Source organism: Cavia porcellus, unplaced genomic scaffold, assembly GCF_034190915.1.
Source record: "Cavia porcellus strain 051 isolate PalLab524CR breed Dunkin Hartley unplaced genomic scaffold, mCavPor4.1 scaffold_8, whole genome shotgun sequence".
Lineage (NCBI taxonomy): Eukaryota > Metazoa > Chordata > Mammalia > Rodentia > Caviidae > Cavia > Cavia porcellus.
The window spans coordinates 90,110,747-90,224,356 of record NW_026947491.1 but is presented as its reverse complement, the minus strand read 5'-3'; the positions used below and the strand labels follow the sequence as shown (position 1 = coordinate 90,224,356).

Here is a 113,610-nt window from a genome sequence, read left to right as displayed (position 1 = left end):
ATGGCTACTGAGGTAAAATACGATTTAATGCTTGTGGTGTTTAGTGTTTCACTGACTCTGCAGGCCTAAAGCCGGTAGACTGATCATCCATTCAGAGGATGGCGATCTGCAGTGTGGCATCTACGGGGATCTCCTGCTGAGGGTGGTGGCTGTTGGAGGGCACTGAAGCTGAACACATGTGCAGGGCTGTGGCATGGCCTGGGCATGGCTGAACTGAGAACCAGGAGACACTGCAGAGGGCAGAATAGGCCACAGCTGAGGCCACCTGGACACTTTGTTGGTAGTTTTCCTTAATTAGCATCGTCTGAATTAGCTCTGAGGGTTGATCCCCCTTGATCCCTCCCAAGATCCTGCTCAGGTTTCCTCCCTTGTCCACTCAACTCCTTGCCTGTTCTGATTAAATACGGGCTGCCCAGCGTCAGTCGGCCGGCTGTGGCTAGCAGAGCTACGAGCTCTGCCGAGGATTTCCCTCTTCCTGCAGCCCTAAAGACCATGCCACATGTCCATTCCTTTGAGCCTTCACTGTGCATCTATTTGGGGGCTTAGGGGTCTAGGCACTTGTAGCCATTGTTAATTCCCTACTATCTTTTTTCCAAGTCCTGCATCATTTTCATTGTTTTGTTGGGTTTTTTTCTGTTTCGTCTTGTTTGATTTTATTATATCTGATGGCATGGGCAGCTATTTCAAAGACAAGATGTATTGGCCATTTTGGATTTCCTATTATCTTGTTTTGAAGTCCTGTATTGCATTCATTGTTTTTAATGGTTCTATTCTGTTTTATTTTGATTTCTGCTGTCTGATGGCATGGGCAGCTATTCTGAAGACAACAAGAGGCATCAATCATGGTGACCCTTGTTGATTTCCTATTATCTTGTTTCAAAGTCCTGCATCACTTACACTGTTTTGTTTTGATTGGCTTTATTCTCTTTAAAATAAAAATCACACACACAAAAATAATAGCTTGGGCTTGGAGTTTTCTATATGGGCATTGAGGAGGAGTGTTTTAGACCTGGAGAGCCGAGAGCCAGGGAAAGGGCCCAGCAGCTGAGGGTCACACTGAGGAAAGCAGACCACAGCGGCCAGGCAGAGGAGCAGCTCAGCACTCGGGCTGGAGGGCTCTCCCTGCCACCCGGCTAAACAGTCACGAGTTCCTGTGCTTTTTACAGGAAGGAGGTCATAGGACCCTGCGGGAGACTCTGTCCCAAAATAAGGAGCAAACAAAAACACAGGAGAGTAGAAGGGAGGCGAGACCAGCCAGGGAAGGGGAGGAAGGCTCAGCCCTTGGGGAGTCACAGTGGTCGCTTCTGGTGGATGGATCACTGTCTTCCGCAGCAGTCTCTCTCTGTTAGAAAAAAAAAGTTCTTCACATTGGATGAAATGCAATTAGGAAATAGAATCTCAGTGGATATCACACGGGCCGGAATCATCGCGCTGAGTCGTACAGTCGCCTCCCCTCACACACTGTGTGTGGCCCTCCAGGGGCGGCTGGGGTGCCAGAATTCGCTGTGACAGGGAAGGGCTGTCACCGTCCTGTGACCTTGGCTGGTTGTGCCCCAGAGTTTACATCTGTAGACAGGAGATGGACCTCGGTAGCCTCTGTGGAGATGGGATGTGGGAGCAGGGATGGGAGGACGGCAGGGGAGAGGAGGTAAAGGAAATCCCAATGTAGCGTGTGCGGGTTCCTCGAGATAAATACACTTGTTAAGTATGACAATACATACTAATAAAAACCCCAAAAGAGCTGGGCATGGTGGCGCACCTGTCATCCCAGCACTTGTGAGCTGAGGCGGGAGGATCGTTGTGAGTTTGAGACCAGTCTGGGCTGCAAAGTGAGCTCAAGGCCACCCTGAGCTGCATAGTGAGTCCTTGTCTCAAAATGACAAAAAAATACCCAACCAAAAAATATGTATGTTAGCATTCAAAATCAAAAACAATGCCCGTGAGCCAGGAGGAGAAACAAATGCACCCTCCTGTCTGCCAGTGGTGACTGTGGGCAGGAGGAGAAACAGGAAGTGCCTTCCAGTGAGCCAGTGAGCAGGGGCAGGGGGACCACAACAGCCCAGCATCGCTGTCCCCTGTCCCCCTCAGCAACTGGCTGACTCAGAGGAACACAGACTGGGATGACAGTGACAGAGGTACAACACAACTGAATTCTCGACCTGTTTGACTGACTTTGCAGGCCTGGGGCCATGGTCTGAGCCTCTATTTAGAGGATAACTCTGCAATGTAGCAACTAGGGGGGATTTTCTTGTCTTGTTTTTGAAATCCAGTATTGTTCTCACAGTTTCATTTTGCTCCATTTTGTTGTTTTGTTTATTCAGTGTTTTGTTTTGGTTGGTTGTATCCTGTTCTGCTTTGTTTGGCTTTACCGTGTCTGATGGTGCGGGCAGCAGTACTGAAAGTGACCAGAGGCGGTGTGGTAGCAATGGTTGCTTTCCTAGTATCCTGTCTTGAGGTTCTGTATCACATTTGCTCTTTTTGTTTTGATTGCTTTATCCTGTTTTATGTGTTTGGTTTTGTACTCTTAAAAAATTAAGACAATAGGCACTGTGATTTGACTGCTCTAGGTGAGCAGAACTGGAAAATGACCCAAGCATTGCAAAGGATGTGGGAAGATGGTTTCTTTCCAGCCTCGTGGCCAGGGCTGGACGACAGCTTCTGAACTCACTCACAGGGCCACTGCCCGGGCTTAGGTTCTTCCCATCATGGTCCTGAGAGACCCACACTTCCTACAAGAGGCAGGAAGGAGAGGAGGCCAACAGGGCCACACCCAGAGCTCACACGGCTGCTACACTGTCACATGCTGTGGGCCAAAGATGTCACAGGGCCCAGCCACGTTCAAGAGGTTGAGATGGTAATTTCTGAACCTCAAGTGAAAAAGGGTATTTTCCATCTTTTGTTCCCCTTTTTCTGTGTAAATACATTGAGAGCGTCTCGGGCAGGTTCTCCAGGGAGAGAGAGCCAATAGGATGGATGGGGGGATGGAGAGATGGATGCATGAATGGATGGATGGATGGGTGGGTAGATGGATAGGTGGATGGATGGATGGGTGGGTAGATGGATGGATGGGTGGATGGATGGATGGATGGATGCATGGATGGATGGATGGGTGGGCAGATGGATGGATGGATGGGTGGGTGGATGGATAGGTGGATGGAGGATGGGTGGGTGGATGGATGGATGGATGGGTGGGTGAATGGGTGGATGGGGATGGGTGGGTGGGTGGATGGATGGGTGGACGGGTGGATGCATGGGTGGGTGGATGGGTGGATGGATGGATGGGTGGGTCAATGGATGGATGGATGGGTGGATGCATGGGTGGATGCATGGATGGATGGATGGGTGGGTGGATGGATGGGTGGATGGGGGGATGGATGGATGGATGGATGGATGGATGAGTGGATGGAGGATGGATGGATGAGTGGATGGAGGATGGGTGGGTGAATGGGTGGATGGATGGGGGGATGGATGGATGGATGGATGGGTGGATGGATGGATGGATGGATGAGTGGATGGAGGATGGGTGGGTGGATGGATGGATGGATGGGTGGGTGAATGGGTGGATGGGGATGGGTGGGTGGGTGGATGGATGGGTGGATGGGTGGGTGAATAGGTGGATGGGGATGGGTGGGTGGGTGGATGGATGGGTGGACGGGTGGATGCATGGGTGGACGGATGGATGGATGGATGGGTGGATGGATGGGTGGGTGAGTGGATGGATGGGTGGGTCAATGGATGGATGGATGGATGGATGGATGGATGGGTGGGTGGACGGGTGGATGGATGGGTGGGTGAGTGGGCTAATGGAGGGAGGGAGGGAGTCAGATTGGTAGACAGACAAACCAACAGACAGATGAGAAAAGATGCATCAGAGAACTGGACCACATGACTCTGGAAGCTAAGAAATCTTCTCATAGACCATTTGCAAGCTGAAGCACCAGGAATTCTGGGAGTGTGGTTCATTGCAAGATCAAGAGGCCCCTTCTGATGGCTGCCTTAGCACTGGGTCATAACAGGGCGGAAGGGCAAGGAGGCAGGAGACAGAGAAAGGGTGGGGGCTGCTGTGGTTTCAATCTAGATGTCCCCAAAGCCTCCTATGATCCTAGCTGGGGCTTTGAGGAGGTGATGGGGCACAGGGTGCTTTAGCCCCTGGAGGAGTTTATAGTTAAATATGACGCAGAAGGTGAAGCCTGGTCATGGAGGTGGGGTGGCCTGGAAGGGCCTCTCTCCCTCCTCAGCTCCTCCCTTCCCCCCGGGCTTCCTGCATGGGATGAGGTGAGCCCAGGTCCTTCCACCAGGCCGCCCACAGTGCAAGGGCTGAAACTTCTAAACCATGAGCCAGAATAAGCCTGTCCTCCTTGAATTGGCAGGTGTTGTGGGGTATTTCATCTCAGCAAAGAGGACAGTGACTAGGAGAGGGGCCAAACCTCTTATTACTCTTAATCTAAGACAGGGGCAGTTGAGTTTGGGGATATCCAAGCCTTGGCCTTTGGTACTTGCTTCGATGGGTTTATCTGGAATGTCAGTTCAGGATCATGTCATGTCTCAGCTAGCTCTTGATGTGTAACAGATCACCCCTAAAACTCACAGCCTAAACAACAGAGGCTGGCAAACTCCAGCCTAGTGGTAGAAGGTGCCTGTTTTTGTGAATGCGGTTATACCTGGACACTGCCATGACCACTGCTTTACACATTATCTATGACTGCTTTTAGCACCACAGCAGCAAAGCTGCTTGGAAACTTCTACCATTTATTATCAATCGCTTTATTTTTTAAAGTTTATCTATTTATTTTTGAGACAAGGTCTCACCATGCAGTCCAGGCTGGCTTTGAATTCACAGCAGTCCTCCTGCCTCAGCCTCCCGAGGGCTGGAACAGCTTTAAAAAGAAGCTTGCTAAATTCTGTGTGAGACAACCAGCATATGTTATCACCCATGAGCCTAAGGGATGTATTTTTAAATTTTTATTTGCCCATGTTTGTAGTAATGAGGTTTACAGTCTACATAGGGAGTATTTACATGGACATGACACATCTTAATTTTTTTGTCTTTTTGAGACAGGGTCTCACTATGCAGTTCAGGCTGGCCTTGAACTCACTCTGCAGCCCAGTCTGGCCTCGAACTTGAAGCAATCCTCCTGCCTCAGCCTCCTGGTGCTGGGATGGCAGGCATGTGCCATGCACCTGGCTTCTGTGTGTCTGATTTGTCTCACCTAACATTATGGTCTCCAGGTGCATCCACTGTCCTGCAGGTGACTCAGGTTTACCCTTCTTTCCCACAGACTGGTCTCACCATGGACTTCTGCTGTGGGCCGGGGTGCACAGATGTGGTGGTTGGCTCCTTGTCAACCGGTCCAAAATGGCTTTAATGGGAGTGATAAATTCTTCTGGAGGTGACTTTTTATCCTTTACCTGGCTGGCCTCATTCTATGGTCTGAATGTGTCCGTACCCTGCCCCGGGTCATGTCGAAACTCAGTTATGATTGTGATGGTATTAATCAGGGAGACCCAGCACCATGGTAAGTCACAAGTGTGAGCACCTTATGAGTACAACTGATGACCTAGAAGAGCATCTGCTCTTCTGTCCCTTCCTCCCTGGGGGGACAGAGCATTCCAGAGGAAGCAGTGTTGAAGACATTGGAAAGATAGAGCCAACCTCACACCCTGGACCTCCCCACCTCCATGACCAGGGACGTACATTTCCAGTTTCCAAACAATACCCACCCTCGGGCAACTTGTTGCAGCAGCAGAAATGGACTTAGGTGTGGGTTCACTCACACAGCACTAGCACATTTCCAGCAGAGCTCACCAAGTCTCTGGAGGCCCGGCTCTGAATGATATCATCACAATATCCACCACCACTTCCGTGGGCCAGAGCAAAGCACGGGTCCAGCCCAGACCTTCAGTGGAAGCAGTCTGCCTCATGGGGAGGGAGGTCAGCCCAGACCTGCTGCAGACTCGCTCTGGGCCTCAGGTCCTGGGCCACGGGCTCCTCACACCAAATCCCATATTAATAGTAAAAAGCCCACGCTGTGTCCCTTTTTGCATCCAGCAAAGGTTTATCTTCTCGAAATATTTCTAACAAGACTTGAAGATACTCTTACTTTCCAAAGTGGCTTTCCCATGAGACCCACCTAACGGGAAACATCTGCTTTGATTTCATCCCCTTGACAGGATTCTGCACATTTGTCATTTAGGTGAAAAACGAAATTACCACCGCCACCCTCCACTGGCCCTCTGTGATGTGAGGAGAGAGGAAGGCTTTGCAGATGAGGATGGCACCACCTTCACAGGCAGTGGCTGAAGACCACGCTTACTGGAGCAGCTTGCGGGATCACAGGGCCTCACTGCCCAGAAGTCCTGGACAGAGGCCACAGAGCGGACTCGGTGAGGACCCCTCCGGAGCGCAGTCTGGGACAGGGTGCCCCGATGCCCGGGCTGTCCCTGGGCTTGCCCAGCCTCTCCCGAGCACTGTGATGCCAGCCTCGGCAATGGCCAGCAGTGGCTGACCAGTCACCTGTTGCGCTGTCCCGCAGCGTCCGCCTGGAGCGAAGCCAAGCGCCAAACCGAGCCCGTTCGGCTGGGCCTCTCAGATCCGGCTTGGTCCTCTGCATGCAGGCTGGGGCAGCTGCGGTCATTCCACCCAGATCCCCACCACTGCGGACTGGTCCTCCCTTGGCCGCGCTTCCTGTCCCTCTTGTTAGTGTTTTACTGTCCTCTTCTTTCTCCTCCTCCTCTTCCTAGTCAGATCCTAAGGTCAGGTGAAATCCTGCCTTTCCTCAAAGCCTCCCCCGCCAGTTCCTGTCTGTGACCTCAGGCAGGCAAGGCCACCCCACAGAACGGAGTCTGTGCCCAGCACGCTCGGTTCCAGATCTAAGCTCACCTCTCCTCCCCTGCCATAGCCTGCACGCACACACACGCGCACACACACACACATGCACAAGCACGCAGAGCACACAGGCACGTGCACACATGCAACAGTCACTACTATAATGGACATACCAGAATTTTGAAATGTAAAAATCAGAAAAAATATTAACTTTAGCATAAGTAACTTTTATGACATTTCAAGAAATCTTATGGGGCCGAGGATGTAGCTCAGTGGTACAGCGCCTGCCTGGCAAGCACAAGGTCCTGAGTTTGAGTCCCGGTACCAAAAAGTTTTAAAAAAGGAAAGAAAACAGAGCTAATGTAGCAGCGTGGGGGTGCACTCAGGTAATCCTAGGTCTCAAGAAGCTGAGGAGGATCAGCACAAGTGTAAGGCCGGTCTAGGCTGTGTGGTGAATTCAAGCTCAGCCTGGAATATATACAAAGACCTTGCCTCAAAAAGCAAAACCAGAAAGTAGCACGAGGTCGTGAGTTCAATATACCATTTTATATATATATACATATATATGATATCACGAGAGAGAGAGAGAGAGAGAGAGAGAGAGAGAGAGAGAGAGAGAGAAACTAACATTCTGCATTCCATGGGGGAGGGGCCTGAACTTACTGACGCTAGGCTATGCTGATTATTGCCCGTCTCCATTACTCCCTCACTGCTGGGACGCCACATCCGACTCCCACAGCTCAGAGGAGGCGAGGTTGATCTAACTCACAGTTTCCCGGCTCCAGGCCACCTCCGCACAGGGAACTCGCAGAAGAGAGCCGCTCCGGGCATGGCGGACAGGAAGCAGAGTCAGGGGAGGAGCCAGAGAGGGAGATAAACCCTTCCAGGCCACGCCCACAGGGGAGTCCCTCTTCCAATAGGCTCTGCCCCTTGCAATAGGCCACACCTCTTCCAGTAGGCCACACCTCTTCGGGAGGCCCCGCCTCCTAGAGAGAGTCAGCGCCCAGCTCCTGTAACCCATCACCTTCCGAAGCCCTGCCGTGGGCGCGTGAGCCCTTGGGGACACAGAGACAGAGGTCAGCCGCGGCACTGCCTGCACCATGCGAGGAAAAGGTCCCCCCAACAGAATTTCCAGCCTCAGAGCCCACGTGGGTGCCGGGGGTGGTGGGCGCAGAAGAGGAAGTAGGCGCGGGTGCTCAGCGGCCCTGGCACCATGGGCCGGGCTCGGTTTCCACAAAGCGGGCCTCACCTGTGTCCCTGCTGAGCTGCGGACCAGCCGGGAGGAGCAGTCAGACGCCACCTGCCGCTGGAGCTGGGACCCAGCCCAAGGAATCCAGAATGTGCTAGAATAGTCTTGTTCTCCACTCTGGAATGCTCTCCTCCCACACAGCACAGCCCCTCCTGCCCCCTTGCCACGCGCTGGCACCCCACCCCCGCGGGACAGTCCGCGAGTGGTTTTGTCCCTTGTGTCGCTTGGGGAGCACTGACAGCTCGCCCTCTGACTGGCTTCCCGCGAACCCTCGCCTGCACTCACCTAGGTGGCTCCTTGTGCTGCTTGCACACACTTTCAGGGGTTCATGATGCTATTTCTGTTTTCCTGGTCCCCTCAAAATACTAACTTTTCAAAGCATATTTAAAACAAAAAACAAAAACAATTTTTGTTGTTGTTTAAATAAATAAGATCCCTTCCAGTTCCACAGTTCCAGCCGTTTCACCGGAAAGTCTCCATTACCACGCAAAGACTCTGAAGCCTCTGGGCTGTGTGCGGGCGTGTGCGTGGCTGTTTTCTCTTTCAGAATCCTGTCCCTGCTAACCGCTAATTTGGGACTGTTTAGGGGCCGATACCGGATCAATAATCAGTCACTTTGGTCCTGGAAGCCCAGCGTTGGCTACTGAGGACCAGCGGGATCTTTCGCGTGCCCTGGTTTATGGTGTCTGAGTCCTGGCGCCCGTGCTAGCGCCCCCAGGGACCATTCCCCAGTTAGGATCCAGCCCGAGTGTATGCCGGCGCACTGGCAGCCACCGTGGGGTATGTGTCTCGGTTCCAGCCAGGCCTCGGGTTGTCCCCTAACTCCAGGGACTTCTGCTGGACACCACGCAGGGAGGGAAAGAGCCGGATGGAAACCGCGGTACCCGCGGGTGTGCTGCAGGGGTGTGCCGTGCACGCGCGTGACCGTGACGGAGTGTAAGAAAACTAGAGGGGAGAGGGAGGAGGTCTCAGGCGGAAGGGAAGGTGCAAGGGACGCAGGGAGGGAAGAAAAGCGGGGTTTAGGGCTGGGGATTTAGCTCAGCAGTATAAGCGCCTGCCTGGCAAGTGTGAGCTCATGAGTTTGATCCCTAGTACCAAAGGGGAAAAAAAACCCAAAACAGTGACGTTTAAAGTCCTTTAAATTTTATATAAAGTTTCCTTTAGTCGTTTTCTTTCTTACTAATTTAAGAAGGCCTTATGCTGACTGTGTAACTCAGGTTGGCCTCGGACTCCCAGCGATCTCCTGCCTCAGCCTCCCCAGTGCCGGGTTACGGGTGTGCACCACCACGCCTGCTGGGTTTCTTCCTTCAAACCGGAGACCTGATGAGGAATCTCCTTCCTGCCCCCAAGCTCAGGAAGAGCAGCCCGCGAGCACAGGCCCTTGGCGCACAGAGGAAACCAGCCTCTCTGTGGCCTTCCGTCCCTCCTGGCATCTGGTTCCGTCCGGTTTTTGTCTCAGGGGAGAGAGAAACCCAGAACCAAAGGCCTCGGTGCCACCAGCTCTCCATGGGCTGTGGGCCGGGTCTCCCCTTCTGCGGTCCCCCAGCGCCCCCTACCGTCCACCCCTGCAAACTGCTGGGCTTGGAATCCTGAACCCCTGTAGACCCCAAAAAGTCTCCCCTCCCTGGTGCCCTGGTCCGCTTCCCTTTGGCAAAAGACCCCTCTCTGCTCCTCTTAGCTGTCTTTTATTTTGCGGTGGAATTTGTTTGTATTTGGGGTTTCTCATGTGACAGAGACCATTTGAGGTTGAAGCCAATTCGTCTGATTTATTTCACTTAACATTTTCAGGGGGATGATTTGATAATAAAGTCACGGTATTAATTCAGCTAAAAAATTGTTGCAATGTATGAAGCAAAGCCCATGCGCTGATGCACACCTGTCATCCCAGAACCCTGGGAGGCTGAGGCAGGAGGATTGCACATTGAAGCCCAGCCAGGTAATTTAGTGACTTAATGAGACCCCGTCTCAAAAAAAAATTTTTTTTTTTAAATTTTAAAAGGCTAGGGTCATAGCTCAGTATTAAGGCCCTTGTTCAGTCTCTGGTACAGGACAGGAAAAAAAGATGAAGTGAATTGCAGACGTTGGAGGTCACCCCCTCCTGGGACCCCTGGGTCCTGGAGCCATGTATTACAGTCAGAAATCGCATGGGGTGGCTCTCCTATGCGGGGTGGGGTGGTGACAGCATGGCGGGCTCTGGCTTTTGTCCCCTACTCCTGCCCTCTGCTCTCCACATCCCTGCTGTGACTGTGCCAGACTGGCCTTGAACTCATGGCGATCCTCCTGCCTCAGCCTCCTGCATGCTGGCTGGGATTGTAGATGTGCACCACCACGCGTGAGTCTGTGCTAGCAAATCCTAACTCAGGGATAATTTTTGGTCTGTGCAGGTAGCTGCTACAGGACCCTGCTGAGCCAGCATCGGGCACACCATGTAAATACGTCTCTGCCACACAGCAGCCAGACAAGTGGAGGGTTTTCCCCGGCCGCTTTACTGTCCTGACCTCAGGGATTTTTTTTTCAGATTCTACTTTTTGCATCTGTGGTCACTAAACATGAACCAAAGCTTCTGCCCGGCCTGAGCTGCCTGCCGGGTTTCACTCCAGCATCTGATGTAACATAATGAGCCTGTTCCTCAGAGAAACAAAAATATAAAATAATGCACTGGGAGGCTGAGGCAGGAGGATTGTGGCAAGTTCAAGACCAGCCTGGGCTACAAAGTGAGCTGTAGGCCAGCCTGAACTGCATAGCGAGACCTTTTCTCAAAAAAGACAAAAAAATTTTAAAAATAAAATATAAAATACTGTTCTGATTTTTCAGTAAGCAGCCCTCTTACCCTCGTAGAGAAACGGTACTCGAGTGTGCACGCACACAGGTGCGGGTGGGAAGACACTGGGGAAAGAGCAGAGAAAGGAAAAGGCTGGAGGGGCTGGGGACAAAGGCCCACCAGCTCCGGGGAGGTCCGGGTGGCAATTCCTCGGGAAGCAACCCTGGGAATTCCATCCCCAGCCGTTCCTCTCCTCCGAAGAGTTAAGGTCACTACATCCTGTGATGGGGTCATTCCCGTGTTTAGAGCAGCACAACTCATAAAACCCAAAGCTTGAGCTGGGGATCTAGCTCAGTAGCGTAAGTGCCTGCCTAGCAAGTGCAAGGTTGTGAGTTTGATCCCCGGTACCACACACACACAAAAAGAAAAGAAAGAAAAGCCAAATCTTGCTGGGTATGGCAGGATAAACCTGTCATCCCAGCATTTGGAGGCTGAGGCAGGAAGATCACCATGAGTTCAAGGCCCGCCTGTACTATGTAATGATTCCCTGTCTCAAACAAACAAGCAAGAAAAAAAAATCCCTAAACCAAGAATGACACAGGATCTGTATGCTCAGCTACTAGGGAGGCTGAGGCAGGAAGATCGCTTGAGCCCGGGAGTTTGAGGCCAAATGAGGCAATAGAGAGACCCTGTCTCAAAACAAAAATAAATCCACAAGTGAGAAAAAAAAGAGTCCCCAAGGACAACAGTTCCCGTTTTCCCCAGCCTGCAAGTCGGGACACCTTCTCCCTCAAATCTGGGCCGTTAGGCATGGCTGCCCCGGGCCCCCTGGGAAAGTCAGGTGAATGACTCGGGACAGTGTCCTGCAGGGACAATTCGTCCAGGACACACTGCCAAGTCCAAAAGTGAAGGCCGGAAAGCGTCTGCACAATCCGCTCCGCTAGGGGCCAAAATTCAAAGGAAAACACTGGGAAACGGGCCGTCTTCCCCTTGCCAACCCGAGTCCTGGTGGTACCAGGAAGCACAGCCCTTTACAGGGCTGGTCCTTTTTATGTTCTTTGGTTTGATTTTTTATTCTGGGGTCTCCCTGTGTAGCCCAGGCTGGCCCTGAACTCCAGGGATCCTCCTCCTCAGCCTCCTGCATGCTAGGGATGACAGAAGAGCAGTGCTCAGCCCGGCTCCACCCTGAGTCTCAGGGACGCTGAGCTTCCGAGGCAGGAAAGCTGGGAGAGGACCCACCCCAGAGATCCTTCAGAGCTCGCCCACCCAGACTGGCCTCCGGTATGACAGAGACACAGAGGACTCCAGAGACAGCAGAATTCTGCTTCATCTTATCCCTCAGCCTCGGGCCCAAGGCAGGCAAGGTCACAGAAGCTGAAAACCCGAGTGACGGGGCTCACCCTGCCCCGCTCTGTGGGCTGCGTGCGGCGGCCGAGCTCTCATACACGGGGAGGACTGGCCACGTGCAGGCAGGGGGATGTGAGTCCCAGAGCCGCTCACAGTGACCCAGCAAAGAGCACCGTCTACCCCGATGCTCAACCCGACCGCATGAACCCAGCACTCGGCATTTCGGGTCGCCTGGGTGGCGCAGGCCTGTCATCCCAGCACTGGGAAGACTGAGGCAGTCTGAGGCCAGCCTGGGCGACATGGCACTCAGAGTCGATGTGCACAGTGAGGGACCTGAGACTTGGCCGTACAAACAGTGCAATTAAAAATCAGTGTCTTAGTGTTCATTTATTAATTAATAAATCATTAGGATTTGGGTCTATGATCATCATAAACTAAATTTTATAAATGCTCATGTGATTTTTAAAAAATTACACAGCTGGGTGTGGAGTGCACCCTGTTACACCGCACTCAGGAGGCTGAGGCAGGAGGATCACCGTGGGTTAGAGGCCAGCCTGGGCCACACAGTGAGTTCAAGGCCAGCCTTGAAGACAGCCTACCTTAAAAAACAAGATTACACAGTTCCTCCTCTGGAAATGAAATTACACAACGTCTCTCCCTGATTTTACTTTGTAAAAAGTGTGCTGAATGACAGCACTCATTCAGAGCCCTTCCTTGGATCATTCACAGACAGAAAACAGCAATTCAGGCTCCGCACAAAAATAGAACCTGGGGCCGGATTTAGCTCAGCAGCATAAGCGCCTGCCTTGCGAGCGCGAAGTCCTGAGTTCGATCCCCGGTACAAAAAAACAAAACTAGAACCTGCCCGTCTCTGTGACACCCGTCTCTGCCCGGGAACGTTAGCACGAAGGGTCTGCTTAGGGAAGTGTGAAATATAACCATGTTGCCAAGAACAGTCTACGTTCTCTGGGAAACTGAACCCGTGTAAAAACTATGAAAAATTCTTAATGAGACTCAGTCAGAGCCGTGACACAGAAGCCACTCTGGGCGACAGACACCGGGACGCCGTCTCTCCAGGCTGCGTGGAGCCTCCCTCAGAGGTCGCCGTTGATCTCTGTGGATATCCTCAGCGTCACGTTCTAGGAGTGGAAGGGTTCACGGTTAGCGAGGCATGTCACACACAGGGAACTCCACAAAACACATCAGTGCGAGGCACTGCAAATGCACACTCGTAAGACAATCATCGTGCGGTGCAGGTGAGGTGGCACACGCCCAAAACCCTAGCACTCGAGGCTGAGGCAGGAGGATCTCAGCAAGACTGAAGACAGCCTGAGCAACACAGGGCATTAAGAGCCTTGGGAACATTTTTAATTTCCTATTTCCCTTTTTTTAAAAAAACAGGCTCTCACCCTGCAGCTCAGGCTGGCCTTGAGCTCACTTTGTAGCCCAGGCTGGTCTCAAACTCACAGTGATCCTCCTGCCTCAGCCTCCCGAGTGCTGGGATGACAGATGTGAGCCACCACGCCTGGCTCATTTCTCAACATGTAGCTTTCAGCATCAAAGCGGGAGACCACAGGAAACCCATCCACTGGGGCGTGAAAGACAAAGCCACTGAGCCACACAGTACCGACGCATTTCCAAAGACGCCCCAAGCCAGTGTCCCAGGTCTCCCTGGCCCCGGCACCGGGCGCCCACCTGGAAATCCTGGATGAAGGTCAGGAAGTAGAAGATGAAGCCGAAGGCCACGGTCCACTCACACACGGCGCTCACCACGTGGTACACGTAGTCCTGGTGGCAGCAGAGACAAGGACTCAGCCCACAGAGAGCAGTGACACCAGCGACCCGGGGAAAAGTCGCCAGGCGCAGAGACCCTGGAAACCCCAGGAAGCCGAGGCTGTGAACATACAGGGCCCGGGCTGGGGTGCAGGGGAGCTGAGCCCGGAGCGGCCTGCAGCCCTCACCCCGGCTCTGGGGCTGCACCTGGTGACTTCCAAAGGCAGCACGAGGACCCCAGGCAGGTCGGGCTGGGAGCTCAGAGACAAGGCTTTCCCGGCCGGATGTGGTGGTACACCCCTGTACCCCGGCCTGGGGAGGCTGAGGCAGGAGGGTCCCAGCCAGTGCGAGGCCAGCTGGGCTAACAGTGAGCCCCTGTCCTGGAGTGAGGGAAGGAAGCGGGGGGGGGGGGGGACCCCGTGCCACGGGCAGGACTCGGGTCGTACACGGGGAGGAGGCAGCCCCGCCACGGCCACCACGACTGCGACTGCGGGTGTCGAAAGCTTTCACTTCTCAGCTTCTCACGCCTCAGCGGGGAGTTCCCGGGTGTGGTCCCCCACTTCCCAGGGCGCAGTGCTGCCCCAAGGCTCTGCCCAATTTGTGGGATGAGGGCGCCCAGCAGCTGAGGCAGGAAGGACTCTGGGCTTTGGGGGAGCAGGAGGAAACTTGCCCTTGGGAGAGGAGCGTCTGTCCCACAGCCTTGCAGTGACCCTCCTGCCTCAGCCTCTGAGTGGTGGGATGACAGGCGGGCACCTACCCTGTGTCTGGCTTCAAAGTGCTGCCTTTGGCAGGGACAGCTGGCTGTGGGCCCCACCAACACCCAGACTTGCCCGAGGTCCCCACCGCCTTCTCCCCAGCACCCCTGAAGCCTTCTGGTGGTGAGGACATTGTCGTGAAGGCACCAGGCTGCTCCACTTCACCTTTCTGTGGCCTGGGGTGGGGACACAGCTCCCTGGGGGACTTCCTGCTGCGGTGTCCCCCTCTGTTCCCTCCTAGGGGTCACCCACCCTTCGCTGCCACCTAGGCATCCATCTGGGAAACCCTCGGTTCCTGTCAAGCTTCCGGTCTGCTGTCCTGGGAGGAAATTCCCTGGTTTATCTGAGATAAAGACTCAGAGTTCCTGGGCATGACCATGGGTGCCTGGCATCGCAGCACTCTGGGAGGCTGAGGCAGGAGAGTCTCCGGTTCCCACCCAGCTGGGGCAACCTAGTGACTTCAGAAGAGCCTGCTCCGAGCACAGAGGTCCCAGGTTCAAACTCTTACTGAGCAAGGAAGGGACTCAGACTTTGGAAATCTGCCCGGGATACAGTGGCACCCAGGCTACTGCTAACTGGGGACAGCCAGGGCACCCAGGAGGAGTCGCCCGCACTGATGCCACATCTTTGTCACCCTGCATGTACCAGAGGAGGCCAAGCCCTGCGGCCCAGGCCTCCTGAAAATGGACACCTGGTCTAGCTGCTTTAGCCCTGCCAAAGAAAACCCCCAAGAGCACTAGTCCCCCCATTCCCCTCAGCGCTGGCCAATTCCATGCCATGTCCACCCTGTCCCCAGCGGTGACGGACCCCTCCTCCCAGGACTCGCCCAGCCCCGGCTCAGCGGTGACGCTGGGACAGTGCCAGTGTCACCTTCTCTTTGGGGTTCCATTCCAGCTTGGTTATAGAGATCAGGGAAGCACAGGCGATCACTGGGGAAACCGTCAAGGAAACCAGCAGAAACCGGCCTCTGAAGTCGGCGCTGAGATGCTTGGTTTGGTTTTTCTGTTTGAGGCAGGATCTCTAGCGGAGGGAGCCCGGGCTGGTCTGGAATTTGAGATCCTCCTGCCTCAGCCTCCCAAATTCTAGGATTAAGGGAGAGGCACCCCATCGCTGGCTGCAGTGTTAATAATGATAATAACGATGTTTCTGTCATCAAAGCAGCCACAGTCCCTTCTGCTAACCGCACCTGCCACAGGGTGGACTGCACCAGAAATGGCCGCTTCCATCCAGTCTGCCTGGCCACACACGGGTAACCTGTCCCTCGGGCCTCATTCTGCCTGGCCTGAGTGTTTCCGGGGTCCTCACTTGAGCCGGCTGTGCTGGAGGAAGTGGTACCCAGGATGCATCCTGAACAACTGAGTAAAAAGCACCCTCCCCTCAGTGCTGTGCTGGGATCCAGGCCACACCACGGCCCAATCTGAAGGAGGAGGGGTATGTGGAGCTCCCAACCCAGGGAGCTCAGGTCACAGGGACCGGGCCGGCCCCAGGTCTGGGGAGAACCCGATCCATGTACCAGGCCACCCGACCCTGCAGGGGCTGAGGTCACCCGGGCACTGCCATCTGCATGTTGGTGGTGAAGGAGAGAAATCTGGGGAGAAGCTGGAGGCTCTCAGATCTACAAACAATTAGGAATTCAAGGCCAGTAATGATGGTGCACACCTAGATTCCCAGCATTTGGGAGGCTGAGGCAGGAGGATCTCGGCGAGTTTGAGGCCAGCCTGGGCTACACAATGAGACCTTGCAGGAAACAGAGAGACAGAGAGAGACACAGAGACAGAGACTCACAGTGCTGAGCCAATGGAAGCCCGTCTCTGAATCCCTGCTCTGCGCGGCTGAAGTCTTCAGCATCTCAACGCAAAAGAAGAAAACTCAGAAGGCCCAGCGACATCTCACTACATGCTCAGGGCACCGTGTGCAGTGACCCACACCTGTAATTCTAGCCACACAGGAGGCTGAGGCAGGGGGTCTCCAAGGTCAAGGCCAGTCTCACATCCTCTTAAGGTCTTATTTTGAAATAGAAAAATAAAAAGGGCAGGGAGTGTAGCCCAGCAGTGTCTGGGATCCATCACTGTGATTTTTAAAGTAAATGAATAGGGGCTGGGGATTTAGCTCGGCAGTATAAGCACCTGCCTCGAAAGTGCACGGTCTGAGTTCGATCCCTGGTACCAATAAAAAAAAATAAAGTAAATAAATAAGAACCACACGTGGTGGTGCATGCCTGTAATCCCAGCACTCGGGAGGCTGAGGCAGGGAACTGCTGTGAGTTTGAGGTGAGCCCAGGCTACACAGTGAGCTGTGAGTTCAAGGCCAGCCTGAACTGCAGAGAGAAACCCTGCACCCCACACAATAAAAAGCCCATTTCTGTGAAATGTCACCAGCGACCCCCAAGGGTGTCTGAAAGATGCTTTTAGTCCTTAGCAGGGAGACTCGGGGCCAGGCTGCAGCTCGGGGCTGAGACTTTGCTGCGGAGGAGGCCACTCAAGTTACTCCACACAGTGCGTCTGAGAACTATTTACTAGGATGGGCAACTGGGGGCCTGCAATGCTCACTGCACTGTCACTGCCTGGCTTTAACCCTGAGGGCTCTGTGCCTAAGGGCTGCGCGCGAGCAGAGACAGAGACCTGTTTTCACTGCCACGAACACCTGCTGCACGCCGCAAACTAACACACATGTACGTCCACAGACACAGACACACTCACACACACACACACACACACACACACACACACACACACACACACACAGTGCTCCCGAGGGTCTCTGTACTACCCTCAGCCCTGGTCCTTTTCATTTTGAGATAGGATTTCACTAAATTGCCAGGTGGGACTCAAACTTGTGATCCTCCCGCCTCAGCCTTCAAAGTCACTGAGAAGAAAGTCTGTTTTCGGCCCATACACAGGGCGAGGAAAGGGAGAAGGGACGGGCTTAGGAACAGGGCGGGTACTCTGTGGTAAGTTTCGGGTACTTTCTTAGTTTCTCAATGCTTAGGGAATTTGTAATCAACACTTTCCTTCCCTGAGACTGAAAATCGCATTTCCCCTGTGCAATTAGTAAAGCCGGGCCTGGTGGCTGACACCTTAATCCCTCCTGGAGGCTGAGGCAGGCGAGTCTCGAGTTCGAGCCCAGTGTGAGCAACTTAGTGACTCAGTGAGCCCCTGTCTCCTAGAAACTCTAGAAGAGCTGGGGGAGGCTGAGGCAGGAGGATCACCGTGAGTTCACTCTCTGTGCTGGGCCTCCGCCCAGGCTCCCCCACATGGAGCAGGTTCCCCTGGAAAGGCAAAGCCCTGGGAGCCCAGCCCCGAACACAGCCAGGGCTTTAGGACACTTTCCTGGGGACCAGTGGGCCACATGGCCCATGGCCCCACCAGAGCAGAGAGGACTCGGGGCATCCTGGCCGCAGCCCTGAGTGCAGTATCAATATTTGGCATCTTCAGTCAAGCACTTCACGGAAAAATAAATATTGTCACAGTGCAGTGGCCACGGGGCGGAAGTCAGCAGAGCTCAAGGGTGCTACACCCCGTCCCTCTGGGTCCCTCTGGGCTGAGTCCCTTCTCCCTGACCTTCCACCCATCCCAGCATGGGGACTGACTCTTATCCACCCAGCATGGTGGTGCACACCAGTCATCCCAGCCCCTCAGGAGGCTGAGGCAGGAGGATCAGCTCTGTCTCAAAGTTGAAAGGGCCCAGGGGTGTGGCTCAGTGGTATAGATGTAGCCTCTGGGTTTGATCCCCAGCACCAGGAGACAAGGAGAAAAGGAAGGAGGAGGAAGAGGAAAATCCGAGCCAGCCTGGACCACACAGAGAGCCCTGCTGGAGCCTCTTTCCGCACCCGATCAGCTCCTGCTCACCACGTCCCCATGACACCTCCAGCCCGCCCCGCCCGGCCCCACAGGACTCTCTGCGCCCTGTCCCTGCCACTCCATGGGGACAAATCCTTCACCACCCTGAGCACAGTGACCAACAACAAAGGATACTGGGCACGACGGCTGCGCAGGACACGGCAGAGATGGCCATGCGCGTGTGGCAGGTGGACAGGCTGTTCCAGCGGGGATGGGACTTGTAGGAGATGACCGACTGCAGGAGCGTGTAGACCACGCCGCACACGAAGGCCAGCAGTGCGCCCCCGTCATGGACCACCGGCACGGCCAGCTCCTGGGGACAGAAGTGCAGGCGTGTCACCGCCCACCACGGCCACCACAGGCCCCTCCGGGGACGCAACCCTTGCTGCAAAACTTGGGAGGCTGAGGCAGGAGGACCGCGTGAGTCAGAGGCCAGCCCGGGCCACAAAGTGGTTTGGAGTCAGCCTGAATGACATAGAGAGAGCTTGTCTCAAAAAAAAAAAAAAAAAAAAAAAAAAAAAAAAAAAAAACCGAAAAACTTTCTTGATAATTTACTTTTCTCTGATTTGTTTAGTTTTCAAGGCAAGATTTCACTGTGCAATTCCAGCTGGCCTCGGATGGCGATCCTCCTGCCTCAGCCTCCTGAATGCTGAAATTACAAGCTTGTACCACCAGCTTTCCTGTTGACTTAAGACAGTGCAACACAAAGCACACTAGACTACTGCGAGGTTAAATCTAGAAAGGCTTTTTCATAAAAGATATATCTGTCTTTTTTAAATTCTATGTTTCATTAGCAAATATATGCATATGGGATTATATACGTGCATGGGATTTTGTCTGCATTTGACGTATGTCTCCCTAGTGAGAGATTTGCTCAAATGAGTTAAACTCCGAACCTCACCTGTTTACCCTCTTTTTTCTCTGTTTAGAAATTGTTTTCTTTTTTGAGACAGGCCTCACTTTGTAGCCCAGGCTGGCCTTGAAGTCACGGAAATCCTCCCGTCTCAGCCTCCTCAGCCTGCCCTGTTTTAGTAACTCCAACCTCTGCAGCGTATTAGCACAGCCACAGATCTCCAGGACTCACTGCCCGTCTGAAAGGCCACCCTCCTGGCCCGGCGCCCAGCCTGGGTAGCCACTGGCCACTGCTGCTCTGACCTCTCCAGCCTCGAGTCCCTGCTGTCTGGGCTGCTTGCCTTCCTGTGACTGATTTATTTTCTTTAACATAAAGTCCTGTCTTGTCTCAAGGGACAGAATTTCAAAAGAGGGTAATTCTGTTTCTCTGCAGCAGATGGCACACATGCATTCTACTTACTTTTGTTACAAATAACACATTTTAAGAGCTTATTGTAATTAACTTGAGTAGATTTTTATTTCAAACATAAACTCAACTGTTAAAGTTATACATAAGGAACCCAATTTTAATGACAAAGATCTTTTCAAAAAAATAGTTCACGCTATACTAGATGAATGAGGAAAGAAAACTCAAGCTCTTTTCCACGTTATACTGAAGGCCAGGTGAGGTGACGCACGCCTGTATCCCAGCACTGGGAGGCTGAGGCAGGACAGCCTCATTCTGGGTCAGCCTCGGACACACAGTGACTTCAAGGTCAGCCTGGACTACAGTGTGAGACCCTGTCTCAGAAACAAACAACCCAGAAACATAAGGTAGAGGCACAAACTTCCTCTAATGCATGTGATCATTTTTTTTTTTTTGATACCTGGCATCAAACTCACGACCTTGCACTTGCCAGGCAGGCGCTGTGCCACTGAGCTAAATTCCAGGCATGAATGTGACCATTAGATAAAATGTACCAATAAAAATAATTTTTAAAAAACCCAAACAAATAACTACATTCAGAACATCAGAAACCAGGCGTGGTGCTGTGTGCCTGAGATCCAAACACTCAGGAGGCTGAGGCATGAGCTCAGGTCTGTCTGAACTACATAATGAAACCTGGTCTCAAACAAAAGAAAAAAGACGGGGCTTGAGAGCGAGCCTGGACTGCTGAAACTCTGCATTATTGGCATGGAAATTAGGGGGTTAAAGAAATGAAAAGAAACAGACTGCAAGTATGTCAGTCCAACCTGACCTGAACGTGGGCTCTGCACCGAGCCGGGTCCCCAGTTCTTTTTTACTCTGAAACAGTCTTGCTAGATCACTAAGCTGCCCAGGCTGGGCTTGAACTTGCGATCCTCCTGCCTCAGCCTCCCGGAGAGCTGGGATTCCAGGCTTTTTGCCTTCACTCGGCTCCCCAGGGTGGAGCTGCGAGCCCCTGGGCCCACACCAGAGCTGCACCCCGCAGAGCTCAAGGACCACTTTATCTGACGCAGGAAACCCAGGGGGGCAAGAGCGGCTCCAGCCTCAGCCCTGGGTCACCGCACACAGCCCTGTGGGTCGCTTTGAAGACACCCGTTACAATGCCGCGGGAAACGGCCGGGATATTTTCATGAATTTGCAGGCCTGTCACTCGGGAGGCTGAGGCAGGAGCATCGCTGTGAGTTCGAGACCAGCCTGGGCTACATAGTGGGCTCAAGGGCAGCCTGCACTGCACAGAGAGACCCTGTCTAAAAAAAGAAAAAACCAAACAAACAAAAGTAAGTCGTGAAGAGCAGTCCGCCCGGCCCCCTCACCCCACACCCTTGCCCGGCCGCGCCCACCTGGAAGTTGGCCACGATGCCCATCCCGACGCAGCCCGCCAGGCCGAGGCCCAGAGACACGGCGTTGAGCAGCTGCGTCCCGCGCGGGCCGAGCTGGCTCTGCTTCTGCACGATCTTGTAGCGCGTGTACATCGTGGCAGCGCCTGTGGGAGCACAAGCAAGTGGGGGCTCCGCCCCTCACCGAGAAGGAAGGCGGGGGCGGGGTGCTCGCCCGTGACCCCAGGCGGGGAGGCTGAGGCGCGATGATCCCAGCGTCAAACCCAGCCTGGGCACGTTAGCAACTTAGTGAGACCCTGGCTCAAAATAAAAAGAATAAGAAAAGCTGTGGTTATAGCTCAGTGCAAAGGCCCTGGGCTCAAACCCTAATATGGGAGGGGTGTAAACCGGGCCTGGTGGTGTACACCTGTAATCCCAGCATTTGGGAGGCTGAGGCAGGAGGATCATGGTGAGTTTGAGGTCAGCCTGAAATACAGACCAGACCTGTCTTTAAAAAAAAGACTAAAATCCTCTTGAAAGGTTTAGGGTTTAGAAAGCCCTTCGTCCTTTCCTTCCTTGAGTGTGTCCTGTGTCTCCAGGTCTAATAAACCTTCTTGTGTCTTTTTAAAAAATAAAAACACCTCTACCAGACCCGGGGTCCGACAGCCAGATGAAGTGGAGACTCGGTGAACACACACACTGGAGAACCAAGCCACACACGGTTCTGGAGGCCCAAAGACTCCAGATTTCCAAGACTGGCAAATTTCTAGTGGTGAACGTTGTATTAAAACAAACAAACAAAAAAAAAAAAATGAAAAAACAACAGAAAAACCAACCAGGCCTGGCGGCCCGTAACCTCAGCTACTCAGGAGGCCTAGGCAGGAGGGTTGCAAGTTCAAGGTCAGTCCGGGCAACTGAAAGGAACCTTGTCTCAAATAAAAACCAAAACGGTCGATCAGGAGCTCGGTGCCCACCCTGGGCCTGTGAGGACAGACAGCAACAGCAAATACCGTCCTTCAGTCACCGGAGCGCTGAGATTTTGCACACAGTGATACCTACCGAGAAACGCAGAGAAGTTTATCATGAGACCAAAAATACCGCTTTCTGGAGGGGTCGTTCCTGTATCACTGAGAGAGAGAAGAAAAGTTGTAATTATTATCAAAGAATTGAGGGCGAGTGTGGAGCGCAGGTCTGTAACCCCAGCACTCACTTGGGAGGCTGAGGCAGGAAGATCATTGCAAGTTTGAGACCAGCCTGGGCTACAGACTGAGCTCAAGGCCAGCCTGAACTGCATAGAGAGACCCTGCCTCAAACAGACAGGAAAAAACAAAACAAAACTTCAGAAAGCTTGGTGCCCAACCAAGCTGTGATAATGTTTCCAACACACTGCAAGTGATCACCTTCTGTTTACCAAGCAATTTTTGCGGCGCAGTGACTCAAATCACAATAAAACAAAAAGGTCTCAACATTTGGGAGGCTGAGGCGGGAGTATCTCAAGTTGAAGCCCACCCTGGGCAACTGAGCAAGACCCTGTCTCAAAATAAAAAATAAATCGCTGGGAGGTAGCTCTCCGGGTTCAATTCTCAGCACCGCAAAAAGTAAAAATAAGAAAAGAAAGCAGACTCGAGCAGCTCTTCAGCACTCCGCTTCTGCTAGGAACACACCGGGAAGGGCTCGGCAGGTCCTAAGGAAAGCACTGAGCATGCGGCCTAGAGACGCAGGACACCGTGAGGAGTACCTCGCCCTGGTCCCAAAGACATGGAGGCCACAGCAGCCGTGACACCCACAATTCCCCCTGTAGCCCAGGCTGGCCTCACACTCACGGAGATCCTCCTGCCTCAGCCTGCCGGGTGCTGGACTGTGACAGACACCGACAGAAACCTTTTTAACCACAGGTTTTAAAATCAACTCCTCCCCATCCCCACACGCCCATCCTGTGACACCACGGCTCAGAGACACCCTGCAGCCACACTGCCGCGGCCCAGCGTCACCTGGCGTCCCAGCAGTCCTGACTCCCTGGTGCCTGAGGCACCTCCCTCCCCGAAACCGGGGCCTCCGTCCTCACAGTCACAAAGGCGGCGTCCAGGCCCAGGCCCACTGCCCGGAAGACTGTCCCTTTCAGTTTTGCTTTCTCTGAAGTGGAAGGAAATCTCAAAGCCACTTTGAAAACAAGTCCAGGGCAGAATCCTTCTATTTTTAAAACCAGTCTGCCTAAGTCTGTTTCTACTGTTCCTGTTTTGGTTTGTGACCCAGGGTTTCCCTGTGTAGCCCAGGCTGGCCTTGAACTCTTCTTCAGGGCTCCTCCTGTCTCAGCCTCCAGGGTGCTGAGCCTACAAATCGAGCACCACCATGCCCAGCAGTTTTCTTAAATCTTTACGGCTGTCAGATCCCCTAGTAACCACAAGTGGTTTCTTTTGACTCTTTCTCAAATAGTCAGCTGGGCTGTTTTAGAAATTACAATTCTCTCTGCTTGGATGGATCATCAGCTGACTGTTAAATCGCACAATCACAATAAAAATGGCAATATAATAGTAGCCCTGTGGTGGCACATGCCTGTCATCCCAGCACTCAGGAGGCTGAGGCAGGAGGAGCCCCACAAGTTCAGGGCCAGCCTGGGCTACATAGCCCTGTCTCAAAAAAACAAGGAAGATGGGAAAAAACTAACAAGAGCCCGGGAGCAGGGAGCACACATAATCTCAGCCCTCTAGGAGGCTGAGGCAGGAGGATGCAAGCTTGAGTCCAGCTTGGGGAATTCAGCAGTTTAGGGACCCCTGTCTCAAAATTAAGAAAATAAATAAAAACAAAGGAAATAATACAAATAAAAAACGCTGGGGATGTAGCCCAGTGCGAAGGTCCTGAATTCAATCCCCAGCACCACCACCTCAAAAGAAAAATACAACTTCCAAGTCGTTTCATGTTCATGTCTTAGCACACACTTGTGAGTATAAATTACATTTTGTGACTGTGAAGTAAATGGAAATTAAAGTATTAATCTCCCTGATTTTCAGTTTCACTTCTGAAATGAAAGACCTGATCCAACCTTCTGTGTCTCAGCCACCACGCGGTGAGAAGCCGCAGAACCGAGCGGATGCAAACCACAGCAGTGTGGAGATTCTGCGCAGCAGCGCTAAGACCCCCTGCCCGCTGCTCCCCGGGAATCTGCCTGCAGGGGGAGGACCTGGAGTCACAGCGGTGCCCGCACAGCACAGGGCACGGCTGACGGTGGCTGAGTCCCGGGGGGCCCGTGTGCCCCCCGCCGAGGGACGGTAAAGAAGGCGCGGTGGTCATGCACCGTGGAGTACTACTGTGCCATGAAGGAGGACAAACGGAAGCCATCAGCAGGGCAAGGTGCGCCTTAAGGCGGCGGTGCTCAGCAAATCAGAGAGGACAGTGCTCCAGGGTCACCTGTTTCCCTCACACAGAGACCGAGTTACAAACAGCGCAGTAAAAGGCAGATGGGGGGGGACAAAGGCAGGCTCCCCAGGGGGAGGAGCGAGGAGCAGGACCCCCACTAATGTCCCGGGCTGGGCAATGGGGCTGTGGGCGTGGCTGGGGAAATGACGCGTGTGGGCGTGGCCAGGGAATGCTGTGATGTGGGCGTGGCCTGGGCCTTTGCTCCGCCCCCGGCCTTGACAGCTGCGCTTCGGCTTCCCTAACGCGGCTGCCTCGCTGTCCCGGACCAGTTTGCTGGCCTTGCACGGAGTTCGAATCTCCTGTTTTACATTTTTTGATAGAAAATTCACACAAGCAGCTAAAATAAATGAATACAGACAAAGCCAGGTGTGGGGATCCCAGCACTCTGGGAGGCTGAGGCAGGAGGATCACAAGTTCCGGCCCGGCCTGGGCAAGTGAGTTCTTAGCGAGCTGCTGCTCAAAACCAACACGGCAGAGGCCGAGGCGGGCGGCAGGGTGCAGTCCTCCGTGCGCCGAAAGCAAAAGCAAAATCAAATCAACACCAACTCTGGGCTGGGGTGCGGTGTGGCAGCAGAACTCCCCAGCATGCCCAGGGCCCGAGTTCCACCCCAGCTCCCCGAAAAATCAGCATAAGCAGCGCTGTAAGCGACCAAGCCCCTGGCTCGGTCTTCCCGGGGCACCAGAACCACCGAGGTAATTTCTAAGAGTGGCTGTAGCCCCGGGGGCTGACGGGTCAGGGTGTGTGTGTGTGTGTGTGTGTGTGTGTGTGTGTGTGTGTGAGACTTTCATACTCCTGCCTTTCACCAAATCCCAGTGCAGAGATAAAACCAATTTACACACCAGGAGCATCGGCACACTTCTGTCATCCCTGACACTCAAGAGGCTGAGGTGGGGGGTCACAACTTCACAGGCAGTCTGGGCAACTCGGCAAGAAGACTTCTGCTCACAGCGGGGCTCTGCGGGTACAGCTCAGGGGTAGAGCTCTTGCCTCACGTGACTCCCCAGGTTCCCCAGCACCCCAAAAATTTAAATTAAAAAAAGAAACCAAATGAAAAGAAAAAAACTCTCCACATTTCTATTCCTACCCTGAGGAGACTAAACCCCTAGGTCTCTCTCTGCACGAGATTAAACCTCCAGGGTCTCTGCCAACTCCACAGACACAGGCGCCAGCACACTTCAGGCTGCTTTGTTTTGTTTTTTGGGGACAGGATCTTGCTAGGGAGCCCAGGCCGGCCTCCCAGGCATGCCTAGCACATCTGGCTGTCCCTCCGGCTCCGGACCCTCACGAGTCCATGCTACACTAGACAATAAAGCACCATGACCCCAACCATCCCTGTCCCCCGTCACGAGATGCCACTCAGCTCCCAAGTCTGCCGGAGACCCAGGATGAGCCACGTGGCCTCGGCATCCCAGCTCCCCCTGCTGTCACCTGTCCGAGGCTCCTTGCCAGCCAAGGGACAGTGGCCCTGTCTTCCTTCCACGCCCCTCTTCTGCGCTGGGCCAGGGCAGCAGCCACCCTGACACGAGGGAGCCACTGGGCCTCAGCTAAGGGCTGCGACCCTGCATGGCCTGGGCTGGGAGCTGCCAAGGCCTTCGCCTGTCCTGATGGAGCTGGTGGCCCTTCCTTCCCTGTGCCTCCCCTCCACTCAGTGAGGGTCTGCAGACACAAAGCAGAGCACGCACCTGTGAATCCAGCACCTGGGAGGCTGAGGCAGGAGGATCTCAAGTTTGAGCCCAGCCTGGGCAACTTTGCAACCCAACAAGACCCTGACTCCAAGTAAAAGATGACCAAAGGACTGAAGGTGTCGGCCCTGGCTCCATTTCGGTGCCACAGTGGGGAAAAATGACGACGAGGAGGAGGCGGCACCAGGTCCAACAGCGCCCTGCAGCACTGCTAGGGTGGCCGCGGGGTTCTGGCCCTGTCGGCGCAGCGGGGATTGGTTTCCCCTGGCAAACCCCAGGCCTCTCGCTCAGTGCTGAGACAGGGCAGATGTCTCCCTGGGACCCCTACTGCAGCAGAACAGCTGGGAGAGGGCAACACACCTGAAATACCAGGACTGGGGAGGCTGAGGCGGGAGGATCTCCGTGGGCTCCAGGCCAGCCTGGTCTACAAAGTGAGACCCTGTCTCACAAAACAAAACAAACCCCGCCGAACAGCTGCATCTTTCCTGGAGCTGGAGGTCGGGCCCAAGGGCGCAGATGCGGCAGACCAGACCTGGCTGCTGGAGGACGGGTGAGCAGAAGCCCGGAGCGGAGGGGCAGCGCCTGGGACCCAGCTTCTGGGCCCCAGCTCTGGGGTGCGCACTGCCTGGGGTGACTGGGGCACCGCCAGGACGGAAGGCACCGCCTGCAAGAGGCGGTGAGAGGCTGAGGCAGGAGGGTCCACGGCCTGAGCCCCGCCTGAGCAGCTCGGGGAGGCGCCGGGGCGCAGTGCCAAGGGCCCGGCTTCCTACCCGGCGGAGCAGAGGTAAAGTGGGGCTGCCCGCTCGCCCGGCCCGGCCCCGACGCCCCGCGCGCACCTGATGTAGGGCAGGAAGGGGTCCACGTGCCCGGCCAGCACGGCCACCACGTAGGAGATGAGGAAGGCGGCGGAGGACCAGGTGGCCAGCAGGAAGGGCACGAAGCCCAGGCCGCGCGGGGCGCAGCGCATGGCGGCGGCGAGCCGGAGGGAGGCGGCGGCCGTGAGGTCACAGAGCGCGGCGGGCGGCGGGGCCCCAGCCCCGGCCCCAACCCCGGCCCGGCCCGGCCCGGCCCCGCCCGGCCTTGCGCAACTCCCCGCCCGCCCGCCCGCCGGCCCTGGCGCCGATCGCGCCGGTCGCCCAAAGTCTGGCTAAGTCCCGCGGCTGCCAGGCCACGCTGGACCTCGCCACCCTCCTGCCTCGGCCTCCCACGGGCGCCCGCATCCCGGGATCAGACCTCCCTTCACGGGCTCCGCCCCCAACCCGCCCCCCTCTGCGGCGTCCAGGGCGCCGGTGCCCTCTGCGCCCTCCCCGGGGCGGGAGTCCAGAGGAGGAATCCGGAGGCGGAGAGTTCCTGAGGCTGGCGGGGTGGGCTTGGGGATGAGGGTGGGCTTGGGGATGAGGGTGGGCGTGGGGTGGGGGTGGAACTCAGTGCGTCCCTGCCTTTTTAAAACTTTCTTTATTGAACCGCGCGTGGTGGTCACCCCTGTAATCCCATCACTCTCGAAGCCAGGGGGAAGCAGGAGGACCTCGGAGAGTTCAAATCCTGCAAACTGTCTGGAGACCCCCATCTCAAAAACAACAGGTGGGGCGTGGTGGCTCACGCCTGTAAGCGCAGCTCGTCTGAGGCTGAGGCAGGGGGCTCCTTGCAAATTCAAGACCAGCCTGGGCTATAAAGTAAGCTCAAGCCTGCACTGCCCAGTGTGACCGTGACCAGAAAAAGGGCTGGTGACTTAGCTGGGTAGTGTAAGCACCTGCCTGGAAAGTGTGAGGTCCTGAGTTCAATCCCCAGTACCAAGAATCAGAAGGGGTACAGGGAGGGAAGGAGAAGAAAAAATTCAGAGAGATGGGGTCTAACATGCTCAGGTTAGTCTACAATTTGAGACCCTCCTGCCTCTTCCTCCCAGAGTGCTGAGATTTCAGGCCTGCAGCACTGCACCCCAAGCTTAGGGATTGTGGAGCCCCGAGTCTATCTTTGACTCCGGGCACATTTCAGCTACACCAAACACTTACTTCCAGGCAGCCAAGATTAAGTAGCAGCATCCAAGGCTGGTTGGCTATACTCCCAGCACTCAGGAGGCTGAGGCAGGAAGATCACAGGTTCGAAGCCAGCCTGGGCAATTTAATGAGGTCCTGGGTGACAATAAAGGCCCTGTGGCTGCCTGGATCTTCCAGTGCTGACAATCAAGATCTATTTTCCAGCAGGGGTGCAGGGGCCCTCAGGCTCCCAAGCCCCTCAAACAGCCCCGCAGGGCTCCTCCCTGTGTAATCCAGGCGGACACCAGCCCAGCTGCGTGTGAACCACTTCTCATCCTGCGGGCCCGCGGGAGGGGCCTAACTGTGTGTGTGTGGGGGGGTCAGGGCAGGGTGGGCTTCTGCCAGTCCTCTCCAGCGCCCAGCAGCACCAGGACAAGGTCCCTGCAGGCCCAGGCAGCCCCGCCTCCCCCGCCCCACCCCCAGCCCTGCAGCGGGGACCCTGCAGCCCCCACCGGCTGTGAGCGGAAGTTCTGCTGTGTGCACAGGGTTAGGAAATTCCCGGCCCGGCCCACACGCCTCTGCTGAGACGGAGATGACAGCCAGCTCGGCTTCTCTGGCTTAAGCCAGGCTTGCTGGCTTTCTGTCGTTCACCCCTAAAGACTCGGGCTGGGTGGCTTTGCTTTTTATTTTTAGTCTCTTGAGATGGGGTCTCACTGTGGAGCCCAGCCTGGCCTCGGGCTCCTGGTGACCCTCCTGCCTCAGCCTCCTGTCTCTCAGCCTCCCTCCCCCCCCCCCGGGTGTTCACACCCACAGTGCTCCCTTCCACCAGGCCCAGGAAGCCCTGGAAATCTGAGTCCCCAGGGCAGAGCCCCGGGTCTTCCGTGGAGCCTGCTTCCGCCCCGAAGGCTGCAGAGGGGCTGACCCCGCTCCTGGCCCGGCAGAATCCTTTCTGCCTGATGTTTTTATGGTGGCAGAGACAGGGAAAAGCAAACAGAGAGCTTTTGAGAAATCTGGGAATTTCCAGTGTGACTCACGTGGGAGGTTTCCTGTAAGTCTTCAGTGAGGTCCGGGTTTTCCCTGCCGGCCCTCCACGGTTCCTCAATGAGCTCGCAAGTGTAGGAGCTCGGGTCACCGGGTTTTCCCGGTGGGGCTGACTTGGAATCCTCTTTAGTGCATTGTCTTCTTTATATTTTTTTTCATGTATTTTTCTGCACGACTGGTGATTGAACCTGAGGCCTCACCTTGAGCGATATTCCCAAGCCTTTTTATTTCCTGTTTGGAGACAGGGGTCTTGCTGAGTGGCTAAACTGCCCAGCTCACTTTCCGACTTGCCATCGTCCTGCCTCAGGCTCCCCAGTGCTGGGGTTACCAGGCCTGACCAGTTTCCAGCGTGGTGATGGAGACCAGCACGGAGCGGCTCTGAGCAGGACTGAGTCCTAGCCGGCTGGCGTGGTATGTGTGCTTGGGAGTCTGTTCCCTGGCTCCCACCCAGCTAATTGAATAAAAACCGGGCTGCTGGGGATCACTCCTCTCCTCCTAAATGAACATCTGCTACTTGGAAAAGTCCTCGAACCCCTCCCAAGGTCCTGCTCTGTTTCCTTGTTTGAAAAGCGAATAAATGTTGGCCACCTGAGAAGGTCCTTGTCTCGGTCCCCAGGGAGTCTGGGACTCTGCTAGAGGGTTTGGACCCTCCTGGAGCCCTAAAATCACACCACATCTTTGGGAGGTTGCCGCCCTGATCAGTCTGAGGTACTTGGGAGCCTGAGGCAGGAGGATCTCCAGGATTCAAGGCCAGTCTGGGCTACACAGTGAGACACTCTCTCAACCAAACTCCAAACAAACAAACTCTACCCCAAGCCCCCACCCCTGCAGGATTCTGTCCTGTGGTAGTCTCAGGAGAAGATGTGGCCAAGTTAGCACAGCCAGAGGGCGGCTCCTGGGGCTGTGGACAGAGGGAGGGGTCAGTCTCACGCAGCAGGGAACCATCTGGGTGGTGGAAAGGACCCTAACCGGGTATCAGTTAAAATTCACTGCATTTTAAAAGGGTGGACTTTACTGCATGTGAGTGACACCTACATAAAGCTAGCTTAAAACAGAACCTGTCTACAAAGAGATAAAGAAATGTTTTACACACCGTGGAGTACTAGTGGGTCATCAAGAAGGATAATGGAGTCACCTGTAGGAACATGGATGCGTTTGAGACCGTGCCGTTAAGTGAGGCACACAGGTTTAAATACCTCATGGTTTCCCTCATGAGAAGCCTACGGTTTCATTTTGTTTTTTTGAGACAGGGTTTCACAATGTAGTTCAGGCTGCCTTGAGCTCACGGTGATCCTCCTGCCTCAGCTTCCCGAGTGCTGGGATGACAGGCTTGGGTCACAATTCAGTTCATAGTCCTCGGAGTATCCTGTCTCACGCCAGCTCCCTCCGCTGCCACAGTGGACGTTCCCTTGTCATTTCCTATGGGATTCTGCACCCTCAGGGAAAAAGCGGTTTTTTCTGTCTTGTTCATTCACTGTCCTTTGGTTTAGCACAGTGTTAGTACATAATAGGTACTTAATGACTTTTTAATTAAGTGAATAAGAATCATTTTTTGCAGTTTTAAAAGTGTTGTGTTAGGTACAAGAAGCTTGGTGTGCCTCTCTTCTGTTGGGTGGTGTGGACTGGTGTGCGGTGTGTCGGAGGGCATCTAGCAAAGGCCCGAATTAAAATGAGGTGAACACACACACCAGCTACTGGGGAGGCTGAGGCAGGAGGATCACTGTGAGTTGAAGACCAGCCTGAGCTACAAAGTGAGCTCAAGGTCAGCCTGAACTGCATGGTGAGACCCTGTCTCAAAAAGATGAGACAAAAAAAAAAAAAAATAGGGGCTCGCTGTCCGCCCCCTGGGGTCCCCGCCTCTCTCTCAGGGGCCACCTGTCCTTCAATAAAATTGACTGCTCCTCATCTCAATTGTTCCTTAAAACTCATTCTTCAGTTTCAGAAAACAAACTCGGGGCATCTGACACCTAACAGGAAGGTTTCCTTCCCCATGCAGTCTAAGGGTCCTGCTTCACGGGGTGTCGCTGTGTAAGTCCCTCAATTCTGGGTATAAAAGTTCCCCGTGTCAGCACGCACATGTAACACCTGGGACGGAGGACAGAGACCCCCAGCTCTGCAAAGGCAGCGGGGTCTGGAATGCGTTTAATTACTTATTCACTTGGTAGCGGTAATGGAACTCAGGACCCTGTGCCTGCCAGGCAGGCTCTGTGCCGCTGAGCTACATCCCCAGCCCCGTGGGGACAGGAAGATCCCGGTAAGCGTCCGTGGTCCAGGCTCTCTGGCGGCTTTGAAACCCCACGGGCAGAGTCCTCCACACGTCCAGGGCAAGTTCTCAGGTGCCCCCGATGTCCCCCGATGTCCTGGAGTCTGCACCATCCCCTGTCCTGTCTCCTCTCCTGTGCCTGCCGAGGACACCTCGGTCCCAAGCTGAGGTCCCTGCGTCTGCTGGTCAGCGGGCCGGGGGTGGGAAGCCAGGTCCGGCTGGGCCTCGAATATGCAGGCGTGTGCGACCTGTTCTTTGGTTTTTATTTGGAGGCAGAGTCTGGCTAAGTGGCCCAAACTGTGCTGGAACTTGTGTCCTTCTGCCTCAGCCTCCAGGTGCAGGATGACAAGTGTGTGCCACTGCACCCAGCTTATTGTAGTTTTCTTTTTTTCAATGCTTAAACGTTATTTCAAAAAACTAAATCCGCAGAACATAATTGTCCGCAAAAGAGAAGGGGAACAGAGAGGGCAGCGGGAGAGGTCACCTCCGGTCAACAAGGGAGGCCCTGGAGAAGCAGGCGCGGGGCAGGAGGCCCGCAGCTTCCTATTCTTGGCACGTCTGTGGCTTTCATTTTCCAGGAGCACAAAGTGTTGGGGGGGGCAATACAATTGTAGTACCATTTTAATTTGCAAAAAAAAAAAGGTGAAACATTTACAGAAGGCAAAAACCAGAGAAGTTTAGATCTTTTTAACCTCTTTTATACTAAGACTATAACTTTCATAATGAGGAAACAACTATTTTAAAAACAAAAAGGATACAAAACATAAGCGAAAGCAAACATCTGGTATTAGTTTTTTGGATTTTGGTCTTATCTTTCGGTATTGGGTTCAAACTCATGACCTCACCCCTGCCAGGCAGGCATGTGTGCCACTGGATTCTTTTCTCATTTATTTTTCCCTGCTGTTTTTGTTTTTTCTTTTAAGACAAGGTCTCGCTCTGTGTCCAGGCTGGCCTGGGACTCACTCTGTAGTCCAGGCTGCCTGTCATTGACCCTCCTGCCTCAGCCTCCTGAGTGCCAAGATCACAGGCCCGCGCCATGCCCGGCCTTGACTCCTAGCCCTTTCCCTTGGCACTGGTCCCGAGTGGGCCTGTCCTGAGCAGCCAGTTCCCGTCCCTGGCCAGTCACAGTGGTCACTCCAGGCCACGCAGGGTTAGGGTTAGGGTTAGGGTTGGGTGCTGGGCCTGCGGTGGATGCTGCCACCTAGTGGTGAGACGCGTGGAGTACACGTCGCTGCGCTCTGTGACCCGCAGGAGGGACCTGCGCAGGGCCCTGGCTCACAGCGCAGACGCCAGGAGCCTGGCATAGAAGCACCCAAGGAGCAGGACGCCCGGGCCTGTCCGGAGAAAGCTGGGTTGCAGACACACGTGGGCATTTCGCATCTCATTCATTGTTAGTTCTTTTGTTTGCTTCATGAGACAGGGTCTCACTGTGTAGTGCAGGCTAGCCTTGAACTCACTGCAATCCTCCTGCCTCAGCCTCCTGAGTACTGAGATGACAGGTGTGCCTCAGCACGCCTACCCCAGTTTTATTTCTGCTACTCCACTTTTTAAAAGGATCAAAGAACTGAACAGAGTTTTCACCAAATACATATAAATGGCAACAGTGTCATTGGCAGATGCAGATGGAAGCCTCACTGGGTCACCGAAATTGTTAAGCTACAGCGAGCAAAATTAAATGCTGGGCAAAGCCAAGCATCGGCCAGGATAAGAAAGGGACCCTTCCTGCATTGCCTGCTTAGAAAAATGGCGATTTTTAAAAAGTTAATGTAAAGCCAGGCATGGTGGAACAAATCTGGAATCCTGGCACTTTGAGGGCTGAGACAAGAGGATTGTTGTGAGTTCAAGACCAGCCTGGGCTACAAAGTGAGCTCAAGGCCAGCCTGAACTGCATAGTGAGACCCTGCTTCAAAAAGACAAAAACAAAACAAAAAAAAAAGTAAAAAATCTAAAGGCTGGGTTGTAGCCCAGTGCGAAGCTCTGGGCTCAAGCCCCAGTATTACAAACCAAACCAGACCAAACCAGACCACACTGAAAGTTAGCAAGGATTTACCACATGAGGTAGCAATTCCTGGCTGAATCACCAAGAGAATCCTAAATATGGATCTGCAAAACGACTCCTGGGATTGTTATAGCAGTGTCTTGGTTACTTTTCTCTTGTTGCTGGAGTGAAATACCAGGCACCCAAAATGAAGGGAAGGTTTGTTTAGCACACAGTTTGTGGAGGTTTCAGTCCATACTCAGCTGGCTCCAGGGCAGGGTGGCATGGCACAGGGGCAGCACTTCAAGGCAGTAGCCAGCAAAGGCAGCCACAGCAAAAGTGGGGAGAACAAGCCTCTTCTCCTGCCTTAGGTTGTAAGCAGGCCACCATCCCCACCCCACAAACTCAGGGCGGGTGCAGCACTCACACCACCTCTGTGGGCTCCTCTTGCACAGGATGAGATGTTTACACAGTGAGGACCCTGGCTCCCTGCTGAGTCTCTTAGTTAAACCTCCTCAGGTTGACACAGTGTATCAACCATGATAAAGTGTAGGGGTGCTGTGAAATACTACTCCACAGTGAAAAGAAACAGGCCGTAGGTAACAGGCTGCATGCAGGACCTTGGAAACAACCTATTGCACAAAAGCAGCCAGACACAAAGGCCAGCTTTCGTTCGGGGTGGACACATGGGATATGACCCGGTGAAAAGACCAAAGGTATGATATTCAGCACCACAAAAGAAAAATAAAATAAAACCACAATTGAAATAAAGCAGAATTAGTACTAAGGTTTATATCGCACCTCGTGTATTTGGGTTAAGTAGGTCAAACCATGCTTCCTCGGATTATCTCCACTTCAGAAAGTATGGATTCCTGGCTAGCTAATTGTGAGAATTCTCTGGAAACATGCTTCTATACATTAAAAAAAAAAATCAAATGAAACCAAAAATCATGGATCAAAACCTCACTGTTGGGCTGGGCTCAGTGGCACAAGCACCTGCTTGGCAAGCACAAGGTCCTGAGTTCAATTCCTGTTACACAAAAATGTCAAGCATTATGCCAAGCATGATGGTGTATGCCTAGAATCTCATACTCAGGAGGCTGAGGCAGGAGGATCACTGTGAGTTTGAGGATAGCCTGGGCTACGTAGCGAGACCCTGTCCACCCCCAAATAAGGAAAGCAAAAGATCTTACTGTCTCTTGAGCAATCGAGGATAATGTTTCTATTTCAGTCTCATCAATTATTATCTTTTTAATTTCTCGTATTGGGAATCAAAGCCAGGGTGTCAAGGATGCCAGGCAAGTTCTCTTCTGCTCAGCTATCTCTTCAGCCCCTTTAAAATAATTTTTTTTTAATGTGAAGGCAGGATTTCCACACTACCCAGAGGAGCCTTATCAAAGTCATGACCTTCCTCCCTCAGCCTCTGGAGTAGCTGGGATCACAGGCATCGATCGCCATGTCCAGTTTAAATTTTTAGTTTTCAGACAGGATCTCACCAAGTCACCAAGTTGCCCTGGTCTGGGTTCCAACTGGCGACTGTCCTGCCTCGGCTTTGGGCAGCAGACTGCCAGTGCCTCTTCCCAAGGCTGATGGACTTTCTCAGTGGCGGCTGGGCACCTGGTCCAAGCCCAGGGGACAGAGAAGCGTGGTGGGTGGCCTCGAGCTGCATCCCAGCGGGTGCTGGTGGTTCTAAGTGTGAATCTGTTTCTGGTATTTCATGACATCTTACGCTCACAGAGACACAGTTTACCTGATCTTTGATCTCACTGGGGCTCTGCCTGGGCTCCCTGCACCTCCTCTGGGCTCTGGGGAAGTTCTCCGCACCACAGATCCCATGGTCTCACAGCTCATACGTGATGAGGGCACTGCTTGGGACCACTGTGGGCCCTCATCACCTCATACGTGATGAGGGCTCTTCTTAGGGACCTGCATGATTGTAGATGAAATCCTTTATGTATTTATTTATTTTTAACTCACCAGGGCCTTCACGCTGAGCCCACACCAGCCCTTTTCATCAGGAGACAGGGTCTCTCTGTCACTAGGTTGCCCAGACTGGGCTTGAACTTGGATCCTCCTGCCTCAGCCTCCCAGGGTACTGGGGTCACAGATGTTCCTCTGCACGGCTGCCTGAAATCCACTCCTCCTTCTCCTTCTCCTCCTCTTGTTCTTTTTGTTTTTTGAGACAGAGTCTGGACACCTAGCCCAGCCTTGCCCGTAAGTCGTGGTGATCCTCCTGCCTCAGCTTCCGGAGTGCTGGCATTGCAGGCGTACGTCTCCACCCTCGGCTTCCTGACCTCGTGGCACCTGCTGCCCCTCGAGCTGCCCAGATGGGGTCCTGCCGCACCCCTGTTGCCGGAGCCCAGCCTGGCCCGTGTCCCGTGTCCCTCGGCTTCTGGTCGCAGTCACAGAGCCTCATTGGGGCTCAGAGCCTTGGAGCTCAGCTCCTCATCCCAGAAGAAGCTGGAGGCTGAGGCAGAGTCCCAGGGTCCCCTGTCCCTGGGGCCACCGTTGCCATGGTGATTGGCTTGGCTTCTGGAGGCGCGGCTCACCCGGGGCGTGGCCAAGCCCTTCTCTAGTGGACGTTAGGGCTTCACCGCCTTGTGATGAAACGCAGTGGCGACGACTCGTCCTCAGTCCTCACTGCCATCCGCTGGGTGCGGTGAAGGGGGTCGCCTGCCCTTCCTGGGTCACCCCGGTCCCTCCCCGCTTACTGCTCACCAAGGGGAGTTGGGATGAGTGTAATAAACGCATGTTTAGCCTGCAGCGACGTTTGCCTGTAATCTAAGCACTGGGGAGGCTGGGGCAGGAGGATCGCAGGGAGCTCGAGGCCAACTGGGGCACCACAGCGAGACTCGATCTCAAAACAGACAAACAAACCCAAAAGCAAAACAAAGTAAGTAAATAACAAAACCAGAACAAAAGTACATACTGCACGAATAAATAAAACCCGTTTTGGGCATGTGGCCCAACTGCACCGAGGACTGGGAGGAAGGAGCCCCACACCGCTTCTCCTCTTCGAAAAATCTCTGAAAAACTGCTTTGCGATTGGCTGCAGAAAAGGGTTTTTTTTGTTGTTGTAAAGGGGCTTTTCTTGGTCTGTTTTTTACTATTTTCTTTTTGGCACCGGGAACCGAACTCAGGCCCTTGCGTCTGCCAGGCAGGCGCTGCGCCGCTGAGCTACATCCCCGGCCCGGAGGCAGCTCCCGCACGGCCCCTCTCCTAGGCTGCGGCTCCCACCGCCACGCAACCGCTCCAACACCGGGCGCAGATGCAGACCGCGCAGAGCCCACCGCGCACGCGCAGACGGGAGAGCTCGTCCCCGCCCTCACTCGCCGCCCTCCAGGGGGCGCCGTGCAGCCGCCGGCGCCGCTGCGCACGCGCAGACGAGAGGCCTCGTCCTGCCCTCACTTCTTCGTCCTCCAGGAGGCGCTGCGCCGCCGTCACCGCCGCCGCGCACGCGCAGACGGAGGAACGCGCCGGGCTCGCGCCTGCGCCCTCCGGGGGGCGCTGCGCCCCGCCGCCGCCGCTGCCGCTCCCCGCTGCGGACCGGGTGGCGCTGCCGCCGGGCGAGGGCGTGCGCTCGGCTCCCGGAAGCAGCGGCGGCGGCGGGGCGATGCTGCTGAAGCTGCTGCAGCGGCAGACCTACACCTGCCTGTCGCACAGGTACGGGCTGTACGTGTGCTTCGTGGGCGTCGTGGTCACCCTCGTCTCCGCCTTCCAGTTCGGAGAGGTGAGTCGCGCAGTGCCCGCGCCGGGCAACCGCGCGGGCCGCCCGGGGGACCATGCGCACCTCGCAGGCCCGGCCCGATTCGGCCCGCGCCCCGGTTCCGGGCCCTGTCCCCGCGGCCCCGGTGCTGCCGCCTCCGCCCGCCTGATTTGGGGGAGCGCGGAGCCCTGCGGGTCGGGGACAGAACGGGAGCGGACCCGCCAAGCTGGGCCGGCTGCCCCAGGGTGGCAGGTGGCTGTCTCGGACGCCGGGGCGCGGGTGTGCTGAGTATTCACCGCGCAAGCGGCCGCCACCTCCTTTTAATTGGTAATTATTTGGTTTTGTGTGTTTGCGTATGTAAATACGTCCCACTGTGCGGTGCAGGCGAGCCTTGAACTTGGCGATCCTCCTGCCTCAGCCTTCCAAGTGCTGGCATTACAGGCGTGCGCCAGAGGGTGTGTTTTAAGTCTTTTGAGGTGGGAGTGACTTCAGGGGCATCGTTATTTCAGTGAGTCTTTTATATGCAAGTCCTGGGACCAGGTCACCCCCTCATTAAGAGACCCCGGACTCTTCACACCAGTAGGATGCAGACCCTGAGACTGGCCCTGGCTGTGACTCAGCTTTGTCACCAGGAGTTCGGCTCGGGGGAGGACAGCTGTTCTGATCAGGAGGGGACTTCCTTGGGGTGGGGGAGGACACTTTGGGTCTCCGAACCGTGGTGAGGAGAGGCGCGCGGGTCACTGGTGCACACGCGTGTGTAAACTGGATCATCTCCCTGTGCGGACAGAATCCAGAACCATGGCCCCAAATTGATGTTGATGGGAAGTCAGCTGGGTCCCCAGAGGGCTCCTTCCCGGGTGGTGCCTCCTCCAATGCCCTTACCACATAACCCTTTCCTGTCTTATTGTTTTGTTTTTTGGGGGGCAGAGAAATGAGTCGGGGTTTCTCCATGCAGCCCAGGCTGGCCTCGAACTCACTAAGAGGCCCAAACTTGACTTTTCGGGATCGTCCTGCCTCAGCCTCCTGCCGAGCCCCTGTCCTGTGGTCTGAGGTCTCCTGTGGGTGAGGGCAGAGTTCAGGAAACAGAGGCAGCTGCAGTTAGCTTGGGAACAGGTTTTGGAGCTCAGGCGGAGGTGTTTGTGTTAGATCAGTTCCTCATCCTTATCTGGAGCCTGTTCCTGCCAAAGGCTACAGCCGGGCCGAGACCCACGGTCCCGGGAGCAGCCAGTCCTTGGCGGTTCCGCCCAGTTCCTCCCCTGCCCTGCTGCTGGGGCTGGGGCTGCCCCTCTGCTCTGCTTTGTGATTTCTTTTTGGTGGAAAAGGATGTTTCTTTGTTAAACAAATAATGTTTTAAAACTACTAAAAAACCAGAATCTGGTCTGGTGCCACACCTGTCATCCCCGCATGCTGGAGGCTGAGGCAGGAGGATCACTGTAAGTTCAAGGCCAGCCTGCACTGCAGAGCGAGACCCTTCTCAAGCCCTCCTCCCCCGGTGAATAAGACAGACAGCTCTTTTTACCCCAGCACCCATGGGTGCTCAGTGACTGTTTGTTGAATGAATACCCACTGCCCCTAACATTACTTGTGTACCTGCACTGCAGGAAGCCCAGTGAGGAGGGGACTGAACGAGGCACCTGGTGTGCCAGGCACCAGTGCTGGGCACAGTGTGTCCTGGCTGTGTGCATGGAGGCCGAAGCAGGAGGGCCTCTGGCAGCCATCTCCGAGCTTTACCGCGGGCCCCAGGACTGCAGTGGGGGAGGGTGTCCGTTCCCTCTGTGCCGCGCGCCGTCTGAGACCCGAGGTGTCATCCGCAGTGTCTCCCGGTGACAGGGTCTAAGGCCACGCGTCTCTTCCTGTCAGTCAGGCGGAAGCAGCTGTCCCATCCCATGACCCCAGGGCCGAGTCCTTGGGGTGACCAGTCAGTCGGGTGTGATTCACACAGCCAGGGACAGGCAGGAACAAGTGACCCTGCCAGGCCAGGCCCCACCTGTGCCACGGCGACCCGTCCCACACTTGGACTGACGCCGAGTGGCCCGATTTATTTTTCTTTACTTACTTTGGCTTTTTTGAGATGGAGTCTTGCTGCCTGGTTCAGGCTGGTCTTGGGATCCCTGTGATCTTCCTGCCTCAGCCTCCAGAGTGCGGGGACAGGTGTGCGCTTCACAGCTGGCTGAATCCTTCATGCTTTGGGGTGCAGAGGGCACAGGCCGAGTGGGGGTCTTGCCCTGCTGGGTTGTGCTGGGAGGGCCCTGGCTGTCCTGGTGCCCAGCCTGGCTGCCGGACACTCAGAAGGTCAGCTGCAGGGGTCACAGGCCTCCCAGAGAGAGCCCAGCCCAGCCTCCTGAGTGCAGGTAAGCGCGCCTGCATACTGCATCCCCGACCATACTGCAGAGAACTGTGAGGACCCTCATTCGGAGGGGCAGGAAAGCTCAGCCAGGTGGAAATGAACAAGTACACTCAATCCTGGGGTGCAGCCTGTGGTCACGGCACTCTGGAGGCTGAGGCAGGAGGACCTCAAGCCGAGTTCAAGGCCAGCCTGAAATGTACTCAGTCATGCAGTAGTCTGGAAAACACGTTGACGGAGGTCCCTGGTCCGGAGGTTTCCAGATCTGGAAGGCAGCCGAGGCCACTGTGCTGGCCATAGCCCTGATCCACCCCTGCCCCTAACACACACGTTGGGTGTCAGTCTGAGTGCATTCACGTGGCAGCCGCTGGACCCGTGCTCTGCAGGACGCCTGGGCTGCGGCTGCTGCACCTCCTGGAGAGGCTTGGCACTGGGCTCCCCTGCCCAGGGCTCCTGAGATAAAGTAGGAGGCCGGGTGCTGTGCACTGCCCCACTGCCTGCTTGGTGTGAGTCACCCTCACAAGGTGACCCAGCCTTGGGAGCTGCCGGTGTCCCCACTGTCCGCAGAAGCGGAAGCTGACATGAGCTGAGAGCTTAGCTGCCCGCTCTGGCTGCTAAGAGCCCTGGCCTGGGGGGTCTGCGTGCCCTCCTCCTCCACATCTCCTCCTGCCCCTCTCGGGAGGCCTCGCGGCAGGAACACAGGACCGGGCCTCCCTCCCTCCCCACTGCCCACCTGCGTCTGACCCTGCAGGGCACAGGACATCTTAACGGCAGGCCTCTGGGGCCCGCTGGGTGGCCCCGAGGTCACTGCCTGGCTGGTCAGGTCAGCACCTGCAGGGTAGAGCAAACAGGCAGGGAACCAGCCGAGAAGGGGGCTCGCCTCAGAGGGCCGGCACCCAGGAGAGGTCGCCTGGGCACTGTGGGAGGCTGAGCAGGAAGATCACGGGGAGTTAGAGGCTGGCCTGGGTCACCTGGTGACACCCTGTCCCAGAAAAGCAGTAAATGCATGAATGGCGTTGGACTGGGCTGAAGGTGCAGGAGGAGGAGAGGAGCGGGAAGGGGACGGACGGCTGGGGTGGGGAGGTGTGGAGGGAAGGTTTACTCCTGCCCGTGGCAGTGCACGAGTCCCGTCGGGATCCGTGGATAGAGATGGGAGCCCGAGACAAGGGGGCTCGGAGATCTGGGGTGCCTGGGATCAGGCCCTCCTGTGAGGGCACGGGACGGGCCTCTCCCCTCCCCGGGACCTTGCGCCACTGCACAGCTCCAGGCCCCTGTGCCATGCCCTCGGTGGCGGCTGGGTCACAGCTTCAGCCAGCCCCGCTGTGTCTCTGAGGTGCCATCTCCCTGTATGGTCTAGTCTGGCCTTAAACCCAACTAAGTTGCCCAGGCTGACCTTGAAGTTCCAGAGATCCTCCTGCCTCAGCTGCCTGGTGCTGGGATGACAGGCTGCGTCACCACGCCGGGCTCCTTTTTCTTGTTTTTTTTTTTTTTTTTTTTTTTTTTGTCTTTTTCGTTTTTATCGGTACCAGGGATCGAACTCACGACTGACTGCTTGCAAGACAGGCGCTTATGCCGCTGAGCTAAATCCCCAGCCCCTCTCCTTTTTCCATTAAGTTACCGTGAAAGTCACACTCTCAGATGCAGACACCGCGTCCTCTCCGTCCCCCCCCCAGGTGGTGCTGGAGTGGAGCCGGGACCAGTACCACGTGCTGTTTGACTCCTACAGGGACAATGTCGCCGGGAAGTCCTTCCAGAGCCGGTGAGGTCCACACGGGGTGCCCACATTAATCCACTGCAGTGTGGGATGGGGTGGGCCAGAGCCCCGGGACCCCCGCCCTTCCATCCTGACGGAGCCCTGCTTTGGAGGCTTCAAAGGTTCGGGGCCTGTGCCCTGGTGCCCAGCAGTGCAGCCCAGAGCTGCATCCCCCCACTGCAGGTCAGCACTGACCACTGCTCACTGGTCACCAGCTCTCTGAGCCCCACCTCTGATGGCCTGGGTCTCCCTGGGCAGCCCTGGGGGCAGCTGCCGGGTCGCAGCTCGCAGTCCCTGTCCCATCCTGTCCCCGTCCCCTTCTCAGGGTTTTCCTCCCGCAAAGCCAGGACTGGAGCCAAGCCTGTCCCCCCATTGCCTCCCACCCCTTTGCCCTCTGGGATCAGCAGAGCGAACTTAATGTCTTCTGTGATTTTGGAGAAGGTGGCCTGGTCCATGTGTGCGGGGAAGAGGCCCACAGTCCTGTGCGTCACCCAGTGCAGTTTGAGAACCAAAGCAGAATTTTGCCCAAGGCTTCTGTGTGACCCAGAGCGCTGGTAAACAGGAGCGCCAGGGACCGCTGTGCGTGCCTGTGGGCGACCAGTCCCGTGCAGAAATGCAAACCCGAGCTGCCTCCTGCGGGCAGCCCACCTGCCGCCCTTCCTCCCAGCCTGCTGCTGGGGCTCGGCCCGGCCCCTTTTGATGACTTGTGCATCTCTATTCAGCTTTTTCTGACAAGGTCTCTCTCTATAGGCCAGGCTGGCCTTGAACCCACAGGGATCCTGCCTCAGCCTCCTGAGCGCTCAGAGCATCCCCCCCTTCTGTATTTTGAAACAGTGTTGCTACAGTGTTGCTAGATTACTCAGCTGGGCCGACCTTGTCAATCCTCCTGCCTCAGCCTCCCCAGGGCTGGGATGACAGTGCAGGCACTGTGCCGACCACCAGGCCTCCTAGGAGCTGCTCTTGGTGAATTTTTGTTTCAGATTCTTCTTTGTTATTCAAATTGCAAAAAACAAACCACACCCCCTTCTTTATTTAGTCCCTGATGCGGAGGCTCCCACAGCCTCCAGCTGGGCAGTGGTGCAGGGGGTAAAGGTCAGGCAGTGACCAGACCCCCCGTGGGGCTCAAGAGGCCTTGGTCCAAAGGTCCAAACTCGAGCTGCAGGAATCGGATTCTGACAGGCGCCAGCCCATGTGTTGCCCCTGCCGAAGTGCATCCCTTCCTGACCCGCCCTGAGCTCGGTCCCCCCAGAAGCGCTCTGAAGGCTGAGGGAAGCTGAGGCTTGGGTGCCCCGTCAGTGGTGGTGCCCACGTGCCTCGGTGGCTGCGTATGTCCTCAGGGCTCTAAGAGGCTCACCGTCCCCGTCTCCGTCCCCACCCTAGGCTCTGCCTGCCGGTGCCCATCGACGTGGTCTACACCTGGGTCAACGGCACGGACCTCGAGCTGCTCAGGGAGCTCCGGCAGGTCCGGGCGCAGATGGAGGAGGAGCAGAAGGCCATGCGGTACAGTGCATTTCAGTCGCTTGTGTTCTTTGAGACAGAGCCTCACTGTGTAGCCCAAGCTGTCCACCTGGGGCGATCCTCCTGCCTCAGCCTTCTGAGTGCTGGGGTTACGGGCCTGTGCCAGCACGCCCGCAGTGTCCATTTCTTAAAATGATGATTTTCCTTGGCACGGTCCATCCTGTTTTCTGCTGTCCTCCGACTCCCCGGGAGCAGTGGCAGGGAGCTCCCGCCCCTTTGGTGTCAGCACCAGTGGGCACCCCAGTCTGAGGGTGCTGTGCTGGGACCAGGGTAGCCTGTGTCTCGAGCCCCTTGTTCACACCCAGGTGGGCACCGGGCCCAAGGGTATAACGAGCTCTGCTTGCTTTTCCTTAGGGAAATCCTGGGGAAGAACACGACAGAACCCACGAAGAGGAGGTAAGGGTTCATCTCTCTCAGCACAGGAGCCCAGGGCCGCGGCGCTTCCAGCGTGGCTGTGCTCGGGTCTTCAGGACTCTGGGGCTGCCATGTCCAGCCCTCTCCACTGGTTTCCAGCTCACCGTATAGCCTGGGCCAACCTGGACTTGTGTGGATCCTCCTGCCTCAGCCTCCTGAGTGCAGGGATTACAGATGTACATCGCCTCAGCTGGCTCCTAAATCTGTACATATTTGAGCTAGAATTTCTGTGCATTAAAGTATCGTGACTTGAAAGACAGCTCCAGAAAAACACGGTCCGGGTCAGGGTGTGTGGCAAGGCTCGGAGGTGGCTTGCGGTGCCATGTGACACGCCGTGTCCCCGCAGCGAGCAGACTCTGGAGTGCCTGCTGACCCACTGCATCAAGGTGCCCATGCTGGTCCTGGACCCCGCGCTGCCCGCCAACAGCTCCCTGAAGGACCTGCCGGGCCTGCACCCCGCCTTCCGCACGGCCAGCGACCTCTTCCACGTGGCCAAGCCCAAGAACCCATCCACTAACGTCTCTGTGGTCGTCTTTGACAACACCAGGGATGGTGAGCACATTATGTGAAGCTTGGTTTTATTTATTTATTGATTGTCTTTTTGAGGCAGGGTCTTGCTATGCAGTTCAGGCCGGCCTTGAGCTCACTTGGTAGCCCAGGCTGGTCTCGAACTCGAAATGATCCACCTGCCTCAGCCTCCTGAGTGTTGGGATGGCAGCTGTGTGCCATCACGCCTGGCTTCTGTGGAGGTTTAAACCATAATTCCTAGAGATGAAATGTTAAAGAAATACCTGATAGGCTGGAGATTTAGCTCAGCGGCATAAGCATTTGCCTTGCAAGCACGGAGTCCTAAGTTCAATCCCCGGTACTGATTTAAAAAAAAAAAGGATCTCATAACTAAAGAAATATCTGATAAACTGGAAGCCCCTGGGTGGGAAGCCCAAGGGCTGTCACTGTGCTGCCTGCCTGTGCGTCCCTGGCTCAGAGAGGGACCGTGTGGCCTCTCTGCACACATGTGCCCCTCCTACACCAGAGCGACCTGCCGGTGGCCATCACACTCCAGTGTCCTGGGGGCTGTTTCCCGCCCTTGGGCCCATAGCAGGACTGTTCCAAGCCTTGCGCAGGGCATAGCCAGGGAGGCCAGACTTGGCATCCAGGTGCCGGGACCAAGGTGAGGAGCAGCTGCGGGCTGGGGCGGTCTGGACCTCAGCCTCTAGAACTGTGGTCAGCTACTAGGTCAGCTGTTCCTGGGCTGGGCACAGGGCTGGGTAACCGAGCACTTGGGGCACGCACAGAGCCTTGGTTTGGGCCTCAGCACTGCAGTGGCCACCGGAAGTGGACCTGGTTCCCTGGGCTTGCTCATCCAGGAAAACTGTTCCGTGCATGTACGGTGCTGTCTGCAGTGCAGAGGATACTGCCGGTTCCACAGGGCTAACCAGCGCCCTAATGTGTGTGTGTGTGTGTGTGTGTGTGTGTGTGTTATAGAACATGAAACCTGAGCGGGGGAGTGACAGGTGGCGGTGGCCCCCAGGAGGAGGGGCTTGGTGAGACAGGTGAGGGTGGTGCAAAGGCCCTGGGGCGGGAAGAGCAGTGCAGCAGGCCGGGGCTGGGCCTGCAGCTGTGACTCAGGGCCCAGGGCCTCACGTTCAAGTGTGGGACGTCTGGTTAGGTTCCGGGAGGGTCAGGGTGACAGCCACGGGGAGCCAATGGAGAGGCCATGCTCCCGTGTATGGGGAGGCATGTGTGGGCCATGGACATTTGGAGGCCATGTACAGGTTTCCTGTCGTGCCAGGTCAGGGATGGCACTGTCCTTGGTCTCAGCAGAAAAGTTCGATGGGAATTCAGCTGTGGATGAGGGCGTGCTGTCACCTGCAGCCCCTGAGTCTGGCGTCCTTGGCCCCCCTCCAGGCTTCAGTGCCCTGCGGCGCCTCCTTGCCTGTGAGTCTCGGTTTTATTCTGATGACTCGGACGCATTGCTGTCCGTGGTCAGGAACCTGAGAACCTTCCACCATTTCTGGCCAGCGGAGCCTGAAGCAGACCTGAGGTCATGGCTCTGTGAGCCGTAGCCTGGGGCAGGGCCGCAGGTCAGAGCCACAGCACACCCAGGCACGCGTCCAGCCATCGCCTGGGGCCACGTGATGCCGTTAGGACTGCGCTGAGCCTCGAGGCCCTCAGAGCTGTCTGCATCGCGCAGAGCCTAAGGTGTCCATGGAGGGCAGCGGGGGTCTCATGCATTTTGGGGCGACCTCACACTCCTGGCGCCTGGTGCGTCTTTTAGGACAGTGTTCCAGAATTTCCTCTCTGGTGTGTGTGTTCCTGCCTAGTGTGTGTGCGAGTGTGTGATCCCTGGCAAGGACTCGAGCTCAGGACCTTGCACACTCTTGGCGAGCACTGTGGGCCCAGGACTGGCTTCCTGTTGGCCCTCTGCGGCTGAGACGCAGCCACGTGGCCCTTCCTGCCCAGCCCCTCACGGTGCCTCTGCCCTCCTCCCCCGGCTGGGCCTTACCCAGGAGGAGTCTGCCTGGTCTCGGTTTCCTCTTTCCAAAGTTCCCCTTTTCCCCTGCGGTGTCTGTCTCTGTGCTTTCCTCCTCCTCCTGTGGGTGTCCTCCTCTTCGGGGATCCAGCCTGAGCTCGGTTATGCTCGCGAACTGCTCCGTGTTCATGCCCGAGTGGATGTCGTGGGTGGTACCCAGTATGGGGAGCCTGTGTGCACCATGTCCCAAGGTGTCTGGGATGCAGGACGTGTGTTCACCACCCTGGCTCCCTCTGTGCGCCTGGGCCGAGCGGCTGCCTTAGTCTCCACTGACCACCTCTCCCGAGGCCACTGCCCAGATGGTGCGATGCTCTCCGGACAGGTAGGCGCGGTAGCACCTGCCCTGGCTCAGGAGTGTCCTTCCTGTCTTGCAGTGGAAGATGCCCACGCCAGCCTGCTGAAGGGGAGCGGCAAACAGACGGTTTGGAGGGGCTACCTGGTACGCGGCGGGTACTGTACTATGGGGTGTGAGAGAAAAACCTGGGAGCGTGCAGCGTTGTCGGAGGCGGGTTAGCGTTAGTGTGGAGGGCGGCCACTGTGAATCTGCAGCAGCTCCCTGCGGCCAGCGCGGGTGCCCCTGTGGGCGCCGCCTCCGCAGCAGCACCAGAGTCCTCCGGGAGGCCTTTCATTGCCTTGATGCCCCCCAGATGGCTCCTTTTCATGGTCATTTTAACCTGAGGCCCTCAGCAGTCACGCTGTCCCTGACCTGGAGGGTCCGGCGGAGGACACACACGGCCGGGCAGAGACTGCCGTGACGCCCCGCGTGGGGACGGGGTGCCGAGGCAGCCGTGGGGAGCAGAGTCCAGTCTGTGGTGCCCTGGACACGTGGGCCCTCAGCTGACATGGAGGCGCAGCGCCCCCTCCCGTGCCCAGCCCCGGCTTCCCTGGCATCGGCCTCCTCGGGAGCGGAGGGTGAGGCGGGGTCTCCTCCCTCCGCAGACCACAGACAGAGAAGTCCCCGGGCTGGTGCTCATGCAGGACCTGGCTTTCCTGAGCGGCTTCCCGCCCACCTTCAAGGAGACCAGTCAGCTGCGGACCAAGCTGCCTGAGGGCCTGGCTGCCAAAATCCGCCTGGTGAGAGCAGGGGCGCCTGTCTGGCTCCCCTAAACCTCCCACGCTGCCCCTCCCCTCCCGCGACGGCCCCCTTCCTTGGCCCCTTTCACCTGCAGTTGGGCCGGGGGACTGCGTTCTACACGAGTATAGAGATTTTCTTTTCTTCCCTCACCCGTGCTTTGTTTTGTTTGGTTTGCTGCACTGGGGATGAGCCAGGGTCTTGCTCAGTTGCTCAGCCTGAGTTTAGAGATCTTCCTGTCTCAGCCTCCTGATTAGCTAGGACCAGAAACAAGCACCTCCACTGTGGCCACTCCTTGCTCATGGGCGAAATGTCCAGACTCTTGGTTCTCTGGTTGCCTGGTGGGAGGCACGTCACGGGTTTAGTGCACCAGCCTCTAGGGCACATCGGTGAGGCTGCCTCCTAAGACCTGTGCCAGGCAGCACCTGCGGAGGGGGCGTGGAGGCCTGGGAGGAGCAGGCCAAGCTTCCAGGGTGCAGCACAGGGAGTGTGCTCGGCCTCTGCGAAAGCTTCTGCTGAGGAAAAGATGATGCTTCAGATAGGAGATCTCACGTCCATTCATTGTTGATGCCCACAGTCCCAGCACTCAGGAGGCTGAGGCAGGAGGATCACTGTGAGTCTGAGGCCAGCCTGAAAACTATCCCTGCCCCTGCCATTGTGCTCCTTGAGAGTTGGCCACAGTGTTCTGTGCCCCCCCAGCTGACCTGGTGCCTGCCCTCCCCCACCTTCCTCAGGAAGTCTGGGGGTGGAACCTAAGGTGGGGTGGGCTGGGGCCTTCACAAGGTCTCCAGTGACCCCACACCTTGGTTCCTTCCCACCTGTTTGTTGTTTGAAGCTGGTTGTCTTAACCAGGCGTGGTGGAGATGGAGACGGGAAGTGCTGACGCCCTGCCTACTGGGTGTCACGTGCCCCAGGGTTCCCAGAGTGGAAGGGCGAATTCTTTGGAACAGCAGTGTGGTGCAGAGCAGCAGGACTTTTTGAGAGACAGAAGGGGCTGACGGGCTGGCGGGGGGGGGGGGCGCGGTACACAGCATGTCCTGCAGAGCAGATGGCGAAGTGGATGTGCAGAGGGACAGAACTGTGGTCACCCTGCAGATCACCAGCATAGCTGCCTGGGAAGTGCGGCCCAGTGGGAAGCAGGTCTCGGGAGCAAGAAGCTTTCTAGGAAAGGGATGGAGCAGGAGGCCGTGGTCACCGCCTGGGTGACTGGTGTCTCCCTAGATTTTAATGAAATGGGAGCGAAACTCCCTAGCCCACTAGATGTCCGTAGGAGTTTGTGTTCACTGAAATCAGTGACTTTTAAGAACAATGGAGATTAAGAGCAGAATATGTTTATTGAGAGAAAGAAAGCTTCTGTCTGAGAGAGACAGAAGGAGGTCTTAGTGGGTTGGCAGGGACTCTGTCTTTTCTAGGGAGTTTAAAGAGCAAAACCACGAGGTGAGGTGGGTCTAAGGTGGGGAAAACAGGAACTCGCAAGGTGGGCAGGAGGTGGGACAGAGCTGTGGTCAGCCAGTGAGATGAATTGCTCAGAGTGAAATTGATTAAATCAGGAGTGAGTGAGAGTGGAGTCCTGGAGCAAGCGGGATAAACACAGAACAGGGCTGGGTCCTGGCTCCTTCTGATCCCTACTTAGGATACCCATCCATCCCTGAGGTCTAGCTCTCGGGCGGGAGCCTTCGTTTTATCTTTTGTTTTGAGATCTGGCCCATAGCCGGAGGGGTCTGTCTCCTCCTAGGCTGCAAGGTGTCTGGGCCTCTGCACTGGTTCCTTGGAAGGAGCCCTTGGAAGGCCCTGCCCTGGCTGCCTGCCCGTAATACTCCGGTCTAACTCAGCTGTCTGTAACAATACCAGTTTTAGTACAGCCCCAGGTTCCTGTGGTCTCCCAGGGAGGCAGGCGTGTAGGCCGGTCTGCCAGTCTCATCCAGGCCTGGCCTCCAGCGGAGTCGTGGTGTGGTGCACTGGCTCCCAGGGGCCCAGCACTGCCTGCCTGAACGATTCCTCTGCACCTAGCGTCTGCGATAGCGGCCCTGTAGTCCCAGGGTTAGGGAGGCCAAGGGGAAGTTGGAGGCCAGCCTGGGCTACGTAAGGAGACCCTGTCTCACAACACAGAACAAGAACAAAAGATGCACTGTGTCCTTTGCCACTGGGCTCCAGGACTGTCGGCTCTGAGTGTCTGGAGCTCGGGTGGCAGTGGCCGGGGTTCAGCCACCTCCAACAGGTGAGCGCCCGTGTCCGTTTCCAGCAGGAGGGCGGGTTGGGCCTGAGTGCCACTGGAGAGTGACAGGGACAGAGAGCAGGAAGGGGGTGCCTGTGAGCCCCTCTCCCCTCCCCCCCCAGCTCCACCCCGGGGAAGCTTGTGTCCTGGTCCAGCTGCCTCAGAGGGCATAAAGCACTCTGGGTGTGGTCTCTCTAGTAAGATTGTGTATTTTAGGCAGGGCCTGGCAGTGTAGCCCAGGTTGGCCTTGAGCTCACTGCAGGCCTCCAGCCTCACCTGGGAGGCGCTGGGATGCCAGCTTTTGCTGCCAGGCCCAGCTAAGGTTTTTTAAACAAAGTGCCCTGAGGGTGCTTAGGCCACCTGGAGCCAGATGGATGCAGCCAATTTCCCAAGCAGGAGGTGAGGGGACAAGGGAGGGGGAGGGGCTCAGGCAGAGGTCACGGCCCTCAAGTGCATGGTTTTCAGGAAACTGTGGCAGCAGCTCTTAGGGACCAGGACTCGTGCTGGGCTCCGTGGGAGGCCAGCTGGGAAAGGTTCCTGGGGCAGTGTGGACAGACAGTGGACTCCTCTGTTCTGGGGACCTGGGTGGGCAAGGGCCCAAGGGAAAGGCTGGCCTGCGGAACCGGTTGGGCCAGGGCTGCTGCAGCGCAGCCCGCATGTCTGGTCAGGTGTGTGTGGGGGTGTCGGCCACTGAGGCTGCTCTGTGCTGTCCCCTCCCACTGTGCCCCAGATGGTGGCAGCAGGACACGCATCCCACTGCTGGATGCGGTGTCTCTCGTCAGGCTGGGGCTCTGGAGCCTTTGAGGGGCTTTAGGTGGGAAGCACCTAGGTCAGGGTCACTGACCGAAGGACATTGTCCAGGGAGCAGCTCCCCGCTGCCCTCTTAGCGGCTCTGGCTGGTAGGTGGTTTCGGGGAAGCCCTCAGGCAGCCCTGCTCAGCTCCCCTCCATCCAGGTGGCCCCAATCTCCAAGTGCAGGTGCCAGCGGGGTCCAGTGCAGGCTTTGTAAGCAGACCGGTCAGGTCCTAGAGCAGCAGTCAGCCGCTGTCCGCCAGCACGTGTTCTGCAGGGCCTGGCTTGGTGTGATGCTGCATGCCTCTCAGCTCAGCACTCTTGGAGGCTGAGGCAGGAGGGTTACACCTTGGAGCCCGGCTGGGGAAATGTAACTTAGTAAGACCCTGTCTCAGAGTGAACAGTGGACTGGGAATGAAGTGTACTGCAAAGGCCATCGGTTCATGCCCAGTACTACAGAAAAACGCCAAAAAAATCCAAAACAAAACAAAAAAACACAGCCAAATCATTGAAAGTTGGGGTGACTTTGCACAGGAGTGGGGAGACCTGGCCTCACTTAGGGCCACTGGTGGGAGGCCACAGTTTCAGAGTGCGCTGAGCTGTCCCAGCCACTGCTGCGCCGTGCCTTGCCCTTCCTGTGTGTGATGCCCCGGAGCTGGCCATGCTCTGTGGGCTATTTCCGGGATGCTATGTTGGTTTCTGGGGCGCAGCGTGAATTTCCAGTCTGGGGGAACGCTGAGCCCCCCAGCACTGTCCCCTGCCTTGACAGCTGCAGCTGTACTCCGAGGCCAGCGTGGCGCTCCTGCACCTGCACAACCCCAGGGACTTCCAGGAGCTGAACAAGCAGACGAAGAAGAACATGACCATCCAGGGCAAGGAGCTGACGCTCAGCCCCGCCTACCTGCTGTGGGACCTGGGCGCCATCAGCCAGGTGTGTGCTCTGTGGGGCACAGACGGGGGGCCGGGAGGGGAGATAGTCCTCCTGCCTCAGCCTCCTGATTGGCACTCCACACCCTGGGGCGGCGGGCAGGGGGTGCGGCCTGAGGCCCCCATGTCATTCAGTCTAAGCAGGACGAGGATGTCTCCGCCAGCCGCTTCGAGGACAACGAGGAGCTGAGGTATTCGCTGCGCTCCGTGGAGAGGCATGCGCCCTGGGTGCGCAACATCTTCATCGTCACTAACGGCCAGATCCCGTCCTGGCTCAACCTGGACAACCCACGGGTGAAGGTGGTCACTCACCAGGTGCGCCCACCCCTGCTTCCAGGGTGCACCTCCACGGTGGTCTAGGTCTCAGGGTTCCGCTCCCCCGGGCCTGCTCTACACGCTGGGGAGCTCTTCCTCCTCCAGGGCCCCTCCCCTGCCTGGTGCACACTGGCGGGAAGTCTTCCCCTTGCACACTCACAGGGAGTCCTCCCTCCCCTGCTCACACCTACAGGAAGTCCTCCCTCTCCCGCACATGCTCACAGGAAGTCCCCTTTCCACCTACAGGAAGTCTTCCGGAACCTGAGCCACCTGCCCACCTTCAGCTCCCCGGCCATCGAGAGCCACATCCATCGCATCGAGGGGCTGTCGCAGAAGTTCATCTACCTGAATGATGACGTCATGTTTGGCAAGGATGTGTGGCCGGACGACTTCTACAGCCACTCCAAGGGGCAGAAGGTGAGTGGCGTCCAGGGCCCGGTTCAGGTGTGGACAGGAAGTGCACAGGGCTGGAAGCCGGAGTCCTGGAAGTGTGGGTGCAGAGCGGGCGCGGTGGCACAGCCTGGGACCCCAGCACTCGGGAGGCTGAGGGGGAGGATTGCCCCGTGTTGCAGGCTAGTGTGGGCCACACGGTGAGTTCAAGGCCGGCCTGGACTGAGAGTGAGGCCGAACCAAAAAATTAAGGCATTAAACACGAATGCAGGCAGGTAATTTGCTTCATTGTCAGATACCCAAACTCCTCGCCCAGCCCTTCAATTTTCTACAGCAAAGTCACTATGAAAGTCAGCACTTAAAAGATACAGAGCTCTCATCTTGATTTCTTTATACGTTCTGATAGTCCTCTGTCTGAGGAGCAGCTGGCCAAACCTTTCCCCGTTCTGTGGTTTGTGTCTTCACTCTTGGTTTCCTTAGCTGTACAGAACTGTTTTATTTTGATGGAAGCTTAAATGTCTCGTGGCTTCCCTAGGTGAGAAACCCAGAGTGGAAACAGAGACCAGAGTGAGAGACAAGTGACAGGAAGTAGGGGTCAGATCTTTCTCACAGGAGCGGACGCAGAGTTGGGGACGGGGGCAGGACTGCGGTGTGTCCCACGTGTCCCGTGACCCGCGGGTGGAGCAGCAAACAATCAGAACCACGAGGGTGGTCAGGTGGCTGAGGCCGAGCTCACTGTGGGGTGCCCCGAGAGGGCTGAGCCTGGGTCATTGTGCTCCCAGGCCTCGGCTTCGTGCTCCACCTGCGGGTGGCACAGGGACCCCGGAGCGCTGGTGGGAGGGTTTGGTGACCAGGGAGAGAGACTCGGCACCACGAGCTAAAGCTCCCAAACCCGGCGACTCTGTGTGCTCAGAGCCACACCACCCAGCCTATGCCCTGTGATCCCTGCTCTGGGCCCCCTGGGGAGCCCCGGGCCCCGGAGCGGAGCTGGTGGTGCAGCAGGAGAAGCGGGGTCTCCAAGGGGAGGGCATTTGTGAGCTGTGACCCCGAGTGGCAGGCTGGCCGGCAGTCCCAGGGACACGGGGAGGCCGCCATCAGCCCAGGGCCTCTCGAGCCTCTCCAGGGCCGCCCTCCCTTGCCTGCTCCTCCACCTCCTCCTCCTCCTCTGTTCTCCTTCCCCCTTTCTTCGCCCTCTTTCCTCCTCCTCCTCTCCTTGTTATGTTTTTGGTTTGGTTGGAGACGGGGTCTCATTGTGTGGCCCAGGCTTCGATCTTCCTGTCTCCTCGGTGCTGGAATTACAGGTGTTCACCCCCACGCCCGGCTGACTTTCCTTTTGAAGGTATTTTAGCACAAGAGCAAAAAGCACCGAAGTCAGCCTGTTTCTCCTCTGGTGTCGCAGGTTTACTTGACATGGCCCGTGCCGAACTGCGCCGAGGGCTGCCCCGGCTCCTGGATCAAGGACGGCTACTGTGACAAGGCCTGTAACAACTCGGCCTGTGACTGGGACGGCGGCGACTGCGCTGGTACGGCTGTGCGGAGACGGGGTCACTGCAGTTCCCCCATCCGAAGGGGTGGTCGTGGTTCCCGGTGACCACTGTGTTAGTGTTTCTTGGTGTTGAGAGCCTGGTCTCATGCAGAAGACATTGCTGCTCACCACTTGCCTCGAAAATCCAGCCGGTGTGAGGGCAGGCCGGAAATCCCAGTGCTCGGGAGACTGAGGCAGGAGGATGCAAAGTTAGGCCCAGTGACCACTTAGAAGCTTAGTAAAGGCTGGGGATGTAACTGTGTGTGAAGGCCGGGTCCATGCACGCACACACAGGTGCTCGCACACACACGTGTTCAGTCCATCATTGTTTGTGTTTCAGCCTCAGCCCCTGGGCTGGGTCCCCACTCAGGGCACCTCTGTGACCATCATACTTGTGCTCCCGCCGCAGGCCGAGTCCTGCAGCCCCACAGTGATTGTTATGATCCATGCATGCACGCCGGGAGCCGAAGGGGACTGTCTGTGCCCCGCCCGACACCCAGGCAGCCTGTGTCCCACAGGGAGCAGCGGAGGCAGCCGCTACGTGGGCGGCGGAGGAGGCGCGGGCAGCGTGGCCGGTGGTCAGCCCTGGCAGTTCAGTGGTGGACTCAGCAGTGTCTCCTACTGCAGCCAGGGCTGTGCCAATTCCTGGCTGGCTGACAAGTTCTGCGACCAGGCCTGCAACGTCCTGGCTTGCGGGTTCGACGCCGGCGACTGTGGCCAAGGTACTTGGACGGCTGGGAGCCGCCCAGGCTGACCAGGGCTCGTGGGTGGTCGTTGTTGTCCAGCGCAGTGGGCCCTGTCCTGTGTCCGGCCCTGTGAGGAGTTGAGCCAAAGAGACGAGATGCACTGCATTCTCCAGTGTGCCCGGGCCACCACCACTGCTGTGGGGGGCATCTGACGGGCAAGGGGAGGGGTCCATAGGGAAGTGGTGAGGCTGGGACGTCCCTGGAGTGGCATGAAGGCGGGGGCAGGGGGTGCATTCCTGCAGGGATTCAGAGCCTGGCCTGGACCACATGATGTCAGTGACAGGCGGGGCACAACTATGCTCTGCTCCCCAATGCAGGCTCCCACGGCAAGGCCAGCACTGCGCCCTTCAGACTGTGTCTGGTTGCTGCTGGCCCTGGGGTGGTTCTTGGGGTGGCTCCCCCAAACGGTGAAAGGAAGGGGGGGAAAGCACTGGCTTCCGTGTGCGTTTCCCGCAGATCACTTCCACGAGCTGTACAAGGTGGTCCTCCGCCCCAACCAGACGCGCTACGTGCTCCCGAGGGGCGAGCGGCAGCCTTACTTCAGCTTCGCTGAGATCGCCAAGCGGGGTGTGGAGGGCTCCTACAGTGACAGCCCCGTGATCCGGCACGCGTCGGTCGCCAACAAGTGGAAGACGGTGCACCTGCTGCTGCATGGCGGCATGAACGCCACCACGCTGCAGCTGAACCTCACGCTGCAGGACGCCGCCGAGCGCGAGTTCCGGCTGCAGCTGGCGATTGAGGTGGACACACGGGAGGGTCCCAGGCCCAACGCCAGCACCCCGCAGCCCCGTGCGCCCCCAGGCAGCCCCTCCACGCCGCCCCCCGAGGCCGAGGTGCTTTTCGAGGATGTCCCTGAGGAGAAGCGCTTCCCCAGGGTCCGGAGGCTCGGGACGCCGCATGAGCCACTGCCGATGCCCCAGGTGAACGTTTCCCTGCTGCCCAGAGAGGCCCAGGCCAGGCTCAGGGTCCTGGACTTGCAGCTGGCTCAGGGTGACATCACGGTGAAAGGCTACAACCTGTCCAAGTCAGCCCTGCTGCAGGCCTTTCTCACCAGCGTCCCGGTCACTGCCATCAGCCCAGCTACTGTCACGGAAGGAAGACGGGGTCACCGGAGCCTGGACAGCAGCAGAGGCTTACAGCAGCCCCTGTGGCCAGCTCTGCCGGCAGGGATAGCGGAAGGGCACCGTCTCCACCGTCTCCTAGGTGCCAGTCCATCCCCAGTCCCGGAGGCCAGGGCAGCCGCAAGCCCAGCCCCAGGTCTCAGCAGCAGCAGCAGCAGCAGCAGCGCGCTCAGAAGGAAGCACCCGCCTCCGGCCCAGGGAGAGAGAAACGTGGCCGTGGAGAAGGAGCCCCAGGTGGAGGCGGGTGCTGCCGACCCCCGAGACCCCGCCGCCCCGCTGCCCGGGAGGAGGCTGCAGCAGGAGCTCTCCGGGAGTTACCTGGGCTTCCTGCCCTGGGAGAAGACCAAGTACTTCCAGGACCTGCTGGAGGTCAGTGAGTGTCCACTGTCTGCCTCAACTTGGAGCCGGTGCCCTTGGGAGCAACAGCTTGGCCGCTTTCGCAGGACGAGGGCCATAAGTCGCCACCCGAGGGTACTCTGCTGGCCCGCAGTGGGGCAGTGACCTCCGGTGCTGTGTGGTTAGGAGGCTGTGGGAAGCTTTACCACCGTGTGGGTGTGTCGTGGTTTTGGTCCTGTGCAGGGATGACAGGCGTGCACCCCGCCTGAGCCCTAAGAGAGCCGCGCCCTTGCAGGAGGAGGCGGCGCTGAAGACCCAGCTGGCCTACCTCACGGACAGCAGCCACGCCGGCCGGCGGCTCCAGGACACCTTCGCGGACTCGCTGCGTTACGTCAACAAAATCCTCAACAGCAAGTTCGGCTTCGCGTCTCGGAAGGTCCCGGCGCACATGCCGCACATGATCGACCGCGTGGTCATGCAGGAGCTGCAGGACATGTGAGCCCGCCGCCTGCCGGGTGGCCCCTGTGTGCGGCCTGGCCCCGGCTCACCGCCCTGTGCCCGTCCCTGCAGGTTCCCCGAGGAGTTCGACAGGACGTCCCTGCACAAGGTGCGGCACTCTGAGGACATGCAGTTTGCCTTCTCCTACTTCTACTACCTCATGAGCGCGCTGCAGCCGCTCAACGTGGCCCAGGTCTTCGACGAGGTGGACACGGACCACTCGGGTGTCCTGTCGGACCGCGAGATCCGGACGCTGGCCACCCGCGTGCACGAGCTGCCGCTGAGCCTGCAGGTAACGGGGCGATGTTTCCTGTAAGTGCCCCTCTTCCGGATGGCTCTCAGTGTGACACTGATCGCAGGCATGTTGCACGCTTATGGGTGTGTCACACGAGCCTGTTCTTACACTAAAGTTAGAACCAAACCTGAAGTTGGTGTTTTGTGAGATGCTTGTCTGGCTTTTGAGATGTGGACTCGCTGTGTAGCCCAGGCTGGGCTCGAACTTGCAGCAGTCCTCCTGCCTCAGCATCCCGCATGCTGGGATGACAGGTGTGCACCACCACGCCCAGTGAGGTTACTCTCTAGGGATTGAGCACATATTTCCTGGGGAGGAGGTGGGCACGGGCACCTCCACGTGAGGCTTGTATGTGGGGTCTGGGCTGGTGCACCTGTGGCCATCAGCCCTGCCTCTGTCAGCTTCCCCTGCTGGAAGCCTTTGGATGCCCTGGGCACCCGTGGGGAATGGGGTCCCACGGGCCAGGCCCTGCCTCTTCACAATGGGGATGAGGCATGTTTGCATTGTCTCCTGCTCTCATTGGAGACCTTTATGTTTAAGAACCATGTCAGAAGCCAACGTGTGCTAGGCATCTGTAATCTCACTACTCTGGAGGCTGAGGCAGGAGGATCACACTGCATTTGAAGCCAGCCTTGACCATATAGTGGGTTTCAGGCGTTTTGGACTATTCATTGAGACCCTGTGTGGAAAAGCCACATGCAAAAGAAGTCAGGCAGAGCACGTCTGAGGGTAGTATTTAAGCCGTTCGTGGAAGGTTTTATGTAATTTATGTTTAAAAAACCGTGATCATTGGTTATAATGCACGCAACAGGTTTACCTTGTATTTTGCTGCGTTAGGATCTGACGGGTCTGGAACACATGTTAATAAACTGCTCAAAAATGCTTCCCGCTAACGTCACTCAGCTGCACGCTGTGCCGCCCACCCAGGAGGCCTACTACGACCCCAACCTGGTGAGTGCCGGGGTCCCAGTGGGTGACCTGCGGGCGGTGTGCAGTGCATGCTGGGGTTCCGGCAGCAGGCGACCGTGCCGGGTCTTCCAGGGGACGGCAGCCCCAGAGAAGTGGTTGGTGGGGGCGGTGCTGTGCCTCGAAGCCCCGGGCTCCCCGGGCGGGGTCACTGGGAGCCCTGTGACATCCAGCTTGTGATAGAGCAGAGGCGCTCCCTGCCTGGAGTGAGCCGGGGAGTGGGTGGCACCGTGCGGACAGTGGGCGTGAGCTCCTGATCCCGCCCCGGGCACACGTGTGAGTGTGTAACGCAGCCCGACAGTGGAGTGGTATCTCAGCTGTGCTTTTCAGTGACCTCCTCTTGGGAGTTTTCCTAGCTTTGACTCTCAGGGTTACTTATTTAGCAAGACCATGTCTCAAGATAAAAACAAGGTTTGGGGATGTAGCTCAGGTTAAAGGCCCTGAGTTCAATCCCCAGTACCAAAAAAATGGAACAGGAACGCTGGAGTCACAGTGCGCACCACCAGCCCGTCAGGGCTGTTTTGACGTAGTGTAGTGTAACTTGCAATTAAAATAAGACTTTACACACAAGCTGCCGTCCCGGGCTGCAGCGTGCCAGGACCACATTAGAACGGATGCGTTATCCCCCATCCTGGCGTTTGCTGCCCACTTGCTCTGCCCCTGGCCCGAGGGCCCCTTGTCATGTCGCCCTTGTCCCCGTCCTGTCTGAATCCCCTCCCTGCGCTTTCTCGCAGCCACCGGTGACCAAGAGTCTGGTGACCAACTGTAAGCCCGTGACCGACAAAATCCACAAGGCTTACAAGGACAGGAACAAGTACAGGCAAGTGACCCCACCGCTGCGCTCAGGGCTGGAGACCAGGCCGGCGGCTTCTCCGTGCCACAGTGCCTCGTTTAGTTTTGATGTGTTTGAAGAAGGAAAGCTTTACCGTGGTTCGCAGTTTGTGCAGGTTTCTGACCCAGGGCAGCAGGAGAGGTGCTGTGGGGGGAGGAGGACACGGACCCGCAGCCACGTCCCCAGTGATCCGTGTCCTCCGCCAGTGCGTGTCCTGCTCCCGTGACCAGGCCCCTCCCGGAAGCCCCATTAGGAGCCCACAAGGCTTTGGGGAACAGCCCGATACCCACCGGGGCTTCTGCCTCCAGCCTGTCAAGCACTCATGCACATTTTTTGTGCAAAATGCACTTAGTCCACCTCTGAGAGTCGGCACAGTGTTTCCTCTGTGAAGCTTTCTTTGTAAAAGTCACGGTGAGCTGGGCGAGGTGGCCCACACCTGTCATCCCAGCCCTCGGGAGGCTGAGGCAGGAGGATCACCATGAGTGCAGGACCGGCCTGGGCTGCGTAAGGAGACAACAGACGACCCCCCTTGTGAGGCGGTTGCCTCAGCAGTGCTGAGCCAGTCGTTCTGTGGATGTGGGGCACACGAAGTGGTCACAGTGCTCTTTCTGCTGACCCTGTTTGGTATCCCTGCGAATCAAATGTGTCACCTCTTTCTTTGTGTTTGGACGACTAGGTTTGAGATCATGGGGGAGGAGGAAATCGCGTTTAAGATGATCCGAACCAACGTTTCTCACGTGGTGGGCCAGTTGGACGACATAAGGAAAAACCCCAGGTACGGACTCGCGTGGGCTTGCCGCTGTCCTGGGTGGTCTGTGGCCACCTCAGTTAGCACGCGAATGTGAATAATTGGCCCCGCTCAAGTGCCCTGACGTCCTCCCAGGCAGCCCACACTGCCAGGCTCTTATTTGCTGGTGAAAGGTAGGAGGAGGTCAGATGTGTGTGCTTCCAGAGGTACAATGAGGTTTCTTAGTCTCTCCTATCGCCACTCAGAGCAGATGGGCACAAGAAGGTCCCCAGAAGTCGCAGACCGGGGAAACACATGGGGAAAGCATTTTAAGAAAAAGCCACGGTCAGGTGTGGTGGGGCATAGCTGTAATTGCAGCACTTGGGAGGCTGAGGCAGGAGGATCGCTGTGAGTTTGAGAGCAGCCTGGGCTCCAGAGTGAGCTCAAGGCCAGCGGACTCCAGCATGCAGGAAGCCCACTGAGTATTTGCAGCGTGGCTCTTGCCTCTGCCCGGGTACCTTGATAAAAACAAGTTAAAATCTACTTTTTGAAGGGTTTCTGTTGAGACTGTTTTTTTTTTTGTTTGTTTGTTTGTTTGTTTTCTACTGGTACCAGGGATCGAACTCACGACCATGTGCTTGCAAGGCAGGCACTTATGCCATTGAGCTAAATCCCCAGCCTCTGTTGTGACTGTTTTTACGCATTTGTTTTGTTTTGTTGAGTCAGGGTCTTGCTGACCTTGGCTTCCTGACACTTCTCCTGCCTCAGCCTCCTAAGTGCAGGGGCTTGATAGCATGCCTGGCTTTGTTGTTTTGAACTTTAGGAAGGAGCTGTTTCAACATTTTCACAGACAAACACACAAAGATCTTGGTATATAAAATGAACACTTTGTATTTCGAGTTTTTTACATGCTGTTGGAAGTTTCTGGTTTTGCCTCATTTGAATGGAACTTTTATTCGTAAGTGATGAAAGTTGTAAAAATTTTAGATACAGTATTTTTAAGATCATGATTTTTTTCCTTACAAATCAGAAAAATATCTTTAGTGCTTGTTTAGTTTCTTTAGGGAGCCAGGGAAAAACCCCAGATTTCCTAAAAATAAGTCTCTCCCAGCCATGCAGGCAGCCGCTGTCTGCACCTACTGTGTCTTGGGTCTGGCTTGTGAGAAAACTTCCCTGAGGTTTTGGGGCCCAGTTTGGGCGGCTTGGGGCCTTTGCACCAGTGCTCTGGGTCTCCCGTGGTCTGCAGCAACTTGTGGGCTTTCACCCCCGTTTACTTTGTTGGACTCAGACCACAGAGTTGTTCTCCTTCCCAGAGCCGCGGATGGCACCCAGGGGTGCCTTACCTCCAAGCTGCAGTCCCGGCCCTTTTTTATTTTTCCAGACAGTTGCATCAAGTTGTCCAGGCTGCCCTCCAGCCTGTGGCCTTCCTTCCTCAGCCTCCCAAGTAGCTGGGACACTGCCAGGCACGACTGGATGTCAGGACTTTTTTTTTTTGGTCTTTTTGAGACAGGCTCTCGCTGTGCAGTTCAGGCTGGCCTTAGACTCCCGTTGTAGCCCAGGCTCCTGCCTTGGCCTCCCGAGTTCACAGGTGTGCGCCACCACACCCAGCTTTTCAGGACACATTGATCCCTTTTGCAAAGTGCCTGGGACAGGCGCAGTCTGGGTCAGCTTCCTCTGCCCCGCCGGCCTCCTGCTGTTGCAGCTTCCCCGAGGCCACAGGGCCTCGCGTCCCAGAGCTTGGGCACCGCCTCCCTGTGCCGCCGCTGTGCCCTAGCGCCTGTGTCCCCTCGCTTCACTCGTTCCTTCCTGGTGCAGGGTGCCACTGGGGCTCAGGGTCTGAGTGGTAGCACAGCGGGCTTCCACACGCACATCACTGTCTCCGCGGCGTCCATCTGTGTCTGATCCTGTTTGTGGTGTTGGCTTTTTTATGGTACCGAGGATCGGACTCACAATTTCACATTTGCCAGGCAGGCGCTTAGGCCGCAGAGCTAAATCGCCAGCGGTGTTGGCTTTTGGAAGACAGGGCCTTGCCATGTCATCCTGGCCGGCCTTGAACTCACTCTGTCGCTCAGGCTGGCTCTGAACCGCTGCGATCCTCCTGCCTCAGCCTCCTAGGTGCTGGAGTTCCAGGTGCGCACTGCTGTGCCGTCTTCTTTCATCCGAATGCACCCGCCCCTTCGTCACTGCTTACCAAGCAACTTCAAGTCAGCCTCATTTCATCCGTGTATTTTTAGTGTGAATCTCTTTGCTGTAAGGACCCTTAACACAGCACGTGGTCACCCTGAAAGTCAGTAACAGTCTCTCCCTTCCTGGCCCGTCCGGACAGTGAGCGCCTTCCCCCTGGCCTTTTATCAGTCCTGGGCGTAGCTGTGCTGTCAGATAAATGCGGTGCGGCTGACTCCGCGGGCTTCTCTTCTGTCCTGTGCCCGATGAGCTCTGCACTGATCTTGGCCCTCTGTCCCCGCTGTAGCCCTGGGCTTCCCGGGGTTTAACTCTGGAGTCCACCCAGGAGCCCGTCCATCCCGGCCACAGTTATCCGGCCCTCAGGGGGTGACTTTTGCCTTGAAGCTCTCAGGGAGTCGGCACTGTCACTGCCTCTGCCAGCTCTGGCCCTGGCAGCTCAGCGGAGGACGCTGTCACTGCAGCCACAGCAGCGGGAGCCGTAGCTCTCTGTCATCTGCGGCTGCCGTCACTTCAGAGGGTTTGACTCGGTCCTTACAGACGCGTTCCTAGCACCAACCCCGTGTTCCCTGACTGACAGCATTGTTGGCTGCCAAGTTCAGGTTGCATGAAGTAGATGTCATTCCTGAACCTGCCACCCCGCGCCGCCCCAGGCGGTGCACCCTGGCTCTCTGGCTGCGCAGTGAGGAATTTCTGAAGCAGCGGGTGACGGAGCAGGGCTCCCGGGAGCCCCCGTCAGCCAGTGTACAGACACGGCATGGATGTCCTTCAGAAATACTCTTGGAAAGCAGGCACGAAGGCACCCACCTCCATCCCAGCACTTGGGAGGCTGAGGCAGGAGGATCCCAGCCTGCGCTACAGAATGACTGCAGGGCCAGCCAGACTGCATAAGGAGACCTTGTCTCAAAAAACCGAAAGCAATCAGCAACAAACACGTGGGGTGCCTATCGCCCACTCTTCCGTTAGATTGAGGCCCTGCCGGTGAGGCCTGGTAACCCCCGCTCTGTCGATGCAGGAAGTTCGTCTGCCTGAACGACAACATTGACCACAACCACAAGGACGCGCAGACCGTGAAGGCCGTGCTGCGGGACTTCTACGAGTCCATGTTCCCCCTGCCGTCGCAGTTCGAGCTGCCCCGGGAGTACCGCAACCGCTTCCTGCACGTGCGCGAGCTGCGCGAGTGGTGAGCCCTGGCCTGCCCGCAGCCGCCCAGCGGCCCTGACCTCCTTCCCTTCCTGTTACTCACCCTGTGACTTCTTTCTGGAAACACAGTAGAACGTGCACTGTGCTTTGTTAGTTTGGTTTGGGTTTTTGGAGACAAGGTCTTGATCTGTAGCCCAGGCTGGCCTTGAATTTGTGTCCTCCTGCCTCAGCCTCCCAGGTGTTAGGGTTGTAGGTATGTACCCCACACCTGGCTTTTACTGCTTCTGATATTGGAAAGACATTTTCTGGCATCTTAGGGACCTGAAAAAAATCGCATGCCTGGGGTTTTGGTTTAGCTGGGATTCCTCACGGTATCGGACTGCTTGTAGTCAGCACAGAAGGGAAGGGCTGGCTAGCCAGGTGGTCATGAGGGTGCCAGCCTGGCTCAGGCGAGGGTTCGGGAGCCCTGCTGGAGCTGTTAGGGGAGCCGTAGGACCACGCACGTCGGTGTCCTGGACAGGTGACCCGAAGGACAGACAGGTGTGGAGAGCAATGGCTTCTGCAGTCCTGTCTAGGTGGCACCACCCAGGCCGACCAGTGCCCTGCCTGGGCAGTGTCCTGGTCCTGCGGGCTCAGCCTGCACCCCGCTTTTCCCCACAGGAGAGCTTACCGAGACAAACTAAAGTTCTGGACCCACTGCGTCCTGGCCACGCTGATCATCTTCACCGTCTTCTCGTTTTTTGCCGAGCAGGTGAGTGACAGGGGTGTCACCAGCATCTCTCAGTGTGTCTACCCCACTGTGTGTGCCCCGTCCAGGCAGCCTGACCTGGTGGCCGCTGTCCCGTCACCTCTGGCCTCTGATGGAGCCAGCAGGTGAGCTCAAGGCCTCCCTACCTGGCCCCAGCCCACCTCGGAGCCCCCGGGCTTCCAGGCTCCATGCTCACCCAGTCTCTTTGAACTCCTTTGAGTGGCACTGGTGTCCCCAGGCTGAGTGTCACCGAAATGCTGGCAGTCAGTGTCCAGTTGCGTTTCCTGTGCCCTGGCTGGGTTCTCCCCTGTGCCCCTCTTCTGGTTCCTCTACCTGCTCCCGCATCCCCCTCTGTCCACCTGCATCCCCCTCTGCCCTGTCCAACCTCTCCAGCCCAGCCCTGGGTCCCCGGCTCACCTCCCCTGGAGATGAAGGAGGCAGAGGCGGGCTGAGGAGGATGCGTTAGGCTGCAGGGCGAGGCTCTTGGGGAAGTGTTCATACCGGCTCTGGGCTCCAAGCAGCTGCACAGGCTGATGATTCTCAGAGCTGTAGGCTCGGCCTTCTGGGCAGCGCTGCTGAAGGGAGCTTGGAGATGGCGAGTGGGCAGGAAGTGGCTTGGCCCTGGCCACCAAGGACGGAGGCGTCAGCCCCTGGCAACCTGGGGCGGGAATCAGAGGTGGCAGCTGGGAGGAGCTGCTGGGGCACAGAAGAAAACAGGGTCTTCTTTCTCTCATTGCTAAGACAAAGTGCCCGACACCCCGGTTAACGGGGCAGGGTTATTCGGCCATAGTTGGCCGGCAGAGGGCATGGCAGAGCACAGCTCATGGCGCCTGCTGAGTAGCAGAGGTAGCGGGGGTGGGGAGACAAGCCGCTTCCTATCCCTCAGGTCATATGCCGGCCGCCGCCTAGGGCCGGTGCGCGCTGACACCCTTCATCCCAGCCTGGCCGAATGGACCCAATTGGTGGCCAGTTAGGGACCCGTCACCCCTTGATCCAGCATCGAAGTCGCTCCAGCTCTGAGAAACCTCACAAATGTGGTCATTTTAGCCCAGAGGCAGCATCTTCATAATTAAACCGAGCCAGGTCCTCCGAAGGAAGCCTGGACACGTGGTGTCTGGGTTATGGATGCCATGGTGGAGGCTGTCAGTTGTGGGTGACAGCATCAGCACTGGGTCGCCTGGGCTGGAACCCGAGGGGCCGACCCAGGGCTCAGCCACGGGGCCGGGCGTGGCGTTTCTAGGGAGGGTCGAGCTGTGGTGGAACCGCCTGCTGCCCTGTCCCATCTGGGAGACCACGGCTGTGATTGATGGAGAGAAGGGAGCCGCGTTTATGCCTTCCAGCGGGGAAGTAACGTGTTCTCTGCCTTTCTCCTTTAGTTAATTGCCCTTAAGCGGAAGGTATTTCCCAGGAGGCGGACACACAAGGAAGCCAGCCCCGATCGCATCAAGGTCTAGCAGATCTTGGTTTGGAAGCTCCAAAGCCACCTACCTCAGCGTCACCGAGAGGGAGGACCGAGTGCTGGGCTGCTGCCTGGGACCCCTGCACACTCCGCGCCACCATGACGGTGGCTCCGAGCCCGCCTCGCTGAAAAGCATCCGCTCGTGGCCCACCCGGCCTTTTTATAAAGCTGCTGCCGATTTCCCTGGGTGACCGTGGCAAACTGAGAACAGAGGCCTGGCTGGGGGTCTCGAAGCCTGAAGCCTGGTCCCTGCCTCTGCGGGGTTGACTCCCCACGTCCGTGCGTCTGTCCGTTGTCACGAGTCACCGTCGCTGTCACGTTCCTGCTTCTGAGAGTAGCAAATCTGATTACTGAAATGACAGGGTACTGTCGCCTTTGACTGACAAGACAGAAGTCCCCAGATGAGTGAGGAAGACCCCAGTCCACTTCTGCCTGCTGACCAGCCCATGGCCAGCTGGGAACCTCGTCGCCGTTCTTCAGTCCCCAGAGGACGCACTGCGCTTTCCCACAGGCCTGATGACCAAGGGCTGCCGTGTTAGCGCTGCCTCTTAGAGATGTCGTTATGTTTTGGAAACGCACATAGACAAAAGTGTCTCCTTCCAGACGGGCAGTGCTGACCAAGGGCTGGCGCCCGGGGTCAGGTTTACCACCACCACCACCCCCCACCCATATTCCAGCCACAGCTGCTTTTGTGTACAGCATGAGTCAGTCAACAAACCTGTTCTGTAAAAGGCCAGCTGGCACGTAATCACAGGACACCTGTGTCCGTCACACATTCTAGGTGTTTGCAGTCTGCCTTCTGAGCTGTTCTTTAATACTTCAAGGCCCGTGCACAGCTGGACCTGACCCGCAGGCCCTGTCCGGGTAAACCCTGAGGCACAGTGATGTCTCCTAATATCATCTATGGTGGATTTGTGGCCACCCAATTCTACAAACCCTTTCTGAATTGAGACAGGTATTTTAAATCATGGTCTTAACAGTATTCTTCCATAGTGGCGCACATATTTGTAAAAAGAACTTGAAATGTAAATACTGTTTGTGCCGTTTTCCAAAATGGAAGTCTCGTAAACAGTTGTACGACTCTTTGACCGTAAATCTTGAGGCCTCCCTGTGCGCTAGCCCAGGACTCACTGGCCCGGCCATGTGGTGACTTGGGTGTTGCCTAAGCACTATGGAGGTTAAACAGAGATTGGTGTCAGGCTGTACCGGAGCGTCCTGCCCAGGTGAAATGGGTTCTGGATAAAATTCATCATGCGGGAAAATTCAGGGAGTTATCAGGATATCACTGTAATAGCAAAGAATTTATTCTAGAAAGGTTATACAGAAATAAAGATTTCTGCGTCACAGAGATTTCTCTAGTGACATAAACCCAGTCCACACCCCACGAAGAACTGGGAAATGGGTGGGATCATAGAGTCATAGGATATCCATGGGATCGTGCATCTTGTCATTCGGGAGGGTCATTGGGACGGGTACCCTGGAAGTTGATGAGTCGGTGGCCTTATGAATTTTGTTGTTTGTTGAGATAGGCTCTTACTATGCAGTTCAGGCTGTCCTCCAGCTCGCAGGAATCCTCCTGCCTCAGCCTCCCAAGTGCTGGGATGACGGGCGTGTTCAGCCTCATCTCCAGGCCTTGGGAAGTTGTGAAGCTGGAGACCATTCATGCAGACGTAGCCCTGGGGAGTCCAGTGTGTACCTAAGTCCATTTGGCTCCTGTGACAGACACGGGGGACTGAGTGATTTGTGAAGAACAGAAATTTATGCCCACACAGTCCTGAAGGCTGACAAGTCCAAGGTCAGAGCACCGCCAGGCTCCGCTGTCTGGTGGTGGATGACGCTCTGCTTGCAGGGTGGCACCTGGAACCCTGCCTCCCACTGGGGTGCCATCCTGTCCTCACAGGGCTCAGGGGCCAGGCACCCCGGGTCAAGCCCTTTATAAGGGCCCCATCCCACTGGGGCTCTGTCCTGTGAGCCGTCACAGGTGCCCCGTCTCAGCACCTTTCCGCCACTGCTGAGGTCTGGGCAGGAATTTTGAAGAGAATGAGACAAAACGCAGCACTGCACGATTCAAAAGAAGGGAAACTTCTCAGACAGCTGGACCTGAAGCGCGGAGCCCCAGGCCCGGCAGACGGGTTTTGAGGATGTGCACTTGTACCAATCCATGCTTTTCGTTGTTTTTTGTTTTTTTAGGTAAGATTTCTGTGTATCCCGGGCTGACCTTGACTTCACGGTGCTCCTCCTGCCTCAGCCTCCCCAGTGCTAGGATTACAGGCCTGTACGCCACCATGCCGGCTCAAAGCTGGGAGGTGTGGGGGAGGGAATGCCACACCCCGACTTGCTGTGGGTCTCACAGCCGTAAGGGTTGGAGGGGGCCTGGAACCCAGATCCTCTCCTGTCCCCCTGGCTCGTGTGGTCCCCACATGGCAGTGGCACCCACGCCTGTCACTCCACGTGTGCTTGGATGCCTGCCCAAGGCCTTCTGAAACAGAGGCCTACTCCGAAACCACCCACGGAGTCTTCAGTGTACCCTCACCCCTAGCCAGCCGCCCTGCCCCCTGCTGCAGGCTGGCCTTGGGCCACACTTGGAGAAGCTGGTATTTGAAGCCATGTGTATAAGTGAGAAGGTTTCACAAGGAAAGAAAACTAACTTGAGAAAGGAGAAAAACCAAGTTCTAGGAACCACAGAGATGTAAGTCTCCTGTTTTGTTTGAAGCTGAGGCAGGAGAATCACTGCAGGTTCCGGGGCAGCCTGGGTTACATAGGGTGGTATCTTGTCTCAAATAAATAAACAAATGCCCACCTCAAGAAAGGGGAAAGGTGGGAAAGAAAGAATCTAGTGGTCCAAAATTAAAGGTAGAAAAATAATAAAAGGAGTCTTAAGGACCAAAGGTAGAATAGAGCAAAAATAAAAGCAGTAAAGGTCAGAAAGTTTATTAGGTAATGCAGACAGGACTCCTGGGCGGGCACCCAGCATCATCACTACACACAGCCAGTCACAAAAGCGCCTTATTTTGGGGAGGCACCAGAGATTGAACCCACAACCTTGTGCTTGCCAGGCAGGTGCTTGTGTCCTTGAGCTAAATCTCTGACCCCAAAAGTGCTATTTTTGGCCAGAAGGAAACTTGGTCTCTCAGGTCTTCACTTGAATCTGGTGCTGTTTGCAGGACCAATCAGAAGATGTTCTTTTTGACCCTTCATTTGCATATGGGCACAGTGAATCAAGATATTCTGTTTCTGATCCTTCAGTAACATGAACAAATCTAAAGAGGTCTTTTGATTGGGCAGTTTATACATGGCATGACACCGGGTCAGTGTCTGATAGGGTGCTGCTCCAGTGCCTTACTTGCATGAGAGGGAGATACTTCCGTAACTGTGGCTACTACAGAAGGCCCCTTCCTCCTATCCTCTGGCCTCTGCGTCTGTTCACTGGAAGTTCTCGTTCTGCTGTTTTTCTGTTGTTGGTAAATGTACACCATTTAGACATGTTGTGGCACACGAAACACTCGGGAGGCTGAGGCAGGAGGATCACCATGAGTTCAAACCCAACCTGGGCTATATAGAGAGTTCTAGGCCAGCCTGGACTACATTGCGAGAATCTTCCTAAAAAAAACCAAATCTTGAGGAGAGTCTCCACCAAGAACCAGGAGATGAGACCAGACATTAGACTCCACCCTTCCTGGTTCTAGCTGGGAAAGGTTGGCAGGCAGGATCTGGAGAGAAAGAGCAGTGTCCCTTGGAGAAACGAGAAGGAAGGGGCCGTGGAGGTGAACGCCTGCGATCCCTGTACTTTGGAGGCAGAGGCAGGAGGGCAGCCGCCAGTTAAAGGCCAGGCTGGGCTACAGAGGGAGGCGGGGCCTGCAGAACAAACAGCTGAAGTGAGCAAATTGATAAGCAAGTGAAAGGACACACCTCCCTCCGCCCACTCAGTGCACACATGCACAGGCACGGGTAAAACACCACTAATAATAAGGAAATTTTAATAAAGGAGATTACTGCATTACTTAGTTGATTTTTGACACAAATTTCCAAAACTAAATGAAATCGAACATTTCTTTAAAAAAGTTGCTGATACTGTAACTGACCCACATAAAGGCAAAAAGTCTAAAATGACCAACTTCTACAGAAGAAACCAAGGAAACCTCCAGCTGCTCTCCAGGCTGTGTGATGTCCGCAGGCCATCTTTTTTTATTTTTCTGTTTCTTCTCAGCAGTTGAGATCTCAGCTCTATCTTTATAGTCCACAGCTTTCTGCCCAAACTCACATTTTAAATCACACTGTTAGGTTCTTTGGTCTTTATTTGCAACATGAATCTGTCTAAAAGCCCCAACTATAGCCATGCCACTGCCTCAACATTCGACTACCTTGAAATTTCTTTTGCCAGATTAATCAATCGCCCTTAACCTTAGTCTCAGGCAAAGTCTCTGGACAGAAGCAAAATGCCAAGCCGTGATATACATCAACTGGAGTCCAACAACCAATGCAGTCCTTCCCCCTGGCAGAAACCTCTCGAGCCTGGTCTTTACTGGTCTTCTGGTTCTGACCAGAATCTCCCATACAGAACAGCCTAAGTAGAGTGTTCCAGGGCTGCTCTTTCAGGGGACACCTCCAAACCTTTCCAAACTCTTCCCCCAAGTCAGTCCCAAAGGCTCTTGAACCACATGGTCAGGTACAGTCACAGCAATGCTCCCACTCCTGGTACCAAATTCTGTATTGATTGCTCTTCTCTTTGCTGAGATAAAATACCTAATGCCCAAAATTAGGGAAGTAAAGGTTTATTTAGCTTATAGTTCTTGGGGGTTTCAGTCCATACACAGCTGGCCACATGGCTGGGTGGGGTAGCTAAAGGGCAATCATTCATGGTAGCCACAAAGCTCCGCCTCTGGGCGGGGCCAGCACTCACCACCAATCCCAGGACTAGACAATGGCCAATCACAAACGCTAGACTGCCTGAGGCTTTGGGGGGACTGTCTCAGTATCAATTTCCATAATCTCTCAATGTCTCTCAGGGTTGCCTCCCATCTCTGTCACAGGAAACACACACAGGGCCAGGTCTGGAGCAAGGGGGCTGGACGCTGGATGCCTGAGGAGACATGGGGGACGCTGGTGAGACCTGGTCCCAATCAGCTGTGTTCACGGGCACACAGGTAGCAGGACCCTGTCAGAGCTGGCCTGGCACCACGCCTCGCGCCTGCGCAGCCCCCGCTGCCCATAACCCCGGAATGACCCTGGGACCTTCCCAAGGGGGCGGAGCCTTCCCACCCCACCCTCAGGGTCCAGCCAATCAGCACGCAGCACCCAGCCAATCAGCGCCACTCCTGCCTGAGGCGCGCGGGCTCTTTTCCCGCGCTGACAGCGAGTCTTCTCAGAGGCCTCGACGGCAGCCGGGGTGCGGGTGAGGCGGGCGGGAGCCGGCTCAGTCGTCAGTCGGTCAGCGTGTCGTCAGCGTCTCAGCGTCGCCTCTGGGGGCTCGGGGTTCGGCCGCGGGGACGTCGGGGCGGAGGGGAGGGGTCTGTGCGGAGCGGCCCGGGTGGTGCGGGACGCGCGGCCCGAGGCGGCCGGGGAAGAGGGTTATCTGAGGCGCTGGGCGCGACCCCAGGCCTCCCCACCGAGCCGCCTCCGCGCTGCGCAGTCCGGGCTGCGTCTGGAGACGTCCCGCCTCGGCCTCGGGCGTGGGCTGCGGGTCCCGGCCCCGGCCCCTCACCGCGCGCTGCCCGCCAGGTGCGGAGCGGAGCGGAGCGGAGCGATGGTGCCCAGCGGGAAGAAGCAGCCCGGCCGGGCGGGCAAGGCGGCCAAGGCGGCCGAGGAGCAGCCCGCCAGCGCCTACGCCGCCGAGAAGGACGAGCGCGAGCTGAGCGGCTCCGAGGACGAGGACGACGACGAGGACCGGGCGGCGCCCGCAGGTGCGCGGAGGCCGAGGCAGGAGGGCGCCGGTTCCCGGGCGGCAGGCGGCCGGCCCTGCGCAGCAGCCCGACGCGCTCGCCACGGCGCCCTCCTGCCTCCCTGTCCCTGCAGGAAAGGTCCCGGCCATGGACAAGCGCGGGAAGAAGCGGTCCTCGGCGGAGCTCCTGGAGGACATGGGGTAGGCGCCTCGCGGGCCGCGGGAGCTCGGCTGCTTCTGTTGGGCTTCGGCCGCGCTGGGGTGAAGCGGGCCGTGGGCATGCCAGGGGCTCCCCGCCAGGCCTCACGGCTTTTACATGCCATTTATCCGCAGCGGTGAAGTGCAGAATATGCTGGAAAAATTCGGAGGTACGTGTTCGGAGACGCTCCAGCCCTAACCCTAACCCTAACCCTGTGTGTTCGTTCACTCACTGATTTTTGGTACCTGGAACGGAACTGACAATCGAGCTTGCCAGGCAGGCGCTTGTGCTGCTGAGCTGCATCCCCAGCCCGATTCTCCTATTTAAATAAAGTTACTTTAAACTTCTGTGATTTGTATAGTAGGAACTGTTAATCAGACTGTATTATTCAGTGCTTTGCTTTATACATTTGCGATTTGGCTTCATAGGTTTCCTTATTTACTCTTTCACTGATATGAATGGGAATGGCTTGCAGACGCGTGACTTTAATGGAATTTTAGAAGAAAAATAGATGTATAAAGTATTTATGTAGTTGTACAGCTCCATTATCCTTACTGAAAGGTAACTGTGAATCCATAATAAAGGTATATGGTTAGCAAAGTATGAAAATTTTATAAAATGCAGTACTTAATCATAAAAATACGCCATGAAATTTCCACAAAAGTATTTAAAAGTGCTCTCAAATGTTTGCTATCTTTGGTCTGTGTTTCTCTTAGTAAAATATACACTTAAAAGCATCTTTTTTTTTTTTTTTTTACAAATAGTTGTTTGTGTGTTTGATATAATTATTCTTTCATGGGTTTTATGTTATGAATTCTAAGGATAATTGAGCCAGGTGTGTTCTTTCAGTTGAAGAATGTTTTATAAATTTAGAAAAACAAAGCCTTTATTGAAATTTTCTCATGAGAAAATTGAAGTCTATCTTTGATGTTTTATTTATTGCTCTTAAAAATCATTCATAAGTTTAAAAATTATCTTCAGTTAGGAAAATCAAAATTAGGATAAGGTTGGATATTTCTCACTCAAAATCTCTGGGACAAAAATGTTTCAGGTTTTAGAGTTTATTTTGGTTTCAGAATATTTGAAGACTTTACTAGTTGTGCGTCCCTAGTCTGAAAGTCCAAAATCCTAAGTGCTTCTAAATATGAAATGTTTTGAGCATGATATTGGCACTATATTAAAAACATATATATATTTTTTCAGTACCGGGAATCAAATTCAGGATCTCGTGCCTACTATTTTATGTCTTCATGTTATCATTGAAGGAACTTTTGCCATATTTATGTTTGCTTGAATATATGGGAACAAAGTAATTTTCAGGATTAAATTTCAATAAATAATTATTTTCAACATAGCTGACATTAACAAGGCTCTCCTTGCCAAGAGAAAAAGACTAGAAATGTATACCAAGGCTTCCTTCAAATCCAGTAGCCAGAAAATTGAACATGTTTGGAAAACTCAACAAGAACAAAGGTAAGGTGGCTGGTTTTGTTATAGTTACATTTGTATCATTTCTTAGTATATACAGGTACACTTGGGAAAGTGACTACCTTCTGTTTATTGGAGTCTCTAGTGACAATATATTTGGCTTGATGGGGCATGAGGTGCATGCTTGTTATTCCAGCATTTAAGAGGCTGAAGCAGGAGGATCTTGAGTTGTTGAGGGTTTTTTTGTTTGTTTGTTTGTTTGTTTGGGTTTTTTTGGCTCTTGTGTTTGAAGCCAGCTTGGGGTACCTAGACCTATCTAAAAAGGAAAAAAAGGCGTCCATCTGTGTCTGATCCTGTTTGTGGTGTTGGCTTTTTTATGGTACCGAGGATCGGACTCACAATTTCACATTTGCCAGGCAGGCGCTTAGGCCGCAGAGCTAAATCGCCAGCGGTGTTGGCTTTTGGAAGACAGGGCCTTGCCATGTCATCCTGGCCGGCCTTGAACTCACTCTGTCGCTCAGGCTGGCTCTGAACCGCTGCGATCCTCCTGCCTCAGCCTCCTAGGTGCTGGAGTTCCAGGTGCGCACTGCTGTGCCGTCTTCTTTCATCCGAATGCACCCGCCCCTTCGTCACTGCTTACCAAGCAACTTCAAGTCAGCCTCATTTCATCCGTGTATTTTTAGTGTGAATCTCTTTGCTGTAAGGACCCTTAACACAGCACGTGGTCACCCTGAAAGTCAGTAACAGTCTCTCCCTTCCTGGCCCGTCCGGACAGTGAGCGCCTTCCCCCTGGCCTTTTATCAGTCCTGGGCGTAGCTGTGCTGTCAGATAAATGCGGTGCGGCTGACTCCGCGGGCTTCTCTTCTGTCCTGTGCCCGATGAGCTCTGCACTGATCTTGGCCCTCTGTCCCCGCTGTAGCCCTGGGCTTCCCGGGGTTTAACTCTGGAGTCCACCCAGGAGCCCGTCCATCCCGGCCACAGTTATCCGGCCCTCAGGGGGTGACTTTTGCCTTGAAGCTCTCAGGGAGTCGGCACTGTCACTGCCTCTGCCAGCTCTGGCCCTGGCAGCTCAGCGGAGGACGCTGTCACTGCAGCCACAGCAGCGGGAGCCGTAGCTCTCTGTCATCTGCGGCTGCCGTCACTTCAGAGGGTTTGACTCGGTCCTTACAGACGCGTTCCTAGCACCAACCCCGTGTTCCCTGACTGACAGCATTGTTGGCTGCCAAGTTCAGGTTGCATGAAGTAGATGTCATTCCTGAACCTGCCACCCCGCGCCGCCCCAGGCGGTGCACCCTGGCTCTCTGGCTGCGCAGTGAGGAATTTCTGAAGCAGCGGGTGACGGAGCAGGGCTCCCGGGAGCCCCCGTCAGCCAGTGTACAGACACGGCATGGATGTCCTTCAGAAATACTCTTGGAAAGCAGGCACGAAGGCACCCACCTCCATCCCAGCACTTGGGAGGCTGAGGCAGGAGGATCCCAGCCTGCGCTACAGAATGACTGCAGGGCCAGCCAGACTGCATAAGGAGACCTTGTCTCAAAAAACCGAAAGCAATCAGCAACAAACACGTGGGGTGCCTATCGCCCACTCTTCCGTTAGATTGAGGCCCTGCCGGTGAGGCCTGGTAACCCCCGCTCTGTCGATGCAGGAAGTTCGTCTGCCTGAACGACAACATTGACCACAACCACAAGGACGCGCAGACCGTGAAGGCCGTGCTGCGGGACTTCTACGAGTCCATGTTCCCCCTGCCGTCGCAGTTCGAGCTGCCCCGGGAGTACCGCAACCGCTTCCTGCACGTGCGCGAGCTGCGCGAGTGGTGAGCCCTGGCCTGCCCGCAGCCGCCCAGCGGCCCTGACCTCCTTCCCTTCCTGTTACTCACCCTGTGACTTCTTTCTGGAAACACAGTAGAACGTGCACTGTGCTTTGTTAGTTTGGTTTGGGTTTTTGGAGACAAGGTCTTGATCTGTAGCCCAGGCTGGCCTTGAATTTGTGTCCTCCTGCCTCAGCCTCCCAGGTGTTAGGGTTGTAGGTATGTACCCCACACCTGGCTTTTACTGCTTCTGATATTGGAAAGACATTTTCTGGCATCTTAGGGACCTGAAAAAAATCGCATGCCTGGGGTTTTGGTTTAGCTGGGATTCCTCACGGTATCGGACTGCTTGTAGTCAGCACAGAAGGGAAGGGCTGGCTAGCCAGGTGGTCATGAGGGTGCCAGCCTGGCTCAGGCGAGGGTTCGGGAGCCCTGCTGGAGCTGTTAGGGGAGCCGTAGGACCACGCACGTCGGTGTCCTGGACAGGTGACCCGAAGGACAGACAGGTGTGGAGAGCAATGGCTTCTGCAGTCCTGTCTAGGTGGCACCACCCAGGCCGACCAGTGCCCTGCCTGGGCAGTGTCCTGGTCCTGCGGGCTCAGCCTGCACCCCGCTTTTCCCCACAGGAGAGCTTACCGAGACAAACTAAAGTTCTGGACCCACTGCGTCCTGGCCACGCTGATCATCTTCACCGTCTTCTCGTTTTTTGCCGAGCAGGTGAGTGACAGGGGTGTCACCAGCATCTCTCAGTGTGTCTACCCCACTGTGTGTGCCCCGTCCAGGCAGCCTGACCTGGTGGCCGCTGTCCCGTCACCTCTGGCCTCTGATGGAGCCAGCAGGTGAGCTCAAGGCCTCCCTACCTGGCCCCAGCCCACCTCGGAGCCCCCGGGCTTCCAGGCTCCATGCTCACCCAGTCTCTTTGAACTCCTTTGAGTGGCACTGGTGTCCCCAGGCTGAGTGTCACCGAAATGCTGGCAGTCAGTGTCCAGTTGCGTTTCCTGTGCCCTGGCTGGGTTCTCCCCTGTGCCCCTCTTCTGGTTCCTCTACCTGCTCCCGCATCCCCCTCTGTCCACCTGCATCCCCCTCTGCCCTGTCCAACCTCTCCAGCCCAGCCCTGGGTCCCCGGCTCACCTCCCCTGGAGATGAAGGAGGCAGAGGCGGGCTGAGGAGGATGCGTTAGGCTGCAGGGCGAGGCTCTTGGGGAAGTGTTCATACCGGCTCTGGGCTCCAAGCAGCTGCACAGGCTGATGATTCTCAGAGCTGTAGGCTCGGCCTTCTGGGCAGCGCTGCTGAAGGGAGCTTGGAGATGGCGAGTGGGCAGGAAGTGGCTTGGCCCTGGCCACCAAGGACGGAGGCGTCAGCCCCTGGCAACCTGGGGCGGGAATCAGAGGTGGCAGCTGGGAGGAGCTGCTGGGGCACAGAAGAAAACAGGGTCTTCTTTCTCTCATTGCTAAGACAAAGTGCCCGACACCCCGGTTAACGGGGCAGGGTTATTCGGCCATAGTTGGCCGGCAGAGGGCATGGCAGAGCACAGCTCATGGCGCCTGCTGAGTAGCAGAGGTAGCGGGGGTGGGGAGACAAGCCGCTTCCTATCCCTCAGGTCATATGCCGGCCGCCGCCTAGGGCCGGTGCGCGCTGACACCCTTCATCCCAGCCTGGCCGAATGGACCCAATTGGTGGCCAGTTAGGGACCCGTCACCCCTTGATCCAGCATCGAAGTCGCTCCAGCTCTGAGAAACCTCACAAATGTGGTCATTTTAGCCCAGAGGCAGCATCTTCATAATTAAACCGAGCCAGGTCCTCCGAAGGAAGCCTGGACACGTGGTGTCTGGGTTATGGATGCCATGGTGGAGGCTGTCAGTTGTGGGTGACAGCATCAGCACTGGGTCGCCTGGGCTGGAACCCGAGGGGCCGACCCAGGGCTCAGCCACGGGGCCGGGCGTGGCGTTTCTAGGGAGGGTCGAGCTGTGGTGGAACCGCCTGCTGCCCTGTCCCATCTGGGAGACCACGGCTGTGATTGATGGAGAGAAGGGAGCCGCGTTTATGCCTTCCAGCGGGGAAGTAACGTGTTCTCTGCCTTTCTCCTTTAGTTAATTGCCCTTAAGCGGAAGGTATTTCCCAGGAGGCGGACACACAAGGAAGCCAGCCCCGATCGCATCAAGGTCTAGCAGATCTTGGTTTGGAAGCTCCAAAGCCACCTACCTCAGCGTCACCGAGAGGGAGGACCGAGTGCTGGGCTGCTGCCTGGGACCCCTGCACACTCCGCGCCACCATGACGGTGGCTCCGAGCCCGCCTCGCTGAAAAGCATCCGCTCGTGGCCCACCCGGCCTTTTTATAAAGCTGCTGCCGATTTCCCTGGGTGACCGTGGCAAACTGAGAACAGAGGCCTGGCTGGGGGTCTCGAAGCCTGAAGCCTGGTCCCTGCCTCTGCGGGGTTGACTCCCCACGTCCGTGCGTCTGTCCGTTGTCACGAGTCACCGTCGCTGTCACGTTCCTGCTTCTGAGAGTAGCAAATCTGATTACTGAAATGACAGGGTACTGTCGCCTTTGACTGACAAGACAGAAGTCCCCAGATGAGTGAGGAAGACCCCAGTCCACTTCTGCCTGCTGACCAGCCCATGGCCAGCTGGGAACCTCGTCGCCGTTCTTCAGTCCCCAGAGGACGCACTGCGCTTTCCCACAGGCCTGATGACCAAGGGCTGCCGTGTTAGCGCTGCCTCTTAGAGATGTCGTTATGTTTTGGAAACGCACATAGACAAAAGTGTCTCCTTCCAGACGGGCAGTGCTGACCAAGGGCTGGCGCCCGGGGTCAGGTTTACCACCACCACCACCCCCCACCCATATTCCAGCCACAGCTGCTTTTGTGTACAGCATGAGTCAGTCAACAAACCTGTTCTGTAAAAGGCCAGCTGGCACGTAATCACAGGACACCTGTGTCCGTCACACATTCTAGGTGTTTGCAGTCTGCCTTCTGAGCTGTTCTTTAATACTTCAAGGCCCGTGCACAGCTGGACCTGACCCGCAGGCCCTGTCCGGGTAAACCCTGAGGCACAGTGATGTCTCCTAATATCATCTATGGTGGATTTGTGGCCACCCAATTCTACAAACCCTTTCTGAATTGAGACAGGTATTTTAAATCATGGTCTTAACAGTATTCTTCCATAGTGGCGCACATATTTGTAAAAAGAACTTGAAATGTAAATACTGTTTGTGCCGTTTTCCAAAATGGAAGTCTCGTAAACAGTTGTACGACTCTTTGACCGTAAATCTTGAGGCCTCCCTGTGCGCTAGCCCAGGACTCACTGGCCCGGCCATGTGGTGACTTGGGTGTTGCCTAAGCACTATGGAGGTTAAACAGAGATTGGTGTCAGGCTGTACCGGAGCGTCCTGCCCAGGTGAAATGGGTTCTGGATAAAATTCATCATGCGGGAAAATTCAGGGAGTTATCAGGATATCACTGTAATAGCAAAGAATTTATTCTAGAAAGGTTATACAGAAATAAAGATTTCTGCGTCACAGAGATTTCTCTAGTGACATAAACCCAGTCCACACCCCACGAAGAACTGGGAAATGGGTGGGATCATAGAGTCATAGGATATCCATGGGATCGTGCATCTTGTCATTCGGGAGGGTCATTGGGACGGGTACCCTGGAAGTTGATGAGTCGGTGGCCTTATGAATTTTGTTGTTTGTTGAGATAGGCTCTTACTATGCAGTTCAGGCTGTCTTCCAGCTCGCAGGAATCCTCCTGCCTCAGCCTCCCAAGTGCTGGGATGACGGGCGTGTTCAGCCTCATCTCCAGGCCTTGGGAAGTTGTGAAGCTGGAGACCATTCATGCAGACGTAGCCCTGGGGAGTCCAGTGTGTACCTAAGTCCATTTGGCTCCTGTGACAGACACGGGGGACTGAGTGATTTGTGAAGAACAGAAATTTATGCCCACACAGTCCTGAAGGCTGACAAGTCCAAGGTCAGAGCACCGCCAGGCTCCGCTGTCTGGTGGTGGATGACGCTCTGCTTGCAGGGTGGCACCTGGAACCCTGCCTCCCACTGGGGTGCCATCCTGTCCTCACAGGGCTCAGGGGCCAGGCACCCCGGGTCAAGCCCTTTATAAGGGCCCCATCCCACTGGGGCTCTGTCCTGTGAGCCGTCACAGGTGCCCCGTCTCAGCACCTTTCCGCCACTGCTGAGGTCTGGGCAGGAATTTTGAAGAGAATGAGACAAAACGCAGCACTGCACGATTCAAAAGAAGGGAAACTTCTCAGACAGCTGGACCTGAAGCGCGGAGCCCCAGGCCCGGCAGACGGGTTTTGAGGATGTGCACTTGTACCAATCCATGCTTTTCGTTGTTTTTTGTTTTTTTAGGTAAGATTTCTGTGTATCCCGGGCTGACCTTGACTTCACGGTGCTCCTCCTGCCTCAGCCTCCCCAGTGCTAGGATTACAGGCCTGTACGCCACCATGCCGGCTCAAAGCTGGGAGGTGTGGGGGAGGGAATGCCACACCCCGACTTGCTGTGGGTCTCACAGCCGTAAGGGTTGGAGGGGGCCTGGAACCCAGATCCTCTCCTGTCCCCCTGGCTCGTGTGGTCCCCACATGGCAGTGGCACCCACGCCTGTCACTCCACGTGTGCTTGGATGCCTGCCCAAGGCCTTCTGAAACAGAGGCCTACTCCGAAACCACCCACGGAGTCTTCAGTGTACCCTCACCCCTAGCCAGCCGCCCTGCCCCCTGCTGCAGGCTGGCCTTGGGCCACACTTGGAGAAGCTGGTATTTGAAGCCATGTGTATAAGTGAGAAGGTTTCACAAGGAAAGAAAACTAACTTGAGAAAGGAGAAAAACCAAGTTCTAGGAACCACAGAGATGTAAGTCTCCTGTTTTGTTTGAAGCTGAGGCAGGAGAATCACTGCAGGTTCCGGGGCAGCCTGGGTTACATAGGGTGGTATCTTGTCTCAAATAAATAAACAAATGCCCACCTCAAGAAAGGGGAAAGGTGGGAAAGAAAGAATCTAGTGGTCCAAAATTAAAGGTAGAAAAATAATAAAAGGAGTCTTAAGGACCAAAGGTAGAATAGAGCAAAAATAAAAGCAGTAAAGGTCAGAAAGTTTATTAGGTAATGCAGACAGGACTCCTGGGCGGGCACCCAGCATCATCACTACACACAGCCAGTCACAAAAGCGCCTTATTTTGGGGAGGCACCAGAGATTGAACCCACAACCTTGTGCTTGCCAGGCAGGTGCTTGTGTCCTTGAGCTAAATCTCTGACCCCAAAAGTGCTATTTTTGGCCAGAAGGAAACTTGGTCTCTCAGGTCTTCACTTGAATCTGGTGCTGTTTGCAGGACCAATCAGAAGATGTTCTTTTTGACCCTTCATTTGCATATGGGCACAGTGAATCAAGATATTCTGTTTCTGATCCTTCAGTAACATGAACAAATCTAAAGAGGTCTTTTGATTGGGCAGTTTATACATGGCATGACACCGGGTCAGTGTCTGATAGGGTGCTGCTCCAGTGCCTTACTTGCATGAGAGGGAGATACTTCCGTAACTGTGGCTACTACAGAAGGCCCCTTCCTCCTATCCTCTGGCCTCTGCGTCTGTTCACTGGAAGTTCTCGTTCTGCTGTTTTTCTGTTGTTGGTAAATGTACACCATTTAGACATGTTGTGGCACACGAAACACTCGGGAGGCTGAGGCAGGAGGATCACCATGAGTTCAAACCCAACCTGGGCTATATAGAGAGTTCTAGGCCAGCCTGGACTACATTGCGAGAATCTTCCTAAAAAAAACCAAATCTTGAGGAGAGTCTCCACCAAGAACCAGGAGATGAGACCAGACATTAGACTCCACCCTTCCTGGTTCTAGCTGGGAAAGGTTGGCAGGCAGGATCTGGAGAGAAAGAGCAGTGTCCCTTGGAGAAACGAGAAGGAAGGGGCCGTGGAGGTGAACGCCTGCGATCCCTGTACTTTGGAGGCAGAGGCAGGAGGGCAGCCGCCAGTTAAAGGCCAGGCTGGGCTACAGAGGGAGGCGGGGCCTGCAGAACAAACAGCTGAAGTGAGCAAATTGATAAGCAAGTGAAAGGACACACCTCCCTCCGCCCACTCAGTGCACACATGCACAGGCACGGGTAAAACACCACTAATAATAAGGAAATTTTAATAAAGGAGATTACTGCATTACTTAGTTGATTTTTGACACAAATTTCCAAAACTAAATGAAATCGAACATTTCTTTAAAAAAGTTGCTGATACTGTAACTGACCCACATAAAGGCAAAAAGTCTAAAATGACCAACTTCTACAGAAGAAACCAAGGAAACCTCCAGCTGCTCTCCAGGCTGTGTGATGTCCGCAGGCCATCTTTTTTTATTTTTCTGTTTCTTCTCAGCAGTTGAGATCTCAGCTCTATCTTTATAGTCCACAGCTTTCTGCCCAAACTCACATTTTAAATCACACTGTTAGGTTCTTTGGTCTTTATTTGCAACATGAATCTGTCTAAAAGCCCCAACTATAGCCATGCCACTGCCTCAACATTCGACTACCTTGAAATTTCTTTTGCCAGATTAATCAATCGCCCTTAACCTTAGTCTCAGGCAAAGTCTCTGGACAGAAGCAAAATGCCAAGCCGTGATATACATCAACTGGAGTCCAACAACCAATGCAGTCCTTCCCCCTGGCAGAAACCTCTCGAGCCTGGTCTTTACTGGTCTTCTGGTTCTGACCAGAATCTCCCATACAGAACAGCCTAAGTAGAGTGTTCCAGGGCTGCTCTTTCAGGGGACACCTCCAAACCTTTCCAAACTCTTCCCCCAAGTCAGTCCCAAAGGCTCTTGAACCACATGGTCAGGTACAGTCACAGCAATGCTCCCACTCCTGGTACCAAATTCTGTATTGATTGCTCTTCTCTTTGCTGAGATAAAATACCTAATGCCCAAAATTAGGGAAGTAAAGGTTTATTTAGCTTATAGTTCTTGGGGGTTTCAGTCCATACACAGCTGGCCACATGGCTGGGTGGGGTAGCTAAAGGGCAATCATTCATGGTAGCCACAAAGCTCCGCCTCTGGGCGGGGCCAGCACTCACCACCAATCCCAGGACTAGACAATGGCCAATCACAAACGCTAGACTGCCTGAGGCTTTGGGGGGACTGTCTCAGTATCAATTTCCATAATCTCTCAATGTCTCTCAGGGTTGCCTCCCATCTCTGTCACAGGAAACACACACAGGGCCAGGTCTGGAGCAAGGGGGCTGGACGCTGGATGCCTGAGGAGACATGGGGGACGCTGGTGAGACCTGGTCCCAATCAGCTGTGTTCACGGGCACACAGGTAGCAGGACCCTGTCAGAGCTGGCCTGGCACCACGCCTCGCGCCTGCGCAGCCCCCGCTGCCCATAACCCCGGAATGACCCTGGGACCTTCCCAAGGGGGCGGAGCCTTCCCACCCCACCCTCAGGGTCCAGCCAATCAGCACGCAGCACCCAGCCAATCAGCGCCACTCCTGCCTGAGGCGCGCGGGCTCTTTTCCCGCGCTGACAGCGAGTCTTCTCAGAGGCCTCGACGGCAGCCGGGGTGCGGGTGAGGCGGGCGGGAGCCGGCTCAGTCGTCAGTCGGTCAGCGTGTCGTCAGCGTCTCAGCGTCGCCTCTGGGGGCTCGGGGTTCGGCCGCGGGGACGTCGGGGCGGAGGGGAGGGGTCTGTGCGGAGCGGCCCGGGTGGTGCGGGACGCGCGGCCCGAGGCGGCCGGGGAAGAGGGTTATCTGAGGCGCTGGGCGCGACCCCAGGCCTCCCCACCGAGCCGCCTCCGCGCTGCGCAGTCCGGGCTGCGTCTGGAGACGTCCCGCCTCGGCCTCGGGCGTGGGCTGCGGGTCCCGGCCCCGGCCCCTCACCGCGCGCTGCCCGCCAGGTGCGGAGCGGAGCGGAGCGGAGCGATGGTGCCCAGCGGGAAGAAGCAGCCCGGCCGGGCGGGCAAGGCGGCCAAGGCGGCCGAGGAGCAGCCCGCCAGCGCCTACGCCGCCGAGAAGGACGAGCGCGAGCTGAGCGGCTCCGAGGACGAGGACGACGACGAGGACCGGGCGGCGCCCGCAGGTGCGCGGAGGCCGAGGCAGGAGGGCGCCGGTTCCCGGGCGGCAGGCGGCCGGCCCTGCGCAGCAGCCCGACGCGCTCGCCACGGCGCCCTCCTGCCTCCCTGTCCCTGCAGGAAAGGTCCCGGCCATGGACAAGCGCGGGAAGAAGCGGTCCTCGGCGGAGCTCCTGGAGGACATGGGGTAGGCGCCTCGCGGGCCGCGGGAGCTCGGCTGCTTCTGTTGGGCTTCGGCCGCGCTGGGGTGAAGCGGGCCGTGGGCATGCCAGGGGCTCCCCGCCAGGCCTCACGGCTTTTACATGCCATTTATCCGCAGCGGTGAAGTGCAGAATATGCTGGAAAAATTCGGAGGTACGTGTTCGGAGACGCTCCAGCCCTAACCCTAACCCTAACCCTGTGTGTTCGTTCACTCACTGATTTTTGGTACCTGGAACGGAACTGACAATCGAGCTTGCCAGGCAGGCGCTTGTGCTGCTGAGCTGCATCCCCAGCCCGATTCTCCTATTTAAATAAAGTTACTTTAAACTTCTGTGATTTGTATAGTAGGAACTGTTAATCAGACTGTATTATTCAGTGCTTTGCTTTATACATTTGCGATTTGGCTTCATAGGTTTCCTTATTTACTCTTTCACTGATATGAATGGGAATGGCTTGCAGACGCGTGACTTTAATGGAATTTTAGAAGAAAAATAGATGTATAAAGTATTTATGTAGTTGTACAGCTCCATTATCCTTACTGAAAGGTAACTGTGAATCCATAATAAAGGTATATGGTTAGCAAAGTATGAAAATTTTATAAAATGCAGTACTTAATCATAAAAATACGCCATGAAATTTCCACAAAAGTATTTAAAAGTGCTCTCAAATGTTTGCTATCTTTGGTCTGTGTTTCTCTTAGTAAAATATACACTTAAAAGCATCTTTTTTTTTTTTTTTTACAAATAGTTGTTTGTGTGTTTGATATAATTATTCTTTCATGGGTTTTATGTTATGAATTCTAAGGATAATTGAGCCAGGTGTGTTCTTTCAGTTGAAGAATGTTTTATAAATTTAGAAAAACAAAGCCTTTATTGAAATTTTCTCATGAGAAAATTGAAGTCTATCTTTGATGTTTTATTTATTGCTCTTAAAAATCATTCATAAGTTTAAAAATTATCTTCAGTTAGGAAAATCAAAATTAGGATAAGGTTGGATATTTCTCACTCAAAATCTCTGGGACAAAAATGTTTCAGGTTTTAGAGTTTATTTTGGTTTCAGAATATTTGAAGACTTTACTAGTTGTGCGTCCCTAGTCTGAAAGTCCAAAATCCTAAGTGCTTCTAAATATGAAATGTTTTGAGCATGATATTGGCACTATATTAAAAACATATATATATTTTTTCAGTACCGGGAATCAAATTCAGGATCTCGTGCCTACTATTTTATGTCTTCATGTTATCATTGAAGGAACTTTTGCCATATTTATGTTTGCTTGAATATATGGGAACAAAGTAATTTTCAGGATTAAATTTCAATAAATAATTATTTTCAACATAGCTGACATTAACAAGGCTCTCCTTGCCAAGAGAAAAAGACTAGAAATGTATACCAAGGCTTCCTTCAAATCCAGTAGCCAGAAAATTGAACATGTTTGGAAAACTCAACAAGAACAAAGGTAAGGTGGCTGGTTTTGTTATAGTTACATTTGTATCATTTCTTAGTATATACAGGTACACTTGGGAAAGTGACTACCTTCTGTTTATTGGAGTCTCTAGTGACAATATATTTGGCTTGATGGGGCATGAGGTGCATGCTTGTTATTCCAGCATTTAAGAGGCTGAAGCAGGAGGATCTTGAGTTGTTGAGGGTTTTTTTGTTTGTTTGTTTGTTTGTTTGGGTTTTTTTGGCTCTTGTGTTTGAAGCCAGCTTGGGGTACCTAGACCTATCTAAAAAGGAAAAAAAAAGAAAACAAAAACAAAGGAAGGAAAGAAAGGAGGGAGGGAGTAGAAAAGGTACTTTGATTTTTTTCTGTAAGCAAGTGATAAATTGCTTTTTGTTTGTTGGTTTGGTTTTTGGCTTTTTGAGACAGGGTCCCATTATGCAACTCAGGCTGGCCTTGAATTCACTTTGTAGTCTAGGCTGGCCTTGAACTCAGCAACCCTCCTGCCTCAGCCTTCCAAGTACTAGGATTATAGCCATGTGTCACCACATTTGGCATCAACCTTGCTTTTTGAAGTAACAAGTGAGGGTTTTTTTAAATTCTAATTAATTCTAGGAAATTTATATTCATTCTGAAGATCACTAGTAAAAGATAAATGTTACAGAAAGTATTTGTTGTCTGGTAGTTAACTATGTTTGGCAGTGTAGAAAAGGTTGATTTTGTTATAAATTTTATATATTTACATTGCAAAATATATATTTTACATTATATTTCATATATTTATATTGTAAAATTTGTTAGTTTTAGCTGACTTTATTTCTTTGTACAAAGTCATTGCCAACATGGGGGAAAAGTGAGTGAAATATTTTTATTTGGAAATCATTTACCCTATTTTTCATAGCAGAACCTATATTAAGTAGGATACATAAAAATACACTCCTTGGAAATAAAATAGGTTTTCTGGGAAATTTACATAGATGATAAATAAAATACTTTTGAAATTGAAGTAAATCTAATTTCTTAGTTTCCTCACAGGATATTTCAGCTGCTATTGTTTCCTTCCTTCCAGACAGTATGCAGAGAGGTCAGGTCAGTTTTGAATGTTTTTTCCTCCCATATGGAAAGTCATGATACTCATTCCTATGTTTTTCAGGCAGAAACTTAACCAAGAGTACTCGGAGCAGTTCCTGGCTGTGTTTCAGCAGTGGGACACCGACCTGAAGAAGGCAGAGGAACAGGAGGAGAAGCTGGTGGTTGGTATCGCTATGGCTTCCTAACAAGCCTGTCCCGGCCGGGCCCTGGGCAGGCCGGAAGGGAGGCACTGGCAGATGTGCTCTACTCTGTGAAGCTCTGGCCGGTGCTGCCTGTGCTGCTCGGGACTCTTGCCATGCAGGTGATGGACATTTGCCAGAGGACGAAAAGAAGATGAGTAGGAAAGAAATCAGGGGTGCTTAACTGGAGGCACAGTTGGACAGGGCTGGGAAGGAGGCCCTGTTGCCAGTTCTTAGTGGGTTCACTTACGCAGCAAGATGGTTCCTGCCCTCCTGGACTCAGAGGAAATCAGTAATGGCAGGGCAGCAACAGTCCTCAGTGGCCCTGGCAGGAGACCCTGACTCTCACTGATGGACTTTTCTGTTTGCCCACTCCTGACCCAGTCATAGAGACAGAACATGGTTTATGCTCAGTTTTTTCCAGTGAGGTGCTGGGGCTGGACTCCAGGGCCATGAGTGTGCTGGGCAGGCGCTCTGTCCCTGAGCAGATCCGGCTGAGACGCTTACTCTTCTTGTCCACTGGTGTTCCCTGTCCGTGCCCAGGGCAGGTGGCAGTCATCTCCACCCAGCTGTGTAGCTGCACTAACTGTTCCTCCAGTGTCCTTTCATGATTGTACTTATCAGACATTGCTTAGCTAAGAGCTGGGGTACTAGTGTGACCAAGTAACTCTGGGGCCGGTGGACCAGCTCATGAAGTAGCCACGGAGAGGCTCAGTGTGAGTCTGCAGTTTAGGGGTGGCATGTGAGCCGAGAATCATAGGTCGGGAACTCTAAACCTGAAGAGGGCAGACTGCAGCTATCCAGGGAAATCTCAGACAGATCCCGGGGGGACATCAGTATTTAGGACTCTAGGAGGTGAGAGGAGCCAGGAAGGGACCCTGACAGTATGGCCTGACCACATGTGGACAGCAAAGCTCTGTGGGCTGAGCAAAGTCATTTAAGAAAAGGACCATGGTGGTACATGCCTGTAATCCCAGTACTCAGTAGGCTGAGGCAAGAGGATCCCTGTGAGTTCAAGGCCTGCGTGGCTACATAGTGGGTTCAAGATCAGCCTGAGCTGCATAGCAAGACCCTGTCTTAAAACAAAAAGAATGAAAGCTTTATTCTGTCCCATGCTGCCTGCAGGCTAAGAAGGTAGATGTGGCAGTGATGTCACTGGTGTCCTGGGTCAGAGTAATTCTGGTGTGGAATGTGAAACCTGTGTGGAAGTCTGATTAGAATGAATACTAGACAGAATGGGGAAGAAAGAAACGTGGTAGCCTGAGAAGGGGAACAGAGGGTCTTGGTTTATTTAAGAGAAATAGCAGCATGTTTGTGTGCTGACAGGAATACCCAGAGGGACAAATTCAAAACCCCAGAGAGGGCCAGTTGCTAAAGTCTTGAGAACCGATGGGAAACGTGAAGAAGTTGGCCTCACTAAGGAACAAGGATAGTTCACTGTTACAAACTGGGGAGAAGGCAGTGTCCAAGTACCCGCAGACACAGTGATGGGAGACCGTCTCTGTGTTCAATGGCCTAGGGTCATCAGGCGGTGAAGGTACTGCCCAGGAGAGTAGCTAGAGAGGTGACCAGTCCAGGCTAGGCGTTTGTACACGGCTGAGAAGAGGCACAAGGAGTAATTATGGCTAGCCATCAGCATCAACCTAGGAAAGAGGAAGGCTGTGTGTGGTGGTGCACGCGTGTAATCCCTGAACTCCTTGGGAGGCTGAGGCAGGAGGATTGTTTGAGTTTGAGGCCAGCCTGGGCTATCAAGTGAGACCTTGTCTCAAAAAAAAAAAAAAAAAAAAAAAAGGCAGAGAAAATGAGGACAAGAGGGGCAGGGATGCAGTGAGAAGTGGAATGAGCAGACTTCTGTACCTGATAGAGCACTGGGCTGTAATCCTAAAGAAAGCAAGCTAGGGTGGTCAGGAGGCCGTGGCCAAACCATGGGACATGGAGAAACAGTACGTGTGTGTGTGTTAGAGCCTGGGCCCTGGGAACACAGTGGGCATCAAACTGGTTCATGCTTCTGCCGCCTCAGCCGTTCAAGGGCAGAGTACCTGTCTCATCTAGCTGCTCAGGGGGCTGAATGAGTTCATATCCACTTATATTAAGAGGGTTCAGAGAAACAGATGATGCTGCCAACGTTTGCTGTTGAATGCTATCTTGGGGTTGTTATTGGTAATGGGAAGACGCAGGGTATAAACCTGTAAGTGGGGGGCTCGGGTAGGGTGGAGGGCGTGAGAGGTCACCACCATGGGAAGGTCACCTGTGTGAACAGTGTAACTCCCAAGAAACGACAAGTCTGGGACATTAAGAGTCCGTCCAGTGACTCGGAAGATAATAGTATTGTGTATTAGTGGTAAACTAATGATCTCAGATTGGTCGTACTACTGTTAAAATGTTAAAAATACAGACTTTAGCACTATTCCCTTTAAGTTTAGGAAAGGGTTAGGGTTACTTTTTGCTAACTTTAGGACTGGAAATGTAGCTCTGAGGTAGAAGGCTCGTCTAGCGGGTATAAAGTCCTGGGTTTGATCCCCAGCAGTGCCAGAAAAACAAACTTTTACCTGATGGTGATTCGATGGTCTTTTTTTTTTATATATATTTATAGAGTATAATGCGACAACAACAAAAGGTTTTCCAACAATCTAGAATTGTTCAGAACCAGAGACTGAAAACAGTTAGACAGCTATACGAGCAGTACATAAAGGTATGTTCTGGAAGGCAGTGTAACTCATTCTTGTAAAACACAAGGTACTTATGGGAATAATAGATACTTTCTTCCTTCCCATTTATGGAGAAAAAATTTTGTTTATCCATTTTACATTTTTAACTACTTCTAATTCTATAAACAAGAACAGAAGTCACTGTTACTGATGTAAGCAATAAATGTCTTTTAATATTCTAATATTTTGATGGATTATTCAAGATAGGAAATGGCAGATTGATAATTTCTCTAAAAATGTACTTATGCATTGAATCCATGCTGTATTAACACTTAAGTCATCATTCTGCTTAACTTAGAATAGAAATTCTGTAAATCCTTTCCACACTCTTTTATTAGACTTTGTATCTCCAGTGTTAGGTAAGCAGAAACCAATTAGAATTATTAATTCTGTATTTTTAAATTTTTACTTTTTGTTTTGTTTGTCTGAGACAGGTTCAGCTATGTATCCAGGCTGGCTTTGAACTCACTGTGTAGCCCAAGCTGCTCTTGAACTTGAGGCAATTCTCTTGCCTCAGTCTTCCCAGTGCTGAGATTATCGTGTGCACCACCACATTATATTTCATATTTTCAAATGTTTACAAAAATATTTATGGCATATTTAGTTCTAGAATGGCTGCAGTAACCAAAAATGATTTTATAAGCCAATTTATAATCATAAAAGATAGCCCAGAATGTAACAGACACTAACGATTAAAAATTTGTGAGTTGGAAATTAGCTGCTGAATACATGCATTTTACGAAATTATGGTCTAAATAGTAAAACAGTTTTAAAATAATTTTTTTCAAATCCATTTAAAAATACTTAAAAAAATTTAAAATGATTTATATGAACATAAATGTTACTTTTTAAAGGATTTGCAAGTAGAGAATTTGTCAGCTTGTTGAAGGCTTCCTGACTAAAGCTTTCTAAATGTTATCACTAACTGCTACCGTTTAGGGTGGGAACTGGAGTGTGGACTCAGACTTGGTCTCTGTATCTTTCATACTGAGGTATTATGAGAGCCTTAATTTCACCTCTGCAGTGGGTCATGATTTCTTTAATTCCCACTGCTACTACCCTAGTTCAGGATGCCGTGCTTTGCTTGTAGCATTACAGTGCTTGGATTTGCTATGTCTAGTCTGATCTTTATAGGTCTGCCACGTGATCTTTCTGACACACATTTCTTTCCTCCTGAACTTACCAGTAGCTTCTTGTCCTGAATTGCTAGGTATCTGAGAGTGCCTGTGACCTGACTACATTGCCTGTCACCCCCGGCCCTCTCCATAACTGCTTCCTCTCATCTCACTGGCTGCTTCATGCTTTGCTCATGCTTGTCCTTCAGATTATTTTTAATTCCCTTTTATTTATTGCAATGCTATTCTTTTGCCAGCTGAATTGGATTAAACCCCATAATCCCCATTTTCTACCATGTAGCTAGTCTTTTTCTTTTTTACGTTCTTTAACATTCCTTTTGTAAAGTTTTTGTGTTTTGCTTGTTTGCTGGTTTATGTCTATTTTCACTGGAATAAGGAAGCAGTTGTGCACTATTTTTTAATTTCTCCACAGCACTTACTATAATACTTTTATATAGTAAGTACTAGAATAACAATTTGCTGAAGAAGTAAAGATTTGTTTTCTTTTTGTTTCTGTACCAGGGATCAAACTCATGACCTTGCTGTCATACCATGACAATGTCATAAGGCAGGCGCTTATGCCGCTGAACTAAACCCCTGACTAGAAAAGTAAAACTTAAAGCATAAATTTAGCATTTTAGTAAACTTAAAGCATAACTTTAAGAAAGTCATTTCTGCTGCTGAATTCATGTGTCATTGGCTACTAGTAATAATAAGGAGATTATAACCTGATGTTTGGGAAACTCATTAGAAAATTTCAGTTGTGGTACTTACTAATGGACGTTCCATCTACTCTTTGTTTTTTTGCTTAACACTGTTGTACACTCTACGATTATATATGACTCATGTCTCATAAATTTTGCTTCTTTATAGTAGGAATTTTTGTCTTCTGTATTACTCTTTCTTTTTATTTGAAATAAATAATGGGCATTATTTGAATATTTTAAAAGTTCTTTCTTTTGCAAATTATTTTTACGTTTAGAACCTGAGATGGAAAGTTATGGCTTCTAACTGAGCCTCTTGTGTTGCAGAGTTTGGAGGACTTGGAAAAGAATCACGACAGTCTCCTTAGTGGCACACAGAATGAACTTAAGAAAGAAATGGCTATGTTGCAAAAGAAGATTATGATGGAAACTGTAAGTCTGTCTACTTCAGATTTAAATCATTAGGATTAATGTCGGCACTGGAAGATTTTATTTGCTGAAACAGGTATAACAGTTAACTGAGAATTAAACAAATGTTTACTGTCTCCTCTTTCGTGAAACAGCAGCAGCAAGAGATGGCAAGTGTCCGCAAGTCTCTTCAGTCCATGTTACTCTGATGACTCTTGGGAGACAGAACTTGAACCTAAGCAACGCGACACAATTGTATCAGCCAAGAGACTCAGAAGGCTTTCGAGTTGCTTACAAACCCAGTTAAAGTTAATGTCTGTAGTCACAGAAGTTCTAGCTTAAATTATAGCATCTTTCATCATTATCATGTTGAAGACCTCCCTTTCTACTCGCTTCCAAATCAAATCAAAAGTGTTACATGAGGAGCAGCTATTCCTAAACCATATGTGACAAGCTTTCAGCTCTTCAGTTGTAATAGTGAATTTTTCTAGCACTGTCTATTAACTTTTGTCAATAAAGAATATTCAGATTTAGGTTTTGGCTTTAGTGTATCTCTGTCCATCCCTAAACATACAAAGAATAAGTTACATTGTTTTGGGGTTCAGTGGGAGTGGGGATTGGGTTAGGTTGGATTTTGAGACAGGGACTTGCTATGTTGCCAAGACTGATTGCAAACTCCTGGGCTCAAATGCCTTAGCCTCCTGAGCAGCTGGTATCATAGGTATGTGTCACCACACCTAGGTTACAGTATTCTTTTAAAAAAAACTTACATGTATACACCTTTTTCTATATACTTAGTGAGTTACATAGCCAATTCTAATGAAAATAAGATTTCAAAAGAAAATCTGTTCTATTGACATGGAAAATTTATTAAAAGAGCTTAAGTTTGTACCCTAGAATAAATTAACCTGCTAAAACCAATATAACTGAACAAGATATATAAATATTAGTTTAAAGATATGGATTTACAAATATATAATCTCTATAAAAACATCAAAGTACCTGTAATCAGGCTTAGTCTGCAGTTAAGTGACCCACGCCTTTGTAATGACGAGTATGTCGTGACAGCTAAGACAGTGTAAGCATGTCACATCTGTCTTCAAAGACAGATCGAAGTCAACCTCTTTTCTGCCTTCGTAAATAGACACAAGTTTCACTTTCAACTCGTTACATTTCAACAGTTAATTTTACACTGTCTTAAAAAATGTGCACTTAGTACAGAAAAACAAACACTTGATTTAATAAGTGAGATTGTTTCAACATTCGTTTGAAAACATGTCAGGTAAGCTTAATTTATTCAAATTACTTTGAACCATTCAGAATAAAAAGTTCCCATAACAAGGAAACAATTTCCTCCTGTCGTTCCATATTTTAAGTTTTAATATTTGCCTCTAAAAACCACTCATTAAGGTTTTTCAAGTTTGAAAACCAAGTCTATAGAGTGTGTGTGTATGTGTGTGTGTGTGTGTGTGTGTGTGTGTGTGTGTCTTGTGTCTCAGTGGGGGCTGATCCTAAGGGAGCTGAACTACATCTCCATCCACTTATTTTGAGGCAGGGTCTTGCTAAATTGTCCAGGCTGTCCTTGAATTGTGATCCTCCTGCCTCAGCCTTTGTAGCTAAGATTATAAGTGTGTGCCACCATTCCCAGCTCAACTCTCCTTTTTTAAATAATGATAATTTGTTCAGGAGGAAACTAATCTCTGCAAATATTTGACATTAAGAGGACCATTTGGGCTGGGCATGGTGGCACACACCTATAATTACAGCTGCTCTCGACGTTGAGGCAGAAGGATCTCAAGTTTGGGCCCAGCCCAGGCATTTTAGCAATACCCTACCTCAGAATTAAAAACTAGAGAGGGCCAGGTATTTAGCTCACTCCCAGTACCCATGACTATAAAAGTCTAACGCCTTTATTTCTTAGTTTTCCTTTCCTGGTGATGCCGGGCTGCCTCCCTAAGCTGAGCTGCTCTGCTGCTGCATGTGCTGCGGCCCCAGGCCCGGAACAGAAACCTTCCTCCTGGCTGAGGAGTCCACAGACTCAGAGGAAATGCACATCCCTCGCCTCTTCTCGGTAAGTCCCTGTGGTATGTTTTTGCCTTTTGAGGAATGCCCCCTGCACAGGTTTCTTCTGGTTTGCCTTTCTCTTGCTTATCATGCACAGCCACCCTTCATCCCACCTCTATTCCCTGACTAGTCCACCTTCTGCCTGTGGGGCTGCCATGTCGAGTAGAAGCTGGTTCTCACAGGGTCTCAAGCTCTGGCTTCCTGAGCACTCTGTGCGAACAGTGTGTATGAGGTGCAACTCATTTGCTCCCGCAGGGCTGGGACAGGAATGACTAAGGGCCTGCAGCTGGCACTTGTCACCTGCTGCCTGGAGTGGGCAGCATTTTTGCCATGTTTTTACTGTCCTGCAAGCCAACTGCTTTAGCCACTACCCGGCTCTTCATTAAGGGGAAGACCTGATGACCCCTTGTTGTGGCAGTGAAATTGTAACTATCAAGGAACAGGTTATTCTCCATATAGTCTTGATCGTTGCTGAACTGGCATAAGAAAGTCCCCCTACTAGAGACAATTATAAAGATTCCTGTCCTTAAATTCCGGTTTGTACTTCCTTTCCCACCACGCTAATTAGCACAGAGGCGGGTCTCCTGTCTCTGGCTCTTTGAAAGATCACTGTAATTTGAGGGTCACCCTGCAGACGGCCACAGTCATTTAAACTCTGAGCTTTTATGTTCCTGGTGGGGTCTGACCAGTGTTTTGCAGACACAGAGAGACATACTCAGAACCACAGGCTTCAGTGCTTCTCTGTTTGCAGAGCTAAAACGTGTGCTCCTGTTTCTCCTGCGCTCACAGACTGAATTGTGCTAACACTGGTGCCTGGAATGTGGGAGGCCCATGAGGCTTCGCTACCCCCAGACGCAAGGGCACCTACAGGACTTGTCCTAGCCAACCACTTCTGACCTGTGGCATCCCACTGCCTAGCCTCCCCTAACCATCCTCGAGCCTCGGGCTACTAGTCAATGTGCTTGTGAACCTGTTCGGGCGCCTGGGGACAGGAAATCTTGAAGATGCTCAGGTGCAGGTGTCTTGAGATCTGGAAGCACAGAGCACTGAAGTACAGCAGCATGTCAAGCGCAGCGATGACCTTTGGGGGGTGAAATGGGAGATGCTGGTGTCATAGTCTGGCTTCCCGGAGCTGCCAGCTTTTCTCTGTGACCTGCCCCACCTCAGAAGCTCCAAGCCTAAACTCCCTAGTGGGAAGCATTGTACTTCCCGGTGCTTTCATGTGCTGGCACAGACCTCACCACGGTGGGGCCTTTTCTCTCTGAGGAAGGTTTTTCCAGAAGGAAAGAGAAGAACTCAGGCCACCAGTCTCAATCGTGAGTGTAGACAGGCGCTGAAGCTCTCAACACCTAAAATTTTAATCATCTCAATTCCGACCGGTAACACACAGGCTGGGGACTTGCTTTGTAGCCCATGCTGGCCTCAAACTTATGAGAAATCCTCCTGCCTCAGCCTCCTGAGTGCTGGGATGACAGGCAAGCGCCACCACCTCTGGCTAATGCAGCATTATCTAATTTTGTGACTTAAGTATTAACTAGTCCTTCTTAGAGGACGAGGGTCTCCTAAGCATCATAATCTGTATTTCATAATCATTTTGAACAATGTTCGTATTATCCACACCCTTGCTTGAGCAGGATATAGTCAGTGAAAATTTAACTGTGACAGGCATCATTACTGGAACAAACTATGACACCATCAATGGCAGCACACATGCATAAGACTGCTTACAGCCAGCTCCAGTGATCTCAGAGCCCGGTTCCGGTCTCTCAGTGTTAGCTGAAGGCTCTTCACCAGGTAAATGCACACCACTGCTAGCACTAACCCCCTTTGTCAATGTGTTACCTGCGATCACCTGGGAATCATTTTATTCTTTAAAAAGTTTTTTGGTTGTTTGAGATAGAGTCTCCCACTATAGCCCTGGCTGGTCTTGAACTCACTAGGTAGTGTAGGCTGGCCTAAAACCCCACAAGAAATCCTCCTGCCTCAGTCTCTCTGAGTGCTGAGATTACAGGTTTGTGCCACCACGCCCAGCTGGGAATGATTTTACTAAGCCTGATTAAGAGCAGTCAGACTCTTCTAGATAGTACTTTTCAAGTCCAAGCTGTCTTCTCGAGGGTCTGGGCCATGGGGAGCCTCATCGTCAGCTATGCTGACTACTTTTATACAATACAAAATGACTCATGGCTTTAAAGAAGTGCCTTTAAATATTCAGAAACATTTGCTGGAAAGACTAAATATTGAGGCAACTGACACCTGACTGAAATGGCTATAAACACAGTATGATCCCATAAACTTGTTTAAAAGAAGAACCAGAAAAGTACTTACCATTGCTATCCAGAGAACAACATACTCATCCATAAAACTGTTGAAGTACTGGTCTAGAAACAAGAGCCCTGGCCCGAGGAAGACCGTGTCCTGCAGATGCAGTTCACTTTTGGTCATGTGAGCTATCTGGAAAGGAGACACAAGACAGCATCACTATGAAGTTTTCAGAACTGTATTTTCAGCAGAGCATGACGACCTTAATTTGCTATGAAGACAAAGAGACCACTGAACCTCACATTTCATCTAGGAACACTTATTCATGTCTTTCAAATTGATGAAAATCTGAAGTGTTTAAACCCCTTCACAAACAAGAACATGCAATAGGAAATCGGAGCCCAGCGAACAACTGAAGGGCTGAATGGACACTCATGCCACCCGGCTTGGGGCCGAGGACCAGGTGCCCCGTTTGTGCCACGAATCCTACGGGCACTCCTTACCACCAGCTTCTGTACGACTTTAGCGAAGACACAGCCGAACATGAGGGTATAAAGGCACGGGTGCTTTTCAAACAGGTTCGTGGCCGACTTTTTATAGATCATCACTGCCAGGACAATGATCAAGCCGATGTGGAGTCCGGGCGACAGCACGCTTGTGCCCTAGGAGGAAGTGGAAATCGTACTTTTGCCACATGATTGCAATAGGCCAACAGCTTCCGGACCTCTGTTTCATCAGGGGGCTGTGGCCTCATGGTACAGAAACCTTACTTGGCTTCTTAAATTCCACAGAACCTCGGACAACGCAGGTGGGACACGGCAGGTGTCTGGTTCCCATGCGTAAGGTACACGCATTTTACACTGGTACGCTACAAGTTAATTGTGATTTATTGTCTACTCGTCGACACTGGGGCTGTCGATTATTTTTTAAGACAGGGTATCACAATCTACTCCAGGCTAGCCTTGAACTCACTGTGTAGCCCAGGCTGGCCTTGAAATTGCTTTGATCCTCCTGCCTTAGCCTCCTGAGTGTTGGGGATGAGGAGCATGTGCCACCATGCCTGGAGACACTATAATAGTTATTTTAAGTATATTCTGGAGAAATTTCAGCATAACTTACTTTCTGAGTAATAAACTGCCTTCATGGGAAACTTCTGAACTCCCGCAGCTCTCCCATCATTCAATCAGGGCCTTATTCCTACTCTCCCCATCTCTCCTATTAACTCAAAGCACAAGATGTACACAAGATAACAAGTGACTCCTGACACTGAATGGTAATGAAACAATGAGTGATTAAATAAAATTGCACGCCACTAGCCTGTACAAATATAAAAAGTAAAAAAATATAAAATGCTAGCTCACAGTTCTGTGGAAGGGATAGGACCTGAGCAGGAGAGATCAGCGAGGCTGATACTGTGGGTGCCTGCAGAGAGGGCCAAGAGGAGAACCAGAATTCCCGAGATCCGCCCACGGTGGGACTCAGGCAGCTTATTCACCCGCCCTGTTGGTAAACGCCTACAATGTGGGCCTGGAGGAGAACCATTACCTGTGAGCCTACTGTCACTCGAGCTGAAAATCAAGCACCCTCCCACCCCGCCCCCCATAGCTACTGGAGATAGATGTCTCAGCATCTCTTGGGAGGATGACCGTATGCAGTATAGCAAATATGGGGGATTTCCTTCTATCTTGTTTGAAGGCAAGGTTGTTTTCACTGTTTTGTTACGTTTCTTTTTGCTCTATTCAGTATTCTCAATTGGTGTTATAATGTTCTATTTTTGGTTTGAATTTGCTATACCTAATTGACTGGACAACTATTGTAAAGTTAAAGAGATATACCATAGTACCTATTACTACTATCCCAGTTCCTACTGTGAAATCCTATACCAATTTCACTGCATTGTCTCGATTGGCTTTGTTCTGTCTTGTGCTGTTGCATTTTTACTACTTTCAAAATAAAATTAAAAAAAAATTTAAAAAATGCTTTTGTACTGTGTGTCTAAAATGAATGCTATAGGATATTCAGAGCAGGTGTGGTGGCACAGGCCTAGAAACCCAGCACTCAGGAGGCTGAGGCAGGAGATGCTGTCTCAAAAAATCAAAACAAATGAAAAAAAAACCACTGCCACCAGCCAGCAGCACCACCAGTTGAGCTCTCATCCCTGTGCACCAGCTTTGCCTGTTTCCAGTTCTCCCCACAGGCGGAGGATTCACCCCAAGCAAATGTGGGAAGTGCTTACTGCTATGGTAGATCCATTCTTGCCAACACCGCCGTGCAGGATGACGTGGAAATAATTTGAGCACGAAAATATGGCTCCGCCTACCACTCCGAGGACTGGAAAGATCTTGAGTCTGATGTCCAGAGGGGGTATCTTCAGGGGCAGAGGAAAGAAATCATGGAGAACGCAGTTTCCCTTCCTGCTCCACTGCAGAGAAGCACATGGCACAGCCCTGTGTGCCCAGCTGCCCTTTTCCTTCTAATCAAATTTAGAAGTGCTTGACTCATGTTTTGAGGTGGCTTCACAGAGTACAACAAGCCAGGTCAGCTTGGCTACTTCTGTGACTGTGACTCAGTACGTAATCTCACAAACCACTGCCCAACACAAACACACAAAAGCACAGCATTTGGCAGGACAGACAGGGACCAGGATGTGTGGTGACCACACCTGCAGGGTGATAAAGGCTCATGCAGGACCGAAGGTGGCTGGGGCTCAGCCCTGCCGGGTATTTACCTGCGCTCAGCTGCACTCCAGATGCATCCAAGGCAGCAGAGGATTAAAGAACACAGCAGTGAATTAACAGACCTCGAAAGCCTGCACCAGATTGTGTAAAATGTGGGCCACCCACATGGACAGGGCTCTTTCTCATCTGTGAGGATGAGCAGAGGCCTCGGCTCCCTGTTGCCCCGCCAGGAATGGGGCAGCTAAGACGACCACGTGTGACGCCCACGAGACATGCGTGACTGCCCCACACAGACAGATCTGACAGCTGGATCGGTCTTTTCCTAATAAAACCAATTTATCTATAAATGGACTGAATCAAGTTAGTTGGCTGAATCTGAATAATTACTGCCCAACATAAGTATTAATACGATTCATACCAATTTAAAAAATATTACAATAACCAACAAATGTATCTCATTAAATTAAAAGAAATGTCTTTGCATTTGCAAATAGTTTATCAATAATTTGTTCATTCGATTTTAACTCAGGTGGGCTGGGGATTTAGTTCAGTGATACAAGCGCCTGCCTGGCAAGCTCAAGGTTGTGAGTTCGATCCCCAGTCCCCCCCCCCTCCAAAAAAGAGATTTTAACCTGGAAATCATTTAAGTGCCCCATTGCTGGTGTAGATAATGCGTGTTAGCTGTATTTTTTTTTTTTTTTTTTTTTGTCTTTTTGAAACAGGGTCTCACTATGCAGTTCAGGCTGGCCTTGAACTCACTTTGTAATCCAGGCTGGTCTCAAACTCACAGCAATCTTCCTGCTTCAGCCTCCCAAGCACCAGAATTACAGGCGTGCACCACCACACTCAGCAAGCACATTAACTGTATTACAGTTTTTTGTACCATCTTCACGTTCTTAAGGAACTGCGTCGCACACATTCACATACGGTCAGCTAAATCCACACCTTTCTTTGCAGTACTGTAAAGGGAGACCTGGAGAATCGGCATGCACCCTGAGGGGACAGGCACGTAGACACTAGGATTTCTCTAACTGAGGCAGCCCTGGGATGCAAACCTGAGCCACGGCAGCAAGACGCTGCCCCTGTGTGCAGGCCCAGGGCACCTGGGCAGCAGAGCTGGACTCCACTGTCTGTGCCCCCTTAGAATGGGGCTGCTGAGGGAGCTCGAGTCATTGGGCGTCTGCTGCTCTGATGCTATGTGCATGGGGTGGGGGGGCACTGGTATGTTCCAAGCTGGTGCAGTTCCTGCCCACTTCTGTTGCCAGCCCACATGGCCTGTCCACACCCCATGCAGATATCTGTCACAATTGACAGCCTGAGGCTGCCACTTCGCTGCCACCCAAACTTCAGAGCTGACCCTCAGGTCCAACAGTGGTGCGCTACCCTCCCTGTGGTAATACATTGATGACGCCCACCCACTGTAGGGCCACCTGGAGCCACATAGCACGAGCCTCTGGTGACCAGCTCCTGCTCTTGCCATTAGCCTCAGAGGTCCCCTGGGTCCCCGCAATGTGAAAGAAGCTGCTGTGGACGCCGCCTGTGGGCTGCAGATCTCAGGGAGCCCAAGCAGCCTGGCTCTGCACCCTGCTCGGGAGGCAGCCCTAGAAGTGCCCGGCTCAGGGCTCCCAACACCGGGTCTGCAGTCAGCCTGCTGTACTGTTAGCTCTGGTGTCTGACGCATGGCCCCGAGACTTCTTTATAAAACACAGTCCTGGGGATACGGATGCCGTGGGGCGGGCTGAGGACCTGGCCCCATTGCCTTCCAGAATTTTCAACAACATACTTATCTCACGAGGTTCCCTGCAGTCTGGAGGTCCCCTCTGTGTCTCCCCGCTCTCTGGGAACAGGAGGGGGCCATGCCACCTTGGGGCGCCTGTGAGGGGCATTCGAGTGGTGAAGCAAAGGGAGAGGGCCAGGAGGTGGTGTGAGCCTGAGACACAGTGCTGGGAATTTCTGAATAAAACAACCTCACAGACTTCCGTAAGCATTTATAAAGTCACTGAAACATAACACTGAAATCCTCGGATTTACCGTGTAGTCCCACATGGCTGTTCCTCCGAAGGTTGACAGGATGAAGACAATCACTAAGGCCACCTGGATCTCAGTCACATCCACTCTACAAAGGGGACAGGGGACAGGCAAGACGCTGGTGAATAAACTCCCAAGATGTCAAAGATGTGAAAACCTCTGTAGGCTCAGTTTACTTTTACCTTTTTTCCCACATTAGTAGTTTTTCTTTGGTGGGCTTTTTTTGGGGGACTGGGCCTTACTACATAGCCCAGGCTGGCCTCAAACTCAACAGCGATCCTCCTGCCTCAGCCTCCCTAGTGCTGTGATGATGGGTGTGTGCCACCACACCTGGTTCCCACACTGAATTATCAAAGGACTGTAGTAGGAAAAAACTACACAAAGACACTCCCACATGGTAAATATGAATACAGAGAGGAAAAAGCTTGTATAGCACGCACCACTGATGGCTGAAGCTTTCACTTTCTACCTTAAATATTTCTTCAGTTTCAATTTTTGCAACAATTACGTATTATAAATTGGGAAAAATATTAATATTTGTAACATACAAACAATTGTGATTGAAGGTAGATGATTTTTTTTTTTGAGACTGGGTCTCATCATGTAGTAGTATGGGCTGGCTCTAAACTCACTGTGTAGCCCAGGCTGGCCTCAAACTCCAGGTAACCCTCCTGCCTCAGCCTCCCGAGTGCTGGGGTTACAGGCATCTGTTACCACACCTGGCTGGTTCAGGGCAAACTCTTATACAGTCCTAAACCTAATTCACTTATAAATAGGGAAAGTACAACAGTTTCTCTAGTAGTCTTTTCTAACAAACTTTTGTAGGACGCCTCTGTTAGTAGTATAGTTGATAGGCAGTAAAATGGGGTCACTTACAGTCACTATAACGTTTTTGGCTCCACAGTTATTTTTACCCTAATATATAAACATTTTTATGTTTACATTTTTCTCAAAACCAAACCAAACTAAACAAAATACCAGTCAAACTACGTGAGAGGCTCTAGTCTTCATCTCGGTCTGTCCTGAAAGTCCTCCTGGATGGGCTGCACCGTGGGTCTCGCCATGGGCTGCACTTGGCCTCCACTCTTGCTAAGATTGTTTACACAGTGACTGTGAATGTGTTAGGTCCAGGGTGCCAGGTAATTCGCGTGCATGACTCTGCTGTGACACTCTGATCCGGTCCACTATCTCTCTCAACGGACTACCCTCCTCTAGCCCTCCTGCCGACCCCTTCCCAGCTCCTCCCTGTTCGGCTTCCTCTTCCGAAGCCTAAGTGCTGTCTCGGGGCGGCCGCCTGCCGTTTTCTGCTCTTGGAAGATTTTTGTCTTATTAAGACCACGGCCATCCCCACGCCAGTGACCCTACCTCCACAGCTCTGCGTTGTGTCTTTCTCCTGAGCTCTGCTTTCTTTTGTTGCTGGTTTTGCTTTGGGATCTGAGACAGGGGCTGGCTGTATAGCTCAGGCTCCCTGTGAAGCCATTACACAGCCTGGGCTGGTCTCCAGCTCACTTCTACCCTCCTGCCTCAGCCCCCAGAGCACTGGGATGACAGGTGTGCACCCCCGAGCCCAGCTTCCCGGGGGCAAGGGAAAAGGCCCACCCACCACGCAGCTCTACCAGCACACTGACACGACTTCCCCAATGTCTACCTCGGCTAAGAGCCCGCTAACCTGCTGCTGGCGACTAACAAGGGGTCCTTTCTCAACACCTGATGATCCAACCCAAGGACTTCAGACTCCACCACACACTGTTTTGTTATGTCCGCTGAGTGCCACTTAATTAGCTTTCACTTTATTATTATTATTATTATTCTTTTTAGACAGGGTCTTGCAATATAGTTCAGGCTGACTTTGAAATCGCTACATGGCCCAGCTGGCCTGGAACTGGGGCGATCCTCCCGCCTCAGCCTCCCGAGTGCTGGGAGACTGGTGTGTACCAGCACGCCTGGGGCTCAACTCAGTTGTGCATATTATTTGGGTCCCTTATTTGTCTGTTTTTCTTGTTCACTGTAACTCGGGCTAGTGAACAAGCTGGAGGTGGAGAGAAGTGAATCACTGTCAAGCACTGGAGCAGCTGAAAGGCTGGAGGCACAGCACTGGCGAGGACGGAGGACAGAGGACACTTCCTCCCTCTGGTGGACACAGGCATGGTTTGGGGCAGCTGGGCTGGGGTTCTGGAGGATACTCAGGAGCCCACTTACTTTCCAAAGCGCAACATGCCCGACACATAGGTCTGCCAGTGCGCACAGTAGAACAGGAACATTCCGACGAAGGAGCAGAAAAACAGCCAGTCGGGGTGCGTCCCTAAGCGCACGGCGATGGAGGCGCCCACAGCCATCAGCACTGAAGGGGGACAAGGACATCGCATGACATCACTATCTCTGGGGACAGAACTCATGAAATCACTTCTTTAAAAAATGGATTCTTGGGGCCGGGGATTTAGCTCAGCAGCATAAGCACCTGCCCGGCAAGTGCGAGGTCGTGAGTTCAATCCCTGGTACCACAAAAAAGAAAAAAAAATGGATTCTTGGCAGGTGCAGCGGCTCACGCCTGTCACCCCAGCACTCAGCAGGCTGAGGCAGGAGGACTGCAGTGAGTTTGAGGCCAGCCTGGGCTACACAGTGAGTTCAAGGTCACCCTGAGCTACATGGTGAAACCTGGTCTCAAAAATCAAAACCAGAAAACCTCAAATGAATTCTGAAACTTACTTTTTAAACCCGCATTGGCTCCCAAATGTCCCCTTCTGCACACACTGACCACTCGGGGTGTTGGGTAGGGGCGGGGTCGCAGCTGCTCTGCCTACCTGATGATAGAGAGTCACAGCCGTGGTCAAACAGCTCCCCCAGCGGCGAGCAGGAGCTGGTCCTCCGGGCCTGCTTCCCGTCCACGGCGTCCAGGGACTGGTAGACGAAGAGACCCACTGCGCACAGGAAGTAAGCCCAGGCCGGCGCCTAGGGACCAAAGAGGCTGCTGCTGAAGGAACCCTGCTCTGTTTTCTTGTCTTTTGATGCCACTGGCGAGGGAGCCCAGGGAGGTCATGCTGAGCTACACCCCCAATCCTTTTTTTAAAAAATGGTTTCATGTTTTCTTTTGAGACAGGGTCTCAGGCTGGCGTCACATTTGCGATCTTCTTGCCTCAGCCTTCTGAGTGGCTGGAATCCCAGGTAAGGGCTACTGTGACTGCCACATTACCCTCCTCCTACAGACGTGAATCCAATGGAGAAACGGGATTAGGCCAAAGCAGGGGTGGCGAACCCAGGCGCTGATGCCACAGTGGGCTGTCTGTATCACTGAAAGCTCTACAAGGTTCGCCATCACTGGTCTAGAGCCAGCAGAGTGCAGGGTGACGGTCACTCTGGTCGTGAGGGACACAGTTAAATGGCCGAGCAGGGTTGGGTTCCCAGCCCACAGGTTCTCTGCTGCAGAACCAGCTGAGCCTGCCACCACCGTGTGCTAACTCAGGAAGTCTTTGCTGTGAAAAAACCCTCAGGCTGGGCGTGGGGGGGCACACCTGTGATCCCTGCACCCTCAGAGGCTGAGGCAGGGGTGTGGCAAGTTTGAGCCCAGCCTGGACAACCTAGTGACTCGGTAAGACCCTGTCTCAAAGTAAAAAAAAATTTTAAATGGGGCTGGGGATGCAGCTCAGTGTGAGGGCTTAAACTCCAGTACCAATAAAGACAGAGAAGGACAGAAACAGAGACAGAGACAGAGACAGAGACAGAGACAAAGACAGGAAGGCAGAAGAGACAGGATGAGAACACAGGAGAGAGAAGAGAAATGGATTCCGAGCCTGGGTCCCCGCCTCCCTACACTGCCAACAGGGACAGGGCAGTGTCATAGCAGCTCTGTGTGGGCGGAGAGGCCTTGGGACTGTGATCCTACAGCGCCCAGGGGCCCCGCAAGGAGCCCAAGCCCCAGAGACTCATTGGGGTTAGGGAGTGGCTCACTGCTGAGGCCGAGCCAAAGCCCGGGTCCAGGTGGGCAACAAGCCCGGAGAGATCGTTGCCTGCGGGCTCCGGACGCCACTGTCCACAGCAATGCTCAGAAAAGACTCAGGGTGACGGGCCCAGCAGGGGACGGGCGACACAGCGCTGTCACGGGTCAGTGACTGAGTCTCAGGAAGACCAGAGAAACCAGGCCAGGGCAGATGTAGGAAGAAAGGAGGGCCAGAAACTTCCGAGGTTTGCAGAATCGAAAAATCTATGTACTAGAGCAGCACAGTACACCCCAAGTAGAATAAACATATTTTTTAAAAAAACCCAAGTTGTGCAAGGTTGAGGTAGCGTCAACCTGTCATCCCAGCAATTGGGAGGCTGAGGCAGGAAGATTGCCGTGAGTAGTTCAAGGCCAGACCGAACTGCATGATGAAACCCTGTCTTAAAAAGACAAAAACACATAAACAAACACCCAAGTCATAAAGCCGCTGTGGAAGAGCTGCGGTGGGTGGAAAGCCGTATTAGGAGATAGCAGGATACAGCCCTGTGAGAGACATGCAAAGACAAATGACAGAGGAGAATGGGCACACTCCAGGGACAGCGGTGGAGGCTCTCGAGTTCAAGCCCAGGACAAGACTTCATGAGGGTATTCCTTCCACGTCAGCTCTTTTTCACCTTGGCCGCTCTTTGTCCCCCCATTTTGTATCAGCATTTCATAATGTATTCCATGTCCCCAGGGGCCTGCACAGCCCATACCTGTCCCTCAGATAGGAGGACAGCAAAACTGTCGAGAATGACAACCTTGGGACGGGCACGGAGGTGTGCGCTTGGAACACCAGCTCATGGGAGGCTGAGGCAGGAGGATCGCAGTGAGTTTAGGCCATCCTGGGCCACACAGTGAGTTCAAGGCCAGCCTGAAGTACACAAAGAGACCTTGTCTCAAAACACAGACACACGTGCACACCCACACAAGTACACACACAGACACAACTGCTACCCATGCCAGCAGAGTTACATGGAGGACCTCCCTTTTCTCCCTCAGGTAGCAAGGTTCAGGGAAAACCCAGCCCTGAGGCTTCCTGTAGTATGGTCAGGAGAATGGATGCTGGGCTCCGTCTGCCCGCAGTGTTCACTGTCATGTACACAGCTGGCTGAGCTGGGAGAATCAGCTGCTCGGTGCCTCAGTCTCCCCATGTGAAAAAGGGGACTGTCTCGGGTCACAGGAACCCCTCTCTGAGGATTGCTGGGCTGGGAAAGGCCCTGACCTCCAGCCGCTGCTCTGGTGCTCTGATGCTGTCAGGTAGCTCGAGGTGGCTCCCGGGCACACTTTGCATCATTTATGTCTTTCAGGTATTTTGGAGCAATTTCTTGTGTTTTGAAAAACTGGCTTATTGTATCGAGGACTTTATGACTACTGAGGCTCAGAATGAATGTTTTATTTATTTTAGGGAGGAGGTTCTTTTTTTTTTTTTTCCAAATCCATTTTATTTCAAAGAGAAAAAAAAGAAGAAGAAAAACTAAAACAAAATTTCAAAACACATCAATCAGGGGGCAACAATGGTACCCACATTGTCATCCCCAAATCATTCACCTCCAGCGGAATCCAAATTTTAAAAAGCAGTTGGTTTAGAGCTGGGTGTGGTGGCTCACGCCTGTAGTCCCAGCACTCGGGAGGCTGAGGCAGGAGGATTGTTTGGAGTTCAAGACCAGCGTAGGCTACAAAGGGAGCTCAAGGCCAGCCTGACCCTGCCTCAAAAAGACAAAAAAACAGAAACAAAAACAAAAACCAGCTACTGGTTTAAAGTTAAAGCGGAGAAAAATAGTAAATAAAATCTCTTATAGGTAATACACAAAAGCAAAACTCTTCCCATGGATTTTTATATTTTAAAGTGTCTGCCTTTGATCAGCTTTCTCTGAGCTGATACATAGGTGACCGGCACTGTAGGTCAGTGGGGAAGGCTTCACGTTACCTCAGCGCCAGGTGACTTCTCTATGGAAACAGAAACTGCATTTCCAAGAGGTAAGAAACAAATCAGACCATGGCAGCCTGTGGGCGGACAGGTCAGGCCCGTAGGTTGTTAAACGCGAACTTTGTCCCTGATCAGTTGATGCTTTTGGATTTGATTTCCCTTGTTTGTCAGGTTCTCACTATGTAGTCCAGCCTGGCCCTGAACTCCCAGGGATCCTGCCTCGGCCTCCTTCGTGCAGGCTAGACACATTCAGAAAGTCTACACTGACATGGAGTCAGACGCACAGCTGAGGGGTAAAGAGCCAAAAGACCCAGTCCGATAAGCAGCAGAGACGGGGTGAGGTTGACAGCTGTCAGAGCACTAGGGGCTCCCAGAAACTGTGCCCCACTCCCCTTGCTAACTTCCGGCTGAGGAAAAGCTCCACCTGGACTCCACTGCTAAACCTCTTCAGACAGTGGTGCCTGCAGCCTGGCTGCCAGCCCACCTAGGTCACAGCGCCAGGGGCCTTCCCTTCTGGCCGAGACCCTGCAGTTCATCTGGACCCCCAGCCAGGCCCTCACACCCACCCTGGAGACCAGGGCTCCACACCGCTTCAGGAGCCAGATGAATCCCGAGTTGTCACATGCAGAAGTGGAGGGAGCCCTTCAGCTCCTGGACACCATGGAAGGGCTGTGTAGGCCGCAAGCAGAACGGCTGCCTCCAGGGGACCAGGACCCAGGGGCTCTCCTCAGAGAAAGGTTTATTTTGGCTCATGGTGTCAGAGGTTCACTCCTTTCTGTTTATTTTTTAAACAGGGTCTCTCTCTGCAGTTCAGATTGGCCTTGGACTCACTTTGTAGCCCAGGCTGGTCTTGAACTTGCAGTGATCCTCCTGCCTCAGCCTCCTGAGTACTGGGATGACAGGAGTGCACCATCATGCCCAGCTCAAACCCTTGTTCTTAAGTCTGGGAATGAGAAACAGGTTTCAAGCCAAGCTGAAGCCCCTTAAACTCCCTGGGCTTTCTCTTCTGAATACGGCAACGTTGGGGTGGGAGCCAGAAGAAATCCTGAGGCGGTGAGATCTGGGCTGAGGGAGCAGTCACCTCCCTCTCTGGGCTGACACAGGATGAAAAGGCAGACATGCATTTTCAGGATACTTGTTACTATCCTGTAGCCCAGGGTGTCCTGAAATTCTCCAAGATCCTCCTGCCTCAGCCTCCTCAGACCTGGGATTACAGGGCTGCACCACCATGCCCGACATTTCTAAATGAGTAGGGAGCAAAGCAGCAGGACACTAAATTTTCGCGCTGTGCAGCTCCCCAACTGGAACTCTTCCCCCTCCCGCTAAACTTGGCGGCTGCAGAGCGCTACCCAAGTGCCAGCCCTCAGGACGGCGGGCGGGATGTCACAGAGTGTGGGTGTGCCCGTGTCACGGCCACGCGGAGGCTGGAAGCGACCCTCGCTCTGCCCTCAGCTCTACCCTGGACGTGGTCCGCCGCGGTCACTGCCAAGCGACCCGCCGGCCTTGCGGAGCCCGGGTGCGTCCGGCGGGTGGGGGCCGCCACCCGGGCTTGTTTCTAAGCCGAGTCAGCCAAGCGCGAGGAAGGAGGATGCGACCGGCCCCGCCCCGCCCCGAGACCGGCCGGGCCGGGGACAGCGGTTGGGCCGCCTACCTCCTCAGTGGCCGTGGGGCAGAGGGCGACGAGCACCAGAGTGGTGGCCAGGTTGAGGGCCAGGCCGAGCAGCGTGATGGTGTTGGGGGCCACCCAGAGCGGCACCCAGCGCAGCAGCCAGGTCCAGTAGCGCTGCAGCGGCGGCTCGAGCAGCGACACGCCCGCCGCGCTGTAGCGGTGCTCGTCCAGCCGCCGCAGCTGCGCCGCGCTCAGCGGCTCGACCAGGGCCCGGGCCCAGCCGGGCGCCGCCCGGGGCCCCGCGCCCGCCGCCGCCATGCCGCCGGGGCCGCGGAGGACGCGCGCGAGGGCGGCCCGCCCCGCCTGGCCCCGCCCACTCGCTCAGGCCCGCCCCTCCCACCCACGGCCCCGCCCCCGCAGTCTCTCAGGCCCCGCCCCTACGGTCCAGTCCACGCCCCCTCCGCCTTAAGGGCGGGGCCTGGCTTTCAAGACAGGGCCGGAGCGGTAGCGGGCGTGTCGGGGGCGTGGCCTCTAGGACTCCGTGGTGGGTGTGGCCGCGCTGCCTAGGCACGCATACGCCCACAGCCCGCCCACGTCGTGCCGCAGCTGGATCTTAGGCCCTAGCGCCGCCCTCTGCTCCCAGGCTCTCCCGCAGCTCTGCCTCGGGTCTGCGTCCTCGGCCCCACACCTCCCGACGCCGGCCCAGTTACTGCCTGTTCCTGCCCTGCAGGGTGCGCGCCCCTCGGTTCTCTGAAACCCGCGCCCGGCCCCCACCCCGTCAACCCCAGCCCCGCGCGGTGGCCCTTGGTGGTGTTTTGCAAACAGCAGGGCGCTTCACTGTCCGGCCCGGGGAGGTGGCTCTCACCGCAGCCAGGGAGCCCCTGGGGCTTTTTGGTTTGCTTTTGCTTTTGCAGCACTGGGACTTGAACCCATGGATCGCGCACCAGCCCTTATTTTTGAGACAGTATCTTGCCAAGTTGCCCGGACCGTTCTGGAACTTGCATTCCTTCTGCCTCAGCCTCCCGAATAGCTGGGATTATAAATGTGCTTCGCCATGATGGTCGCGCCGGTTTTACTTTTTGGTGATTTCCCTGCCTCAGCGTCTTGAGTGCTGAATTACAGACTGGTGCCACCACGCTCAGCTGATGAGGTTCTGAAACCCGAAATCAGGGCTTGGAAACACTGTACAACAAGAGGACAGCGCTTGTAGTCCAAATTTATTTCAGAGTATTTGACACCAACAATAGAGGCTATTTTTAGACACACCCTGGCCTGAGTAGAGGGTGGAGTCAAGCTTTCCCCTCCAAAGGCCACCGGCTCCCTACCAGGACAGGGGACAGAGGACGTCATGTCCTAGGCAGAGGCCCTCTCACAGCCTGCCTAGGCCCTGCACCTGCCTGGAGCCTCGGGGGATTCAGGGCACGCAGCTGCCGCTGCCAAACACAGCTCACGACCTCAGCCTGGTTCTTATATTTTCTTCTTTCCCGCACTGGGGTTGGAACCCAGGGTCTTTTCGCTGAGCTGCAACCCTAACCCACATTTTTTCTTTCTTATTTTAAGACTGGGTCTCACTAAGTTTCTCAGGCTGGACTCAAACTTGTGACCCTCTTGCTTCAGTCTCCTAGATGTGTTGACAAGATGTGCGCCACCAAGCCTGGCTGGCTTGATGATTGGGAAAAATTTTTTTTTGAAAAAGACCATAATATAAATGATGTGAGTTGAAAATTTAAAAAATATTCAAACTTCATTTTTGCTCGAGTATGTTTGTCCCTGACCTCCAATGGCTTTTTCATCAAAGAGCAGCAGTCAGTGATTGCAGGAGAAACTGTGTGGCCAGCAGTGCCCAAAGCATTTACTACCAGACAGTTAGGCAGCGCCTGCCCTCCTGTTAATGGGAAGAATGCAGAACAGACAGATAAACCAGGTTTTCATATATTTACATGCAAGTTGACTGTGGATTTATCACCGCTGTGAATGAAACTCACAAGCACACATTAGCGGATGGGATCGCTCGGGCTCTTACACCCAGGAGCTGGGGATCTGGCTTAGACAGGGGGAGTTGGGTAGGGGTTAGGTGGCCTTGTCCCCAGCAGACTGCTCAGTTTCTGTACACCGGATAGTTTTGTGCTGTCACAACCCATCCTAAATATCACAGGGAATGTGTGAGTGCTTGGAGCGGGAAGGGAAAGTCTAGCACTGAGTAGCAAGCGGGGAAGGGTGTTACACAGCGGTGTGTCACACATGCTGTGAAGAACTAGCCGAGAGGGTCCCCAGGCGCTGGAGAGACAGTGGATGTGTGAGGAGACAGAGATGTCACCACTCAGGTCTTCTGTTGTACGATTCGGTCATTGATCATTATGTACCTGTACAGAACTGTCACACAGTACCCCATAAATATGTAAAGTTATTATGTATCCATTCAAATCATTTTACTAATTTTCTTGTCTTTTTGAGACAGGGCCTCCTGTGCAGTTCAGGCTGTCCTTGGGCTCACTCTGTAGCCCAGGCTGGGCTTGAACTTGCAATATTCCTCCTGCCTCAGCCTCCCGAGGGCTGCGATTACAGGTGTGCACCACCATGCTTGGTATTTTACTAAATTTTATTACAATGGATGTAACCCACAGGTCAAGGTGCACACCTGTAATCCCAGTAAGGCAGGAGGATTGCCATGAGTTTAAGGCCAACCTTGGCTATGTAATAAGACTATCTGTAAAGAACCAGGTAACAAAACTAAAGATGTATTTCCCCTTTTGGTAGCATTCCATAAAATGGAACCACTTTTAACTGTTTGAAATGCACATTTTTTTTTTTTTTTTTTTGAGACAGGGTCTTGCTATGTAGTTCAGGCTGGCCTTAAACTCAAGGTGATCCTCCTGCCTCAGCCTCCCAAGTGCTGGGATCACAGGCGTGTGTCAGTGTTATGGCAGAATCAGCCTTATTAGTGATGCAGGAATGAGAATGGTACTTGGGGAAGTGGGAGGACCCAACCTTTATTAGCCGCTGTGATCCATAAGGATTACGGGCTCCAAAATCTGGGGGAAATTTTATACTACAGATGAAATTGGGTTGGGCTCGGTCTGGTGGGGCAGAGCAGAGTTACGGAAGCTGAAGTCAGCAAGCGTGGTGTCCTGAGGTTACAAGTGTGCCGGCGAGATTAGTGCGAACACCAAGCGGGTACAGACCAACCCAGAGCAGTACTGTTGGGAGAAGCTGGGGTCTTGCACCCTGAGGCAAGAAGTGGGGCCTGGCAGGAAGTGGGGGCTCTAGGTCCTTATCATAATCCCTCTTCCTGTCCTCCTCTCGGTCCGGGAAGCTTATGTTTGTGATCCCATGGAAACGTTATTGGAATCCTGGTAAGTTAATTCTGTTCCACCACCTCCAGTGCAGCCCATGGCAAGAGCAAAGACACTGAGACATATTTACAGGGACAGGCAGCCAAGGGGTCCCGAGGCCGGTCCAGATGGGGTTCAGGGAACAAAGGCCTCGATCCAGGGCCTCACCCAGAATATATTAATTCCTGAAAAAGGGAGTAGCTCAAGGAGGAGTGACAGGGAGAAAGGCGGGAAGTAGCGAGTGCTGTGAGGTGGGCTGGTGAGGCCAGAAAGCACCTCTGCAATGTGCAGAGAGAGGAGTGTGCAGAAAGAAAGACCAATTTGCACAACACAGCTTCGGCAGCAGCTAACGTCTAGGGACTGGTGCTTCAGCTTTTATCTTGAGGCTTGAACCCAGCTGACAGCCTCAGAGCTGTGTGGCTCTGTCATCCCTCTGGGCTCAACCTTTTAGAGGGAAGCACAGGCAGGGAAATGGGGCTGTCAGCTTGGCTTCAACCATTACCCATCAGCACCTGGACCGGCCCTATTCACACTGGTGAGAGCCAACCAAAGGGTGAAGGAAGCAGCTCTGTGCATATCAGTATGCGGAGATGGGGCTGGGTTTAGCTAAGGTGGAGATGACCACTCTGTGTTGAAGGAGAGCCGTCCAGTGCCCCCACTCTTCCTGACTCTCCTTATTCCCACCACAGACTGACCTGCACTTTTATCTGTGGTGACAAAATATTTTCACCCTCGCATTTTTAGGCAAATGGCTCTTGTATTTCACAAGAGGTTGGAGAAGACTCTCAACATTAGTGCATATAGATTTACTTCCTAAGAGCTGCTTAGAATTATGTTTGTATCAGAATTTGTTTACCCCTCCTATTAACGGACATTTTATTTCTTAATTTACTTCTAAAGCAAAGGACTTTTGTATTTGAGATGCTATGCAGTCCCTGCTGGCCTTGAATTCCCTAGGCAGCCCAGGCTGGTCTCCAACTCCCAGCGATCTTCCTGCCTCAGCCTCCCAAGTACTGGCATTATAGGTGTGTGCCACCACACTGGGCTTGAAACGTGCACTCTGATGGTTCTTTCTTGTCATGGAAACCAGTTCTCCACTGTGTCCTCTTCACAATTCTGCCGAGATTTAACACCTTCCTAGGAGTTAGAATGTTTGACTCACCTAACTGAGAGGTTAATGGATGACATTTTTGAGGATCCTAGCAGTCACAGCTAAACCTGGCGAGCGTCAGCTAAGGGAAGTCAGCTGGACACAGGAGGACAAAGACCTGACTGGATCTTGGATTGGAAGTAGCTGGGAGCAGGTGGGAGAATCCCTGTGGGTGGGGGTGCAGCTTCATTCTGGATTTTAAAAACCTTTAACTTTGAAATGTAAGAAGCTCGCAGATAGTTGCAAAAGTGATACAGAAGATTCCTTGTAGAACCTCATGGGTGGAAGATACCCACGGTGACATCTTCCATGTGCATGGCACACGGGCGTTCAGCAGTTTTCTCAGTCGGTTAGCTGAGTCCCTCCTAAGGAGGAAGCTCAGCTTGCTTCCGGCGCCCAGATTCCCAGCCTGCTGTGTGTAACTCTGCACATCCACCCTCTCTCAGTCGGCTTTTTCACACCACCCTTGGATGAAATGCTACGCACTCTCACATCCCAGATTATCGAGAGCAGAGTGTAAGAGAAACACTTGGAAACACACGGCCTAACTGCTCCGGGTGTCGTGTGAGGGTAATCCTAGCTCTCTAGGAGGCTGAGGCAGGAGGATCACAAGTTGCAGTGTAACCCAGTAGTGTAAGTGACAGGGAGTCCTGCCCCCAAATAGCTACACACTGGTGCAGCTCGGCATGAAGGCTCTGGGAAGCAGAGGCAAAGGCAGTGACAACAAAAAAGCCCGCTGCCTTTTACTGGTTTGGAGAAAAGGCACACAATGAAGAAATTGCCAGACCGTCACAGGTTTCAAATGATCACACTGTACCCCGTGAACATGCACGATTAAAATAAATTTTATTTATTTATCTGTGTATTTACTTTTGGGTCTTTTTTGAGGCAGGGTCTCACTATGCAGTGCAGGCTGGCCTTGACCTCACTTTGTAGCCCAGCCTGGCCTGGAACTCATGGTGATCCTCCTGCCTCGCCTCAGTGCTTAAAGTAATTTTTAAAAGACAGAATCCCTGGCTAGACTGGAAGCGGAGCTGTGTTAGATGCTTAGAATTCCCAGCGGTAGACCTTTATCTATATGATTTTGTACTTTGAGATTCCCAAACTCACATTTGATGCAACAATGGCCCAGAAGATGTGAGTCAATACAGAAGCTGAGTTTGGTGACAGATTGACTAAGACCTTTGCTCTGCTCTTTAGAAATTCCCAGTGTCCTATTCCAGATCCAAAACGAGGTTTCACAGTGGAGTTCCTGAGATGTCGCAACTGTGCTTTTTATCTGAAATTGCAAAAGCAATGCAGGGTGAAGGAGACCCAGCTCTCTGGCTGGAGGCCCGTTCTCCGCACTCAACGCTCGGTTTTTACCCAGGGTCTTCTCTGGGTTCACCCTAGTGTGTCAGAATTCTTCCCATGGTATGATTTGAGGAGCATAGAGGGAATCCCCTTCCTCAAAAATCCCTCATTAGCTGGGCGAGGTGGCCCACTCTGTGACCTCAGCCCTTGAAGGCTGAGGCAGGAGGGTCCCAGTAAGTGTGAGGTCAGCCCGGGCTACGTAATGAGTCCAAGGACAGCCTGAGCTATGTAGTGAGACCCTGTCACAGAGGGAAAAAAAACCTTTTTCAACAACAAACCCGGCTGCCTGTGGCTTAGGGCTATCAGCTGCCAGGGTGAGTTGCACTGGGTGTAGGATGAGGCCCCCTGAGGAGTTCCTGCGTGGGCACCACTGTCAGGACATCTTTGCTTGGGGACAACAGGGAGAGTGGCTCCAAATAAAAACCCTTGCATGAGATTAGACAAACGGGGGCTAGAGCTCTGACCATGTCCTCAGAGGTGAGCCCCGGGAGTCACAGGATCCAGGGCTCCTGGATTCTGAACTTGGGATCTGGGGTGCAGCGGGAGCGCTTATTTATTTATTTATCTTTTTGAGACAGGGTCTCCCTATGCAGTTCAGGCTGGCCTTGAACTCACACCGATCCTCCTGCCTCAGCCTCCCAAGTGCTGGAATTACAGGCTACTGTGCTCGCTGGAGCACTCCTTTCTAACGTGCTCCCTGGCCACACAAGTTCCTGGTCTCCTAGGACGGCTCAGTGATGAGGGACAGAAGTGCACAGTGGCTTAGGAGCCTGGGCCGGGCCTCAAGTGACAGGGCCAGAGAGAAGCAAGGCCTGATGAGAGACCGGTGGCCACACCTCATTTTGCTGGGGTCTGAGGCGTCCTGGTTTTGTTTTTGTCTGTTTTGCAGTACTGGGGCTGAACCCAGGGCCTCGGTGCTGAGTTACATCTCCAGGCCTTGTTAATTTCTCATTGGGAGACAGGGTCTCCCTGAACTGTCCCAGCTGCGCTTAAAGCTATGATCCTCCTGCCTCAGCCTCCCAGAGTGCTGGGATGACAGGTGTGTGCCAGCCCAGCCAGCCTCAAGCTGTTCTTTCTAGGGCAGAGAACAGGGGCGAGGGGTGGTTAGCAGGTGGGTTGCTCGATGAGGGGTGCTCAGAACTCTATTTTATGTCGACTCGGCTGATTCTAGGGTACCAGCTGCAGGCCTGGCCGGCCTGGTGGGAGAGCTGGTCGGTGAAGCTTCTTGTCTGCTGGTGGTGAGACAGGGTTGCCCTAGTGCAGACAGCTGGGTTCCCCAAGCCCTGTGTGGTCAGTGTGTTCCCTGGGCAGTTTCCTAGGAGCAGCGGTATTGACTAAGTCCCGTGGGTGTGGGCCGGAGCCATGCGGGGAAGGCTCAGGGTGAAGGAGCTGTGCGCAGGGTCCCTTTCCTCTCCCTGCTGAGGTCCCCTTCCCCGCGCCTCCAGCCAGGGTTGCTGACCCCCATGGTTGCTCCAGAGGGCGCCCTTCCAGCACCCCGGAAATCTCGTGTGAGCCTGCAAGCCCCTCCCCCACTGGCATGGTCCTGCCTCCTCGACCCCCTCTTGGCCTTGTCGCCTCCATGGGGTCCGGTCCTGTTTAACTCCTCTTAAGAGAGTGGCAGTGAGCTGGGCCTGGTGGCACTCGCCTGTGATCCCAGCACTCAGGAGGCTGAGACAGGAGGATCACCAGGGGTTCGAGGCCAGCTGGGCTACAGTCTAGACTGCACCTCAAAACCCTGGCTCAAAAGAGAGAGACACAGAGAGAAAGAGAGGGAGAGAGAGAACAAGCTGTGTCCTCCATTCTTTGAGAGGGACTTTTGTTATGAGGCTTTTGAACAGAATTGCTGGCTTCCCCAGTGACACAGGGCCAGCATATCCTGGCCACCATTGGCCTGGCCTCCCCACTCTGACCACCTGGCTCC

At 53.9% G+C, this 113,610-nt stretch overlaps 4 protein-coding genes across 12 annotated transcripts; 2 read left to right on the top strand and 2 right to left on the bottom strand.

The window, feature by feature from the left end:
* Positions 1–12,551: 12,551 nt before the first annotated feature.
* Dram1 (DNA damage regulated autophagy modulator 1) lies at positions 12,552–27,423 on the bottom strand. 4 transcript variants are annotated; one of them, XM_063255457.1, is made up of 7 exons: positions 27,118–27,423; positions 22,244–22,311; positions 21,209–21,351; positions 18,686–18,863; positions 15,582–15,640; positions 13,879–13,971; positions 12,552–13,322 (listed from the first exon to the last, which is right to left on the bottom strand). In XM_063255457.1, the coding sequence occupies exons 1-7, from the start codon at positions 27,246–27,248 to the stop codon at positions 13,278–13,280; spliced, it is 717 nt and encodes a 238-aa protein (XP_063111527.1). In that variant the 5' UTR covers positions 27,249–27,423; the 3' UTR covers positions 12,552–13,277. The 4 variants fall into 4 exon arrangements, with proteins under 4 accessions (XP_063111527.1, XP_013014508.2, XP_063111525.1 ...); XM_013159054.2 differs by lacking the exon at positions 27,118–27,423 and adding an exon at positions 26,642–27,025; XM_063255455.1 differs by lacking the exon at positions 27,118–27,423 and adding an exon at positions 24,225–24,384.
* A 9,626-nt stretch (positions 27,424–37,049) lies between these two features.
* Positions 37,050–65,436, top strand: Gnptab (N-acetylglucosamine-1-phosphate transferase subunits alpha and beta). Its single transcript, XM_003475915.5, has 21 exons — positions 37,050–37,266; positions 41,260–41,345; positions 42,720–42,839; positions 43,212–43,253; positions 43,618–43,823; positions 46,179–46,243; positions 46,744–46,878; positions 50,652–50,813; positions 50,945–51,124; positions 51,371–51,541; positions 52,914–53,037; positions 53,558–53,761; positions 54,242–55,275; positions 55,538–55,737; positions 55,813–56,032; positions 56,870–56,983; positions 57,733–57,818; positions 58,507–58,605; positions 61,754–61,921; positions 62,542–62,632; positions 64,006–65,436. The coding sequence occupies exons 1-21, from the start codon at positions 37,150–37,152 to the stop codon at positions 64,081–64,083; spliced, it is 3,702 nt and encodes a 1,233-aa protein (XP_003475963.1). The 5' UTR covers positions 37,050–37,149; the 3' UTR covers positions 64,084–65,436.
* A 6,852-nt stretch (positions 65,437–72,288) lies between these two features.
* Positions 72,289–89,370, top strand: Sycp3 (synaptonemal complex protein 3). Of its 6 annotated transcripts, none has more exons than XM_063255449.1 (11): positions 72,829–73,406; positions 74,027–74,117; positions 75,491–77,848; positions 80,604–80,717; positions 81,292–81,473; positions 81,586–81,652; positions 81,785–81,819; positions 83,005–83,122; positions 84,261–84,360; positions 86,972–87,070; positions 89,233–89,370. In XM_063255449.1, exons 3-11 carry the CDS (start codon positions 77,715–77,717, stop codon positions 89,368–89,370), a joined length of 987 nt encoding a protein of 328 aa, XP_063111519.1. In that variant the 5' UTR covers positions 72,829–73,406; positions 74,027–74,117; positions 75,491–77,714. The 6 variants fall into 6 exon arrangements, with proteins under 6 accessions (XP_063111522.1, XP_063111523.1, XP_063111520.1 ...); XM_063255454.1 differs by having other exon boundaries at positions 72,831–73,406; positions 80,604–80,676; XM_063255452.1 differs by having other exon boundaries at positions 72,289–73,406; positions 75,491–81,045.
* A 2-nt stretch (positions 89,371–89,372) lies between these two features.
* Positions 89,373–106,189, bottom strand: Chpt1 (choline phosphotransferase 1). Its single transcript, XM_003475866.4, has 9 exons — positions 105,897–106,189; positions 101,144–101,291; positions 100,542–100,683; positions 98,346–98,430; positions 95,873–96,004; positions 94,140–94,298; positions 93,703–93,828; positions 92,348–92,458; positions 89,373–89,548 (listed from the first exon to the last, which is right to left on the bottom strand). The coding sequence occupies exons 1-9, from the start codon at positions 106,170–106,172 to the stop codon at positions 89,504–89,506; spliced, it is 1,224 nt and encodes a 407-aa protein (XP_003475914.3). The 5' UTR covers positions 106,173–106,189; the 3' UTR covers positions 89,373–89,503.
* Between the last annotated feature and the right edge of the window lie 7,421 nt (positions 106,190–113,610).

Excerpts from the sequence above, each read along its gene's own strand:
- Gnptab (XM_003475915.5), top strand. The coding sequence starts at position 37,150 with ATGCTGCTGAAGCTGCTGCAGCGGCAGACCTACACCTGCCTGTCGCAC. Across the intron at positions 50,814-50,944 it reads ACCTGGGCGCCATCAGCCAG|TCTAAGCAGGACGAGGATGT; the intron begins GTGTGTGCTCTG and ends CATGTCATTCAG. Across the intron at positions 51,542-52,913 it reads GCCACTCCAAGGGGCAGAAG|GTTTACTTGACATGGCCCGT; the intron begins GTGAGTGGCGTC and ends CTGGTGTCGCAG.
- Chpt1 (XM_003475866.4), bottom strand. The coding sequence starts at position 106,172 with ATGGCGGCGGCGGGCGCGGGGCCCCGGGCGGCGCCCGGCTGGGCCCGG. Across the intron at positions 98,431-100,541 it reads GGCATGTTGCGCTTTGGAAA|AGTGGATGTGACTGAGATCC; the intron begins GTAAGTGGGCTC and ends TCCCCTTTGTAG. Across the intron at positions 94,299-95,872 it reads AGAATGGATCTACCATAGCA|GGCACAAGCGTGCTGTCGCC; the intron begins GTAAGCACTTCC and ends ACTTCCTCCTAG.
- Sycp3 (XM_063255449.1), top strand. The coding sequence starts at position 77,715 with ATGTGCACTTGTACCAATCCATGCTTTTCGTTGTTTTTTGTTTTTTTA. Across the intron at positions 81,653-81,784 it reads GAGCTCCTGGAGGACATGGG|CGGTGAAGTGCAGAATATGC; the intron begins GTAGGCGCCTCG and ends ATTTATCCGCAG. Across the intron at positions 83,123-84,260 it reads AAAACTCAACAAGAACAAAG|GCAGAAACTTAACCAAGAGT; the intron begins GTAAGGTGGCTG and ends TATGTTTTTCAG.
- Dram1 (XM_063255457.1), bottom strand. The coding sequence starts at position 27,248 with ATGCGCTGCGCCCCGCGCGGCCTGGGCTTCGTGCCCTTCCTGCTGGCC. Across the intron at positions 21,352-22,243 it reads AAACTTCTCTGCGTTTCTCG|GCGCTGCCACGATGTACACG; the intron begins GTAGGTATCACT and ends GTGCTCCCACAG. Across the intron at positions 13,972-15,581 it reads AATGGAACCCCAAAGAGAAG|GACTACGTGTACCACGTGGT; the intron begins GTGACACTGGCA and ends TGCTGCCACCAG.